At 43.9% G+C, this 144179-nt stretch overlaps 2 protein-coding genes across 3 annotated transcripts in view; both read left to right on the plus strand.

Annotated features, from left to right (window-relative positions):
- The window catches only part of mtrfr (mitochondrial translation release factor in rescue), a 27607-nt gene extending 21521 nt beyond the window's left edge, over positions 1-6086 (plus strand). Inside the window, exon 2 of the mRNA XM_060906855.1 lies at positions 4321-6086. Coding sequence (XP_060762838.1) covers positions 4321-4551 — 231 coding nt within the window. The 3' untranslated portion in view covers positions 4552-6086. The remainder of the gene's footprint in view (positions 1-4320) is intronic.
- A 35280-nt stretch (positions 6087-41366) lies between these two features.
- rilpl2 (Rab interacting lysosomal protein-like 2) lies at positions 41367-99420 on the plus strand. Of its 2 annotated transcripts, none has more exons than XM_060906857.1 (4): positions 41367-41836; positions 42107-42255; positions 42528-42662; positions 99335-99420. In XM_060906857.1, exons 1-4 carry the CDS (start codon positions 41543-41545, stop codon positions 99348-99350), a joined length of 594 nt encoding a protein of 197 aa, XP_060762840.1. In that variant the 5' UTR covers positions 41367-41542; the 3' UTR covers positions 99351-99420. The 2 variants fall into 2 exon arrangements, with proteins under 2 accessions (XP_060762840.1, XP_060762839.1); XM_060906856.1 differs by lacking the exon at positions 99335-99420 and adding an exon at positions 55497-56288 and having other exon boundaries at positions 41369-41836.
- Positions 99421-144179: the final 44759 nt, after the last annotated feature.

Here is a 144179-nt window from a genome sequence, read left to right on the forward strand (position 1 = left end):
CAAAGTTTGATTCAATATATTCGGGGTTTCATTCAATATATTCGGGTTTTCATTCAATATATTCATGGTTTCATTCCATATATTCAGAGTTTCATTCCATATATTCAGAGTTTCATTCCATATATTCAGGGTTTCATTCCATATATTCAGGGTTTCATTCCATATATTCAGGGTTTCATTCAGGGCTTTGAACCGGTTCAAGGAACGAAAACGAAAACCGGGAACTTTTTCTATTTCACATGGAACAGAAACGAAACCAGAAACTTTATTATTTTTTATGTTCCGGAACAGAAACGCTTATTAAAAATAATGGTAACCGGTTAATACCGGTTTTTATTTCGTTCCTCAAAGTTTCCGTAGCCTACAAATAAAAAAGCCATTCTTCTCCTGCGCAAGTTTCTATGACCTGCTGGGGTTCACTTCCTGTGTGACGTTCGCTGACTGAATGGAGAGAGCGGGAAGGTGGACTACTATCACGTCTCGTGTCTGAGCAAAGAAGAGCCTGAATGTTGCAACCTCCCTATTGGCTGTTTGTAAAAATGTATCAATTGTTGCTCTTCCCACGGGAATCATCGCGGACTCGAGAGACGAGACCTGACGAGTTAGTTCGTTGGTAGCAGAACAAAATGTCTGGACACAAATCGGGTTTTCAGAAAAGGAAAGAAAATAAACGGAGGGTCGAAAATACAAAAAAGGAGGCAGAAAATGCAAAACGAGTTTTAAGGTAGGACAAATGGTTACTTTTCTGAGGCAGCCTGCCGTGGCTGCAGGCCTTCAGTTGTGTCATTGAATGGTTACTTTTCTGAGGCAGCCCGCCGTGGCTGCCTGCAGGCTTATTTATTATAGCCCATTTAGTTAAAATAGTTGATATAAAATGTTTATAGTTATAGTTATGTGATGGTTGTCCTGATTTAGACTGGTGTTTTTTTGGGGGGGTTGCGCGATGTTGCACCCGGGTCCAGATTAGGGCAGAACCGGCCCTGGCTACATTTCAGGTGTAGTTTGTTTTATGTATGTATGTACTTGCATAGATGTGTACTTGGTCTTCCAATATGGTGCCTAACAAAATCTCGCGGCGTGGTGACGTCATGCGGTAGCCCTCTATAGGGCCTGACTAGCCTTTGGTAACACACTCAACGAATCCTCTTTCATTTTTGGCACTTTTTCTGTTTGTGTAGATGGGAAGACATACTGAGAATCCAAATCGCCAACATTTGAAATAATAATTGTTTTGAATTATTTCTTGTCTTATTTAATGAAGGTTGTAATAGAATTAGCCTACATTTGGCTTAAGCTGGATGAGACAGAGACATAATTTTATAGCCATTTGTTAAACTGCTGACAGGGAACGTAATTAACCGTTCCGGGAACGAAATTTTTTTGTTCTAACCGGTTCGGGAACATCTATTTAATGGTGGAACCCAAAACCGGAAACGTTAAAATTCCGTTTCTGTTCGGAACGAACCAATAGGAAAAAAATTCTGGTTCAAAGCCCTGGTTTCATTCCATATATTCAAAGTTTGATTCAATATATTCGGGGTTTCATTCCATATATTCAGGGTTTTATTCCATATATTCAGGGTTTCATTCCATATATTCAGGGTTTCATTAAATATATTCGGGGTTTCATTAAATATATTCGGGGTTTCATTCCATATATTCGGGGTTTCATTAAATATATTCGGGGTTTCATTCCATATATTCAGAGTTTCATTCCATATATTCAGGGTTTCATTCCATATATTCAAAGTTTGAGTCAATATATTCGGGGTTTCATTCCATATATTCAGGGTTTCATTCCATATATTCAAAGTTTGATTCAATATATTCAGGGTTTCATTCTATATATTCAGGGTTTCATTCTATATATTCGGGGTTTCATTCAATATATTCGGGGTTTCATTCCATATATTCAGGGTTTCATTCCATATATTCAAAGTTTGATTCAGTATATTCGGGGTTTCATTCAATATATTCAGAGTTTCATTCCATATATTCAGGGTTTCATTCCATATATTCAAAGTTTGATTCCATATATTCGGGGTTTCATTCAATATATTCAGGGTTTCATTCCATATATTCAGGGTTTCATTCTATATATTCGGGGTTTCATTCCATATATTCAGAGTTTCATTCCATATATTTGGGGTTTCATTCCATATATTCGGGGTTTCATTCAATATATTTGGGGTTTCATTCCATATATTCGGGGTTTCATTCCATATATTCAGGGTTTCATTCCATATATTCAAAGTTTGATTCAATATATTCGGGGTTTCATTCCATATATTCAGGGTTTCATTCCATATATTCGGGGTTTCATTCCATATATTCGGGGTTTCATTCCATATATTCGGGGTTTCATTTCATATATTCAAAGTTTGATTCAATATATTCGGGGGTTTCATTCAATATATTCAGGGTTTCATTCCATATATTTGGGGTTTCATTCAATATATTCAGGGTTTCATTCCATATATTCAGGGTTTCATTCTATATATTCGGGGTTTCATTCAATATATTCAGGGTTTCATTCCATATATTCAGAGTTTCATTCTATATATTTGGGGTTTCATTCCATATATTCAAAGTTTGATTCAATATATTCGGGGTTTCATTCAATGTATTCAGGGTTTCATTCCATATATTCAGGGTTCATTCCATATATTCGGGGTTTCATTCAATATATTCAGGGTTTCATTCCATATATTCGGGGTTTCATTCCATATATTCAGGGTTTCATTCCATATATTCAGGGTTTCATTCCATATATTCAAAGTTTGATTCAATATATTCGGGGTTTCATTCCATATATTCGGGTTTTCATTAAATATATTCGGGGTTTCATTCCATATATTCGGGGTTTCATTCCATATATTCAGAGTTTTATTCCATATATTCAGGGTTTCATTCCATATATTCAAAGTTTGATTCAATATATTCGGGGTTTCATTCCATATATTCGGGTTTTCATTAAATATATTCGGGGTTTCATTCCATATATTCGGGGTTTCATTCCATATATTCGGGGTTTCATTCAATATATTCAGAGTTTCATTCCATATATTCAGGGTTTCATTCCATATATTCAAAGTTTGATTCAATATATTCGGGGTTTCATTCCATATATTCGGGTTTTCATTAAATATATTCGGGGTTTCATTCCATATATTCGGGGTTTCATTCCATCTATTCAAAGTTTGATTCAATATATTCGGGGTTTCATTCCATATATTCGGGGTTTCATTCAATATATTCAGAGTTTCATTCCATATATTCGGGGTTTCATTCCAGTTTGATTCAATATATTCGGGGTTTCATTCCATATATTCAGGGTTTCATTCCATATATTCAGGGTTTCATTCAATATATTCAAAGTTTCATTCCATATATTCAGAGTTTCATTCAATATATTCAGGGTTTCATTCCATATATTCAGAGTTTCATTCAATATATTCAAAGTTTCATTCCATATATTCAGGGTTTCCTTCAATATATTCAAAGATTAATTTCCTGAACGGCATGCCATTTATATATATATATATATATATATATATATATATATATATATATATATATATATAAAAAAAAGTGATTCCACGCTTATGGGTACTGAAATGGGGACATGAACTTATTTTTAAAAATTCACCTAAAACCATTTCTTTTTTTACCATCAGGTCACAAAACGTGTAATCTTTAATGAGTGATGTGTTAAAAGATAACTTTAATTTTCTGAGATGTAATAAAAACATATTTATATGCCAAAGTCAGAACGTAACAGAAGTGTTGTGGACATATATATTCTCAATTTTAACAATGTAGAATTACTTTTTGAAACATAGGAAGGTGATGTTTTAGCAAATATAATTAATAAACATGTGTAGTAGAATAAACATACACATTCTTTCAATAAGATTAACATGGTATATAGCTAGATTGTAATTAATTTGTAACAGACGCGAGATGGACAATCGTAACAGAAGTAATGTAACAGACATCATTTTGGAACTCATAGGTTTGACTTTGGCATATAAATATGTTCTTATTACATCTCAGAAAATTAAAGTTATCTTTTAACATATCATTCATTAAAGATTACATGTTTTGTGACCTGATGGTAAAAAAAGAAATGGTTTTAGGTGAATTTTTAAAAATAAGTTAATGTCCCCATTTCAGTACCCATAAGCGTGGAATCACTCATATATAGTCTGTATGTATACACACACAAAAGCTTCTGTGATAGACATGCATTCTACATAATGTAAAACATATTTTGTGTAAAATGGAACATTTCTATTTAAAATGGACTTTCTCCCACAGTGTCACCAGACCAGGTCAGTGGAGTTGAACAGGAAGCGTGCACGAGAGATCCTGCAGAAGAAACTGGACATTGTTTACAAAGGTGAAGATAGCGAGCTGCTAAAACAGAAGGAGGACTCCAGGATAAGAAAACAAATAAAACGAAAGAAGGTCTCTGAAAATTTAGAAAAAAAGAGACTGTTCAAAAAAATACTAGTGGCTGGCTTAAAGGAAGAAGATGGGAGTGGATAAAGTTTCATTTATAAACTTATTTTGCACCGGTGATCTAATAGATGAACAATATCTTCAGTTATACAATTGTACAATCGCGCTTATTCTGTGATGTGGATTAAAAACTGATTGTCATGTTCACATCATAGACATGTGCCACAATGCCTGTTGAGTACTACCTTATTTCTAATCTGTCTTGTAGGATCAAAACTTGGTCATGGCCCAATATTAATATTTCCAGTATCATTTTTAGCTTGCAAATTCATGTCCTTCAGACATGCCGGAACACAGGAAATCTCATCACACAGACAACCCCCCCCCCCCCCCCCCCCCCCCCCAAAGTTTACACATTGAGTAAGAAGGACAAATCCAACCACACAGATTTGTCATGTCCTGATACTTTTATACCAATAGCAGTTTACAACCCTCTGAAGATGTTGAAACATACAAGATGTTTGTTAAACCTCGTCTGAATGGCGTCTTACTGAGCAGATGGTGTCAAGAGACTGATTTACAGCACCTACCAACCTCAAGCTGACCACCTCTAGAGCCTCAATGAATATCTATCTGAATTGAAACAATGTAACTTTCTGCAAACGCGCATTTGGGCGTTTGCACGCACACTCCCAATGAGGTACATGTGTTCGGACAAAGGGAAATATTCCTTGGTCAGAGAAAAGTGTTTAAGAATGGACATAATGAAGGCTGCTTGGTTTTGCTGCAAAAAAAAAGTGTAACGGTCAATATCTTCAGAAGAATTGTGGTTTGTTCTGCAAGATTGTCAGAAAAACTTCAGTTAATTTTCTTATAAATTGTACATGAGACGACTATTTTTAAAGGGCCATCACACCAAATATTGACTTTGCTTCATTTATTACTGTTTCCTGCCTGCTCTTTATTTTTTAAATGTAAACATATAGCTTTTATTTTTAAGGCATCTTTGCTCTACAGCATATGCGCCTAAGCCTTTTGCACAGTATTTTATGTCCTATCTACAATCCTATACTGTACTGCTTTAGTGCCATTCCATAGTGTGTGGACAGTGTGCACAGCCATACGGACAGCCTAAAGATGCATTTAGAAGATGTCTCTGGACAATTAATACAAATGTTTTTTGTTGGCAAGACTGCAGTTGCTACGAACAGTCTTGCACTCAAGTCTCCATTCGTAAGCAGTTAATAACTTCAACAAAATAGACTTCATGTTAAAATTATAATTAATTTCCCGGTTACATTTGTTGACTATATAGGACACAAGTTATTATAATCTTGCTATCTGTTATCACCCAAATGAGGATATGTTCCTTGTTGAGTCTTGTCCCTCTCAAGGTTTCTTCATGTCGTTTGAGTTTTCCTCGTTGTTCAATTTTTTTGCTTAGATCGGCTTTGCCTACCTTGATGATTCGCATTCATAATTACAAGTAACCTGTATCTAACTGTAGTGTGAATGCATGCACACACTGATGTGTTTTTGCTTGAGTCATCTGCATCGCTAACAACAAAAACTGTCATATCTGTGAGAACTCATGGTATTAAAACTGACTGAATGCAATAGTAGCTAAAGTACACAATACATTTTGTTCTGGAGGACTGCAAACAGTTTGTCAGTTGTATATGATCAGGTCGAGAAGATTGGGGGGGACAGCTGTTTTTCACAGCTATTGTAGCGCTCATCCATTGTTGTTTTGCTGTGCTGCCGTTGCTGGGTGATGACAGCTCTCAACACATGCCATACATCCACCCATCATCTGTAGCTGCTTATCCTGTTCTGCAGGCTCACAGGCAAGCTGGAGCCTATCCCAGCTGACTATGGGCGTGAGGTGGGGTACACCCTGGCCAGGTCACCAGGTTATCACAGGGTTGACACAGAAACAAACAACCATTCACACCTATGGTCAATTTAGAGCCACCAATTAACCTAACCTGCATGTCTTTGGACTGTGGGGGGAAACCCACGCAGACACAGGGAGAACGTGCAGACTCCACACAGAAAGGCCCTCACCAGCCGCTGGGCTCGAACCCAGGACCTTCTTGCTGTGAGGTGACAGTGCTAACCACTACACCACCGTGCCACCCTACATGGCTTATAAATTTTCGTAATTTTCATTCATGTTGCATAGCCACAAATACGATGTGTGTCTGATTTAGAACTGCATATGAAAGTGACTCCTCTGATTTGACAACAGCCCTAAAAAAATAAAATCGGTCACATTAAGGCGTAAAATCAGATTTGAGTAACTTCAGTCCAGTAATGTCACCGTAGCCTAAAGGCCAATTTATGCTGACAACCCAGTCCTCGCAGACAGTGTCTGTGTAGCCCCCCCACATTCGCAGACGCTCTGCGCGCACCTCCCAAAAATTGTGACCACCGCAGAAGCCTCGCAGACAAGAGGGCTCTGATTGGTCCGCTGTACACCCACTTCCGCTTCCCTACTTTCCCGGTTTGTTTTGTTTTGTTTTCACGACCGGCATTTTTAAAAACACGAGCGAAGATGGAGCAGCACGAAGAGCGGTTGAGTGAGGAAGTGCGTATATCTATACGACTCCAGTTCTAGTCATTATAAAAAAAAAAGTTCTAGTCATTATAAGTAACCGGAGGATAAACACTCCACTAACCACACCCACCAACTACTCCTAGCGACTTCACGCCCCCTTGCGTTGTGCCGGTGAATAACATCGCGCACGCCTATTCCCCCGCTCAACAATAAATTACAACTGTCTGCGAAAAGCTATCTGCGAAAGCCTTGTCGCAAGAGCATGCAGAGGCCTTTAGATGTATTTTTGTGTGTCCTAGACATTTACAAAAAGCCTCTCAATTACCTGACTTATTACATATTTACTGAGCTGATAACAAACAAAACAATAATACATATACTGTCCTCCCAAAAAAAGGTCTCCATTTTGATTTAAATAAGCAAATACTTAGCCTTTGACTGGATAATTACTGCAATGACGATTGTTGCCAGCTGAAACATTAATTTTAACCCTGCCTGATGCAGTGACTAACTTCTCATTTCTTAAACAACCATGTCAGAAGATGTAGCTCATGTTCATGGAAAAGATCTTGCTCTGTTTCAGAAGGGTCAAACTAATTTGGCCTGTAGCAACCAAAGAAAACCACTAAGGAGACTGCTGAAATTACTGGAATTAGGTTAAGAACTGTCCAACTCGGGATTTTCCGGTTCCACCATAGAGAAGATGGCAGCGTAGTTTACGAGCTCCGTGACAGTTTTTGAAATAACCCCCCAAAACTCTATCAACTCAAGTGCGTGTTTTGCTTCACGATGGAGAGAGGGGTTACAACTAGAAGTAGGACAACTACAAATATGATGGAAAGTGAGTCTGAAGTAAGACAAGATAACCAAAGCCAAAACCCCTTCGGATTGGGCCTACATGGTGATGATGGCTCTGAAGCTAGCCTGCAAAGTATCCTCAAAGAAATATGGGAGTTCAGAAGAGACAACTGGGCACAGTTGGAATGACCTTCTGGAAGTAATTTTGCTTTTTACAGAAAGATGTTTAATTAATGATACAGGCCCCAGGAATTGTTGTATGTGGTGGAGATTGGAATATCTGTCTTGACCCTACAATAGATTCATCTATAGGCCAAGTTGCTACATCACTACACAATAAAATCAATGTCTTAATGTCAGAGCTAGGCATATTAGAGCTATGGAAATTTTTTTACCCTACAGGCCATGATTACACTTTTTACTCATGTCCTCATGACACACATTCAAGAATAGATTTTTTTTTGTGTGTGTGTTACAGAAAGACCTGCTATAGAATACAGTGGTGCTTGAAAGTTTGTGAACCCTTTAGAATTTTCTATATTTCTGCATAAATATGACCTAAAACAACATCAGATTTTCACACAAGTCCGAAAAGTAGATAAAGAGAACCCAGTTAAACAAATGAGACAAAAATATACTTGGTCATTTATTTATTGAGGAAAATTATCCAATATTAGATATCTGTGAGTGGCAAAAGTATGTGAACCTTGAGGATTAGCAGTTCATTTGAAGGTGAAATTAGAGTCAGGTGTTTGCAATCAATGGGATGACAATCAGGTGTGAGTGGGCACCCTGTTTCATTTCAAGAACAGGGATCTATTAAAGTCTGATCTACACAACACATGTTTGTGGAAGTGTATCATGGCACAAACAAAGGAGATTTCTGAGGACCTCAGAAAAAGCATTGTTGATGCTCATCAGGCTGGAAAAGGTTACAAAACTATCTCTAAAAGGTTTGGACTCCACCAGTCCACAGTCAGACAGATTGTGTACAAATGGAGGAAATTCAAGACCATTGTTCCCCTCCCCAGGAGTGGTCAACCAACAAAGATCACTCCAAGAGCAAGGCGTGTAATAGTCGTTGAGGTCACAAAGGACCCCAGGGTAACTTCAAAGCAACCGAAGGTCTCTCTCACATTGGCTAATGTTAATGTTCATGAGTCCACCATCAGGAGAACACTGAACAACAATGGTGTGCATGGCAGGGTTGCAAGGAGAAAGCCACTGCTCTCCAAAAAGAATGTTGCTGCTCATCTGCAGTTTGCTAAAGATCACGTGGACAAGCCAGAAGGCTATTGGAAAAATGTTTTGTGGACGAATGAGACCAAAATTGAACTTTTTGGTTTAAATGAGAAGTGTTATGTTTGGAGAAAGGAAAACACTGCATTCCAGCATAAGAACTTTATCCCATCTGTGAAACATGGTGGTGGTAGTTTCATGGTTTGGGCCTGTTTTGCTGCATCTGGGCCAGGACGGCTTGCCATCATTGATGGAACAATGAATTCTAAATTATACCAGCGAATTCTAAAGGAAAATATCAGAACATCTGTCCATGAACTGAATATCAAGAGAAGGTGGGTCATGCAGCAAGACAACGACCCTAAGCACACAAGTCGTTCTACCAAAGAATGGTTAAAGAAGAATAAAGTTAATGTTCTGGAATGGCCAAGTCAAAGTCCTGACCTTAATCCAATCGAAATGTTGTGGAAGGACCTGAAGCGAGCAGTTCATGTGAGGAAACCCACCAACATCCCAGAGTTGAAGCTGTTCTGTACGGAGGAATGGGCTAAAATTCCTCCAAGCCGGTGTGCAGGACTGATCAACAGTTACCGGAAACATTTAGTTGCAGTTATTGGTGCACAAGGGGGTCACATCAGATACTGAAAGCAAAGGTTCACATACTTTTGCCACTCAAAGATATGTAATATTGGATCATTTTCTTAATAAATAAATGACCAAGTATAATATTTTTTGTTTCATTTGTTTAACTGGGTTCTTTTAATCTACTTTCAGGACTTGTGTGAAAATCTGATTATGTTTTAGGTCATATTTATGTATAAATATAGAAAATTCTAAAGGGTTCACAAACTTTCAAGCACCACTGTACGTATTTGTGATATTGGGTGTATTGATATTTCTGATCATGCTCCTGTGGTTTGTACTGTTCATATTAGTGATTAATCCAGGAAGATCACAGTGGAGACTAAACACCAGTATTCTAAACAACCCAAAATTTGCATCCCAAATGAGAAAAGAAATTCAAGTGTTTCTGGGAGAAAATGATACAGGGGAAGTAGACCCAAGTATAGTATGGGATATCCTGAAGGCGGTAGTTGGAGGTAAAATTATATCCTTTTGTGCTCATGAAAAAAAAAGCAAGACAATCACGGCTAGTGGACGTTAATAAAGAATTAAAAGATTTTGAGACACAACATAAACTGCTACCAAATCCAAGCCTCTTGATAAGAATAAAGAAAGTTAGGAATGAAATAAGCATGTTGTATACACAAGAAATTGAAAAAAAGATGGTATTTACAAAACAGAAATATTATGAATCAGGCTTAAAATCAGCAAAATAAAAACAAGAAGTGGATGACACAATATGCAAAATAACCGATCCAAATTCTAAAAAATCTACAATACAGTCCAAGTTAAATGCAAAAAAATATTTAAAGAATACTATAAATCGTTATATACACAACCTGAATTAGGAGAACAGCAGATTGGTGAATTTCTCAACTCTCTTAATCTACCTGCAGCTTCAGAGGAACACAATCGGATATTAACAGTTGCAATAACTGAGGCAGAACTTAACAGCGCCATCTCCAGATTGAAAGCAAACAAATCCCCAGGTCCTGACGGTCTCCCTTCAGAGTGGTATAAAGCCCTATGAATTGAATTAATGCCAAGTCTTCTTCGGGCTTGCCATACAACTTTAGTGGATTTAAAAATGCCTACTTCATGGAAGGAAGCGGTCATTTCTGTTATCCCTAAAGAAGAAAAGGATAAATTAGAATGTGCATCGTATAGACTCATTTTGGTGTTAAACATTGATTATAAATTATATACAGCCATCCTTGCCAAAAGGCTGAAAAAAATCCTCCCTCGGATTATACGTAATGACCAGACTGGATTTGTCTTGCAAAGACAAGCTCAGGATAACATCAGGCGGTCCCTGCACATACTGCATTACATCCAACAAAATAATCTTGTAGCCCTCATAATTAGCTTGGACTTAGAGAAAGCCTTTGACTCAGGAAGCTGGATTTTCCTAAATAAGGCCTTTAAAAGATTTGTCATACATGAAAATTTCATTAAGGGTATGTGTATACTTTATGACAAACCATCAGCCCAGATAAAAATAAATGTTATCTCTCAGACACTATTCTGCTACAGTGTGGAACGAGAGAGGGGTGTCCACATTCCCCTTTACTTTTTGCACTTTATATAGAGTGTTTAGTACAGTGGCTGAGACAGACAGACAGGTATCAAAGGCATAACCATTAATGGGGATGATCATAAGGTGCTGACATATGCTGATGATGTTTTGATATTTTTAACTAGCCCATCTAGTTCATTTATCAAATTAATGGGCCTTTTTAGAAAGATCTGGTGAGCTTGCAGGATATAAATTGAGCATACAAAAAACTCAGACTCTGACTTTTAAATACATACAGTTAGGTCCATATATATTTGGACACTGACACAAATTTTGTTTTTTTTACCTGTTTACTGAAACATATTCAAGTTATAGTTATATAATGGACATAAAGTCCATACTTTCAGCTTTCATTTGAGAGTATCCAAATTAAAATTGGATGAAGGGTTTAGGAGTTTCAGCTCCTTAACATGTGCCACCATGTTTTTAAAGGGACCAAAAGTAATTGGACAATTGACTCAAAGACTATTTCATGGGCAGGTGTGGGCAATTCCTTTGTTGTGTCATTCTCAATTCAGCAGATAAAAGGCCTGGAGTTGATTTGAGGTGTGGTGCTTGCATTTGGAAGATTTTGCTGTGAAGAAAACATGCGGTCAAAGGAGCTCTCCATGCAGGTGAAACAAGCCATCCTTAAGCTGCGAAAACAGAAAAAACCCATCCGAGAAATTGCTACAATATTAGTAGTGGCAAAATCTACAGTTTGGTACATCCTGAGAAAGAAAAGAAGAAAGCACTGGTGAACTCATCAATGCAAAAAGACCTGGACGCCCACAGACGACAACAGTGGTGGATGATCGCAGAATAATTTCCATGGTGAAGAGAAACCCCTTCACAACAGCCAACCAAGTGAACAACACTTACCAGGAGGTAGGTGTATCAATATCCAAATCTACCATAAAGAGAAGACTGCATGAAAGTAAATACAGAGGGTTCACTGCACGGTGCAAGCCACTCTTAAGCCTCAAGAATAAAAAGGCTAGATTGGACTTTGCTAAAAAACATCTGAAAAAGCCAGCACAGTTCTGGAAGAACATTCTTTGGACAGATGAAACCAAGATCAACCTCTACCAGAATGATGGCAAGAAAAAAGTATGGTGAAGGTGTGGTACAGCTCATGATCCAAAGCATACCACATCATCTGTAAAACACGGCGGAGGCAGTGTGATGGCTTGGGCATGCATGGCTGCCAGTGGCACTGGGTCACTAGTGTTTATTGATGATATGACACAGGACAGGAGCAGCTGGATGAATTCTGAAGTATTCAGAGACGTACCGTGTGCTCAAATCCAGCCAAACTGATTGGTCGGCGTTTCATAATACAGATGGACAATGACCCAAAACATAAAGCCAAAGCAACCCAGGAGTTTATTAAAGCAAAGAAGTGGAATATTCTTGAATGGCCAAGTCAGTCACCTGATCTCAACCCAACTGAGCATGCATTTCACTTGTTAAAGACTAAACATCAGACAGAAAGGCCCACGAACAAACAGCAACTGAAAACCGGTGCAGTAAAGGCCTGGCAGAGCATTAAAAAGGAGGAAACACAGGGTCTGGTGATGTCCATGAGTTCAAGACTTCAGGCAGTCATTGCCAACAAAGGGTTTTCAACCAAGTATTAGAAATGAACATTTTATTTACAATTATTTAATTTGTCCAATTACTTTTGAGCCCCTGAAATGAAGGAATTGTGTTTAATAAAAATGCTTTAGTTCCTCACATTTTTATGCAATCATTTTGTTCAACCCACTGAATTAAAGCTGAAAGTCTGAACTTCAACTGCATCTGAATTGTTTTATTCACAATTCATTGTGGTAATGTACAGAACCAAAATTAGAAAAATGTTGCCTCTGTCCAAATATTTATGGACCTAACTGTACCTCCAAAACACCTTAGAGAGAAATATCATCATAATTGGGACCAGAACTTGTTGAAATAATTAGGGATATATATACACCAAAAGAAATCACATCAATAACAAAGATAAATTATGACCCTCTTTTAACAAAAATTAAAGAAGACATAAAAGTGGAACTCTATCTCTTTCCTCAGCCTCAGTCATAGAATAGACAGTGTAAAAATGAATATACTTCCAAGATATCTCTTTATTTCAAGCACTTCCTGTAGAAATGTCCTTAAAATGGTTTTTAGAACTGAATAAAATCATCTCCAGATTCATATGGCAGGGTAAGAAACCCAGGGTCAAATTTAAAACACTACAACTTCCAAAGGAGTAAGGGGGGATGGCATTACCTCATTTTAAAGAATATTATTTGGCAGCTCAGGTTAAATCTCTGATCAATATATGTAGCTCGACATTTCATGCAAGATGGAAAGATGTAGAACTCTCTATTCAGACTAACCCACCGATCCATGCCATATTGGCTCATAAAAATTTGGGAATATTCAAAAATAATATTGAAAACCCATGGATCAAAGCTCAGTTAAATATTTGGAATACAATAAAGGAAGAATACAAATTTGAGAATAATTTACAAATAATTCAGTGGTGTGCCTATGACCCCGGATCATAGATTTAAATCTTGGGTTTTGAAAGGAATAACATTTTATTCACTTGCAACTAAAGGACTTTGAAAGTCTGAGGAAGGAATATCAACTTGAAAAATCTCTTTTTTTTTTCTTTAGATACCTCCAGATATGAACTTATTTTGAACATATTAGACATAAAACGGATATGGATGATCCTATATTGAAAGTACTCCTGGACGCCTACCAAAATAATCTAAATAAGGGTATTATCTCTAGAATTTACAAAGGCCTGTTGACAAAGACATGCACAACAGAATACATCAAAGAAAAGTGGGAGAGCAAAGGAAACCTTAAACTATCAAACGAGATCTGGCTGAACGTGTGTGAACTCCAGTGGAAATGTACAAACTCTCATATGTGGAGGGTGTTTGGATGGAAGTGTTTTTATTTGTTTTTTTTTAATCACACCAAAGCAAAAAGTATGTGTGGCAGGAGGAGATGCTAAATGTTGGAGACAGTGCGCATCTCAATAAGCTGACCATTGGCATAGATTTTGGGACTGCCCAGTGATAAAACTATTCTGGGCAGAGATTCATAATGCACTAAGAAAGATGCTTGATACTGACCTGCCCATTCAGTTTCTCACTTTATTTTTAGGACATGTTGACTTCCAGGCAAGGTGCACTGATGTATATTTGTTTGGTATTTTAACATGTGTCTGCAAAAAAGCGCTTACGAGACGCTGGCTGCTCCCTGAACCCCCTACAATACAAGAATGGATAAATATAGTAAATGAGATTTACAATATGGAAAGGATCACTTTCTCTCTCCATCTCAAGAAAACTCTGTTTATTAAGTTATGGACTAAGTGGGTCAAATATGTAAAGCCCATACGACCAGCCTTTGTGGAGGTGTCAAGTGAATGATTATGTAAAGATCTTGTTTTCCTGCAACTTTAACTTTACTGTATGCGCACATATATATGTTGAACCCCTTCTTATCTTTCAAATTTGTAATGGTATTTAATCTCCTCTTTTCTAACCTCTCCTGGACTTATCTGTCACTCTCTTTATTATCCTTTTATGGAAACACTTAATCTCTCCCAAACTGTATAAAGTTCATAAATATTGAATGTATGGAATGCAGAAGAGATACTATTGGTTTGATGAATGTATGCATTACAATCTGCAATCCCAAAATAAAATAATAATAAAAAACTGTCCAACTCATTGTTTAAAACCCCGAAGGATAGTGGTGAACTGTCATCTTTGTGGGAGAAAAATGTGGTTTGAAAAAAAAATCTTGAATGACTGACTGGCGATCATTTAAATGCTTGGTTGAATAATAGAAAATTGTTAGTAGAACTCATGGCAACATTTAATAGTGAAAGTAAGAACATTGCCACAAGCACAATGTGATGAGAACATACAGAATTGGGACTAAACAGCTGTGTAGCCATAAGAAAACTACTTCTTAGAGTGGTCTGGTGAATTCAGATTGACCCTATTCCAGAGTGATGGGCATGTCAGGGTAAGAAGGAAAGCCCGTTATGCATTGGGGCCTCTGTACAAGCCTCTGGAAGTAGTGCTATGATCTTCATTTGGTCAGGTCTCGGCTCAGCAATGTTATGTGGCAATGAAATGAAGTCAGCTGACATGAATGTAATGAGTGACCAGGTTATCACGTCAATGGATTTTTTTTTCTTTGTTGATGGCACAGGCATATTCCAGGACAACAATGCCAGGATTCATTGGGCTCAAATTGTGAACGAGTGGTTCAGGGTGCATGAGGAATTATTTTCATGAAAGTCTTTGGGATGTGTTGGAAAAGACTCCCAACAGGGGGTTCAGGGAGTAGATCGACTCTCCTGTCTTCAATACGTTTCCTTCAATACATTTCTTCAATCTTGGTGAAAAATGAATGGAAATCTAGACAGAAATAAATCTTGTAACATTGCATAAGGTTGTCAAAACAATGCCATTGCAAATGTGCACCATAATCAAAACTAAAGGCGGTCCAATGAAATACAGTGCCTTGAAAAAATATTCATACCCCTTGAACTTTTTCACATTTTTCCACCTTACAACCACGAACTTAAAAGTTTTTTTATTGAGATTTTATGTGATAGACCAACACAGAGTAGCACATAATTGTGAAGTGAAATGAAAATGACAAATGGTCTTCAAAATTTTAAACAAATAAAAATCTGAAAAATGTGATGTGCATTAGTATTCAGCCCCCCTGCGTCAATACTTTGTAGAGCCACCTTTTGCTGCAATTATAGCTGTGGTTATAGTTGTGGTATGTCTCTACCAGCTTTGCACATCTAGACACTGAAATTTTTGCCCATTCTTCTTTGCAAAATAGCTCAAGCTCAGCCAGATTGGATGGAGAGCGTCTGTGAACAGTAATTTTCAAGTCTTGCCACAGATGCTCAATGGGATTTAGGTCTGGATTTTGACTGGGCCATTCTAACACATGAATATTCTTTGATCTAAACCATTTCCATTGTAGCTCTGGCTGTATGTTTAGGGTCATTGTCTTGCTGGAAGGGGAATTTCCTTCCCAGTCTCAAGTCTTTTGCAGCCTCCAACAGGTTTTCTTCCAGGATTGCCCTGTATTTAGCTCCATCCATCTTCCCATCAACTCTGACCAGCTTCCCTGTCCCTGCTGAAGAAAAGCATCCCCATAGCACAATGCTGCCACCACCATGTTTCACAGTGGGGATGGTGTGTGCAGGGTGATGAGCAGTGTTAGTTTTCTGCCACACATAGCGCTTTGCATTTAGGCCAAAATGTTCAACTTTGGTCTCATCTGACCAAAGCACCTTCTTCCACATGTTTGCTGTGTCCCCTACATGGCTTCTGGCAAACTGCAAACGGGACTTCTTATGCCTGTCTTTCAACAATGGCTTTCTTCTTGCCACTCTTCCAAAAAGGCCAGATTTGTGGAGTGTACGACTTATAGTTGTCCTGTGCACAGATTCTCCCACCTGAGCTGTGGATTTCTGCAGCTCCTCCAGAGTGATCATGGGTCTCTTGGCTGCTTTTCTGACCAGCACAAAATGTGGTGTTCTTTGAGGCGGGTGCGGCCGGGCAGGGGTGAGAACATGTCCAAAAATTCGGTCTGCAACTGGGCAACCTCCGTGAGTTGGGTCAGGGAAAGGTGGTCTCCACAGGGGACCGGAGAGGTAAGCGATGTCAATGTTCCCTTTTGAACCTCTGGCCCCAGCTCCGCCTTCACCGGAACCAACGACACCAATGCCACAGGGACCTCCTCGTTCCAAAGTTTGAGCAGATTGAGGTGGTAAATCTGTAGCGCCCCACCCCTGTCCGTTCGCCTCACCTCATAGTCGACGTCCCCGACTCGCTGTGTGACCTCAAAGGGTCCTTGCCACTTGGCGACCAATTTGGAGCTCGACGTGGGCAACAGCACGAGTACTTTATCTCCTGGTGCGAATTCCTTTAGGCGCGTGCCCCTGTCATACAGGCGGATTTGCCGTTCTTGGGCCTGCCGCAAATTCTCTTGGGTTAGGTGTGTGAGTGTGTGGAGTTTTGCCCACAGGTTGATAACGTATTGAATTTCGTTTTTGCTCATTGAAGGTCCCTCCTCCCAATTTTCCCGCAGTACATCTAGGATGCCACGCGGCTTACGCCCATATAGTAATTCGAATGGGGAGAACCCTGTGGGGAGGGATGATGACACCTTCACGAGGTCCTCCCGGTCCGTACCAACACAGTTGGGAAGCCAAGTCGTCAAGGATTGCGAACTGACAACCGCATAAAGAGGGCAACCTCTTCAATGTCTACCTTTCTTCAACCGAGAAGCTGTGTCCGGCACCCTCGGGCACCGCCATCTTCTCAACAGTTTGCCTTTGCAACATGGAATGTATGAGGCTTGACCTCAGCCATGAAGAGACAAACACTTGGAACAGACTGTGAGCATTACAACATTGACATTGCATGTATCCAAGAGACAAAAGTAATCAGTCATTCAGAACAAACTCTCCAAATTGGTCACAAATTGATTCTCATGGAGCAAAAAGAAACAACCCATCACGGGTTGGGGTTTGTGATAGGACCAAGACTCTTGAACAATGTACTTAACTACGGACGCATCAGTGACCGCATAACCACCATGGACCTATCACTTCCACTTAGAAATGGCAAAACCATAAAATGCCGAATCGTCAATGTATATGGCCCAACATCAGAGAGAGCTCAAGAAAATCCGTCACTAGTAGACACACTCTACAATGAACTGCTATCAAAGTCCCAGCCAGGTGGTCTCTATTTGTATGTGGAGATTTCAATGCTAAACTAGGGAGACTTAGCAAAGCTGACAAAGATGCAGGACTAGACATGTGTATAGGGCAGGGCTCGAAATTAACTTTTTTTCTTTGTGTCCCCCAGTGGTCCCGAATTCTGTGTTGTATTGTCCCGAATGGAAGCAATAGTGTCCCCATTTTTTTCCTCTCTGAAATAACCAGTGGTTAATATTATCATATGAAGTTACTATTATATTTGTAACTATGCAATTTTGAACCCTTTATATCATTTTTACAATAAGTCACAAGACACAAGTGACACATGTCCTATACATCATCTACTTCAAAATTACAGTTATTGCATTTTCAGTTTATTAAACTTTGGCGATCTCACTGTATGAATAGATACCCGTTTATTTAAAGGGGCCAACTAGCTCATTCAGAAAATGTTTCAACTCCCTACATCTGCAGTACACTTTAGTTGAAAATAAGACCCCTTTTATGTTCATTTCATCTACTTATACCTTGAATATCTGTTGGCACTTATAAGGCCAACTTATAATTTTCACCATTACCGTTATCCATTTTATGAACTTTCCGTTATCCATTACCGTTATCCATTTTTATGAACTTTCCGTTATCCATTTTTATGAACTTTCCGTTATCCGTTTTTATGAACTTTCCGTTATCCATTACCGTTATCCATTTTTATGAACTTTCCATTATCCGTTTTTATGAACTTTCCGTTATCCATTACCGTTATCCATTTTTATGAACTTTCCGTTATCCATTTTTATGAACTTTCCGTTATCCGTTTTTATGAACTTTCCGTTATCCGTTTTTATGAACTTTCGCTGCTGAAACGTGGGTGCAAATGTTAGCAACATCAGCATAGTGCCAGGTCCGAGCCTAGTTGTGCTGCTGACTGACTAAACTTTCTGAACTAGAAAGACACCAAGAAAACTCACTTATTCTGTTGAACGGTATCTTCCGTCAATATCATCCACATCATTCCTGTTGTATTTTATAACGTGTCTAACAGTGTTCATTAAGTTCATTCAGTTGCTCGCGTTGCCTGCAGACCAGGCGATGACACTTTGGATCCTGAAGGTCCCGGAGACGTTATGTCTGGCCTTTCAGTTTCTTCCCCGCGGTCGGTCCGCTTCAACCACTTCATCATTTTTGTCCTGGCAAGAGTCGGCGCAGCGTGTGCTGTAGCAATTCCATTCCAAGTCCATATAACGCGGACTCCGGCCGAAGATTCTAGAACAGAATGCGCTGCTCTGTAGCCTACTGATGCAGGTGCATCGAAAGTGTAGCTACTATGTATTTTTCGCTGTTAACGTTTTAAAATTAAAATTGACAAATTAGGTGAATGTCTACGTATGTGTTACGGCTTTGTAAATAATATTAATGTAGAACTTTTTTTCTAGATCTATTTTTTTTCCATTGTCCCGGGATTGTCCCAGATATGATAATTTTGTGTCCCAATGACATTTTTTATGGTCCCCGGGACGTCGGGACACCGTTAGTTTCGAGCGCTGGTATAGGGTCATATGGAATAGGAAAGAGAAATAGCAACAGGGAAGCATTGGCATCCTTCATCAGCACTAATGGCCTGTTTGCAACAAACACAGTATTCAAGCACCCAGCCCATCACAGAACAACCTGCGTTGGGCACATTGCTGACCACAAGGCAGGAGCAGGTTCCAAAGCCACTGTTAGGACTGGGACTGTTTTGGCCTCGAGAGGCCGCTGTTATTTCCTTTTCTTGTCATGTTTGTTTTGGCCTCTAGAGGCCACCACTGTTCCTGTGTTTTGTGTTGATTGCCTGTTTGTCTTCATTATCATCACCTGTGTTCAATTTATTTTGTGTATAAATACTTCTCTGTCCGTTCCCTAGTCACGGAGTCTTTATGCTATTAGTTCCCTCTGTCCCTTGCCTGTGCTCTTGAGTTTGGTATTTTGTTTTCTTTGGATTTGTTCGACCCTTTTGAATCTTCCGAGCATTTTGCCTTTTCTTTGGACTTTGTACTACCTTTTGGATCTTCTGAGCGTTTTGCATTTCACCTCTTTTTTCATTTTTGGATTATACTTTGTTTTTTGCCCCTGAACCTTTGGATTATACTTTTTGCCCTGGATTGTATATAGTGTATATATTGTAAATTCTTTCGCCTCACGCCTCTGCACTTGAGTCATTCCCCTGGTGGCCTGTTAGGGTTTTGCTGGGAATCGAACCCGGGTCGCTGGTGTAATGATCCAGCAAACCCCCACTAGGCCACCAGTGGAATGACTCAAGTGCAGAGGCGTGAGGCAAAAGTAGAAAGTAGCAAAAAGTTTATTTACAATATATACACTATATACAATCCAGGGCAAAAAGCAAAAAGTATAATCCAAAGGTTCAGGGGCAAAAAACAAAGTATAATCCAAAAATGAAAAAAGAGGCGAAATGCAAAACGCTCAGAAGATCCAAAAGGTAGTACAAAGTCCAAAGAAAAGGCAAAATGCTCAGAAGATTCAAAAGGGTAGAACAAATCCAAAGAAAACAAAATACCAAAAACTCAAGCGCACAGGCAAGGGACAGAGGGCACTAACAGCATAGCATAAATACTCCGTGACTAGGGAACAAACAGAGGAGTATTTATACACAAAATAAATTGAACACAGGTGACGATAATGAAGACAAACAGGCAATCAACACAAAACACAGGAACAGTGGCGGCCTCTAGAGGCCAAAACAAACATGACAAGAAAAGGAAATAACAGCGGCCTCTAGAGGCCAAAACAGTCCCAGTCCTAACAGGCACAAAAGCCATCTTCAACCAAATAGACTTTATACTCTGTAAGTCCAAGAGCAAACCATCACTCAAAGACTCCCGCACATATGGAGGCACAGATCTCAACTCAGATCACAAACCAGTGATCACACGTATTAGGATGGACAAAATTTATCTGGCCCATAAGAAAACACAGAGTCAGAATAGCCAGGTCAAGTACGACCTAGCAAGACTCATCAACAATGTCGAAACACAAGAACAGTATAAGAAAAGCTTGCAAAAGAAAATAGCCAACACAAACATTGAGCAAAATCCCAACAAAACATTAAACTCCCTGCAAAAATGCATGGACCTGTCAGCTGCCAGCACCCTAGGAGTGCTAAAAGGCAACAGAGGCAGGAAACACATAGACGACCCTTTGGTAATGGAACTATCAGAGAAGCAAAAAGCACTGAGACTACGCATCTACCAAAAAGGCCACGGCCAAAACAAAAGCAACCTCTGTAAAGAACGTAATAACATCCTTCGCAAAATAAACAAACATCTGAAGGAACTTGAGATCGCTAGAGCAGACACCCTGGCAGATGAGATCTCATCCACAGATGAATGCCGAAAGATGTTCAAGGCCGTCCGTGCCCTTAAAGTTGGACTCCCCCAACCAACGCTATCAGTGCACAACACAGAAGGCCAATTCATTGCTATGGACAGGGGGAAGGCAGAAGCAATCAGAGAGTGGTTCCAGGAACAGTTCACAGACCCAGAAGGCGAACAGCTGGAGCCATTCCAAGGGGAACCCAGACCCCTAGAAACACCAATCACAGAGCTAGAAGTGAAAAATGCCATAAAGACCCTTAACAACGGACGCTCAGCAGGGCCGGATGGAGTTAGTAATGAACTGTATAAATACGGGAGTGATGCCATATCACCAATCATCGCATCCATCATCAATTATGCCTTTGAACATCATCATTTAATTGAATCTATTGGTCAAGGAATCTTGATTGCCCTGCCCAAACCCAAAAAACCACCTGGTCCACCCGCGAATCTTCACCCTATTGAGGTATTTCACCTGACGTCACAGGGTCACGTGATGCCCCGGTGTCCGCCATTTTGGACGGCAAGCTAGCTAATGTCAACAACAGTAGTTGGTATGTTACTGTAGCAATGTTTACGTTCAGTCATTTGGATGACTTTTAAAACCTTTCAGTCTCAAGTTTTTCCTTTACTGGATTTACTAGTTTACTGAGCCAGCCAGCCCCGGAGCGCTCGCCAGCTAGCCAGCCAGCCCCGGAGCGCTCGCCAGCTAGCCAGCCAGCCCCGGAGCGCTAGCCAGCTAGCCAGCCAGCCCCGGAGCGCTACCCGGCTAGCCAGCCAGCCCCGGAGCGCTAGCCAGCTAGCCCCGGAGTGCTCGCCCGCTAGCCAGCCAGCCCCGGAGCGCTAGCCAGCTAGCCAGCCAGCCCCGGAGCGCTAGCCAGCCAGCCCTGGAGCGCTCGCTCGCTAGCCAGCCAGCCCCGGAGCGCTCGCTCGCTAGCCAGCCAGCCCCGGAGCGCTAGCCAGCTAGCCAGCCAGCCAGCCAGCCTCGGAGCGCTAGCCAGCTAGCCAGCCAGCCAGCCAGCCCCGGAGCGCTAGCCAGCTAGCCAGCCAGCCCCGGAGTGCTCGCTCGCTAGCTAGCCAGCCAGCCTCGGAGCGCTCGCTAGCTAGCCAGCCAGCCCCGGAGCGCTCGCTCGCTAGCCAGCCAGCCCCGGAGCGCTCGCTCGCTAGCCAGCCAGCCCCGGAGCGCTCTCTCGCTAGCCAGCCAGCCCCGGAGCACTCGCTCGCTAGCCAGCCAGCCCCGGAGCGCTAGCCAGCTAGCCAGCCAGCCCCGGAGCGCTAGCCAGCCAGCCCCGGAGCGCTAGCCAGCCAGCCCCGGAGCGCTCGCTCGCTAGCTAGCCAGCCAGCCCCAGAGCGCTCGCTCGCTAGCTAGCCAGCCAGCCCCGGAGCGCTCGCTCGCTAGCCAGCCAGCCCCGGAGCGCTCGCCCGCTAGCCAGCCAGCCCCGGAGTGCTAGCCAGCTAGCCAGCCAGCCCCGGAGCGCTAGCCAGCTAGCCAGCCAGCCCCGGAGCGCTCGCCCGCTAACCAGCCAGCCCCGGAGCGCTCGCCCACTAGCCAGCCAGCCCCGGAGCGCTCGCCCGCTAGCCAGCCAGCCCCGGAGCGCTAGCCAGCTAGCCAGCCAGCCCCGGAGCACTAGCCAGCTAGCCAGCCAGCCCCGGAGCGCTCGCTCGCTAGCTAGCCAGCCAGCCCCGGAGCGCTCGCTCGCTAGCCAGCCAGTTCCGGAGCGCTCGCTCGCTAGCCAGCCAGCCCCGGAGCGCTCGCCCGCTAGCCAGCCAGCCCCGGAGCGCTAGCCAGCTAGCCAGCCAGCCCCGGAGCGCTAGCCAGCTAGCCAGCCAGCCCCGGAGCGCTAGCTCGCTAGCCAGCCAGCCCCGGAGCGCTCGCTAACTAGCCAGCCAGCCCCGGAGCGCTAGCCAGCTAGCCAGCCAGCCCCGGAGCGCTCGCCCGCTAACCAGCCAGCCCCGGAGCGCTAGCCAGCTAGCCAGCCAGCCCCGGAGCGCTCGCCCGCTAGCCAGCCAGCCCCGGAGCGCTCGCTCGCTAGCCAGCCAGCCCCGGAGCGCTCGCTCGCTAGCCAGCCAGCCCCGGAGCGCTCGCTCGCTAGCCAGCCAGCCCCGGAGCGCTAGCTAGCTAGCCAGCCAGCCCCGGAGCGCTAGCTAGCTAGCCAGCCAGCCCCGGAGCGCTAGCTAGCTAGCCAGCCAGCCCCGGAGCGCTAGCTAGCTAGCCAGCCAGCCCCGGAGCGCTAGCCAGCCAGCCAGCCCCGGAGCGCGCTCAGTAAACTAGTAAATACAGTAAAGGAAAAACTTATAACGGGCCATGTCTCAACAGACTAAGAAGTTATTTCAATGTCATTTAATAACATTTTGTTTATCCTGAGGACCGAATGAAAATGTGAACAAACCTTAGCTGTCAGTGAACAATCCTTGTGGAAGCAGGTAAACGTCGTTCTCTAAGCCTGCTAAACTCAATTTTTGCAAATACCTCTCCCTCTGCTCGCCCTGTAAATGCCCTACGTCGCTGGATAGTGAAGGTGTTTTCTGCATCTCGCTCCTTTTTCTTTTATGTTTTTAGTTTGTCGCCTTCCTCGCATTCAAACTGATTCGAGCCGTGCCGTCCAAAATGCCAGCGTCACATGACTTGGTCACGTGAGTGAAATACCTCAATTGTCCTCCTGAACAGCATAAGGAAAATCCTGTCCACTGTTACACTGCACCGCATCAGGGACAAAATTGACAAGTTTACAGGACCTTATCAGAGTGGGTTCAAGAGGGGACGCAGTTGCGCACATATCGTGTGGGCCCAGCGAATGCTCGTTTCTGTGGTAATGATCAAACATTGGGACTTCTACAAGATGGGTATAGATATGTCCCGTGCCTTCGACACCATCAAAAGATCCAAAATCCTGGAAGTGCTAGACCAAGCAGGGTGCAACGAAGACGAACTCTGACTGGTAAGATTGCTACTTGCAGGCACCAAGCTGAAGGTTAGAGTCAACACCACCTACTCAGCAGATTTTGAAACAACTATTGGGTCCCCACAAGGAGACAGTCTGTCCCCGGTGCTGTTGATCTGCTACCTTGCCTCTGCACTGTCATCCATACAGAGAAGTTCTACAAAACCAAACCCTCCAATTTCAGATCTAGGTATGCCACTAGAAATGGAATATGCAGATGACGTGGATTTTGTTGATGAGGAAAAGGACACACTGCAAAGACTCCTTCCAATAGCTGTCAAGAATCTGAAAGATTCAAACCTGTTTGTTAACGAGGGTAAGACAGCCACATCTACCTAGCGGATACAAAGGAAAAAGGAGAGGACGACGAACCCCCTCCGAGGAGTGGAGAGCTGGAGGAAAAGTAAGATCCTTGGATCCCTACTCTGCAGCTCCTCAGACATAGAAGCACGCTGCATCATGGCTAACATCGCCTTTCAATCCTTTTGGAAGCTATGGATCCGTGGATCGAAAATTCCTCTGACAAAAAAGTTGCAAATATATAACGCGACTTGTGTCTCGATAATGCTGTACAACTGCAACAGCTGGGCAGTGCCAAAGACAGCCATGGACAAACTTGATGCCTGTCACTGAAAACATCTGCACAAAATCACAGGGTATCAGTGGCTGCACAAGATCTCCAACAAGGCACTGTACAAGATGTGTAATACTATCCCACTGTCAACAAAAGTAACCCAACTCAGGTGGTGTATGTTTGGACATATCCTCCGAATGCTGGCAGACACTCCAGCACAAAAAGTGCTGGACTTTGCCATAGTGGGATGCAGCAGGTATAGGGCGAGAAGAGGAAGACACTGTACAAACTTACTAAGTGTCCTGAGGACAGACCTCAAAAACAAAGGGATGGGAAATCTCAGAACTGCAAAGAAACTCGGAGAGCTACGGCAGCTCGCAAGGAAGAAGACACAGTGGAATGAAAGGAAGAAAGACTGATTGCAGCCAGAAGTTGTTTCGACAGCAATACTGAGCTGCAGAATACAGTGGATCATCATCATCAGAACCCCGTGGAGGCTTGTGGGACCTCTCGCACTGCGAATAACAGGGGCTTGAGCCATTTATCCCAGTTGCGTGCGTCCTCGCGTACAAACTTTTTAATTATGTTTTTGAGGGTGTGATTAAACCATTCGAGTAAGCCGTCCATTTGTGGGTGATAAATGCTGGTGCGGATTGGCTTAATTCCCAGTAACCCATACAGTTCATGCAGTGTGCGTGACATAAACGTAGTGCCTTGATCAGTCAGAATCTCTTTGGGGATTCCAACTCGGGAGATGACGTGGAAGAGTGCTTCTGCAATACTACGTGCTGAGATATTGCGAAGAGGCACTGCTTCCGGATATCGCGTTGCATAGTCCACCAGAACTAAAATAAAGCGATACCCTCGTGTTGACCGATCTAATGGCCCGACGAGATCCATCCCAATTCTTTCCAATGGGGTCTCGATTAATGGCAAGGGGCGCAAAGACGCTTTTGGAATGGCCGCTGGATTTACTAACTGGCATTCGCGGCACGCCGTACACCACCTACGGACATCGCCGCAAATCCCTGGCCAATAGAACCGGGCCATTATTTGGGCTAGTGTCTTATCCTGCCCCAAGTGTCCGGCCATGGGATTAAAGTGAGCCGCCTGGAATATACATTCCCGGCGGCTCTTTGGGATCAAAAGTTGTGTGATCGGCTCCTTAGTCTGAGTGTCCTGCGTTACTCGGTATAATCTATCCTTCATAATGGAAAAATAGGGGAAGGACGGGGTGGCGTTTGGCTGGAGCGTTTGACCATCGATTACTCTCACTTGGTCAGATGCATGCCGCAGAGTCTCGTCTCGCAACTGCTCTAACGGAAAATCCGCGAGGGATTCCCTGAGAGAGGGAGGAGGAGCCGGCGGCTCCTCACTCTGATGCGGTGATGATGTAGACGGCTCTGTGACAGCTGCTCCCACCAATGCCACACCGGGACCTCCACCTGCTGAACTATGGCAGGCCCCACTCTTCACTAAATGAGTCATTAATTCCCGAAATCCCAGCCAATCAGTCCCCAAAATTATCGAGTGGGTAAGGCGAGGATTAACTGCCACCTTTACTCTAAATTTCTCCCCTCGAAATAGAATGAGGACCGACACTAAAGGGTAGTTGTAAACATCCCCATGCACACACAACACCTTCACCAATTGTGCTCTCCCCAATGCCTCGTCTTGCACCAGGCTTTGGTGGATTGAGGTCTGATTACAGCCGGAGTCCACCAAAGCCTGATACGTATCCCCTTGGATACTCACCGATATGCGATACGCTCTGGCCCGATCGAGGGCAGCCCCTGGCGCGTCGGGGATCTGGACCACCGTGCCCACCTCCATCACCGAGCACTGATGCTGGAGGTGCCCCGGCTCCCCGCCGCGCCAGCAAACCGGCCCGGGCTCTCTCTCTGCACCAGTGTTCCGGAGCTCACTCATCTGGGGGGGGGGGGAGACAGACACAGAAGTGGGAAACGATAGGGCACCGTGGGTGCGGTGGGCCGGCTGGGGTAGAGCCGGCCCCCGCCTCCGCGGTGGGGGAACGGGGCGAGGACGAGGAACAGAAGAGGAGGGAAAAAGAGAAAGAGGAGAGGGGAGAAGAGGAGACATGCTGTCCTGCCATTGGAACAGCCACCAAATGGTCCCCCGCCAGCTTGATGGCCTGATCCAGCGACGCCGGGTGATGGCACAGGACCCACTCCGCTGTTCCTTCGGGAAGTCGGGCGATGAATTGTTCCAGCGCCACCAGATCGACAATTCCCTCGGCATCGCGGTTGTCGGCCCTCAGCCACCGCCGGCAGGCATCCCAGAGTTTCTGGCCAAATGTGAACGGCCGGCCGACTTCCTCCAGGCGCAGAGCATGGAAGCGCTGTCATTGTTGCTCCGGGGTGCATCCCACATGCTGGAGGACAGCCCAGCAGAGGTCGGCGTAGGCCAGCCGACTGTCGGCGGGGAGCTGCAGCGCGGCCAGCTGCGCCTCGCCCGTTAGCAGGGGGAGGAGGCGCGCTGCACACTGTTCCACCAGCCAGCCCCAGGGCTCTGCTGCCTGCTCAAAGAGTGCGAGGAAGGCCTCAGGGTTGTCGTGCAGGCCCATCTTCGTTAGGGTGAGATGGGGAGGGCCTGTGGAGGTGGTGGACCCCGCTGAGGCGAGTAGGTGCCGGAACGCCTGGCGATCTTCCTTCTGCACCAGCACCAGGGCCTCGAACCTTTGCTCCTGCTCCTTCCGGAGGGCGACCAGCGCCTGGTGCTGGCTCTTTTGGGCTGTGGCGAGGGCATGGATCAGATCCTGGAAGGGGGAGGACTCCATGGGGCTGTTCTCTTCTGTGCTCCATCCCAAGTTTCGGCACCACTGTAGCGATCAGAGCGGGTGGGTGGAGCACAGAAGTACGGCAGGCCAGAACTGAGTTCCAAAAACTCTTTTTATTCTCAGCTTTTCAGCTTTAAACATTCTCCCAGCCACACACGCATGCGCACACACACATCTTCTGGTTGGGGAGTTGGGGAGAGAGCTCCCTTCCTCTGCTCTCTCTCTCCTTTTATAGGGCGCGGTCACTGGGGAAGACACACAAACACACGTTAACAAACATCAGGTGCAGTGATTCTGCAACTTACCTTCCCTGACTCTGCCCTCCGTTCACAGACCGACGTTTGACCATGCCCCCGCTGCCATATATAAATAAATACATAAATAAATAAATAAATATATATATATAGGGCGGCACGGTGGTGTAGTGGTTAGCGCTGTCGCCTCACAGCAAGAAGGTCCGGGTTCAAGCCCCGTGGCCGGCGAGGGCCTTTCTGTGCGGAGTTTGCATGTTCTCCCCGTGTCCGCGTGGGTTTACTCCGGGTGCTCCGGTTACCCCCACAGTCCAAAGACATGCAGGTTAGGTTAACTGGTGACTCTAAATTGACCGTAGGTGTGAGTGTGAATGGTTGTCTGTGTCTATGTGTCAGCCCTGTGATGACCTGGCGACTTGTCCAGGGTGTACCCCGCCTTTCACCCGTAGTCAGCTAGGATAGGCTCCAGCTTGCCTGCGACCCTGTAGAAGGATAAAGCGGCTAGAGATAATGAGATGAGATGAGAGACACACACACGTGTGTATGTATATATAATGTGTGTATGTGTAGATATAAATTTTATATATATATATATATATATATATATATATATATATATATATACAACCCCGATTCCAAAAAAGTTGGGACAAAGTACAAATTGTAAATAAAAACGGAATGCAATGATGTGGAAGTTTCAAATTTCCATATTTTATTCAGAATAGAACATAGATGACATATCAAATGTTTAAACTGAGAAAATGTATGATTTAAAGAGAAAAATTAGGTGATTTTAAATTTCATGACAACAACACATCTCAAAAAAGTTGGGACAAGGCCATGTTTACCACTGTGAGACATCCCCTTTTCTCTTTACAACAGTCTATAAACGTCTGGGGACTGAGGAGACAAGTTGCTCAAGTTTAGGGATAGGAATGTTAACCCATTCTTGTCTAATGTAGGATTTTAGTTGCTCAACTGTCTTAGGTCTTTTTTGTCGTATCTTCCAGTTTAGGATGCGCCAAATGTTTTCTGTGGGTGTAAGATTTGGACTGCAGGCTGGCTAGTTCAGTACCCAGACCCTTCTTCTATGCAGCCATGATGCTGTAATTGATGCAGCATGTGGTTTGGCATTGTCATGTTGGAAAATGCAAGGTCTTCCCTGAAAGAGACGTCGTCTGGATGGGAGCATATGTTGCTCTAGAACCTGAATATACCTTTCAGCATTGATGGTGTCTTTCCAGATGTGTAAGCTGCCCATGCCACACACACTAATGCAACCCCATACCATCAGAGATGCAGGCTTCTGAACTGAGCGCTGATAACAACTTGGGTCGTCCTTCTCCTCTTTAGTCTGAATGACACGGCGTCCCTGATTTCCATAAAGAACTTCAAATTTTGATTCGTCTGACCACAGAACAGTTTTCCACTTTGCCACAGTCCATTTTAAATGAGCCTTGGCCCAGAGAAGACGTCTGCGCTTCTGGATCATGTTTAGATACGGCTCCTTCTTTGAACTATAGAGTTTTAGCTGGCAACGGCAGATGGCACGGTGAATTGTGTTCACAGATAATGTTCTCTGGAAATATTCCTGAGCCCATTTTGTGATTTCCAATACAGAAGCATGCCTGTATGTGATGCAGTGCCGTCTAAGGGCCCGAAGATCATGGGCACCCAGTATTTTTTTCCGGCCTTGACCCTTACGCACAGAGATTCTTCCAGATTCTCTGAATCTTTTGATGATATTATGCACTGTAGATGATGATATGTTCAAACTCTTTGCAATTTTACACTGTCGAACTCCTTTCTGATATTGCTCCACTATTTGTCGGCGCAGAATTGGGGGGATTGGTGATCCTCTTCCCATCTTTACTTCTGAGAGCCGCTGCCACTCCAAGATGCTCTTTTTATACCCAGTCATGTTAATGACCTATTGCCAATTGACCTAATGAGTTGCAATTTGGTCCTCCAGCTGTTCCTTTTTTGTACCTTTAACTTTTCCAGCCTCTTATTGCCCCATCCCAACTTTTTTGAGATGTGTTGCTGTCATGAAATTTAAAATGAGCCAATATTTGGCATGACATTTCAAAATGTCTTACTTTCGACATTTGATATGTTGTCTATGTTCTATTGTGAATCCAATATCAGTTTTTGAGATTTGTAAATTATTGCATTCTGTTTTGATTGACAATTTGTACTTTGTCCCAACTTTTTTGGAATCGGGGTTGTATATATATATATATATATATATATATATATATATATATATATATATATATATAACCCCGTTTCCAAAAAAGTTTCCACTCACATTGGAGTGGTGTTATAACACCACTCCGATGTGAGTGGAAACTTTTTTGGAAACGGGGTTGTAGATATATATATATATATATATATATATACAACCCCGATTCCAAAAAAGTTGGGATAAAGTACAAATTGTCAATCAAAACAGAATGCAATAATTTACAAATCTCAAAAACTGATATTGGATTCACAATAGAACATAGACAACATATCAAATGTCGAAAGTAAGACATTTTGAAATGTCATGCCAAATATTGGCTCATTTTAAATTTCATGACAGCAACACATCTCAAAAAAGTTGGGATGGGGCAATAAGAGGCTGGAAAAGTTAAAGGTACAAAAAAGGTAGAGGTGAGTGGTGATAAATTCTAGGTTTGTGTAATCAGTAGTCAGGGGACTGTAAATGTGACAATAAGCGTGTATGCCGTGAATGGGAATATATGGCAGCCATATTTATAAGTTCTGAGGTGGGTTGAAAACTGAAGTTTGAGGTATATATCTGTAGTTTGGGGTGGAGTTTGGGAGTTGGAGTTCCTCGCTGATTCCAGTGTACACATGACAGAACCCTCCTTCAAAGACTTCACTCAGAAAGCAGATTTTTTCTTGGGCCTACCTTGAGGAGCTGAATGTTCAGGGTGATGGGTATGGAATTTGTCACAAAGGAGGGTGTCGAGAACATCTTTGGGTGGTACCCAGCATTGTTTCTCTGGGCTTTAGCCCTCCCAGTCAAAGAGAGCGTGGAGATTGCCCCCTTACAGCTTAAGTCAAGGATCTCCTTGATGATGTAAGCTGATTGCCACTCATTTGCCCCTTTTCCACCAAATCAGTTCCAGGGCTGGTTCAGGGCCAGTGCTTAGTTTGGAACTGGGTTTTCTGTTTCCACTGACAAAGAACTGGCTCTGGGGCCAGAAAAACCGGTTCCAGGCTAGCACCAGCTCTTTGCTGGGCCAGAGGAAAGAACAGCTTACGTCAGCGGGGAGGGGGAGTTGTTAAGACCAACAACAATAGCAAGACCACGAAAGGTCGCCATTTTTAAGCAACGAGAAGCAGCAGCTGTACAAACGCGAAGTCATCCATTATTGTTGTTGTTGTTGCTGCTTCTTCTTCTCCATGTTGTTGTTGCTTTGATGTTTGCGCCAAGGTTTATGCAAACGCAGCGACATAACTGATGTATACAGCGACATAACTGACATATACAGTGACGTAATGACGTGGCTCCCCTTAGCACCCCGAGCTATGGAAAAGCAAACTGCTTCTCAGCTGGCTCGCAAGTTGAACGAGTTGTGAACCAGCACCAGCACTGGCCCCGAACCAGCCCTGGAACTGATTTGGTGGAAAAGGGGTAATTGTCAAGGGGTACTGGGGTTGCTATTAGTGGAACATTTCAATTGGAACATATGGAATGATGGAGCTAGGCAAAAGTGATGGGGAAATTCAAGCTTGTTAGGCCACTTCATTAATTAGTTATAGGATTATAATCCTATGTGTGTGAGTTTCTTGCAGCCTTTTCTGACACAGAAGTGTTAGGTTGATAACCATATGCAACCATCTGGTTCATAGTTTGGGTTCTCTCCTTTGCAACTGTCAGCAAAGTCCTTATATGTTTGTGCTGCTTGTTTGAGTCTCTGGTGAGTGTTCTTCCAGACCTAGGGATGGGTATCGTTAAGATTTTTACAGTATTACTACTCTTATCAGGACTTTTGTAGCATCTGTATGTTGTAGGGATTTTTAGCTCAATTAATGGGAATTTAATAATAATGCAGAATTATTACACACCCTAAATTAACTAATCCATCCACTGAATTAGTTTAAATCATATGTTGTAATCATACTGCAAAAAACTTCTCTTACTGTGCAGTTAAAGAGTTTTGTTTTACAACCCCGATTCCAAAAAAGTTGGGACAGAGTACAAATTGTAAATAAAAATTTACAAATCTCAAAGACTGATATTGTATCCACAATAGAACATAGACAACATATCAAATGTCGAAAGTGAGACATTTTGAAATTTCATGCCAAATATTGGCTCATTTGAAATTTCATGACAGCAACACATCTCAAAAAAAGTTGGGACAGGGCCAGTAAGAGGCTGGAAAAGTTAAAGGTACAAAAAAGGAACAGCTGGAGGACCAAATTGCAACTCATTAGGTCAATTGGCAATAGGTCATTAACATGACTGGGTATAAAAAGAGCATCTTGGAGTGGCAGCGGCTCTCAGAAGTAAAGATGGGAAGAGGATCACCAATCCCCCTAATTCTGCGCCGACAACTAGTGGAGCAATATCAGAAAGGAGTTCGACAGTGTAAAATTGCAAAGAGTTTGAACATATCATCAAAATATTCAGAGAATCTGGAAGAATCTCTGTGCGTAAGGGTCAAGGCCGGAAAACCATACTGGGTGCCCGTGATCTTCGGGCCCTTAGACGGCACTGCATCACATACAGGCATGCTTCTGAGCATCTTGGAGTGGCAGCGGCTCTCAGAAGTAAAGATGGGACTCTTCCTCTGATCACTCTTCCTCTGATCATCCTCTGATCACCAATCCCCCTAATTCTGCGCCAACAACTAGTGGAGCAATATCAGAAAGGAGTTCGACAGTGTAAAATTGCAAAGAGTTTGAACATATCATCAAAATATTCAGAGAATCTGGAAAACCATACTGGGTGCCCGTGATCTTCGGGCCCTTAGACGGCACTGCATCACTCTTCCTCTGATCATCCTCTGATCACCAATCCCCCTAATTCTGCGCCGACAACTAGTGGAGCAATATCAGAAAGGAGTTCGACAGTGTAAAATTGCAAAGAGTTTGAACATATCATCAAAATATTCAGAGAATCTGGAAAACCATACTGGGTGCCCGTGATCTTCAGGCCCTTAGACGGCACTGCATCACATACAGGCATGCTTCTGAGCATCTTGGAGTGGCAGCGGCTCTCAGAAGTAAAGATGGGACTCTTCCTCTGATCACTCTTCCTCTGATCATCCTCTGATCACCAATCCCCCTAATTCTGCGCCGACAACTAGTGGAGCAATATCAGAAAGGAGTTCGACAGTGTAAAATTGCAAAGAGTTTGAACATATCATCAAAATATTCAGAGAATCTGGAAGAATCTCTGTGCGTAAGGGTCAAGGCCGGAAAACCATACTGGGTGCCCGTGATCTTCGGGCCCTTAGACGGCACTGCATCACATACAGGCATGCTTCTGTATTGGAAATCACAAAATGGGCTCAGGAATATTTCCAGAGAACATTATCTGTGAACACAATTCACCGTGCCATCCACCGTTGCCAGCTAAAACTCTATAGTTCAAAGAAGAAGCCATATCTAAACATGATCCAGAAGCGCAGACGTCTTCTCTGGGCCAAGGCTCATTTAAAAAGGATTGTGGCAAAGTGGAAAACTGTTCTGTGGTCAGACGAATCAAAATTTGAAGTTCTTTATGGAAATCAGGGATGCCATGTCATTCAGATTAAAGAGGAGAAGGACGACCCAAGTTGTTATCAGTGCTCAGTTCAGAAGCCTGCATCTCTGATGGTATGGGGTTGCATTAGTGCGTGTGGCATGGGCAGCTTACACATCTGGAAAGACACCATCAGTGCTGAAAGGTATATCCAGGTTCTAGAGCAGAGCAATTCCAGCGTTATGGATGTGACACTTGAACTCAAAATGGCAACAAATGACCCAGTGCATGTTTTATTGTCTCCCAGTATTTAAACAGGTGTTGCATATTTTAAGGCTGTACCATACTGGAGAAGTGATAGAACAAGAACAATTCCCATAGTACATCTAGGGCATGCCAGAAAATGCCAATAAAAGATGCGTTATGGATGTGACAGAAAAAGTATCACTTTTCTTGGGTGACTGTACATTTTTATCAAACTCTGTGAAATTGTAAACCTAATGTCGAAATGGAGATATCCGTTTGATAGAGGGGTCCAAGATGAATATTAAAAAATCTTTGTTTAAAATATTTTGTATTTCATGCAGAGTTTCGGAAGGAAAAGTCAGCGTTATGGATGTGACGAAATTCCGTTATGGATGTGACGCGTCTGAAATAGACATGGCGTATGTTTAGAAAATCAGCAATTTAACCACCATAACCCTTTGAAAAACTCTCTAAATATCAGCTAAAACTATCAAAGTTCTTAAATAATATTTAGGATGGCTATTGTTTTGCTGTTTTGTGGATTTTAGCATACATTTCTGTGGCTTGTGGCAATAATATAGAATTGTACATGATCAAAGTTGATTTTAGCTTGGGTTGACAGTGACATATTAAGTTGGTTACAAATTGGTTCAACTTATTCACATCTGTAAAATACAGGCCGAGGTGATATCTCTGGGAGTGGTTTTGATGTATTACATGTTGCTTTATTTTTGCATGGTGAGGTTGACATTTACATGGAATTGCCCAGCAGCATATGCTCCCATCCAGATGACGTCTCTTTCAGGGAATACCTTGCATTTTCCAACATGACAATGCCAAACCACATACTGCATCAATTACAGCATCATGGCTGCGTAGAAGAAGGGTCCGGGTACTGAACTGGTTAGCCTGCAGTCCAGATCTTTCACCCATAGAAAACATTTGGCGCATCATAAAACAGAAGATACGACAAAAAAGACCTAAGACAGTTGAGTAACTAGAATCCTACATTAGACAAGAATGGGTTAACATTCCTATCCCTAAACTTGAGCAACTTGTCTCCTCAGTCCCCAGACGTTTACAGACTGTTGTAAAGAGAAAAGGGGATTTCTCACAGGGGTAAACATGGCCTTGTCCCAACTTTTTTGAGATGTGGTGTTGTCATGAAATTTAAAATCACCTAATTTTTTTCTTTAAATGATACATTTTCTCAGTTTAAAACTTTAAACATTTGATATGTCATCTATGTTCTATTCTGGATAAAATATGGAATTTTGAAACTTCCACATCATTGCATTCTGTTTTTATGTACAATTTGTGCTTTGTCCCAACTTTTTTGGAATCGGGGTTGTGTGTATATATATATATATATATATATATATATATATATATATATATATATACACACACACACACACGTGTGTATGTATATATAATGTGTGTGTGTGTGTGTGTGTGTATACATATATATATATATATATATATATATATATATATATATATATATATATATATATATAAAGTGGTGCTTGAAAGTTTATGAATCCTTTAGAATTTTCTATATTTCTGCATAAATATGACCTAAAACATCATCAGATTTTCACACAAGTCCTAAAAGTAGATAAAGAGAACCCAGTTAAACAAATGAGACAAAAATACGATACTTGGTCATTTATTTATTGAGGAAAATGATCCAATATTACATATCTGTGAGTGGCAAAAGTATGTGAACCTTTGTTTTCAGTATCTGGCGTGACCCCCTTGTGCAGCAAAAAATGCAAATAAACGTTTCCAATAACTGTTGATCAGTCCTGCACACCGGCTTAGAGGAATTTTAGCCCATTCCTCCATACAGAACAACTTAAACTCTGGGATGTTGGTGGGTTTCCTCACATGAACTGCTCACTTCAGGTCCTTCCACAACATTTCGATTGGATTAAGGTTGGGACTTTGACTTGGCCATTCCAAAACATTAAATTTATTCTTCTTTAACCATTCTTTGGTAGAACGACTTGTGTGCTTAGGGTTGTTGTCTTGCTGCATGACCCACCTTGTCTTGAGATTCAGTTTTTGGACAGATGTCCTGACATTTTCCTTTAGAATTCGCTGGTATAATTCAGAATTCATTGTTCCATCAATGATGGCAAGCCGTCCTGGCCCAGATGCAGCAAAACAGGCCCAAACCATGATACTACCACCACCATGTTTCACAGATGGGATAAGGTTCTTATGCTGAAATGCAGTGTTTTCCTTCCTCCAAACATAAAGCTTCTCATTTAAACCAAAAATTTCTATTTTGGTCTCATCTGTCCACAATAATACCGCTTTTCCACTACAAACGCGGCTGAGCCGTGCCGTGCCGAGTCGAGCTGAGCGGGGCTGTTGGAGTTGCATTTCGACTACAACCGCGCTGAACCGTGCTGGCTGGAAGTGGGTGGACACATTGGGTGGAGTTAGCGAAAGTGGGTGGACGTCACGTGATGTCGTTAAGCAGCGCAAACAGTGACATCAGTGACAGTGGCGGAACAAGTCAGAGCCGGGCCGGGGGCGGGGCAAATGACCGGGCCCTTTATTAAAGCTTATCATAACATCATTTTAGGCTACAAAATGTCCGCAACTGCGGTGTTTACCAATTTCAACACTACCGGGTGCAACTATGTTATTTAGTACATCAAGTCCTTCAAACGAACATGTAACTCAGAAACAAAAAACATTAGGATACTGTACATGGCTCATAATAAAACATCAATAGCCTATACTGCGCACATTATTTGAAGGGCATACGAATGAGCGCTCAGAGGTTGCAACGGTGACAGAAGAGTCAGAAATAAAAGGAGGGCGGTGCAAACCTCACTGAATGCACTGTGTTTACCAATTTCAACACTCCGGGGTGCAACTATGTTATTTTGTACATTAAGTCCTTCAAACGAACATGTAACTCAGAAACAAAAAAACATTAGGCGACATACTGTACATGGCTCATAATAAAACATCAATAGCCATTATTGGCTATTATTATATACTACATTATTTGAAGGGCATACGACGAGCCTTGCGCTCCGCGAACTCGTCCACGATGCTCTGTATGTCACTGATTCAGTGAGCTTTTAAGCGGTAGTCTCACGACCCGAATAGTAAACAATAAACATGGAGGACATGGAGTCGTTAGTGTTGCTGGTCTTGGTGCTGTGGCTTGTTGTCACCGACAACGCGGACAGATACTGGCAAGAGCGTATAGATGAGGCGAGGCGCATAAGGCTTCAGAAATTCTCGTAATTCATAATTATTCTCCTTCCGGGTTTGCGGTGTTTACAGATCCCAGCGCGCTTGCGGGGCGTGTGTGGGCATGTGAGGACACGCCTCCTCACCAATCAGTGCACAGGGGAGTGTCTGCTCACGCCCCCAACCTCAGTCGGCACGGTTTGGCTCGCTTCAGCCCCACTCCAAAACGGTGCGAGTTTTAGGGGCTAAGCAGGGCTGAAACGAGCTGAGTCGTGCTGGTTTTTGGTAGTCGAAACGCGAGCCGTGTCGGGCTGAAGTGAGCTGAAGCGAGCTGAAGTGAGCTGAAAAAGGGTAGTGGAAAAGGGCCAAAAGTTTTTCCAATAGCCTTCTGGCTTGTCCATGTGATCTTTAGCAAACTGCAGACGAGCAGCAATGTTCTTTTTGGAGAGCAGTGGCTTTCTCCTTGCAATCCTGCCATGCACACCATTGTTGTTCAGTGTTCTCCTGATGGTGGACTCATGAACATTAACATTAGCCAATGTGAGAGAGGCCTTCAGTTGCTTAGAAGTTACCCTGGGGTCCTTTGTGGCCTTGCCGACTATTACACACCTTGCTTTTGGAGTGATCTTTGTTGATCGACCACTCCTGGGGAGGGTAACAATGGTCTTGAATTTCCTCCATTTGTACACAATCTGTCTGACTGTGGATTGGTGGAGTCCAAACTCTTTAGAGATGATGGTTTTGTAACCTTTTCCAGCCTGATGAGCATTAACAACGCTTTTTCTGAGGTCCTCAGAAATCTCCTTTGTTCGTGCCATGATACACTTCCACAAACATGTGTTGTGAAGATCAGACTTTGATAGATCCCTGTTCTTTAAATAAAACAGGGTGCCCACTCACACCTGATTGTCATCTCATTGATTGAAAACACCTGACTATAATTTCACCTTCAAATTTACTGCTAATCCTAGAGGTTCACATACTTTTGCCATTCACAGATATGTAATATTGGATTATTTTCCTCAATAAATAAATGACCAAGTATAATACTTTTGTCTCATTTGTTTAATTGGGTTCTCTTTATCTACTTTTAGGACTTGTGTGAAAATCTGATGATATTTTAGGTCATATTTATGCAGAAATATAGAAAATTCTAAAGGGTTCACAAACTTTCAAGCACCGCTGTATATATACACACACAACCCCGATTCCAAAAAAGTTGTCAAGATTCCAAAAAAGCGGCTAGAGATAATGAGATGAGACACACACACACACACACACACACACACACACACACACACACACATATATATATATATGTGTGTGTGTGTGTGTGTGTGTGTCTTATCTCATTATCTCTAGCCGCTTTATCTTGTTCTGCAGGGTCGCAAGCTGGAGCCTATCCCAGCTGATTACGGGCGAAAGGCGGGGTACACCCTGGACAAGTCGCCAGGTCATCACAGGGTTGACACATAGACACAGACAACCATTCACACTCACATTCACACCTACGGTCAGTTTAGAGTCACCAGTTAACCTAGGCTGCATGTCTTTGGACTGTGGGGGAAACCGGAGCACCCGGTGGAAACCCACTTGGACACGGGGAGAACATGCAAACTCCGCACAGAAAGTCCTTCACTGGCCATGGGGCTCGAATCCAGACCTTCTTGCTGCGAGGCGACAATGCTAACCACTACAGCACCATGCCTCCCCGTGTGTATATGTGTGTGTGCATATATATATATATATATATATATATATATATATATATATATATATATATATGTGTGTGTGTGTGTTTGTATATTTTATATATATATAAATAAAGTTTGTGTGTGTGTGTGTGTAATATATATATATATATATATATATATATATATATATATAAAATATGACTTTTATAATGGTGATTTTTTTATGAGGATAAAGATGTTGTTAATGATGATTGACAGTTACATGTACACATTGTGTATCTCTGCCGGGATTCTTTCTGTGTTGTCAGACACTTATTATTATGACATTATGAGCCTGTCAAAGGTGAAAACAAGCGGTTTACTTTGACGCGCATTATTGCCCTGTAGAATTTTGTCACCATTTTGCAGTTGCTTGTTATAGTGTTCTCACATAATACTGGACGAATTTTAATCTTTTTTGTCCCTTGAGCAATTATCGACAGTCCATAATTATTGACACCTTTTCAGATTTACCAATAAAAAACAACTTTACAAAGGTGAGTTTCAGTTACAAAAGTTATTTATTGGTTAATTAATCAACGGAAAACCCTCATCGACCTTTGATCTTGTCATCTGATGACACAGCTCATTACCTTAGATGGATTTTTTTTTTTAAGTACACTCAGCAATTTGAGGAAAACCTGGACATTATCATCGCAGGTAAGCATGGTGGAAAGATCATGGACATGTTTTTACTTATCAAATTCACCCATATTTCATGATATCCTTGTCAAAACGTACTTTGTTTCTTATGCTTTCATTTGACAGTCACCATTTTGTATCGAAACATTCGTTTGAGAAGTCACATGAGGTGTCAATCGTCATGATCACTTTCGGTGGTGTCCACCATTCTCGACACCCTGTGGAATTAAGTGACATTTACAACCATTATGTATTGATCTGGGCGGCACGGTGGTGTAGTGGTTAGCACTGTCGCCTCACAGCAAGAAGGTCCTGGGTTCGAGCCCCGTGGCCGGCGAGGGCCTTTCTGTGCGGAGTTTGCATGTTCTCCCCGTGTCCGCGTGGGTTTCCTCTGGGTGCTCCGGTTTCCCCCACAGTCCAAAGACATGCAGGTTAGGTTAACTGGTGACTCTAAATTGACCGTAGGTGTGAATGTGAGTGTGAATGGTTGTCTGTGTCTATGTGTCAGCCCTGTGATGACCTGGCGACTTGTCCAGGGTGTACCCCGCCTTTCGCCCGTAGTCAGCTGGGATAGGCTCCAGCTTGCCTGCGACCCTGTAGAAGGATAAAGCGGCTAGAGATAATGAGATGAGATGAGATGTATCGATCTTTGTGTAACATTGTTGAAGTAGATGAAGTACTTTAAAAAATAAGTGCTATGATTTATGATGATTTTGTTCTGATTCTTAACAGAATGGAATGCTTATAGCGTATTTGGAATCCTATTGCAATAAATAGAATTAGACCAGAATTAAATTCCTAGCATGTTAAACATTACATGCTTGAAATCTTCAGATTTTTCAATTCCCTTCAGAATTTTTTTGCAGCTGCTTGTAAATATATACCACATATTACAGTATCAGTTGACATTTTATAGTTTTAGATGTAAATTTAAAATATCAATTAAAAAAAACACTTGTTTGAAAATACTAAAGCTTCACCAATCTGAATCTAATTGCAACAAATACGACCATTGTGTGAATTATTGGTAAACTACAAAACAAGAAGTTCATACAAACAACAACAAATGATATTAACAAAATGCAATCTACGAAAATTAGAAAGCGAGTAGAAAGTGGAACAAAAAGCTTTTCTGACACAGGTTAAACATTATCAATTCATTTGTTTACAAACATTAGAATTACTTCCTCATTTACATAAGCACCAACATTTATATAAAAATCTCATCTCATTATCTCTAGCCGCTTTATCCTGTGGGTCGCAGGCAAGCTGGAGCCTATCCCAGCTATTTTGTATTAAATTAGTATATGTAAAACAAATTTTAAATACAAACTGTTTTGTTAACTCATACCAATCTCATTGATTTATTTATTTTCAAAGAAATAATCATCTGGATGACTAGTTGTGGAACAGTGTCACGTGATTTGATATGCTAAGTAATCGGGAATGAACTCCCCCTGTGGAAGTTTGAGTAATTATCCGCACAATTTACAGATTGAAAGTCTTTTCTACTTTTGCAATGGGCAAAAGTTGAAAAGGTATCGATAATTGTAACCGCCGCTCTCGTAAATATTTGGGTCCAGGTTTAAAAAAAAAAACAGACATCACGGAGTTTCCCTTTAAGGACTTTGGAGTCACCCCCGTTCATTCGCTGCTATTTGTGGGCCTCGCGTTGAGGATTGTGGGTAATGTAGTATCTCTCAGGCATCTTGAATTACGATTAATAATAATCATCATAATAATAAAGTTGCAAACTGACTGATGTCTTCTACATGAATGTATTCCATATTTTAATTATCTCATAGTTCATGGAAAGACAATTTAAACAATTTTGCATGTAAATCTCACATTCACTGTGTTCAAATGGAATTTGTACTTCCGGACCCTGACTATACAACTCAACGGGAAGGGGAAGTTTTTGGAGTAGGGTGGACTTTAACAGTATTCTCTGAATCACGAAGAACCGTAGTCTGTCATTTAGGTTTATTTTCATATTTGATTTAGAGCGATACTTCTTTATATTTTGTACACAGAACACGGAAATGGGAGATTTGCATGACGGGTCTCCGGTTCCTGCCTTCGAGAAAGACCCACTAGAAATGGGGGTTGAAGATGTTTATGACATTTCATACGTCATTGGCAAGGACTTATTAAAAATAAACAGAGGTGGTCAGGAGGTTTCAGATTTACAATTCAAAATTGTCCGGGTGTTGGAAATGTTTGAAATAATGGTAAGCAAATATAACCTGGCGCTCGAGGAGCTCAGAATGGAGCGGGACAACCTGAAAGGAGAACTGGACAGAGTTGTTGCAGGTTCGCATGACAACGGTAACAATGTGAGTGCTCTTCGAGACCATCGACCTCATTTCGAGTCACTGGCTCAAACTCAAATTTTATGGCCTATGAAATTTATTCTAAAAACAACCGTGTCGCAAGTGGTAGATACTACTCAGTGGAAACTTAATTAATTTAGAAAATAATCTGCCCTGCTCTAGCAACAGTACAACATGCCCCTTTTATAAAAATTTAAGAAGGAATGAGTATGGTTGCATGGTTTGGTAACAAATATGAATACACATAAGCTTTGGTTATACCTCTTGGAACAGATTATTGGGCCTGACAAGCTGGTGATAGATTTGAAGGACCCAAACCGACCACGATTCACAATGCAGGAGTTAAAGGAGGTTCTACAGGAGAGGAACCAGCTTAAAGCACAGCTATTGGTGGCCCAAGAAGAGTTGCAACTCTATAAAAGGTATGACACTATACCAAAATAAGGTTATAATGAATAAAATTGAAACAGACTTCTCCAGAGGGTGGCTTGGCTCAATGGACAAGCAGGGCTAAGCCCCCCTACAGAGATTTAAAAAAAAAAAAAACCTTCAATATGTCAATTTTGACATCCATTTCATCTTGTTTATGGTTAATTTTAGTCTTTCATCTAATATCACAGGAACTTAAAAGCACTGTAGTCTCAACTTAAGAAAGCAGATGGACTTTAACTTCAGTTGCCTGTGCATTTTGCAGTGGTGCTTTACCTCAGCCAGTACCAAACATGGTGGAAGTAGATCTGGGGACTGCTTCATTGGACTCCCCATTTTCTGTTCCTACAAAGGAGAATCAAGAACAACACAAAGAGGAGAGGACTACTATTCAAAAACTGTGAGTATGAATACCAATACTCCTGTAATTCAAATAAAATTTTAGACTCTTCTAACTCATGAATTTCAAAATGAACAATCTCTCAATATTCCCAAGTTCAAGTTTTGCCCTAATTTAAGGATAATATCAAGATCCTCTCTTTCAATTTGTAAATAGGTCAAAAGAAAAATGCTGTACAAAAGAGGTTTTAAAGAAAAAAAAGCTATAGAAGATCATGTCATTTATTCTACATATTTGGATGAATCATACGCCATGTTTGGTATTTTAAAGGTAGATTGTCTTTTTCAGATTTTTCAAGTTTACGTCATAAAAATAATTTTCCCTGACACCCAGTTATTTTTGTTTAGTGGACTGAAAGCTACTGAATTCGAATTTGACTTACAATTTTATTAGGCTTTGTTTGTTTGTTTGTTTAAATAGAACAATTAATGAATTTAGGGCCACGTAGCCCTAAATTCTATATTTTTTTTTCTTGCTTCACCATGACCCAATTCAAGATACTATGTCATGCATCACATGGTGGGCTTTCCCCATTCTCACAAGGCATTGTGGGATACAAATTTGAAACAGGAGAGGAAAATTGAGGACGTGAATGAAATGTGAAAAACTGACTACAGTAATGGAAAGCGAGAAGAAAAGACGTTATGAAGGAAAGGAAATGCAGGATCAAACTAATAAATATCAGCAGGCACTTCGGTGTGATCAGCTGTTTGTTTAGTGACAGAATGATGTAACTGTCAGTGCATGGCCAAGGTAAACCTGTAGATGGCAGTAATGCAACACTGGACGCCAGCTACCATCAAACCCAAAAGAAGAAGGAAAAGAAGAAGCAGCAGGTAAACCTGCGCATGTGCACACCGGACTTCCTCTGTCTGCTTGACTACGCAAAGTGAGCTATTTCATGCACATTATTTGCTAGGGAATCCCCTCAAATTAAATAACTTCCCAGCTACAGAATGGCCTGGCTTTTTTTGTTGTTGTTTTTGGTTTTTTAGCTATTGTAGAAATAAACATATATCACAATGACCAAATTTCAGAGGGACCTAAATTTCACTGATTTTATTAAATTGAAAAGCCATATAGCCTTTAAATAGGGGTCAGAAATCTGATGTGCTATATATGCAAAATGTTATATACATGTAATACCACTGCATTTAAGAATGTTCAGCTTTGTTCTCATTTTTTTAATGAGGAATGAAGGTGAGCAGTAGCAAAACAGAATACATGTGCATCAATGAGAATGGGGATGAAGATGCAAGGAGCAGACGTAAAGAAAGTTGGTGAATTCAAGTACCTGGGGTCAACTGTGCAGGAAAATGGGGGCTGCGATAGTGAGGTGAGAAAAAGAGTGCAGGCAGGGTGGAGCAGTTGGAGAAGGATTTCGGGAGTCATTTGTGATAGGAAAGTCCCAGCAAAAGTGAAAGGTAAGATGTATAAGACAGTAGTGAGACCAGCTGTGATGTATGGATTGGAGACTGTACCCTAAACAAAGAGACAGGAGGCAAAGTTGGAGGTGGCGGAGTTGAGGATGTTAAGGTTTGCGATGGGAGTGACAAGGTTGGACAGGATAAGGAATGAGCACGTCAGAGAGACAGCACATGTGGAGAGCTTGGGAATTAAGCGAAGAGAGATGAGACTGAGATGGTATGGGCACATCCTGAGAAGAGATGCAGAGCATGTTGGAAGGAGAATGTTGAGGATGGAGCTGCCAGGCAAACAAAAACAAGGAAGGCCAAAGAGGAGCTACATGGATGTGGTGAGAGAGGACATGAAAGTGGCAGGTGTGGTAGAGAAGGATGCGGAAGACAGGGAGCAATGGAGACGAAAGATCTGCTATGGCGACCCCAATTGGGAGCAGCCAGAAGAAGAAATATAAGATAATTTAATACAAATTTATCATTTATTCCATTTAACAGTGACACAGCCTCAGAAACATAATTAGATGGTGAAACAAAGACTAAATTATTAAAATATTCACAAAATTGAATTTCAATTTTTCACATTGCATGACATCAGCTGGACAAAAAAGTCCATAAAATTAAGCACCAAGTAAAAATGTCCTTAAATTAGTCCATTTACAAAATTCTCCTTATTTATGTGACATGGCGTACCATTTGACCGTGAGATGTATTTATATTACACGTTAATTTTGACTATAGAATCCATTTAATTTGTCTTTTATGTTATTTATTTTGTTTGCTTTAACGAGATGTACTTGCACATTTATTCTGACATGTATTTTCTGCCATGCTGCTTCTCAAGCTTTAATTGTGAAGTAGATGCTTTATTTACTCGGTAGTGTAATTTTTAAATATACACGGAGTGCAGAATTATTAGGCAAGTTGTATTTTTGAGGATTAGTTTTATTATTGAACAACAACTATGTTCTCAATCAAACAAAAAGACTCATAAATATCAAAGCTGAATATGTATGGAAGTTAGAGTGGGGTGTTTTTAGTTTTGGCCATTTTAGGAGAATATGTATGTGTTCAGGTAACTTTCACTGTGCAGAATTATTAGGCAACTTAATAAAAACCAAATGTGTAGCCATTTCACTTATTTATTTTCACCAGGTACACTGATATGACAACTCCAGATTTGCAAATAAACATATCTGACATTCAAACACAAAACAAAAACAAAATCAGTGACCAATATAGACACCCTTTTGAGTGTCATGAGGACACTCAAAAGCCTTCCATCCATAGATTCTGTCAATTTCTTTATCTGTTCACGACCAACATTGTGTGCAGCAGCAACCACGGCCTCCCAGACGCTGTTCAGAGAGGTGTACTGTTTTCCCTCTTTGTAGACCTCACGTTTTATAATGGACCACAGGTTCTCTATGGGGTTTAGGTCAGGTGAACAAGGGGGCCATGTCATTATTTTTTTCACCTTTCAGACCTTTACTGGCTAGCCACGCAGTGGAGTATTTGGACGCATGAGATGGAGCGTTATCCTGCATGAAAATCATGTTCTTCTTGAAAGATGCTGACTTTTTCCTATACCACTGCTTGAAGGTTTCTTCCAGGAACTGGCAGTAGGTCTGGGAGTTGAGTTTGAGTCCATCCTCAACTCGAAAAGGTCCAACAAGCTCGTCTTTGATGATACCAGCCCATAGCAGTACTCCACCTCCACCTTGCTGGCGTCCGAGTCGGAGTGGAGCTCTGTGCCCATTACTGATCCAGCCACAGGCCCATTCATCTGGCCCATCAAGAGTCACTCTCATCTCATCAGACCACAGCACCTTAGAAAAATCAGTCTTAAGATATTTCTTGGCCCAGTCTTGACATTTTATCTTGTGTGCCTTACTCAGTGGTGATCGTTTTTCAGCCTTCCTTAGTATTGTCCCTCAGTATTGCACACCTTGTACTCTTTGACACTCCAGGAATGTTGCAACTCTGGAATATGGCAGAACTGGATGCTAATGGCTGCTTGTTAGCTTCACGCTTGATTTTCCGCAGATCATGTGCAGTTATTTTGCGCCTTTTTTTTCCCCACACGCTTCTTTCGACCCTGTTGACTATTTGCAATGAAACGCTTGATTGTTCAGTGATCACGTTTCAACATCTTCGCAATTTCAAGAGTGCTGCATCCATCTGCAAGACATCTCACAATTTTATACTTTTCAAAGTCTGTCAGATCTCTCTTCTGACCCATTTTGCCAGAGGAAAAGAGGTTGCCTAATAATTATGCACACCTGATATAGGGTGTTGATGTCATTAGACCACACCCCCTCTCATTACACAGATGCACAGCACCTGATATACTTAATTGGTAGTAGGCTTTCAAGCCTAAACAGCTTGGAGTGGGACAACATGCATTAAAAGGATGTTGTGGTCAAAATACTCACTTGCCTAATAATTCTGCACTCAGTGTAATTTGTTCTTCAACATATCACTACATCATTGCACAGTTAGGGCTACTTATATATTGTGTGCGTGCGCATGAGCCACATTCACACTTCGGCAAATTCTGGCTTGAATTAGCAGAAATATGTTGCACCTTAATTTCACTGATGGAAGTCACTGAGCCTGGAACAGTTACATTAATTCAAGGGAAGCTATTTCAAATAAGCTTTTTTTTTTAAGCAAGGACCCGGCCTTACTCCATCTTACTCACCATTGTCACTCTTCGATAGGGACACAAAAATTATAAGCAAGAACTTGGCTACAAGAATAGAGGCTGTTATTGTTTATCTAATCCACCTGGATCATCTCATCTCATCTCATTATCTCTAGCCGCTTTATCCTTCTACAGGGTCGCAGGCAAGCTGGAGCCTATCCCAGCTGACTACGGGCGAAAGGCGGGGTACACCCTGGACAAGTTGCCAGGTCATCACAGGGCTGACACATAGACACAGACAACCATTCACACTCACATTCACACCTACGGTCAATTTAGAGTCATCAGTTAACCTAACCTGCATGTCTTTGGACTGTGGGGGGAAACCGGAGCACCCGGAGGAAACCCACGCGGACACGGGGAGAACATGAAAACTCCACACAGAAAGGCCCTCGCCGGCCACGGGGCTCGAACCCGGACCTTCTTGCTGTGAGGCGACAGCGCTAACCACTACACCACCGTGCCGCCCCTCCACCTGGATCAAATGAGCTTTATTAAAGTCAAAGAATCAACCAGCCATGTTATACACACACCCACACACATCCTCCACTTTAATAAGAAGACCTATACACCTGCACCTTCATGCATTTATCTAATCAGTGTCAGAGGTGTGGTTGGAGACAGATGCAAGTGCAGAAGGAATCTTTATTTACAACAGTGAAAAAACATGTTGTAAATAAACATTGAAAACTAGCAAAACACACTCATAAACGTTGAAAACTAGCAAAATGTCGGGCAAGGCACAAACAGGCTGAATCAGGCTAAGACAAAAACAAGGAACAGGAAACAGGATCGGAAAATCATGAAATCAACACAAGAATCTAAGGCTTGGTAATGCATAACTAACATGGTGTAATACTGAGCACGCGTCTGCTTAGTCTTTATATAGGCGTGCTGATGCGCCTTAATCCCATGCAGGTGTGAGGTGTGCCGAGCAGTCCAGAATGCGCCCAAGAATTCAACTAGTGTGCGGTCCAAAGCATGCAGGACTGACAGACCCCCCCCCCCCCCCCCAAGAGCTCACTCTGGGATCGAAAATCTATTCTTCCTGGCCCCAGGGATGAGGGCCTGATGTTGGGTGCCATATCATTGGGACGCAACTCTGAGCCGACATGGCACTGGATACTTGACTCAGGTGAGGTTGAGCTCAGGACAGGACTTGGACTTTGTGCTTGAAGTGGGCGTGAGCTCTGGAGATGACTCAGACTCTGGACTGAATTTGGGCGTGAGCTCTTGACTCAGACTCTGGACTGAATTTAGGTGCGAGCTCTGGAGAAGACTCGGGCTCTGGACTGGATTCAAGCATGAGCTTGGAACTTGACCCGGGCTCTAGACTGCAAGTGGGCTCGAGCTTGGGACTTGACGCGGGCTCTGGATTGGCAGTGGGCTCGAGCTCTGGAGATGACGCGGACTCTGGGCTTGAAGGGGGCTCGAGCTCTGGAGATGACATGGACTCTGGGCTGGAAGGGGGCTTGAGCTCTGGAAATGATGCAGACTCTGGGCTGGAAGGGGGCTCTGGAGATGACGCGGACTCTGGGCTGGAAGGGGGCTCTGGAGATGACGCGGACTCTGGGCTGGAAGGGGGCTCTGGAGATGACGCGGACTCTGGGCTGGAAGGGGGCTCTGGAGATGACGCGGACTCTGGGCTGGAAGGGGGCTCAGGCATGGGCCCGAGCTCTGTTTGTGCTTTACTTCGGTCCTGGTCAGGACCCGGCAGCAGGATAACAATGTCTTCATAGCCAGTTGAGGCAGAGGTCACACCGTCATCCTCTGGCACTGGTTCTGGAACAGGCTCAGGTTCTGGCACTGGCTCTTGTGCTGAAGCTGACAGTGGCTCTGGAGCTGGTGCTGACTCTGACTTTGGAGCTGACTCTGGTGCTGGCTCCGACTTGGGCACTGGCACTAGAGCTGGCACTGGAGCTGGCTCTGGCACTGGTTCTAGAGTTGACTCTGGTGCAGGCTTTGACATTCGTGCTGGCTCTGGAGCTGACTCTGGCACCGATGCTGGTTCTGACTCTGGTGCTGGCACTGATTCTGGACCAGACACTGGCTCTGGCACTGGAGCTGACACTGGTACAGATGCTGGCTCTAGCATTGGCTCAGGCTTAGGTTTAGGCACTGGCTCTTGCTCTGGTGTTGGCTCTGGTGCTGGCAGTGACACTGGCTGGTGCTCTGGTTAAGATATTGGCTCTGATGCAGGCTGAGGAACTGGTTCTGGTTCAGGCACTGGTTCTGGCAATGACTCTGGCTGGTGCTTTGGTTCAGATGCTGGCTCTGAGATTGACTGACTGTGGAACGAGCTGTGGGACTGGCTCTGGACTGATGGCCTTTAGGAGGAGCTCTAGAGCAATGGCCTCCTCTGCTGCTGCTGCATCGACCTCAGAGAGAATAGCTCCCTCCCAAACGTTTTTATGGGGGTTCTCCTTCTTTGGGGACTCATAAATGAACGCTAGCATGACCTGAAAATCATGTGAGCTCCAAAGGCACAGGTGCGCTAATCTCATGAGGAACTTGGCCCATTGGCATGCTCATCCAGTCAGCCAGGAAATCATGCATGTAACCCAGATGGCTTCTGGAGGCTTGGGTTCCTCAGGGTCCGCATAAAAGGCACCACAATGTATGCTGAAGCCACATGGGTGATGCTCTCCATCGTAGGGTGTAGGAGTATAAACACCAGTACACTGCTGGAAAAACAAGGCAAGGCTGAGATACCAAATTCCGGAAGTGGCATAGCATAGTGCACTGGAACCCTTCTACTACATCCACTGCAACTTGTTCTGCCAGAGGCGTGGTTGAAGACAGATGCAAGTACAGAAGGAATCTTTATTTACAACAGTGAAAAAACACACATAAACAATCCAAAATCGGCAGGCAAACTCCATAAATGTGAAAACTAGCAAAAGGTCGGGTGAAAAACAAACAGGCTGAATCAGGCAAAGACAAGAACAGAAACAAAGAACCGGAAACAGGATCGGAAAACCAGGAAATCAACACGGGAATCTAAGGCTTAGTAATGCACAACTGACTTGGTGTAATACTTAGCACTGAGCATGTGTCTACTTAGTCTTTATATAGGTGCGCTGATGCACCTTAATCCCATGCAGGTGTGCATAATTAACAGCGCGCGTGCGAGAGTCCACTCACCATGCGCGCAGTCCAGAGCAACTGGTGCATGCGCCAAAGCACACAGGACTGACAGTCAGCCAGTCATGTGGCAGCAGAGCAAAAATCTCTCAGATACAGGTCAAGAGATTCAGGGAATCAAACAGCAGACTCCAAAATGAAGAAAAAGTGTGATTTCTGTGACTTACCAGGAGTTGGCCCATCTGGTATGGATGTTGGTACCAGATGGGCTGATCCAAGTATTTCATAAACTGCTGATCTCCTGGGAATTCAACACACAACAGTCTCTAGGGTTTACAGAGAATGATGTGGAAAAAAACAAAAAATTGTGTGTGTTGACAGTGCCTCACACGATGCAAAAATATGGTTGTGTGCATTTTGGAAATGTGTAATTCACGTCATGAAAATTAGTATTCTATTAATGCATGCTGTTTGAGCACTCGATAGCTCCAGATTACAGCGACCAACATGCGTTATATGTTATAGCAACAGGACCACATTAAAGCATTTAATTTATTTACGGAATTGTAGCTCACTTGGGAGTGCTGTTTCTGCCACAGAGCTCATTGTTTCTCAGTCAGTTTTAAGGCCCCCAGGTCATACACTGTTTATTCAGCCAGAATATTTGGCAGAATTTACTTCTACATTTACTTATTTTTAGATATGGTGAACTTTTTATATTTTATATGCCTTCTGTTCATAGCAATTTTTGATTTATTTACTTTTAAATTTGACATTGTTTTGCATTGTTTCAGAAATTAGAGAGAAGTCTTTTCAGTCATAAATTTTCATTGAAATTTTGTTGAAAATATTCTGAGAATTGAATAAAATCAAAATTGATTAATGTGGTCCTGTTGCTATAACATATAACGCATGTTGGTCATGAATTGGATTTAATCATGAAAGAAGTGTATCATTACATCCTATAGTCTAGTTAACCTACTCTATTGGTCCAGCTGGCACAAATGCATATGTTCAATATACAGTTTTAGTTCTTCTTCTACACCTTTTCTTGAAGGTTAATTTCTCTGCTTTCTTTCTTTTACCTTTCATTATGTGGTAATTGTCTAGTCTGTTAGTGTGAAACATACACACATGAAGAATTTGTCTTAATAACATGCCTGTGAAATAAACAGATTCACGTAATAAAACTTAAGCTTGAGACAGGATACATTAAGAAATTAAGGGTTGCTCAAAGACCCAACAGTGGCAGCTTGGTAATTGCTGATCAGTTAAACTTGTGTTTGGGCGCTGTGTGAGACAGCTGCCTCTCCAGTAGCTCTGTAGTTTTTAGCTCTTTAAACCTCCTTTTTTTCCCCACCTTTTTTTTTTTTTACTTTTTTGCTCTTCTTACGAAGACATAATGTGTTTTACTATATAACATGAATATATTTAACTTTAACACGCAACCAGGAGCCAGTTTTCTCACGTATTCGAGAGAGGAGCTGCTGGCCCTGAAAACAATGGGACGAGCCGGGATACGACACCCCATCCGGCGGAGCTGAGGAGGAAACCCAGGGGCTGCAAAGCTGGAGCTAAGCTAAAGGCTAGGTTAGTGGACAACCGGTGGCGCTACAAACCATCCATTCCCTTCATTATCATGGGGAATGTGAACTTGCTGCTGAATAAAGTCAACGAGCTTTCCGCTCTGAACAACCAGCAGATTTACCGGGAGAGCAGCTTATTTATCTTTACGGAGACATGGCTAACACACCTCGTACCAGATGCTAACATGGACCTGCGGGGATTCACTGCTGTGAGAGCTGACAGAGACACTAACACATGCGGGAAAAGCAAAGGTGGGGGACTCATCATTTATGTTAACAACCGCTGGTGTAACCCGGGACATGTCTCTGTAAAGACAGTTTTATGTTGCCCGGACTTGGAGCTGCTAGCCGTTAGCCTGCGGCCATATTATCTGCCGAGGGAGTTCAGTCATGTGATCACCATCTGTGTTTGCATCCCTCCGAGGGCAGATGCAGCCGCTGCATGTGAGAGGATTCACTCTGTCACAGCAAGGCTGCAGACACAGCACCCTGAGGCATTTATGATCATTTCTGGGGACTTTAATCACGCTACTTTGGACTCTACTTTGGCTGCTTTTTACCAGGCTGTGGATTGTCCAACAAGGAACAACAGGACAATTGACTTGCTGTATGCTAATGTGAGGGATGCATACAGAGTCACACCCCTCCCCCCACTAGGGAAGTCTGACCACAACCTGGTTCTTCTACAGCTGAAGTACACTGGTTCAAAGGCAGCCTGCAACAACTAGCTCCATCAGGAGGTGGTCCCCTGAAATGGAAGATGCCCTCAGAGACTTCTATGACATCACGGACTGGGATGTGCTGCTTAGCCCACACTTTGAGGACATAGAGGGGCTGACACATGGTCTGACAGATTACCTCAACTTCTGTGCAGACGTGGTCTCCCCCGCTAAGACTGTATGGTGTTACCCTAAAAACAAGCCATGGGTAACACAGGAAGTCAAAGCTGTCCTCAACAGGGAGAAGGCCGCCTTCAGGAGCAGGGATAGGGAGGCGATGAAAGCAGCACAGCAGGAGGTGAAATGCTGCGTGAGGGAAGCTAAGGACAGCTACAGGAGAAAGGTGGAGCAGAAGCTGAAGGAGAACAACATGAGGGAGGTCTGGGAAGGTGTGAAAACCATCACAGGCCACAATACAAAGACCAGAGTCGTTGAGGGGACAGTGCAGAGGGCGAACGAGTTGAATGACTTCTTCAATCAGTTCAACCAGTCCATGTCCCCCCCACCCTCTCCCTCACTGCAGCCATCTCTCCTTCTTCCCTCAACACACCTCCTCCCAGTCATCACAGCAGCCCCCTCCTCCCCCACCTCAACACAGACTCCTCTATGCATTACTGCAGACCAGGTCAGAGGTCAACTGAGGAAGCTTCACCCCAGGAAAGCAGCAGGCCCGGACAAGGTGTGTCCACGACTACTGAAGACCTGCGCTGCTGAACTGGGTGAACCACTCCAATGCATCTTCAACCTCAGCCTGCAGCTGGGGAGAGTGCCCACCCTCTGGAAGACATCATGTATCGTTCCAGTTCCCAAAAAGAATCAGCCCAGCGAGCTGAACGACTTACGACCGGTGGCACTCACTTCACATCTGATGAAGATGTTGGAGCGGCTCTTCCTCAGCCTCCTCAGACCCCAGGTACAACATGCCCAGGACTGTCTGCAGTTTGCGTACCGGGCAGGTGTTGGTGTGGAAGACGCCATCCTCTACCTGCTACACCGAGCCCACTCGCATCTGGATAAGGGAAATAGCACAGTGAGGATCCTCTTCTTGGACTTCTTGAGTGCCTTCAACACCATCCAGCCCCTATTGCTTCAGGACAAACTGAACAGGATGCGAGTGGACCCCTGTCTGGTCACCTGGATCTCCAGCTACCTCACTGACAGTATGTCAGGCTGAAGGACATCACGTCTGACACTGTAATTAGCAGCACTGGAGCACCCCAGGGCACGGTGCTGGCCCCTCTTTTCTTCACCCTGTACACCGCGGACTTCTGCTACAACTCGGCACTGTGTCACATTCAGAAGTTTGCCGATGACACAGCCATCATTGGGTGTATCAGTGACAACAGAGAGGAGGAGTATAGGAGCCTGGTGAGGGACTTTGCTGTGTGGTGCAACAGGAACCATCTGCAACTCAACACCTCAAAGACCAAGGAGCTGGTCATTGACTTTGGGAGGTCCAGACCAAGGTCCCGACCAGTTCTGATCGAGGGCATCAAGGGGGAGGCTGTGGATTCCTACAAGTACCTCAGGCTGTGGCTGGACAACAAGCTGGACTGGACTTGCAACACCAAACACTTATACAGGAAGGGACAGAGCAGGTTATACTTCCTTAGGAGGCTGCGGTCCTTTAACATCTGCAGGAAACTCCTGTGGATGTTCTATCAGTCTGTGGTCGCCAGTGTCCTGTTTTACACCGTGGTGTGCTGGGGGGGCAGCACATCCAAAAAGGACACATCCAGGCTGGACAAACTGATCAGCTGGGCCGGCTCTGTGGTCGGCATGAAGCTGGACTCTCTGGTGACGGTGGCAGAGAAGAGGTCTATGGACAAACTATTGAACATCATGGACGATGCCAGTCACCCTCTGCACACCGTCATCAGCAACCAGAGGAGCCTGTTCAGTGACAGAATACTCCTTTCCAAGTGCAGGACGAACAGACTCAAAAACTCCTTTGTCCCTCATTCCATCAGACTGTACAACTCCTCTCTGGGGGGGAGGAGGGGTAACAGGAGGACAGAGGACGGGAAGGAGCAGTAGCCTCTCTTCCCCATATCTTATTCTTTTAAATTTATATATGGAAATACTTAATTTATTTTAATTTATCAGAAGTTTTTCTCTATTTCTTTTCTCTGTTTATCTGTAATGATGCTGCTGGAATCTTAGGCTACATCCACACGACAACGGCAACGAGATTTAAAAAAAAAATATCGCGTCTACATGGGCAACGGATCAGTAAAATATCAGGTACATATGGCAACGCAACGCTTGCTGAAAACGATGCAATACACATGCCACACCTCTAGGTGCGCTGTAAGACGGTCCCATCGGAGACACCAGAATAATAGAAGAAGTAAGGACGCATGCGCATAAACTATTATGCGCGAGACTTCATATTAGCCACAGTCAGAAAAATCTGTTTGTAAAATTACGTTATAATGACCAAATACAATGAAAAGTATTTTTCCAGTCTCACCTGTGAAAGGTAATCCCATGTGATCTCTTTTGGACGGCAAACCTGTTGGTACAGTTAAACGCAGCACATGAATGAGGCGTCTTTATTCTCCGCTTTGCCCCATCCAATATGGCGGCGAGGATGACGTATGATTCTACGCGGAAGGTGGCGTCTTTAATGGTCCGGAATAAATTGAATGCTACACGTTGATGGATTAATTTGTTCTTCTACGCCCTTTTTTGAGGAATGTATTGTAGGACTTAAACCAACATCTGAAGAGGTGACATCGCTCCTTTTTTTCCCCTATTTTCGCTGGCGGGATTGACTCTGCCTTAAGGGCTACTCTCTCTCTCCCTCCCTCCCTCTCTCTCTCATTTTGCACCATTACACAATAAATATTCACAGTGAAAATATTTTGTAAGCACGTTTCATGAACCAAGTTATAGGATTTGTTGACAACTCGCATCGAGTTTGTTACACTTCTACCCGGCGTGAAGCACATGTGGTTGTGACGTCATCGTAAACAAATCCATTCTACTCATCCAGATGACTTTGCAACGGCGCCGTTGCCAGATCTTTCCACTCTGGAACCCATTCTCAAAAGATTTCGTTTTGGGGCACCCAAAACACCGGTGCCGTGTGGACGCCAGGCCGAAACGATAAACAATTTTATCAGATTCACCTGAATCCGTTGCCGTGTGGACGGGGCCTTAATTTCCCTGAGGGAACCCTCCCAAAGGGATCAGTAAAGTTTTATCTAATCTAATCTAATCAGTCGTCCAAAACCAGTGAGTCTTCAGTTCCTTGAAATGAGTAATATCTCTCTCTCTCTCTCTCTCTCTCTCTCTCTCTCTCTCTCTATCCTCAGGTTCTCATTTAGAAGAAAATGACAACAGCACCTCACTTGCCTCTGGGGATCTGAAGCATATTTTGAAGGACGCTGGCATCTTCTGTATATTCAGCCGCATGGTGTCTTAATCAATTTGACAATATGTTGAACTTGTGAAAAATCATCCTGTTATTTTACAAGAATTTATTTTCCTTTAAAATACTATATTCTCACTATGTTTCATCACTTACTGTTGCTTCACATTCATTTTGTTAATTGACACCTTATCAAACGATGTTGGCTTTAAAAAAAGAAATCAAAAAGGGACTTCTAAGTGGGGAGCATTTTCCCTGTTAGGAGAGCTCAAATTTAAATACCAATGATGCCACACGATTGCTGTGAACAGTGGCTGGGAGCTAAGGGAGTAAAATTGGATGTTATCACTGCTAGGGATGATGTACTTTCCTGTCAATCACAGTGGTACGAAGTAATTGTAGGCATCTGTGAGCTTATGTATGCAGAAGAGGGGAAAGTAGTACAAGTGTTATCCTGCCCTGCAATGCAGTATCAGCATTAGTTGGAAAAAGAGTGGTTAGAGCATTGTTAGGCTTCACCCTCCCAGTTGGTAGCTGTTTTTTGATAGGGGAGTTGATTAGTTGATGGGTAGAAATTGGCAGGTGTCCAAATTGCGACAAAAGGGGTGGGGAGGGAGGTCTGGAAAAATTATCCACACAGGATACTCAAGGACTAATACTTGCTTGTACAGTTTTTGTTTTTTTTGTACAGGTATCTTGCGGCACTATTCAAAATTAAAAATTTGATGTTTTGAAATTTAAGGTGTTTTTTTTCTATTTAGGCTCCGTTTTATTAATAAAAGTCAATGTTTGAAGATGTATTTAACAAAGACAAATTTCTAAAAGCATTTTAACATATTTCTTTCAATGTAAGTATCAATATTTATTACTGAATGATATAACTAAACCAGTTTTAGTGGTCAGAAAGAAAGAACAAACATGACTTTTTCTGGGCCAACTCTTCACCTGTATATAGGATAAATAGTCCATATTTACATTCTCAAATGAGAAATAAACAGCAGGTGTAATACCTTCTTACAAGAAATGACAGCTTGATGGTTAATCATTTCTTCAGTTTAAGGCATGAGGAGATTCAGTGCTTTACATGACAGGAGTTAGCACAACATGATATTTTGTATATTTAACCAGGGTTCCCCCCCCCACACACACACCTTTTTACTCTGTATAAAAGGTTAATAATGCATGCTACTGTGAGCTATTCTTGTTGTAAATTTAAACAAAGGTAGGCACAGTACATGAATTGTATACTGTTGTGGTCAGAGGGTTCCACACTGACATGAATGTCTTGGCAATATTGGGCTTTAACTGATTTTTTGTACTTTTCTTTTTCTGTGGCAGAATGATTGTATAACGTACACCTTTAATAAAAAAGAAATTGGTGCACAAGTTTTAATTTAATTTGGGATTACTGACATTAATACAGGGCCAAAATTAAACAGAGAGCCATCCAGAGAGTTGCATAAATCTATGATCCTCTTTCTCAGCTCTGAACTGAGTTCCTTGGACTTCCCCATTGTACTGTTGGTCAGTCCAGTGAGTGCTGTCAAACAAACCCTTTTTATGTTGGCACAGAAAAGCTACCAGCTGTAGTCAGTCATGATCACTGACAAGAAATTAGGAGTCCTTGGCAGGTGAAGACATTTTGGAACTTTCAGTACCACTGCATTAAGTTGTGCAGAAAGTGGGCATATATAATATTTTGACCCTGGATATATAATTTTGACCCTCTGTTGATTTCAAGAAACCTGAAATAAATTAAAATTCGTGCAACAAATAATTTATTGATGAAAGATGTACCATCATTCTGCCACAGAAAAAGAACAGTTTAATAATTGAAAGCCCAATATTGCAATGACATTCATGTCCGTGTATGTAAAGTTCTGACCACAACTGTGTTCGGTGCAGCTGCAGCAGCATGGTAGAAGTAGACACATAGTGGACACACTATGATCCAACAGAAAATGTTGATGGCAGGTTTCACAGCCTCCAAGAAAGTTATTTTACAACTATGGATTAGTCCTCAGCTATCACCTCAAAGACTCTGGATAAGCTATTTGGACAACATTGTGAATATGGAATACATATTCACAGTCAGGTTGTGAATACAGCCAGATTAAATAAGGCCAAGAAGTGTAGGAGAAATGTAGGCCAAAGAAATGTAGGAGACATTCCTTTGTAGAATTCAAAGTCTCTGGAATCCAGGCATGAGGAGTGAGTTCATTCTGCTGGCTGTATATGGCACCCATCAGCCATAATATTAAAACCACTGACAGGTGAAGTGAATAGCATTTGATTATCTCATTACAGTAGCACCTGTCAAGGGGTGGGATATATAAGGCAGCAAGAGAACAGTCAGTTCTTAAAGTTGATGTGTTGGAAGAAAGAAAAATGGGCAAGCGTGAGGATCCGAGCAACTTTGACAAGGGCTAAATCGTGATTGCTAGATGACTGGGTCTGAACATCTCCAAAATGGCACGTCTTTTGGGGTGTTCCCTGAATGCAGTGGTTAATATCAACGAATAATGGTAATGCTGACACATTTTCATTTTGGCTCAGATGCTTAATGATAGAGTATATTAACATAATTTAAGTACTTAAGATTTTTGGTGATCTTCGTGGAAGAGCCACGGGAAGAGTGCGCTTTATGTGATCCTCATAGATTTTGTCTGCGGGATGATTTTTGGTGATCCTCGTAGATTTTGTCTGCGGGACGATTTTATTTGGTGATCCTCGTAGATTTTGTCTGCGGGACGATTTTTGGTGATCCTTGTAGATTTTGTCTGCAGGACGATTTTATTTGGATCCTCGTAGATTTTGTCTGCGGGACGATTTTTGGTGATCCTCGTGGAAGAGCCACGGGAAGAGCACGCTTTATGAGTTAAACCCATAATAATAATTAATCTCAAGGCTGATTCCTTTTTTGAACTTTTATTTCATTTTATTATTTTATTTCTACTATTGTTTAATTCTTATTATTTTTCTTCCCCAATTATTTTATGTAATTTTATTTTCTATTGTTCACTGTTCTGCTTTTACTTCTGTAAAGCACATTGAACTGCCACTGTGTATGAAATGTGCGATATAAATAAACTTGCCTTGCCTTACTTTAATTGGCTTTTGATTAAAAATCAACAGCATGTGATATCAACTGGATTTGGCAACTACAACCCCGATTCCAAAATTTGGGACAAAAGTACAGATTGTAAATAAAAACGGAATGCAATCATTTACAAATCTCAAAAACTGATATTGTATTCACAATAGAACATAGACAACATATCAAATGTTGAAAGTGAGACATTTTGAAATTTCATGCCAAATATTGGCTCATTTGAAATTTCATGACAGCAACACATCTCAAAAAAGTTGGGACAGGGGCAATAAGAGGCTGGAAAAGTTAAAGGTACAAAAAAACGAACAGCTGGAGGACCAAACTACAACTCATTAGGTCAATTGGCAATAGGTCATTAACATGACTGGGTATAAAAAGAGCATCTTGGAGTGGCAGCGGCTCTCAGAAGTAAAGATGGGAAGAGGATCACCAATCCCCCTAATTCTGCGCCGACAAATACTGGAGCAATATCAGAAAGGAGTTCGGCAGTGTAAAATTGCAAAGAGTTTGAACATATCATCATCTACAGTGCATAATATCATCAAAATATTCAGAGAATCTGGAAGAATCTCTGTGCGTAAGGGTCAAGGCCGGAAAACCATACTGGGTGCCCGTGATCTTCGGGCCCTTAGACAGCACTGCATCACATACAGGCATGCTTCTGTATTGGAAATCACAAAATGGGATCAGGAATATTTCCAGAGAACATTATCTGTGAACACAATTCACCGTGCCATCCGCCGTTGCCAGCTAAAACTCTATAGTTCAAAGAAGAAGCCGTATCTAAACATGATCCAGAAGCGCAGACATCTTCTCTGGGCCAAGGTTAATTTAAAATGGACTGTGGCAAAGTGGAAAACTGTTCTGTGGTCAGACGAATCAAAATTTGAAGTTCTTTATGGAAATCAGGGACGCCGTGTCATTCAGACTAAAGAGGAGAAGGACGACCCAAGTTGTTATCAGCGCTCAGTTCAGAAGCCTGCATCTCTGATGGTATGGGGTTGCATTAGTGTGTGTGGCATGGGCAGTTTACACACCTGGAAAGACACCATCAATGCTGAAAGGTATATCCAGGTTCTAGAGCAACATATGCTCCCATCCAGATGACGTCTCTTTCAGGGAAGACCTTGCATTTTCCAACATGACAATGCCAAACCACATACTGCATCAATTACAGCATCATGGCTGCGTAGAAGAAGGGTCCGGGTACTGAACTGGCCAGCCTGCAGTCCAGATCTTTCACCCATAGAAAACATTTGGTGCATCATAAAACGGAAGATATGACAAAAAAGACCTAAGACAGTTGAGCAACTAGAATCCTACATTAGACAAAAATGGGTTAACATTCCTATCCCTGAACTTGAGCAACTTGTCTCCTCAGTCCCCAGACGTTTACAGACTGTTGTAAAGAGAAAAGGGGATGTCTCACAGTGGTAAACATGGCCTTGCCCCAACTTTTTTGAGATGTGTTGTTATCATGAAATTTAAAATCACCTATTTTTTCTCTTTAAATTATATATTTTCTCAGTTTAAACATTTGATATGTCATCTATGTTCTATTCTGAATAAAATATGGAATTTTGAAACTTCCACATCATTGCATTCCATTTTTATTTACAATTTGTACTTTGTCCCAACTTTTTTGGATTCAGGGTTGTACTAATGCCTTTAGTGAGGATGCATGCTGTGAAGAAGCTCTTAGCAAAGTTGCTCTTAAGAGACGTTCTTCTGAGAGTGTTCAGGAAAACCATGTTCAGAGACAACGTTCATTGCTTAAGTCAAGTTTTCTGTGTAGCGCTTTTAACAACAGACATTGTCGCAAAGCAGCTTGACAGAAAATTAAAAAATTTCAACATGAGCTAATTTATCCTGAATTTATCCCTGATGAGTAAGCCTGTGGCGACAGTGGCAAGGAAAAACTGCCTCATACGACATAAACAAACCTTGAGAGGAACCAGATTCAAAAGGGAACCCATCCTTATTTGGGTGATAACAGATAGCATGATTATAAATAACATGCTTCTGTTAGAGTGAAAAGTCACAAAGTACAACTGTATAAGCAGGCAATTCATTATAGTTTTAGCATGAAGTCTGTTTTGTTGAAGTTATCAACTGTTGGAGACTTGAGTGCAAAACTGTTCATAACCACTGCAGTCTTAAGGTTATCATCTCAATTGTAGTCCTCAGCCATCATGGCAAATCTGTAAGTGTCCAGAGCCATCTTCCAAGTACAACTTCCGATTGTCCATATGCGGCCATCCTCCACATAAGTGATGTGATAAGACTCCAGCCAGACGTAGGGCATCAGGATGGATTTGGCAGGTCCAAGGAGTAGAAGAGGTCAGGATCACTGGTGTCTCAGGCTTGACCTGTAACTTGATAGAGAGAGACAGGGGAGAGAGGAAACACAGGTTGTTAGGTATGCCTATCACTAATGGTTAAGAACAGTATACATTTTGTGCTGAGTGCAAACAGGGACTCCAGCAAGACTAACTATGACAGCATAACTTAAAGGGAGAGCCAGAAGGTAACAGAGATATAAGGGAGCCCTGGGACATAAAGCAGCCAGCCACTCCACCATCAACAAACCCGAGTGAACGTGAGAGAGTGGGGGGCAACAGCATCTATACAGTATATCCCAGTTTAACAAAACACTATGCCTGAGAACCTTCCAGACCTACTCCTTTACCTAATAATAAAAAAAACTGTATTAATACAAGGCTTGACTAACCAGATATGTTTTTAGCCTAGATTTAAAACACTGAGACTGTGTCTGAGTCCCGAACAGTACTTGGAAGGCTATTCCATAACTATGGGGCTTTGTAAGATTGGAGTTAGCAATCCCCCACCTCTGGCATTAGAGCCCTCACAGCAGGGCGAATGGGTGACAGCTTGGCGGCATAATCGTAGAGCCATAGCTACTGCTGAGGCTTGCCCACGGGAGCACCACTCCTCTCTGCTTCATGTGTCAAACAGGTTCGCTCTCCTCATTGATGCACCTGCTGAGAAACCTGAAAGAGCTCTGGTTATAGGAGACTCTATCATACAGCACATGAAATTAGCTAGGCCTTTTGGGGCACTGGCAGCTTTAAGAAGAAGAAACCTTTATTTGTCACATGCACACTTGAAGCACAGTGAAATTCATCCTCTGCATTTAACCCATCTGAAGCAGTGAACATGCGCGCGCACACACACTTAGAGCAGTGTGCAGCCACACCAGAGTGCCCGGGGAGCAGTCAGGGGTCAGGTACCTTGCTCAAGGGCACCTCAGTCCAAGGCCACCCCACGTCAACCTTTGTCTCCAGCTCCAGCCGGCCGCGAGCTAGCACACTCCGGAACCTCGGACGTTGGCTCCGGCAGCTATTTACACTGGATCCGGTGTAAATAGCTGCCAGATCATAATTACAGTAAACTAGAATGGAATGTTAACAGCAATGTAATGCCTTTTCTGACTAATTTTATTTGTCTTACCTCCAACAAAGTGGTCACTACACAAGCGTTGGTATGCGCTATCCATCTTCTCCGTCGGTCAGCATCTACCGGGATCCGATTGTTAGGACTGGGACTGTTTTGGCCTCTAGAGGCCGCTGTTATTTCCTTTTCTTGTCATGTTTGTTTTGGCCTCTAGAGGCCGCCACTGTTTCTGTGTTTTATGTTTGTTGTTTTCCATGTGTCTTGTGCCCCGCCTAGTCCTCATTAGTGTCACCTGTGTCCTATTTTAGTTTGTGTATTGAGTTCAGTCCTCTTGTCACGGAGTCTTTGTGCTGTTATGTTTGGCTCCAGTTACCTCTGTTCCGATTTCCTCATCTATGTCCTTGTGTTCTTTGTATTTTTGCTTTCTTTTGGACTTTGTGGATTTTGTTTTTTACTTTTTGGATCTTCTGAGCGTTTGGATTTTTACCCCTTCTTTTCTGGTTATTGGCTTTTGTATTGACTTTGAACTTTTGGATTTTTAATTTTTTCCCTTATATCTTCTGAGCGTTTTGGATTATACTTTTTGGATTTTTTGCGTGTAAATATTGTAAATAAACCTTTTGATACTTTTTCTACTTCCGCCTCACGCCTCTGCATTTGAGTCATCCCCCTGGTGGCCTAGTGGGGGTTTGCTGGATTATCACACCAGCGAACCAGGTTCCAATCCCAGCAAAACCCTAATAGAAAGACTCCGTCATGGCCGACTCAGCAGAGGCTGCTTCAACTGTCTACCCGGCCAAACTTCAGGGAATTATGGCAGCTTTGACACGCTTCGGAACGACCATGGACACTCATGGACGAATGCTCACAAGCCAACGTGAGGCCCTTGCTCGCCACGAGGTACTGCTTCAGCAAATTGGGAAAACCCTGGCACAGCTGACACCTCTGCCTGCATCTCCTCATCCTGATCCAGCTCCTGTTCCTGCTCCAGTGCCTCCCACCACACTGTCTCCTTCACCTCGCGAACCCAGCCTTCCTGCACCACAGAGGTATGACGGCAAGCACGGTGAGTGCCGGGGGTTCCTTACCCAGTGCCAACTCACCTTTGAGCTCCAGCCTACCACCTACACTACGGATCGCCGCAAGATCGCCTTTGTGATAACCTTGTTAGCTGGTAAGGCACGAGCTTGGGCAACAGCTATCTGGCAGAGACGGGGACCCGAGTGCTCTGATTTTGAACTGTTTACTGAAGAGATGCTTCGGGTCTTCGACCAGGCGGACATCAGTACCGACGCAGCCAGAAAGCTCATGTCCATCCGGCAAGGAGGAAGCGTCGCAGACTACGCCATATCGTTCCGGACGCTTGCAGCAGTCAGCGGATGGAATGAGGCTGCCATGGTTTCAGCCTTTCACCATGGTTTGTCTGACCCCATCAAGGACAGCCTGGCCTCTATTGGATGCCCAAGTGACCTCGAAACTCTGATCTCACATTCTACTCGTCTGGACAACAGGATGAGAGAATGCCGCCAAGTCCTGAGCCCCCCCAGCCTCCCTACCTCTACCTGGAGCCCGTCTACCTCCTCCAGTGACTGTCCAGAACCCATGCAAGTGGGTCGTACTCGCCTCTCCGCATCTGAGAGGGAGCGCAGAAGGAGGGACAAGTGCTGCATCTACTGTGGCAAGCCTGGTCACTTCCGAGCATCATGTCCCGAACTCTCGGGAAAAGGACCACCCCATCCAGCCGAGGGAGGGTTGTGATGGGGCCTACCCTCTCTCCCGGCCTCCCTGGCCAAGGAATCTACATCCTGGTCTCCATCTCCTGGGGTGAGTCTGTCCACTCTTGTCAAGCTTTGTTAGACTCAGGGGCGGCTGGGAACTTTATGGATATTCACTTCACCCAAAGTATCAATGTCCCGACTGCACCTCTTGAAGTCCCACTGTCTGTGTCTGCCCTCGATGGCCAAGCGTTAGGTGATGGAAGAGTCACCCAAGTTACTTCTCCAGTCTTCCTCCAGTCTCAAGGTCACAAGGAAGAAATATCCCTGTACCTGATTCCTTCACCTGAGTTCCCAGTTATTCTAGGCCTTCCTTGGCTTACTCGCCACAACCCTCGCATAGACTGGGTAACAAGCCAGGTTGTGGAATGGGGCCCTGCATGCCATGCCTCTTGTCTGCTCTCTAGCTCTCCTGTGTCTCCTGCCAAGCCCCCTGATCTCACCGAGTTATCTCAAGTTCCCACAGAGTACTGGGATCTCAAGGAGGTCTTCAGCAAGAGCAGGGCCGCCGTTCTTCCTCTGCACCGGGCCTACGACTGTGCCATCGACTTGCTCCCTGGGACTACCCCTCCTCGTGGCAGACTGTTTTCCCTCTCTCAGCCAGAACGCAAGGCCATGGAGGAATACCTCAAAGATGCCCTGGTCTCTGGGTTCATTCGACCCTCCACCTCACCTGCTGGTGCCGGCTTCTTCTTTGTCGGCAAGAAGGATGGGGGGCTCCGACCATGTATTGACTACAGGGGCCTGAACAAGATCACTGTGCGCAACCGATATCCCCTTCCGCTGATGTCCACAGCATTTGACCTGCTCCAAGGCGCCACCGTCTTCACCAAGTTGGACCTACAGAACGCATACCACCTCATCCGTATCCGACAGGGAGACGAGTGGAAGACTGCCTTTAACACCCCGTCTGGTCACTACGAATACCAGGTGATGCCCTTCGGACTCACCAACGCACCAGCTGTTTTTCAGGCCCTAATCAATGACGTCTTGAGGGACATGAGTAACCTGTACGTTTTTGTCTACCTCGACGACATCCTTATCTTTTCCAAGACCGTGCAGGAGCACCGCCACCATGTCCGCCAGGTTCTCCAGAGGCTGCTACAGAACAATCTGTTCGCCAAGGCCCAGAAATGCGAATTTCATGTTCCCGCGGTCTCCTTTCTGGGTTTTATTGTACAGACAGGCCAACTCCAAATGGACCCAACCAAGACCCTGGCCATCTGGGACTGGCCCACTCCCAAGTCCGTCAAAGAGGTTCAGCGGTTCTAAGGATTTGCTAACTTCTACTGCAAGTTTATCAGGAACTTTAGTTCTGTAGCAGCACCCATGTCGGACCTCACCAAAGGGACAGGTGGATCTTATGTCTGGTCTCCTCAGGCAGAAAAGGCGTTCAAAGACCTCAAGGACCGCTTCTGCACGGCACCCATTCTGGTCCTCCCGGACACCTCCCAACCATTCATCGTGGAGGTGGACGCCTCGGACAGTGGTGTCGGCGCGGTGCTCTCTCAACGTTCGGAAGGAAAGCTGCACCCCTGCGCTTACTTCTCCCACCGCCTGAGTCCTGCGGAGTCCCGGTATGATGTGGGGGATCGAGAACTGCTAGTGGTCAAACTGGCCCTTGAGGAGTGGAGGCACTGGCTGGAGGGAGCGCAACATCCATTCCTGGTTTGGACTGACCACAAGAACCTGGAGTACCTCCAGCAAGCCAAGAGACTGAACCCATGACAGGCTAGGTGGGCCCTGTTTTTCAGTTGGTTTGACTTCACCCTCTCGTACCGCCCCGGCTCCAAGAACACCAAACCTGATGCACTGTCCAGGCTGTTTTCTGCCACTAACAGGGAGAGTGAAGTCGGGCCTATTATCCCTGTGTCCCGGATTGTGGCCCCTGTCCGCTGGGGTATTGAGGAGGCCATCTGATGAGCCCAACGCCAGGACCCTGGTCCTGGGACGGGGCCACCGGGCCTCTTGTACGTCCCACATCAAGCCCGGGCCAAGGTTCTCCAGTGGGGTCACGCTTCCCCTCTCACCGCCCACCCGGGAGCTCGGAGGACCCTGGACTTCCTGAAAAGACGCTTCTGGTGGCCTAACATGGAGAAGGAAGTAAGGTCATTTGTCCTGTCCTGTGAGGTCTGCACCAGAACCAAGAATCCATGACAGCGTCCCCAGGGTCTCCTGCATCCTCTGACCATTCCCCGGCGTCCCTGGTCCCACGTGGCAGTCAACTTCATCACGGGTCTCCCTGAGTCTCAAGGTAACACTGTCATTGTGGTTATAGTCGACAGATTCTCGAAGGCCTGCCGCTTCATACCACTGTGCAAACTCCCTTCTGCTCTTGAAACAGCCAAACTTATTTTTAATCACGTATTCCGAGTCTTTGGTCTCCCACAGGACATCGTCTCAGACTGAGGGCCCCAGTTCTCCTCCCGAGTGTGGCACGGGTTCTGCAAGGTCATCGGAGCCACTGCCAGCTTCTCCTCTGGGTTTCACCCACAGTCCAATGGCCAGACGGAGAGGCTCAACCAGGACCTGGAAACCACCCTGCGAGGCCTGGCTATGGATAACCCGACATCGTGGAGCACCTGGCTGCCATGGGCAGAGTACGCCCACAACACCCTGCAGTCATCGGCCACCAAGCTGTCGCCATTCCAGTGCCAATTCGGGTTCCAGACACCTCTGTTCCTGGACCAGGAGGAGGACGCGGGGGTGCCCTCGGTCAACCAATATGTGAGACGGTGTCGCAAGACCTGGAGCAAGGTCAGGAAGACCCTCATCCAGACCTCCAGAACCAACCAGACTCAGGCCAACCGCCATAGAAGACCTGCCCATGCTTTCTGCCCTGGGCAGCAGGTTTGGCTGTCCACTAAGGACCTTCTGCTGCGGGTGGAGAACTGCAAGCTTGCTCCTCGCTACATTGGCCCCTTCAAGGTGGTGCGCAGGGTGAACCCTGTCGCCTGCCGGCTCCAGTTGCCCCGGACTCTGAGGATCAACCCCACATTCCATGTTTCCCTGTTGTGGCCCGTACTGATGTCCACGTATGCCCCTGCTCCTAGGACCCCCCCCCCCGCATCTTCCAGGGCCAGACTGTGTTCACTGTGCATCGCCTGCTTGACTCCCGCCGGGTCCGCGGCGGGCTTCAATATCTAGTGGACTGGGAGGGCTATGGTCCTGAGGAGCGCTGCTGGGTTCCCGCTCGGGATGTCTTAGATAAAGAACTGTGTCGGGACTTCCATTTGGCCCATCCGGATCGCCCTGGGAACGTCAGGAGACGCTCCTAGAGGGGGGGGGGGGTCCTGTTAGGACTGGGACTGTTTTGGCCTCTGGAGGCCACTGTTATTTCCTTTTCTTGTCATGTTTGTTTTGGCCTCTAGAGGCTGCCACTGTTTCTGTGTTTTATGTTTGTTGTTTTCCATGTGTCTTGTGCCCCGCCTAGTCCTCATTAGTGTCACCTGTGTCCTATTTTAGTTTGTGTATTTATACACCTGAGTTCAGTCCTCTTGTCACGGAGTCTTTGTGCTGTTATGTTTAGCTCCAGTTACCTCTGTTCCGATTTCCTCATCTATGTTCTTGTGTTCTTTGTATTTTTGCTTTCTTTTGGACTTTGTGGATTTTGTTTTTTACTTTTTGGATCTTCTGAGCGTTTGGATTTTTACCCCTTCTTTTCTGGTTATTGGCTTTTGTATTGACTTTGAACTTTTGGATTTTTAATTTTTTCCCTTATATCTTCTGAGCGTTTTGGATTATACTTTTTGGATTTTTTGTGTGTAAATATTGTAAATAAACCTTTTGATACTTTTTCTACTTCCGCCTCACGCCTCTGCATTTGAGTCATCCCCCTGGTGGCCTAGTGGGGGTTTGCTGGATTATCACACCAGCGAACCAGGTTCCAATCCCAGCAAAACCCTAACACCGATAAAATGATAAACCTTGCCTTGTTTGTTGATGGTTACTACATCCAGGTGCACAACAATATAGTGGCATGATGGAAGTCTTCCTGAAAATAAACACTTTCTTTGCTGCCGTTCCTCAATGTTGGCTGTGGTAAACTACTGGTAGTACATGTCCAAAATGGTGGCCGCGTTTGTCGTGACGTTGCGTGAAAAGGGTCCATACCGGGAGCCAGGGTGATGGACATAACAGGTAATCTTAGGGTCCTAGGCAAGCATAGGTTCTCAAACTGTAGGTGCTAAAGAAGGCAATTGGACTTGCTTGAAATTCTTGAAGATGTTTCACCTCTCATGCGAAAGGCTTCTTCAGTTCTGTCTGACTACATGTATATACTACAACAATATATGAGAGTTTTTTTCTTTGTTGTTTGTTTTTTGTAAAGGCTTTACCCCGTTTAAAACAAAACAAAACAAAAAACAAACAAAGAAAAAAACTCTCATATATACTAACCCTGATTAACCTGTATACCCTGTATGCCCCCACATTTTGTATGCTGCTGAATCTGTCCTTTTTTCAGTAGCTTTGTATAAACAATAACTGCTAAATGTAATGCAATGTTATGTAAGGTGATCGCCTAGGCATTCTCATTGTGAAAAGTAAGTCACATGTACATGGACTGGCATTTAATGTTGTATTTGTTCCTTTCTATTTGTTTTTTGTCTGTTCATATTCTTTTTGGGGGAGTAAAGTCAGTTTAAAAATGCCGTTAAATGCATAGGCCTATAGGCCAAGTTTAATTACCTTGAGGTTATCAGAGGTCATATGTCATTTTACAAATGAAAAATGAATTCAGCACCCAAATATTTAACAAACAAGGCCATTTGCTAAATTCATTAATCATTTTAGTACATTTCATTCCTTAGAAAGCTGAGAAACTGGGTTCAGCTGATACGTTTACAGGCCCAAAGTTCAATGACCTCTAGAGGTCAACAGAGGTCAGATAGAGCTCGGCATATTGCAGATTTGAATTCGGCACACCCAAATTGACAAAATAAGACTGTTTGCCGACTTTGTCTCAAAAATGCCTTTGGGTGTCACAATTCTGGATTTTGGTACCAGTCTAAAGTGTTTACATTTGGAGAGGTGTCAACAAGGCCTATGATGAAAGGAACACCATTCCTACTGTAAAGCACGGAGGTGGATCGCTGATGTTTTGGAGATGTGTGAGCTACAAAGGCACAGGAAACTTGGTCAAAGTTGAAGGAAAGATGGATGCAGCACATTATCAGCAAATACTGGAGGCAAATTTGCACTCATCAGCCTGGAAGCTGCGCATGGGACGTACTTGGATGTACCAACATGACAACGATCCAAAACACAAGGCCAGGTCGACCTGTCATTGGCTACAGCAGAACAAAGTGAAGGTTCTGGAGTGGCCATCTCAGTCTCCTGACGTCAATATCATTGAGCCACTCTGGGGAGATCTCAAGCGCACAGTTCATGCAAGACAGCCCAGGAATTTACAGGAACTGGAGGCTTTTTGCCAAGAAGAATGGGCAGCTTTACCATCTGAGAAAATAAAGAGCCTCATCCACAACTACCACAAAAGACTTCAGGCTGTCATTGATGTTAGAGGGGGCAATACACGGTATTAAGAACTTGGGTATGTAAACTTTTGATCAGGGTCATTTGGATGTTTTTTGTTGTCATTATGATTTAAAAATAGAAAACAGTTGTTTATCAATAAATGACTTCACCCAACCACTAACCATGAGTGGGGAAAAAAGTTTTTGTGTTATCATTCATATTCTCTGAAAAATGGCCAAGAAAGCAAAAATTCTGCCAGGGTATGTCAACTTATGAGCACAACTGTACATGTTACCTCTGGGTAATATTATTTATAAGCATGGTATTGGTTTCTACTGTTATGCTGATGACACACAGTTGTATGTTTCTGCAAAACCAGATGAGAGACATCAGCTTAATAGAATTGAGGAATGTGTAAAGGACATTAGATATTGGATGCTTATTAACTTCCTTCTGCTTAACTTTGACAAGACAAAAGTACTTGTACAAGGACCAAATGCAGCTAGAAGTAGGTTTTCTGATTACACAGTAACTCTGGATGGCCTTTCTGTTTCTTCACATGCAGCAGTAAAAGAAGTGGGTATGATCATTGACTCCAGTCTTTCATTTGAAATTTGTATTGATAACATTATCTGGATAGCTTTCTTTCATCTCAGAAATATTGCTAAGATAAGAAATATAATGTCACTACATGATGCAGAAAAAACTAGTTCATGCTTTTGTTACCTCTAGGTTGGATTATTGTAATGCCTTACTGTCTGGATGTTCCAATAAGTGCATAAACAAGCTCCAGTTAGTTCAAAATGCAGCAGCAAGAGTCCTAACTAGAAGATATTAGTACATCACCCCTGTCTTATCCACACTGCATTGGCTCCCAATTAAATTTCATATTGATTATAACATATTACTAAAGTGGAGCATGGAGGTTTGTGAACCCTTTAGAATTTTCTATATTTCTGCATAAATATGACCTAAAACATCATCAGATTTTCACACAAGTCCTAAAAATAGATAAAAAGAACTCAGATAAACAAATGAGACAAAAATATTATACTTGGTCCTTTATTTATTGAGGAAAATGATCCAATATTACAGTCCATATCTGTGAATGGCAAAAGTATGTGAACCTTTGCTTTCAGTATTTGGTGTGACCCCCTTGTGCAGCAATAACTGCAACTAAAACTTTCCGGTAACTGTTGATCAGTCCTGCAACACCGGTTTGGAGGAATTTTAGCCCATTCCTCCGTACAGAACAGCTTCAACTCTGGGATGTTGGTGGGTTTCCTCACATGAACTGCTTGCTTCAGGTCCTTCCACAACATTTCGATTGGATTAAGGTCAGGACTTTGACTTGACCATTCCAAAACATTAACTTTATTCTTCTTTAACCATTCTTTGGTAGAACGACTTGTGTGCTTAGGGTTGTTGTCTTGCTGCATGACCCACCTTCTCTTGAGATTCAGGTCATGGACAGATGTCCTGACATTTTCCTTTAGAATTTGCTGGTATAATTCAGAATTCATTGTTCCATCAGTGATGGCAAGCTGTCCCAGATGCAGCAAAATGGGCCCAAACCATGATACTACCACCACCATGTTTCACAGATGGGATAAAGTTCTTATGCTGGAATGCAGTGTTTTGCTTTCTCCAAACATAATGCTTCTTATTTAAACCAAAAAGTTATATTTTGGTCTCATCCATCCACAAAACATTTTTCCAATAGCCTTCTGGCTTGTCCACATGATCTTTAGCAAACTGCAGGTGAGCAGCAATGTTCTTTTTGGAGAGCAGTGGCTTTCTCCTTGCAACCCTGCCATGCACACCATTGTTGTTCAGTGTTCTCCTGATGGTGGACTCATGAACATTAACATTAGTCAATGTGAGAGAGGCCTTCAGTTGCTTAGAAGTTACCCTGGGGTCCTTTGTGACCTAGCCGACTATTACACGCCTTGCTCTTGGAGTGATCTTTGTTGATCGACCACTCCTGGGGAGGGTAACAATGGTCTTGAATTTCCTAAATTTGTATACAGTCTGTCTGACTGTGGATTGGTGGAGTCCAAACTCTTTAGAGATGGTTTTGTAACCTTTTCTAGCCTGATGAGCATCAACAACACTTTTTCTGAGGTCCTCAGAAATCTCCTTTGTTTGTGCCATGATACACTTCCACAAACATGTGTTGTGAAGATCAGACTTTGATAGATCCCTGTTCTTTAAATAAAACAGGGTGCCCACTCACACCTGATTTGTCATCCCATTGATTGACAACACTTGACACGAATTTCACCTTCAAATTAACTGCTAATCCCAGAGGTTCACATACTTTTGCTACTCCCAGATATGTAATATTGGATCATTTTCCTCAATAAATAGATGACTAAGTATAATATTTTTGTCTCATTTGTTTAACTGGGTTCTCTTTATCTACTGTAATGGAAACTTCTAATAAACACTTCAGAACGCTTAGCAGTTTTCTTTTCAGTTATTTATTATAGTAGACCATATAAAACAGATATATAAAATAGGAAAGGGAAAAGAAGAAGAGAAAAAGACACCAGTGATGCCGAGAGTACGCGCACTCTGAGTTGTGTTTTAGTGGCTGTTATCTGTCATGCTCTAAAGGCATTCACTTACTGTTCGCATCTTCATGTGATTGGCTCAAGATTTTCTATGAAGCTTTGTTAAAGCGTGCACCTGGCATGCTCTGGGATGTGCAGGCGGATGCGTGGTTAGGGATAACTCAGACACCCTGCTTATCACCAGCCAAGGCCACAGAAAGGCGATTACAGCATGTGGAAAAAACAACTTTTCTCAGTACACTAGGCCACTTGAGCTCAACACACAGGAACACAGAGAATAGGAATGTTCATTCACTAAATTTCCTTCACATTTCCCACCTTTTTATCCTACAGGATAATAATTGGTAAAAGAAAGAAATGTACACAATTTCAGTGGTAAGAGTTCCCAGAGAGATTTGACTTAACACGTCATTGAGTGTACAGGGATAATGCTAAGGCTGTTTTGTAAGACATAGATATCTTAATTTAATGGTAGCAAGCTATATACATAGGTCAGGAAACAATAGAACAGAAAATAACCACAAATGAGAGTGTTTTAAGCTAGGGCTAATTTCATATCAGCTGTCCTGACGTCATCAAACGGTGGGTTATAGTCTTTGTGTGGGTTTGGAGGCCAGTCAGGCAAGTCGTCTGGGTCTATTTTCACCATCTGGTAACCAATATTTGTCAGCTGCCTCTGAAACACAGACATACAACATTGACAGAAAACAGGGAGCAAACATAGCATCACAATCACTAAGCCCAGGACCTGTATGGTGGATGGAATCAGAGTCTTCCATCCACTGAACCAATGCCACCAGCTGTCTTTGTCTCCTCAATGTTCATTTGATCGTAATTGTTCAGCAAACTTGTGCATCTTGTTCAGTGCCTCAGTGATGTTACCGAGTTAACCCTTGCCCTTCTTGATGTGTATTGGTGCTCAGAGGGCGGGCACGCTCTATCAGCCCTCGTCCCACCTCACTGGGACTTGGAGGAAACTCGAAACCCTAAGACTTATCTATTGGCTAGACACTGAAATACTCTTCCCTATTGAGGGTGTGTGCGTGATTGATGTGATACTCACACTGTTCCATGCAGTGATGCCTTTCTTCCTCACACACTTTAGTTAGCGCCCGGATCCTTCAGGCCTTCCTCTTCCTCCTGCTCAGTCAGTTAAGGAACCCTCCTGCAGTGGCTAGCGTGGATCCACGTCACTCTGCCTATGACCTTCGCTGCCGTTGGGGTCGTGAGCAGGACCTGGAATGGGCCATTCCACCGTGGCTTGTTCCACTTGGTTCGTTGGAAGTCCTTCATCACTATCCAATCCCCTGGTTGTAGATCGTGCAGAGGTCCCTCAGCGGGCTTGGGAAGTGCTTCTTTTACCTGTTTGTGGATAGATTTCAAAGCAGAGGACAGCGTTGCACAGTAATTCAACATTGCATCATCACACAGTGTGGTATCCGGCAGTGTTCCTTGGGCTGGCCCTATTCCTGTGTTGGGTACTCGTCCAAACAGAATTTCAAATGGGCTTAACCCATGTTTAGGCCTAGTTTGTATCCTCATTTGTGTGAGTACTACAGGGAGGACCTTTGTTCATCCTAGCCCTGTTTCTGCACAAGCTTTGCTTAGTTTATTTTCAAGGGACCCATTTTCCCTCACTAATGCCGCTTTTCCACTACAAACGCGGCTGAGCCGTGCCGTGCCGAGTCGAGCTGAGTCGGGCTGAGCGGGGCTATTGAAGTTGCATTTCGACTACAACCGCGCTGAACCGTGCTGGCTGGAAGTGGGTGGACACATTGGGTGGAGTTAGCGAAAGTGGGTGGACGTCATGTGATGTCGTTAAGCAGCGCAAACAGTGACATCAGTGACAGTGGCAGAACAAGTCAGAGCCGGGCCGGGGGCGGGGCAAATGACCGGGCCCTTTATTAAAGCTTATCATAACATCATTTTAGGCTACAAAATGTCCGCAACTGCGGTGTTTACCAATTTCAACACTACCGGGTGCAACTATGTTATTTAGTACATCAAGTCCTTCAAACGAACATGTAACTCAGAAACAAAAAACATTAGGATACTGTACATGGCTCATAATAAAACATCAATAGCCTATACTGCGCACATTATTTGAAGGGCATACGAATGAGCGCTCAGAGTGGTGACAGGAAGAGTCAGAAATAAAAGGAGGGCGGTGCAAACCTCACTGAATGCACTGTGTTTACCAATTTCAACACTCCGGGGTGCAACTATGTTATTTTGTACATTAAGTCCTTCAAACGAACATGTAACTCAGAAACAAAAAAACATTAGGCGACATACTGTACATGGCTCATAATAAAACATCAATAGCCTACTGCGCGCATTATTTGAAGGGCATACGGCGAGCCTTGCGCTCCGCGAACTCGTCCACGATGCTCTGTATGTCACTGATTCAGTGAGCTTTTAAGCGGTAGTCTCACGACCCGGATAGTAAACAATAAACATGGAGGACATGGAGTCGTTAGTGTTGCTGGTCTTGGTGCTGTGGCTTGTTGACAACGCGGACAGATACTGGCAAGAGCGTATAGATGAGGCGAGGCGCATAAGGCTTCAGAAATTCTCGTAATTCGTAATTATTCTTCTTCCGGGTTTGCGGTGTTTACAGATCCCAGCGCGCTCGCGGGGCGTGTGTGGGCATGTGAGGACACGCCTCCTCACCAATCAGTGCACAGGGGAGTGTCTCCTCACGCCTCCAGCCTCAGTCAGCACGGTTTGGCTCGCTTCAGCCCCACTCCAAAACGGTGCGAGTTTTAGGGGCTAAGCAGGGCTGAAACGAGCTGAGTCGTGCTGGTTTTTGGTAGTCGAAACGCGAGCCGTGTCGGGCTGAAGTGAGCTGAAGCGAGCTGAAGTGAGCTGAAAAAGGGTAGTGGAAAAGGGCCATAAGTGTCAGTTCAATGAAGTCCATTTGGAGATGATCAAACGGTTTGTCTGGTATTGGATGTGCTGCTTGAGTTAGTTTGATACCTTGACCTGCATTATGTTGTGCGCATATCAAGCATTGCTTGCAAAATTTCGCAGCATAATTTGAAAACTCCTTTGTGAACCATCTCTTTGTTACTTCTGCTACCATCCCCCCTCTTGACACATGGATGAGCCCATGGGCCAATTTTGCATAGAAAGGGAACATGTGTTTTGGTAGACAGGGACGGCCCAAGGGACAAACCCAGACCAAGTTTGCAAAGATACAGCCAGCCTGTTTCCAAACTCATCCCTCATCCTGGGTGGCAATGCTCTGAAGGTCCGCTAGCTGTTAACAGGGGGTAGAAACCTGAGGAAAAGCAAGGTTAGAGGGTGAACTGGAAGCTGAGGCTGCACACTTAGCTGCTGCATCCGCCCTGGCGTTTCCTTGAGACGCAAGATCAGTATTGTTAGTATGGGCAGCACACTTACACACAGCAATGGCTCTAGGGAGTAGAATAGCATCCAACAACTCAGAGACCAGTTTATGATGTGCAATGGGAGATCCTGTGCTAGTGAGAAAATTTCTGTGTTTCCAAATGGTGCCAAAATCATGCACAACACCAAATGCGTACCTGCTGTCCGTAAAAATGTTGACAGATTGCCCTGCAGCCAATTTGCATGCCTCGATAAGGGCACAGAGCTCTGCGGCCTGCACCGACAGGTTTGAGGACAGACACGATGCCTTGAGGACCTCGTGATCTGAGACTATGGCAAAACCTACTTTGTTCTTTCCCATCCCTGGGTTTTTGGAGGCTGAACCATCCACAATAGAGGACCATGTCTGGATTTTCCAAAGGGTTGCTCTTTAGGTCTGCCCTGGGGGAACAAAAATCGTTAGTGAGAGCAACAGTCATGTGGCTCTCCATCGTCCTCTGTAGTAGGGCTGCACGATTATGGAAAAAATGATAATCACGATTATCTTGATCAAAATTGTAATCACGATTATTAATCACGATTATTCTTGATGTTAGGGAAATCACTTAAATTTTATTTCACTATATTCAAACAAACAATATGATTTGTTTGAATTCAGTGCAGAATGAAATTTAAAAGAGAAATTCTGATTTCCAAATGACAAATAAATGAAATTTATCCAAGAAATTACCAAAGGATGAAGGAACTGAAAACTCAATTGCAACAATTACATAGCATTATACTGAGGCCTACAAGTTTTTAGCTAGAAAGACCAGCCTATCAACATGCTCTGGCTTTAAACATGAGCGAAGGCAGGTCACAACATTGCCTCCAGTGCTAAATACGCTCAATCTGTTACCTACTCTCACGCTATCACCCCTTGAAGAAGATACCGCCAGTGTTGCCAGACACTGCTGACGTTTTCCAGCCCAAAATATGTTCAAATCCGCCAAAATGCACTTAAAACCGCCCAATCTGGCAACACTGGATACCGCTGCACTGAAGCTCTGCGCACTTGGCTTGCTTGCTTGCTTATTTAGGCGGAGTAATGAAACCTTACATGCGTCGGTTCGCCCCCTAATGGTTTGGCGGAGTACTGGTCAAAAAGTGCTTGATCAGATATGCAGCAGAGCTCGCATTTTAAATGGAAATAAATCGCGATTTTCATTTAATTTAATCGTGGCAGCCAAAATCGCGATTTTCAATTAAATTCAATTAATTGTGCAGCCCTACTCTGTAGGGAGAAGAGAGGCAGGATTCAGAACAGAACAATGTTTCACAATGATGTTAGGCATATCAAGTACGACAGTGTTAAACTTTAACCATCTCTGTGCTGACAAATGTGATGTCTTTTTCTCCAACAGAAGCAGGGAGACAGCATGTGGGATCAAAAGGGTGAGGTTAGAATACCCCACAATATTTCTGGAAGCAGTTACCACCTTTTCAGCTGCAGCAACTGCACGCAGGCAAACAGGAAGTCCAGCCGCCACTAGGTCCAATTTGCTGAAGAAGTAGGCTACAGGTCTTAACTATCCCTGTGCTTCTGCAAAAGAACAGAGGTCATGAAACCCTTCTTTTCATCTACAGTTTGAACAAATGGTTTATTGGGGTCAGGCAATCCCAGAGTGGGTGTGGTCTGCAGAGCGCTCTTTAGGGACGTCAGTTGCGCGCGGAACAACCACAGCATTGACTGCTTGCAGATCTTGGACAAACCTCCACTCATCGGGCTGGGACGGTTTTCTTGCCTTCTTAACTGGGGAAATAGGAGTGTGCACTGGAGAGTCCTGGCAAGGGACAATTACACCTGCCTTCAGCAGTGAATCAAAGACTGGTCTTATACCTGCGATTGCTTCTGGTTTGAGTGGGTACTGGGTCTGGTTAGGCCTGAAATCTGATTTGGGGGTGATCACCACTGGTTCAGCATTCTTTATTAGGCCTACATCATGTTTACCCTTCACCCAAACGGAATTTGGAACTCCCGCCAATTTGGGGTGCACCTCTGCTGGAGTTATGCCTGTGGAAACAGAGACAAACAGGCCACTATGGCCGGGGTCCCTAGTACCCTGGTCATCAGTGGCTAATATTGCGCTGCGCTCAACATGCACACACATAGCATGACTTTGTTTGTAGACCCCAAGCTTTTAGAAGAACAACACACTAGGGTCCTCTGTTTGGGACCATTCACTGCCATTGACTGCGCACTTCTTGACCTATTTCCCCACTTCTTTCCAATGGGTGGCTCGTGGCTTTGCTAATAAGACATGGGGTATGGAATTAACGATGTCAAAGAAATCATGCTGGCAGCAGCCGACCTCAGAGTCCTCTGACATGACATCTTGGAATGGCCTAGTCAAAGCCCAGACCTAAATCCAATTGAGAATCTGTGGCATAACTTGAAGATTGCTGTACACCAACGCAACCCATCTAACTTGAAGGAGTTGGAGCAGTTTTGCCTTGAGGAATGGGCAAAAATCCTAGTGGCTAGATGCGCTAAGCTAATAGAGACATAGAGACCCCAAGAGACTTGCAGCTGTAATTGCAGCAAAAGGTGGCTCTACAAAGTATTGACTTGGGGATGGGGGGTCAATACCTATGCACACTCCAGATTTCTGTTCCCCCCCATCTTAATTATTGTTTGTGTCACAATAAAGGTGAAAATTGTTGTTTTAAAAGTGTACGCATGTTGTGTAAATAAAATGGTAGGTAAACCACCACCACCCCAATCCATTTTAATTCCAGCTTGTAATGTGACAAAATAGGACAAACACCAAGGGGGATGAATTCTTTTGCAAGACACTGTAGTTGATATTGAGGTATTTCACCTGACGTCACAGGGTCACGTGACGCCCCGGTGTCCACCATTTTGGACGGCAAGCTAGCTAATGTCAACAACTGTAGCTAGTATGTTACTGTAGCAATATTTACGTTCAGTCATTTGGATGACTGTTAAAACCTTTCAGTCTCAAGTTTTTCCTTTACTGGATTTACTAGTTTACTGAGCGAGCGCGCGATGGCTCCCGGCCTGGCCGGAGAGCGCGCGATGGCTCCCGGCCTGGCCGGAGAGCGCGCGATGGCTCCCAGCCTGGCCGGAGAGCGCGCGATGGCTCAGTAAACTAGTAAATACAGTAAAGGAAAAACTTGAGACTGAAAGGTTTTAACAGTCATCCAAATGACTGAACGTAAATATTGCTACAGTAACATACCAGCTACGATGTTGTTGACATTAGCTAGTGCTAACAGCTAGTTGCTAATACACTGCTACAACTACACCGACCCTAATAATACAGTTCTTGGTCATTGCCTGGTAACAGCAAATTTATAACGGGCCATGTCTCAACAGACTAAGAAGTTATTTCAATGACATTTAATAACATTTTGTTTATCCTGAGGACCGAAAGTAAATGAAAATGTGAACAAACCTTAGCTGTAATAAGATGGCGACCACTGGCTCCAGGGACGACCCGCTGATGTAGGCATGTTACCCAGCCTGACACAAAATATTTGTAGGCATCCAAACTCGTATATGCTTTCAGATCAATACCTGTGTATGGCGATGGGTTTTTAACGACATAGGTATACAGATCATGTGGGCCGAAGTCAGGTAAAGACGAGGGCTTCGTGTACTTCCGTATGTCAGTGAACAATCCTGGTGGAAGCAGGTAAACGTCATTCTCTAAGCCTGCTAACCTCAATTTTTGCAAATACCTCTCCCTCTGCTCGCCCTGTAAATGCCCTACGTCGCTGGATAGTGAAGGTGTTTTCTGCATCTCGCTCCTTTTTCTTTCATGTTTTTCATTTGTCGCCTTCCTCGCATTCAAACTGATTCGAGCCGTGCCGTCCAAAATGGCAGTGTCACATGACTTGGTCACGTGAGTGAAATACCTCAATAAATGTACGTTTGACACAGTGATGTGGCGAGGTGCATGTATTATTGCTCAAACATTTTGAATAACATGAGATAATGATCTGAGATAACTTCAGACTGTGGAAGTATGACTATTTTCTTTATTTAATCCAAATGTTCATGTTAGATCAAGAGTGTGACCACCATTATGATGTTCTGATTAACCTCTACTGAGTCTAGAATGGACATGAACGCTGTTTTCAGAGGGTCTTCTGGGTTATCAAAGTGAATATTAAAGTTTCCAACAACTAAAGCTTTGTCTAAGGAAATAGGGTCATTCCTTGTGAAATCATCAGATTTTCCAAAATCTTCCTGGGTCACCGACTCGGATTCTCATGATTTTTTTTTTACAAGTACCCACATATGTCTGATGAACACATGCAAAATATTTCTGCTTAATTCCAAGTAGTTTTTTAGATATAATTTTTTTAATCAGGGTACCCACAATCCTATTTTACACTCGCGAATGCATTTTGAGCTTTTTTCATTTTTAAAAGGCATTATCTCAGCTAAAAATGCAGATATAAAGCTCAAATTTGGAATACACTCTATTTGGGCACCCCAGATACAGCAGTAAATTTCAAAATGGGATACAGAGCTAATTTTTCATTCTGTAGCATCACAAAAATGGCAGTTTGTCCATTCTCGCAAAAAATTCCAAAATTTCAAAGAGCTGTACTAAAGAAGGGATTCAATGGATAATCTTCATATTGTAGAATACACATATCTGGGGTACTAGTTATACGTATGTGTGTAAAACATTGTGGTCATAACTTGAAGGGTTTTTGAATTATTGACTCTTGAAAATCAAACATGAGCGTTGAATGTCAAAAATAGGCCTCCAGTCTCTTTATGATTTGACCATGTGGGCAAGTGCTTAGCCACTTCATAATTTTTTTTTTTTTTTTTTTGTGGAGAGCATATTGATATACCAACTTTGTCAAAATTTTTTTATCTAGCTCAAATGCCTTCATAGTGAAAAAAAATTTGCAAAGTAGGGTACCCTAACATGGCGCGAACCAATTTTGAACCTTTATTACATTAATAACCATCATCAGATTTACTTTGTATAATTACAAAAAACAGCAGAAATACAAAGTTTTTAACAGTACTTGACAGTACTTAAAATTCTTCAGCTTCAAATCCATATCCAAAGCACTGATATATATATATATATATATATATATATATATATATATATATATATATATAGGGTGCGATTTGTCAAAAAACCAGAAGGGGGGATTTTTTTTTTTTAATCATGAAACTTCACAAAATTAAGGTAACAATAGGCTAACAGCTCAATAACATAACATCCGATGATCTCAAATTAATAACACTAAATGAAAACGAACACTAAACCAGAGATAGTAAATTCATCTTCCTATCTCTCTGACTAAATACACAAACACTAACAACAAAGTTCGCATTGCTTGTCGCGTTGCTGTGATGTTTCTTTCCCTCCGGATTAAATGGACAGTGACTCGAAAATCACTAAAATACATGAATACTAAATGAACAGTTTGCTCTGATTGCGCAGTTCATGTGGCCTTTTCTGCTTTCCCATCGGTGTGGTATCCGCCGCGTTTCGCCCTTCTTTAATCCACATTTCTGCGAATTTCTCAGCAGGGAAGGAACGCACGTCTGGCCCATTGACAGCGAGGAAAAGAAGGCTGTTCAGTGTGGATACATTCATTCTGTTGCGCTCATCAGTAAGGATGTGATTCATGGCGCTAAATCCACGTTCACACTCTGGATATTGTTATTATCTACAATGTATCTATTTGCTGGGGACGTTCGTGAACATCAAAGCTGCCACTTCGGGTCATTTTGAAAGTGAGTGCAATGTAGACCATAGAAAACTGTGTCACAACATGCCTGTCATGTCAACTTTTTTTTTGGTTTGTTTGTTTTATTGACGGGGTTGTCCCCAAGGATTTTTTTTCAGCAGAGATAAAAACCAGAGGGAGGGATGATCCCCACCATCCCCCCCCCCCCCCCCCCCAGCAAATCGCACCCAGTATATATATATATATATATATATATATATATATATATATATATATATATATAGTTCTATACCTATATATGTATTATATGTACATGTATGCTATGTGTCTAATGGGAAGATTTTTCCAAGAATTTCACAGTAGTTTTCAACTTTTGAATTTCAGGAAAATATCTTTAACTTTTTTTAAGTCTGTTTCAGAAAGCTTGTATCGCCTGCCACTAGTGTCAGCTATCAGTGGTGCTTCTACGGGGCAGATAATATGCTGGAAGGGCACCCAGCACGCGTCCTTTTGGTTTTCTGGAGGCCAAGAAAATTTGTTTCCTCTGTGTTCTTTCATAAAGTTAACATAAACATCCTGTTCATCATCATTCCTTTGCATGATGTTTCTTATATACCAACTATTATCATAAATACAAGCAATGTATCTTCCAGGTTGGTAAAGACTAACATCAACAGGTAGAGTGGCAGGCTGATCTTGTGTCTGCTGGCTGGTTGACTGTTCAATTTCTGAACCTATGTAAACTGAAGTGTACATATCATCTCCAGATACTCTCCTCATTTCCATTTTATTAGCAGATTGGGGTATGAAGGAGTGATGTGATCGAGTACCTGCCACCTTCTTTGTCGAGCTGAAGCGCTTGTCAAGTGAAAAAGATGAAGCATTGTCCTGAATATTCTGAGTTGTGACAAAGAAAAAATGTGTTTTGTCCACATTGCTGGCTGCTCAGTTGTACATTCCCTCAGCTGTAAGAATTCCAGCATATTATGTGCCCCGTAGAAGCACCACTGATAGCTGACGCTAGTGGCAGGCGATACAAGCTTGCTGAAACAGACTTAAAAAAAGTTAAAGATATTTTCCTGAAATTCAAAAGTTGAAAACTACTGTGAAATTCTTGGAAAAATCTTCCCATTAGACACTTGATATACATGTACATGTATATATATAATACATATATAGGTATAGAAATATATATATATATATATATATATATATATATATATATATATGCTCACTGACTACGACGCAGGAGATCGGGGTTCGAATCCCGGTCGGGGCAAAACATCATCCAGTAAGGGTCCTTAGGCAAAACCCCTCATGATATATCAGCCTACCTCAGGAATGAGTGAAAACATAACTGATAGAGTCATACCGGCTCAGACGTCGCCCGGGTCAACAAGGTCTGTGTCAGTTGCTAGGGAACCAGGGCAAACTGATGAGAAATGGGCTACTGGAACAAGACATCGATGGACGAGGACAGAAAATACGGATTTGCTGGAATGCTACTATACAAGCAATCCCAGAGAGAGGGGATACATGCAGAGAATGTGGGACCATTGGATACTTCGAAACCCACAATCAAGGCTAACAAAGAAACAGCTATTAGCCCAGTGTTCCAACATCCATAATCGAAATCTGCTATCACAACTAGAGATTAATGAAATACAACAACGATGCTACGGCAAGGGGGAGCCAGGAAGACAGGTCAGCGGGGAGATGTCATCATCCCCACAACCAGAGATTGGGTACCAAGCCCCAACAGCTAACAGCCTCAACACAAGAGCTGCTGACCTGAGAAGGAAGATCGTGACCCAACTGGAAACCTGGAGCCCCCGACAAATACCGAAGCTGAGTTGCCAAGTACCTTCAGAAGATCTACTAGTAGATGTGAATGCTGCTCTGAAGACAATCTCCACAAGAACCATCACTGAGACCAACAAGCTGATACACAGTACAGCAACAGTAATCATGGAGATGCTTGGACACAAGGTGGGCTCGGGACATAACAAACAGTATCCACCATGGAAGAGACGATTAGAGGCCAAGATAAAGGCAGCAAGGAGAGAAGTTAGCCAGCTAGCTGAACTACAGAAAGGGAACATGGTGAATAAAGGGGCGCCCAGGAAGTACAACTCACTCTCCATACCAGAGGCACTCGAAACTGCCAAACAGCGACTAACAGCTCTGGCCACCCGGTTGAGGAGATACACCAAGGAAGGAGAGGCCAGGAGAATAAACAAGCTGTTCTCCACTGAACCAGCCAAGGTGTACTCTCAATGGCAGGGGAACAACAACCGGTCAGACCCACCAAGAGCTGAGGTGGAAAAATACTGGAAAGACATATGGGAAAGAAAGGCATCACACAACACCGATGCCCAATGGTTAGTGGACCTAAGAGCTGACCACAGCAACCTCCCAGAACAAGAACCAGTAACCATCTCAATGGCAGACGTCCAAGAAAGAGTGTCAAAGATGAAGAGCTGGACAGCACCAGGCCCCGATATGATCCATACGTACTGGCTGAAGAAGCTAACTGCACTCCATGAACGCCTAGCAGCACAGATGAACCAGCTGCTGAGGGATGGAACCCACCCAGAATGGCTAACCCAAGGCAGGACAGTCCTAATCATGAAGGACCCCCAGAAGGGACCCATCCCATCCAACTACCGGCCAATTACCTGTCTCTGCACAACATGGAAGGCCCTGTCAGGCATCATTGCGGCAAAAATGAGTAAGCATGTGGCTCAATACATGAGCGAGGCACAGAAAGGAATTGGCAGTAACACCAGAGAAGCCAAGCACCAGCTACTGGCTGATAGAACAGTCGCCCGAGACTGTAAGAAGAGACAGACCAACCTGTGCACTGCCTGGATTGACTACAAGAAAGCCTACGACTCAATGCCACACACATGGATACTGGAATGTCTGGAACTGTATAAGATCAACAGGAACCTAAGGACCTTCATACAGAACTCAATGGAAATGTGGAAGACAACCCTAGAGGCCAACTCAAAACCCATTGCCCAAGTCAACATCAAGTGCGGCATATACCAAGGAGATGCGCTATCACCACTGCTGTTCTGCATAGGCCTGAACCCCCTCAGTCAGATCATCACGAAGAGCGGCTACGGGTACCGATTCCGTAGTGGGGCAACAATCAGCCACCTGCTCTACATGGATGACATCAAGCTGTATGCCAGGAACGAGCGAGAAATAGACTCGCTGATCCACACCACCCGGATCTACAGCGATGACATAGGGATGTCATTCGGATTGGACAAGTGTGGCCGGATGGTCTCAAAGAGAGGCAAGATGATCCGGACTGAAGGGATTGACCTACCAGAGGGCAACATAGGTGATATCCAAGACAGCTACAAGTACCTTGGCATCCCACAGGCTAATGGAAACCATGAAGAGGCCACAAGGAAGTCAACCACAGCCAAATACCTCCAGAGAGTAAGGCAGGTCCTGAAAAGTCAGCTGAATGGTAAAAACAAGGTCCGAGCCATCAACATGTACGCACTACCAGTCATCAGATACCCCGCTGGTATCATAAACTGGCCAAAGGAGGAGATAGAAGCCACAGATATCAAGACTAGAAAGCTCCTCACCATGCATGGAGGGTTCCACCCCAAGTCCAGCACCCTGAGACTATACACTAAGCGGAAAGAGGGAGGCCGAGGGCTAGTGAGCGTCAAGACCACGGTCCAGGATGAAACATCGAAAATCCGAGAATACATCAGAAAGATGGCCCCAAAGGATGAACTGCTAAGTGAATGTCTCAGGCAGCAGAACCCTGAAGAGAGTGCAGAGGAGGAGGAGGAACAGACAACCTGGAGAGACAAACCCCTACATGGCATGTACCACCGTCAGATAGAGGAAGTGGCTGATATCAAGAAATCCTACCAGTGGCTGGATAATGCAGGACTGACAGACAGCACAGAGGCACTAATCATGGCAGCACAAGAACAGGCCATAAGCACAAGAGCCATAGAGGCCAGGATCTACCAGAGTAGATCAGACCCAAGATGCAGACTGTGCAAAGAAGCCCCTGAAACAGTCCAGCACATAGTAGCAGGGTGTAAGATGCTAACTGGATCAGCGTACATGGAGAGGCACAACCAAGTGGCTGGGATAGTATACAGGAACATCTGCAACCAGTATGGAATAGAAATACCCAAGTCCCAATGGGCCATACCACAGAAGGTGGCTGAGAACAACAGGGCCAAGATTCTGTGGGACTTCAGCTTCCAGACTGACAAACAGATCCTGGCTAACCAACCGGACATAGTGGTGGTGGACAAAGAGCAGAAGAGGGTGGTGGTGATAGATGTGGCGATCCCAGCTGACGCCAACATCAGGAAGAAGGAACATGAGAAACTTGAGAAGTATCAAGGGTTGAAAGAGCAGCTGGAACGGATGTGGAAGGTCAAGGGTTGCGTGGTCCCCGTGGTAGTGGGGGCACTCGGGGCAGTAACCCCCAAACTGGGAGAGTGGCTCCAGCAAATCCCAGGAACAACATCTGAAGCCTCAGTCCAGAAGAGCGCAGTCCTAGGAACATCGAAGATACTGCGCAAAACCCTCAAACTCCCAGGCCTCTGGTAGAGGACCTGAGCTTGAGGATGACATGGATACCACCCCCCCGCCGGGGGTGAGAAGGAGATTTTTTTTTTTTATATATATATATATATATCAGTGCTTTGGATATGGATTTGAAGCTGAAGAATTTTAAGTACTGTCAAGTACTGTTAAAAACTTTGTATTTCTGCTGTTTTTTGTAATTATACAAAGTAAATCTGATGATGGTTATTAATGTTTATTTTATGCTAATTGTAGAATAAAAACCCTTTCTTTTTACCAGGCATATTGTTTCTATAATATCAATTGAATATTGTGATGATGACTGAATTGCTAAATTTATGATGCCATGAAAGAAAAAATGAGCTCAGTAATCTGTCTTTCAAAGTGATCCATTATTTTGGGGTGCCAAATATTGTAAATACCAAATTTGAGCTTTATGCTTCCATCCAGAGCTGATATATTGCTTTCTGAATATGAAAATACAGGTTCAAAATTGGTTCGCGCCATGTTATGGCGCGAACCAATGGACCCAGATAGTATGGACCCAGATAGTAAAGGAATCTTATCTTATTGTCTTCCACCTCATTCTGTTCCCTGGTATTTTCTTATGACATGTTTTTTTCACTGCCTTCATAGTGAAAAAAAATTTGCAAAGTAGGGTACTACTTTGCAAATTTTTTTCACTATGAAGGCATTTGAGCTAGATAAAAAAATTTTGACATAAAGTTGGTATATCAATATGTTCTCCACAAAAAAATTATGAAGTGGCTGAGCACTTGCCCACATGGTCAAATCATAATGAGACTGGAGGCCTATTTTTGACATTCTACGCTCATGTTTGATTTTCAAGAGTCAATAATTCAAAAACCCTTCAAGTTATGACCACAATGTTTTACACACATACGTATAACTAGTACCCCAGGTATGTGTATTCTACAATATGAAGATTATCCATTGAATCCCTTCTTTAGTACAGCTCTTTGAAATTTTGGAATTTTTTGCGAGAATGGACAAACTGCCATTTTTGTGATGCTACAGAATGAAAAATTAGCTCTGTATCCCATTTTTGAAATTTACTGCTGTATCTGGGGTGCCCAAATAGGGTGTATTCCAAATTTGAGCTTTATATCTGCATTTTTAGCTGAGATAATGCCTTTTAAAAATGAAAAAAAGCTCAAAATGCATTCGCGTGTGAAAAATAGGATTGTGGGTACCCTTATTAAAAAAATTATATCTAAAAATCACACAAACTCACTATTCATAAAATCACACATGTTGAAATTTATGGATCTGGTCAAATTCAGAACAGCACAAATAATGTACAAAGCGAGAAATAATCTATTGCCAAAAAATATACAAGGAATGTTTAGTGAGAGAGAGGGGGGATATAATCTAAGGGGAGACCTAAATTTTAAAAAACCAAAGGTTCGAACATATATGAAAAACATGTGCATATCGAGCTGTGGGGTGACTTTATGGAACAGACTGGAGACAGAAATAAAACAAAGTGCAAATATAAATCTGTTTAAAAAAAGGTACAAAAAATATTTTTAAACAAGTATATAGAAGAGGAAGTATGTCAACGGAGGATGATGAGGGATAAATAGAATAGGGTTGATTGTTATATTAGAACTAACTTAGTATATGATATATATGGTATATATTTATTTATGGGGATAGTTTATATCTTCATATTTACAGGGATAGGTATAGGTATGGTATGTAGTAGATATTTATTTTGTAATTATATATTTATATAGATATTTATGAAGTGTATATATACATACATACATATATATATATATATATATATATATATATATATATATATATATATATTAGTAATTATATATTTACATAGATATTTGTGAAGTGTATATATTTTTGTAATTAAATATTTATATTGATATTTATGAAGTGTATATATATATGGTATGTAGTATATATTTTTGTAATTATATATTTATATAGATATTCATGAAGTGTATATATGGTATATATTTTTATAGGTGTATTAATGTAGTTTGGATTTCAGGGTAGTTAAAAAGGGGTGGGAAATTAAAAAAAAGTATTGTACTTTTTCCCACTCCTTTTTCGAACAATGTGCGGTGTATTGTAATGTCTTAGCTCTTTATGTATTTTATTTATTTATTTTTATTTTTTTGTCACTTTCTCATTTTCTTTCTTTTGTATGTACAAATAGTTACATACATTTTTTTATACATGTTCAAAATAAAATAAATTCATTCATTCATTCATTCATTCATTCATTCAAAAAACTCCTTGGAATTAAGCAGAAATATTTTGCATGTGTTCATCAGACATATGTAGGTACTTGCAAAAAAAAAAATTATGAGAATCCAAGTCGGTGACCTGGGAGGCACCTCATGATTTCACACGGAATGACCCAATAAGATGAAATGAAGTCTGAGATGAAATGTGCAAATTCAAAAAGAAATTCAGAATATGGCCCCAGGGGCCTGTAAATAATAAGTAACTGAATTGACTGGGTAGACTTATTTTCTGAGGCTACATATGCTATGTTAGTATAAAGAGCCTCAAACGTATTGAATTTATAACTAGTTTCTTTTGTCACGCCTAGATAATCATAAATGACCACGATGACGCCTCCTCTGCAGTGTGCAGAAGGAGTCACTTCATTTCATGCTACATACTCATTTGGTTTAATCCATGTTTCTCTTACAGTCCATTAAACTCCTGATCAGTAATAAGTTAATTAACAATTTAATGACACTTGAGTGTCTTTAAACTCGTTCTTCAGCAACGTTGTGGAACGTTATCGGGAAACCCACCCCAGACCCCTTTTCAGATATCGTTGATCTCTGGAGGACCCAGATAGTAAAGGAATCTTATCTTATTGTCTTCCACCTCATTCTGTTCCCTGGTATTTTCTTATGACATGTTTGCATTCTTCAGTTCTGCCATGCATGACCTCCTCCATGACTCTATTGGCCTCCCCACCTTTCTGCTTCTTCATTGTGGGTTCCATTCCAATGCCCTTTTTGGTATATGCTTCTCTTTCCTTCACAAGGTATGCTCAACCCAGCTCCAGGCCCTCTCCCCATCTCTCCCTACAACACCCATTGGTCTTTTGCCTGATCTCTTCTACAATTCCTCATTGCTAATCATTTCAGGATACCTTACTCCCAGTATACTTCACAACCAACTGTTCACAGCCACCTGAAGCTTCTTCTCTAAACCTTTCGTCAGTCTCCACGTCTTGGTCCCATATAGCATAACTGGCTTTACATTGGAGTTATAAACTTTCAGTTTTGTTCTAAGTGAAAGTCCCTTTGACTACCATGTAGTCCTCAGCATGTCAAATGCCTCTCTGGCTTTAGAAATTGCACTGATGTCCGCCTCTGTCACTCCTGTGTTGTTATAACAATGCTGCCTAGGCATTTAAACTCATCCACAACTTTGATGTCTTCCCCATTGATCTGTACAGTGCACCCTTGCCTGGTTTTGATATTCATTGACTTTGTTTTGTCTACATTTATTCTTCACCTTATGCTTTTACCATTGACCTTCAAGTACCTGGTCTTCTCCCTCATATTCTGCAACTTGTGCGTCAATAGCGCCATATCGTCCATGAAATCCAGATCTTCTAATCTCTCTGTAAGCTTCCATTGGATGCCTCTTTTCACTGTGTCACGTGATTCCCAGGTTACCCAGTCCAGTGCAACAAGAAAAAGTAATGGTGAAAATAGACACCCTTGTCATACACCTGTCTCCATAAAAAACTCTCTAGAGAGGCCATTCCTGTGACTGACTCTCACTACAAACCACTTGTAGAATGCCTTTATCACTTTACTGACTTTGTCTGGAACTTCATAATGTCTTAACAACTTCCACAAAACTGTTCTATCCACGCTATCGAATACTTTCTCAAAGTCAATAAAATTCACGTAAACTGAGGACTGCCACTCCACTGACTGTTTTATGATGATATGTCGTGTTGCAGTTTGGTCTGCACAATTATTTCCTTGTCTGAAACCAGCCTGCTCTTCCCTCAATTTCTTAGCCAGCTCGTTTTTCATTCTTTCCAGTATTATTCTGCTCATTAATTTACTGACTACACTCAACAACATTATCCCTTTCCAATTACCACAAATACTCAAATCTCCCTTCTTTGGTATTTTTACCAGTACCCCTTTCTTCCAGTCATTAGGGACCTTTTCTTTGAGCCAGATGACATTTAAACACTTATACAACATATCCACTGATGAATCTCCCCCTGCTTTGATAGCATCTGCTTGTATGTTATCTATTCCAGGTGCCTTAATGTTTTTCAACCGCTTAATGTTCCCCCTAATTTCCTGTTTGCTGATTTCTTCTACCTTGATATTAAGTTCTTCTCCTGTCTGAGGATCATCCAGAGGATTCTCAGTAGGTGGTCTCTTTAGCACATCCTCAAAGTATTCTCATCATCATCTTTCGGCTGCTCCTGTATTTGCAGATCTGTTTCACGTACATTCAATACCTGGTGCAATATTTCTATTTCAGTTGTCAGTATTTTACAACCCCAATTCCAAAAAAGTTGGGACAAAGTACAAATTGTAAATAAAAACAGAATGCAATCATTTACAATTCTCAAAAACTGATACTGTATTCACAATAGAACATAGACAACATATCAAATGTCGAAAGTGAGACATTTTGAAATTTCATGCCAAATATTGGCTCATTTTAAATTTCATGACAGCAACACATCTAAAAAAAAGTTGGGACAGGGGCAATAAGATGCTGGAAAAGTTAAAGGTACAAAAAAGGAACAGCTGGAGGACCACATTGGGTCATTAGGTCAATTGGCAATAGGTCATTAACATGACTGGGTATAAAAAGAGCATCTTGGAGTGGCAGCGGCTCTCAGAAGTAAAGAGGAGAAGAAGATCACCAATCCCCCTAATTCTGCGCTGACAAATAGTGGAGCAATATCAGAAAGGAGTTTGACAGTGTAAAATTGCAAAGAGTTTGAACATATCATCATCTACAGTGCATAATATCATCAAAAGATTCAGAGAATCTGGAAGAATCTCTGTGCGTAAGGGTCAAGGCCAGAAAACCATACTGGGTGCCCGTGATCTTCGGGCCCTTAAGGCCTCTGCATGCTCTTGCAACAAGGCTTTCGCAGATAGCTTTTCGCAGACAGTTGTAATTTATCGTTGAGCGGGGAGTAATAGGCGTGTGTGATGTTATTCACTGCCACAATGCAAGGGGGTACGAAGTCGCGAAATCGCTAGGAGTAGTTGGTGGGTGTGGTTAGTGGAGTGTTTATCCTCCGGTTACTTATAATGACTAGAACTGGAGTCATATAGATGTACGTACTTCCTCACTTCCTCGATTAACCGCTCTTCGTGCTGCTCCATCTTCGTTCGTGTTTTTAAAAATGGCGGTCGTGAAACCAAACCAAACCGGGAAAGTAGGGAAGCGGAAGTGCATGTACAGCGGATGTAGAGTGGACCAATCAGAGCCCTCTTGTCTGCGACACTGTCTGTGAGGCTTCTGCGGTGGTCACAATTTTTGGGAGGTGCGCGCAGAGCGTCTGCGAAGGTGGGGGGCTACGCAGACACTGTCTGCGACGCTATCTGCGAGGACTGGGTTGTCAGCATAAATTGGCCTTTAGACAGCACTGCATCACATACAGGCATGCTTCTGTATTGGAAATCACAAAATGGGCTCAGGAATATTTCCAGAGAACATTATCTATGAACACAATTCACCGTGCCATCCGCCGTTGCCAGCTAAAACTCTTAGTTCAAAGAAGAAGTCATATCTAAACATGATCCAGAAGCACAGACATCTTCTCTGGGCCAAGGCTCATTTAAAATGGACTGTGGCAAAGTGGAAAACTGCTCTGTGGTCAGACGAATCAAAATTTGAAGTTCTTTATGGAAATCAGGGACGCCGTGTCATTCGAACTAAAGAGGAGAAGGACGACCCAAGTTGTTATCAGCGCTCAGTTCAGAAGCCTGCATCTCTGATGGTATGGGGTTGCATTAGTGCGTGTGGCATGGGCAGCTTACACATCTGGAAAGACACCATCAATGCTGAAAGGTATATCCAGGTTCTAGAGCTACATATGCTCCCATCCAGATGACATCTCTTTCAGGGAAGACCTTGCATTTTCCAACATGACAAACCACATACCGGTACTGCATCAATTACAGCATCATGGCTGTGTAGAAGAAGGGTCCGGGTACTGAACTGGCCAGCCTGCAGTCCAGATCCTTCACCCATAGAAAACATTTGCCGCATCATAAAACGGAAGATGCGACAAAAAAGACCTAAGACAGTTGAGCAACTAGAATCCTACATTAGACAAGAATGGATTAACATTCCTATACCTAAACTTGAGCAACTTGTCTCCTCAGTCCCCAGATGTTTACAGACTGTTGTAAAGAGAAAAGGGGATGTCTCACAGTGGTAAACATGGCCTTGTCCCAACTTTTTTGAGATGTGTTGTCATGAAATTTAAAATCACCTAATTTTTCTCTTTAAATGATACATTTTCTCAGTTTAAACATTTGATATGTCATCTATGTTCTATTCTGAATAAAATATGGAATTTTGAAACTTCCACATCATTGCATTCCGTTTTTATTTACAATTTGTACTTTGTCCCAACTTTTTTGGAATCGGGGTTTTAACTTTGGTGGAAAATTAATTAGTTTAAAAGCTTAGATAATGGAAAGCAAGCAATTCAGGGACTGAAATAATGAGAAAAGCAAAACAGAGTCACAGGTCTTTTATAATACAAAATATTTATTCCTAAAACTATGATACAGCTATGTAGCTGGATGGATTGTGGAAATTAAATTACTAAAGCACAATATTACTGTAATTACTGTCTTAACCAGTATAGTGTCTTGTGACTGTGACACGCAGAAAACAATCACTGAATCAGGAGCAAGAGGGGAAAAATGTGTTCTTTTATTTTCTTTAAAATGGGTGAGGGAGTGGGGAGAAGGAATGTGCAGAAGAGTGCCCAGGAGCAATGTGATGTGCAGGAGAGTGGAGCTCAGCCAGCAGGGAGCGGTGTTCAGGTGGTGTGGAGCTGGTGGGCCATGGGTGTTCTCTCTGATTCAGCGTTGGGTCTAAGTGGAAGCCGGCTCAATTGTCCTGGCACAGCATGTTCTCCAGAGCTCTCTGTGGGACAGGAGAGAAATGTCAGTCTCATGCTCATGAGTGGAGATCATACACTGAGGGAGAGAGAGAGAGAGAGAGAGAGAGAAAACATCTTTAATACTCCCATGAGGATAGAGAGCTGGAAGGCCGAAAGCAGTGCCTCTTTAATTCATTGTAGCTGTGCAAGCCCCACCCTGCAGCCACGTGCTCTCTGGCTGTCCAAAATAGCGGGACGTTGAAAGAGTCTTTTCAGAACTGGGAGAGTGGTGGTACAAGGAGCAATCTTCTGCTCAGGCAGGGCAATGCAGGAGCCCCCCCTCGCTCTGAGCCTACTGTTGCTGACTTCTGTTCTCCTTTGGGAGAGTGTATCAGGGTTTCTGTGCTGGGCCTGAAAAGAGAAGTCTTGCAAGTTTAAAAAAAAAACAAAAAACACAACAGCGTTGTAACACTTTGAGCGGGTGGGTGGAGCACAGAAGTGCGGCAGGTCAGAACTGAGTTTTCAAAAACTCTTTATTAGCAGCTTTTCAGCATTCACACTCTCCCAGTTCACACAGACATGCACACACATCATCCGTCTCGCTGGGGAGAGAGCTCCCTTCCTTGGCTCTCTCTCTCTCCTTATATAGGGCACGGTCACTGGGGAAGACACACAAACACAGATTAACAGACATCAGGTGCAGTGATTCTGCCACTTACCTTCCCTGACTCCGCCCTCCGGTCACAGACCAACGCTTGACCACGCCCCCTCTGCCACGAGCGTTATGTTAGTTAGTTAGTTATGTTAGTTTTTTGCTTGTGACAACTACTGGAGGGATGCGTGATCAGTGATGAGTGTGAAATGTCATCCATTGATGACATTACATGAGCTCTGTTACATGATCTAGCCTGGAACTTACAAATCCTGACCTGCACCTTTGCGCTCCACTCCACATTTTTCCCGTTCTCCCCACGCTGCGTGAGCATACCTGATAGGCATTTGCTATTACAGTAGCCACTATATAAACACACCAAGGAGAATTACTCAATGTGGACAAATACTTGCCATAAGTTTGGTTAAGTTCATGTTCACATTCATGTTCACGGTCTGTTTCCTGACTTGGATTATGTTTTTGGACTAAGATTTTTGCCTGCTGATTTTTGGGTTTTGTTACTGGGACTTTGACTCAGGACTCTGTTATTTTTTCCCAGCTCCATTTTTTTTCTGGGATTATCATCTGTGACTCTGCCCTTGCTCAGTCTTCCTGGGATTTCGCTGAGAGATTTTCGGACTGTGCTGCTGCGCTTGCTTCCTGCCTGTTATCCTCACAAGCCTGTTCATCAGGTATGCCTCAGTGAATTTCTAGTAGTTGCTCATTGGGTCCAATCTGTTCCTGTGGCCTCCGGGTTGTGACACTCTGTGATGGCCCACCTGATGCCTAGGGCTTCTCTCTCCACAGCAGAATACCTTTGTTCAGTGTGGGTCAATTTCTGACTGATGTACAGTATGGTGTGTTTCTCTCCATTGAAGGTCTGGGAGAGCACTGCGCCCAGGCCTGTTATCAATGTGTCCATCTACACAATGAAGGGTTGGTGGAAGTTGGGGTTGCATAGGATTGGAGAGCTGGTGAGGATTGTCTTTTGGGTCTGGAATGCCTGCTCATCCTTGGTGTTCCATTTTCCTTGGTCAGGCTGGCCTTTCCTCATCATGTCAGAGAGGGTGGGCAAAAGGGATGTGAAATTAGGGATAAATCTGCTATAATACCTCACCAGCCCCAAAAAGGCATGTACCTGTCCCTTGGTGGTCAACTGGGGGTACTCCTTCACCACATCAATTTTCCTTTCAAGGGGCCTAAGTAGTCCTCTTCCAATGCAGTAGCCTAGGTACTGTGCCTTGGTCAGCTCCAAGTGGTGGGGGTTTGCAGTTAACCCAACCTTCCAGAGCTCTTCTAGTGGTACCACTCTCAGCTGTTGGAGGTGCTTGGCCCAGGTGTAGGAGTGGATGATGACATTGTTGAGGTATGCTACTGCATACTAGTTGTGAAACTGCAAGACAAGGTCCATCAGTCACTGGAATCTTGCAGGTGCCCCTTGGAGGCCAAATGTGAGGACTCTATACTCCCAGTGTCCTGAGGGTGTAGAAAAGGCTGTTTTCAAATGAGTTTCTGGGATCAGAGCTACCTGACAGTATGACTTGGTTAGATCAAGGGTGGAGATGTGCTCCCAAGTTGATCCACAAGGTCATCTATCCTCATATATGGTACCTCTCAAAGTCCATGACCTGGTTGAGCTTCGGGAAGTTGTTGCAGATCCAAAGGCTGCTTTGAAACCACAACTATGAGGCTGGACCAGGGGCTGACAGACTCTTCAGTGATCCCATTCCTCAGCAGGTCAATTTCCTCTTTGACAGCCTGCTGACAGGACTCTGGGACACAGTAGGGATGTTTCCTGATGACAATCCCTTGGGGGGGGGGGTTGTCTTTATGTTGTGGAGGAATAGGTGAATCCACCCTGGCTTTACCAAGAACACATCTCCAAACAGGTCCACTAGCTCACTGAGCTCCTGCAGCTTGGAAGGTATAAGGGACCAGCAGCAGCACTCCATCGCCTGGCTGGAATTCTCAGGGCTGGGCCAGTCGATCATAGACCCAGTACTGGGTTTCCAACATGTGTTCCTTGATGATGGGGGGTCACTTTGTTGATCCATTCTTGCATTCCCTGAACATATTCCACTAACGTCTGGAATGGGGAGGGCTGCTCCTCCCAGACTTCATGGGCCATATTGAGCAGACCACTGAGTCTTTTTCTGGAGAGGAGTAGTTTGAAGCAGGTGAATCCAGTGGAGGTTTCAGGTGTCTCTTAGATGGCAAACGGGATATAGGGGAGCAGGTCTCAATTCTGCCCATCCTCTTCCACCACCCTCTGGAGCATCCTCTTCAGGGGATGGTTGAATCACTCAATAGGGGTGGTATACTTAAGTTTGGAGCTGCTTCATAATTTCTGACAATCCAAAGCCAAGGCCAGGGAGCAGAAGAACAGGCTAAACCGACTATCTGCTAGCTGCACAGAGTCGTCACTCAGGGTCCACTACATCGAGACTGTGTCTGTTCCCCGAGTTAAACAAAAAGGTAGAAATATTCAGAGAGTTTGTTCCAGTAACCTAATCAATATAAAATTAGATCATACTGACTGTACAGCTGCTTCCAGCACCTTTGATCCAAAGGTGGGGCTATTAAATATTAGATCTCTTACATCTAAAGTGCTAATGGTGAATGAACTCATTACTGATCAGGAGTTTAATGTACTATGTTTAACTGAAACATGGATTAAGCCAAATTAATATATAGCATTAAAATGACGTGAGTCTTCCTGGATACAGTTACACCAGCCTCGTCAAACTGGCAGAGGAGGAGGTGTTGCGGTTATTTATAATGATTATCAAGGTGTAACACAAAAACCTGGTTATAAATTTAATACATTTGAAGTTCTTCATACTCATATAATGTATGTAGCCTTGAAAAGTAAGTCTACCCAGTTAATTCCATTATTTACAGGCCCCCGGGGCCATATTCTGAGTTTCTTTCTGAATTTGCAGATTTTATCTCAGATCTGGTTATTTCCTTAGACAAAGCTTTATTTGTCGGAGATTTTAATATTCACTTCGATAACCCAGAAGACCCTTTGAAAACAGTGTTTGTGTCCATTTTAGATTCAGTAGGGATTAATCAGAATGTCATAGGACCGACCCATAATGGTGGTCACACCCTCGATCTAATACTAACATTCGGGTTAAACGTAGAAAATATAGTCATACTTCCACAGTCTGAAGTTATCTCAGATCATTGTCTCATCTCATTCAAAATATGTCTGAGTAATAATATATGCACTTCACCACGCTATTGTATTAAACGTACATTCACATCAACTACTGCACAGAGCTTTATAAATGATCTCCCAGAATTATCAACTTTGATTAGGTCACTGTCAGCCCCTGCAGAACTTGATCAGGCAACTGAATGCTTAGAGTCAACATTCTGCCATACCTTAGATAATGTAGCTCCTCTTAAAAGGAAAATGGTCAGAGACAAAAAAAATTAGCACCCTGGTATAATGATGACACTCGCACATTAAAACAGATCACTCGAAAATTGGAACGTAAATGGCATCAAACAAAATTGGTAGTGTTCAAATTAGCATGGAAGGAGAGCTTCCTGAAGTATAGAAAAGCTATTAGTGCTGCGAGATCAACATATCTCTCCTCCCTAATAGAAGATAACAAAAATAATCCTAGATTCCTATTTAATACTGTAGCAAAATTAACCAGGAATAAGTCCACTATAGACACATGCACACCTGTAGTATGTAGTAGCAACGAGTTCATGAATTTTTTTAATGACAAAATTGAGAATATCCGACAAAAAATTCAAACTACTAATTTAAGGTCAGACAATGTAAGTGACCCTGTAGTTAACAATATAACTGTATCAGATCATCAATTACAATGTTTTACTCCCCTCAAAGAAACTGAATTACTTTCATTAATCTTGGCATCTAGCCTCAACTAGATCCCTTACCTACATGTCTATTCAAACAGATAATACCTGAAGTAATTGAACCGCTTCTAAAAATAATAAATTATTCTCTTACGATTGGCTATGTACCCAAATCCTTTAAACTAGCAGTTATCAAACCTCTGATTAAAAAACCTGACCTTGATCCCAGTCAGCTGTCCAATTATCGGCCAATATCAAACCTCCCCTTTATCTCCAAGATCCTTGAAAAAGCTGTGGCACAGCAGTTATGCTTATATTTACATAGGAATAATGTATCGGTCAGGATTTAGACCTCATCATAGCACAGAGACAGCACTGGTTAAAGTAGTAAATGACCTACTGTTGGTTTCCGGTTATGGCCGTGAGCTAGAGAGTCACATCCAACTCCGCTCCGCTACGAACTTGAACAAATCCTGATGTAAATTGCAAATTAGACCTTGAAAGAGTACAGGCGAACATTGAATAAGACAAGGTGATGCCAAACACTGGGAAAATGAGCAGGGACAGAGGGAAAACAACAACGCAGGTGAAGTTAATTAGCTTCGGGACGCAAAGCATGGAGCGCAGTGCTAGCAAAGAAGCTAACTCCAACACAGCAGCTGCAATGTGGAAGTGAGCTCAGTGGGGCTAAAGAAGAAATACGGATGGCAATAAACAACCTAAGGTCCGACTTTTCGACCAGATTGGATGGAATTCTGACCGCAATTGAAGAAACGAAGAAAGAACTGGTTGATTGTACTGAAAGAGTAACAGAAGCGGAGATACGGCTGTCCACAGTGGAGGACGAGCAGACTAAGTTAAAAGAGATGGTTCAGACGCTGGAAAAAAGGAATAAAACTCTGGAAGATAAAATTATCGACATGGAAATGAGATCACGGCTGAATAATCTGAGGTTAGTAAATCTGCCCGAGGGAGTGGAGGTCCCGGATCCCTGCTCATGTCTGGAGAGCTGGCTACCAGAGGCGCTAGATCTGGCCCCTCTGCAAAGCCCAATAGTGTTGGAAAGTGCGCACCGAGTCGGACCGAGACGGGACACTGAAGAGCCACCGAGAACTTTAATAATGAAGTTTCAGAACTACAAGCAGAAAATACTTGTGATGAAAGGAGCCAAGTCGAAGAAAGATGTCCTTTACAAGAACAAGCACGTCCGATTTTACAACGACTTGGCAACTGAAGTGCACAGACAACGGAAAAAATATGACACAGTGCGACAGCAGCTGTGGAGCCTGGGACTCAGACATGGCATAATGCCCCCAGCTAAGCTGGTGGTGACTTACAGAGAGCAAACACACACCTTCAATACACAGACGGAGGCGCAGGACTTTGTAAACAAGATCAAAGAAGAAGCTGGAGGAATGAATGAACAGTTACTGAGCGCACAATGGGAGTTAAATAATGGCAGATGTAAGATCACACACACGGCAAGAGGGACTGTACATTAAGATAATTTTTTATCTCTTTCCAACAGAGAGTTGCCCTCAATTTTTTTTTTTCATTTTATGGTGCGACTCTATTGAGTACTGCCCTCAGGCTTATTTTCTTATTCATCTATTTTATTTCAATTCTGAATAACGTTAATTTACATGTTAAGGCTAAAAGAGATGTCAGTGTATTACATCCTGGTAACTAACGAAGCTTGTACATACACTATACATACCTAGGTGTGTTTATTCTTGCAGGTTTGTAGCAAGGAACAAGGAGGGTTGATTGTTTTATGATTTCCCTTTTTTTCTCTTTTGTGTATTTCATAACAAGAAGGCCAATAGGATTGATCCAGGGATCTATCCATAAGTGCGTAGCTGGAAGCAGCATAAGCTAAGGGGGGGCTTCTCATTCAGTTGAGGAAATGGGGTTCATTTTTTCTCATGGTTTAGTAAGTTCAGTGTATGTTTTAATGGTTAAATGTGTTGAACTTCTCAGTCATGTTACTTTTACTAAGGGACCATTGTGGAGTAACTTTCTGAATGTCTCAAAGGGTAGAACTTAAATGTATATCCTGGAATTGTAGAGGTTTACAAAAAACTAAGAAAATCAAACAAGTAATGAATAAGCTAAGAGACATGGATTCAAAAATCGTCTTTTTACAGGAGACTCACACTTTAAAAGAAGACAATATAAGGATAAGTAGGAGATGGCAGGAAAACATCTATGCAGCGTCTGTCATGGTCCTACCTGTGGGCTTCTCTCTTCAGGTAACATCTCCACTCAGCATCACCGGCCACGCCCGCACTCACTTCCTCTTATTATCTTTCAGTGACTGTCATTGGCTGTTGCCGATCACCTGCTTCCCCCCTGTGTGTATTTAAGCTGCAGTCCTCCCAAGCTTCTGTGTCAGATCGTCTGCAACTCTCAGCCTGATAACCTGCTCTGTGTTCCAACTACTCTGACTCCTGAAATTATCCTGTTCCGTCTGACTCTGTCTGCTCTCCAGCCCCGGTAACCTGATCTGCCTTCCGTTCTGTCGACTCTGCCTCTTGCCTGCCTCTCCTGTACCTTCGCCTGATCTCCAGCTCGCTTAGCCCTGCTGCTTGCCTGCCTCTCCATCTGCCTGGTCCTGCTTTCTAACTCCTGCCTGCTGTGGTACTGCTTGCTGGGAGACTGCCTGAAACCCAAGTACTGTCAGCCTACAGCCACACCTCTCTGACTATGCCTGATCCCATCAGATCTCAGAAGCTAAGCAAGGTCAGGTCTGGCCAGTACTTGGATGGGAGACCTCAGATGTCACCACCAGCCATCCCTGCCTCTCAGTTCTCCTGCCACTGGACTTCACCCACACACATTCTCCCAACTCCCTTTTCCCCTGTTATTAATAAACTGTGGTTTGAGTGCATTTGATCTCATTTCCTGTTTGGTCCCTGACAGAACGATCTGAACACTACATGGAGTCAGCGCCCGAACCCTCTGGCCTAGACCGGCTGCAGCGCACCGAAGGGGAGGTCAATCGGATGTCTGCTGACATTACAGCCCTGATCCAGCTTGGGCAACAGCAACAATGACTGGACCAAGCATTCCAGCTGCTCACCACCCTAGCACCCCCTGCTCCTCTGAGTCAACCACTGCAGCCCCTTGTTGCATCAGCCCCCGTCATACCCGCTGCTGATGTTCCAGCTCTGGAAGGTGCTCCTGCTACACTCGATGCCCCGGAACCCAAGGTCGGCAGTCCGGAGCATTTTGACGGTGATCCCTCCCAAGTCCGTGCTTTCCTGACCAGCTGCCGGTTGCTGTTCGACCTGCAGCCCAGAACCTTCGCGTCGGAGGCAGCGAAGGTGGCCTTCGTCATCACTCGTCTGACTGGCTGCGCACGCCTGTGGGGGACTGCAGAGTATGAACGCCGGACACCGGCATGTGCCTCCTTCTCCCTGCTTGCAGCGGAGATGACCAAGGTCTTCGACCTGGGCTCGTCGTCAGTAGAGGCATCCAGAGGACTGATGAGTATTCGCCAAGGCGGACAAACAGTGGCTGACTACTCGATCAATTTCCGGACCTTGGCCCGGCGCAGCAATTGGAACATGCAGGCACTGGTGGACGCTTTTCTGCACAGCCTGGCCAACTACATGAAGGACAATTTGGTCTTGTACGAACAACCATCGACACTCGATGAGGCCATTGCCCTGGTTGACCGCCGGGTCCGGACCCGTCGACGAGAGAGGGCCCGCCAGAATCAGCCAGTCACCAGCGCATGGAGTAACCCAGCCCCTTCTACGTCTCCTGCTGCTTCTCCGCCGAGCCTTCTAGACCAGTCAGAGCCCATGGAGATCGGCCGTGCTTCCCTCAGCCCAGCAGAGCGCCAGCGTCGGATCACCTCCAATCTGTGCCTGTACTGTGGGGGTGACGGTCACCGTGCTGCCTCTTGCCCAGTAAAAGCGACGAGCTCACCGGACATAGGAGGGGCCCGGCTGGGCTCAATGACCATCCAATCCTCCACCAGCCAGAAACCTATGCTCCAAGTCTGCCTTTGTCTGTTGGATTCCACCCACACCCTGGCCACCCTGGTGGACTCTGGCGCCGAGGCTAACATCATGGACACTGAGCTTGCATGCCAGTTGGGTCTGCGAAGCCATCACCTATCCTCTCCCGTTCCAGCCAGGGCGCTGGATGGCCATCTCCTTGGCACCGTCACCCGCCTCACTGCCCCTGTTCCGATGACTCTGTCAGGCAACCACCATGAAACCATCCAATTTCACCTGCTCCGTTCCCCCGGCCAACCTCTCATCCTGGGCTATCCATAGCTCCACCAGCACAGTCCTCACCTCGACTGGGCCACTGGAGAGATAAGAGAATGGGGCACGGACTGCCACCGGACCTGCTTACGAGCCGCCATCCTAAACACCCGTACTCCACCTGCCAGCTCTGCCCCCGACCTCACTAATGTCCCAGTGTGTTATCACAGCCTTCAGGAGGTATTCAGTAAAACCAAGGCCACTTCCTTGCCTCCTCACTGGCCCTACGACTGTGCCATTGATCTCCTCCCAGGCACTGCACCACCCAAGGGTCGTCTCTACTCTCTGTCCGCCCCGGAAAGGAAGGTGATGGAGGCCTACATCAGTGACTCTCTGGCTGCCGGCCTTATCCGTCCATCCTCTTCTCCCGCCGGCGCTGGGTTCTTCTTCGTGGAAAAGAAGGATGGATCCCTGCGCCCCTGCATCGATTACAGGGGTCTCAACGACATCACCATCAAGAACCGATACCCTCTCCCACTGCTTACCTCCGCCTTCAAGCTGCTCCAGGGAGCCACGGTCTTCACCAAACTCGATCTCCGGAATGCCTACCACCTGGTTCGGATAAGGGAGGGAGACGAGTGGAAGACCGCGTTCAACACCCCCACCGGTCACTATGAATATCGGGTGATGCCGTTTGGCCTTACCAACACGCCAGTGGTATTCCAGGCTCTGGTGAATGATGTCCTGCGAGATATGTTGAACAAGTTCATGTTTGTTTACCTCGACGACATCCTGATCTTCTCTAAAACCCTGTCCGAACACACCCAGCACGTCCAGCAAGTGCTCCGTCGTCTCCTGGAAAACTCCCTCTTCGTCAAGGCGGAGAAGTGTGAGTTTCATGCCAAGTCTGTGGGGTTCCTGGGGTACATCGTGGCAGAAGGGAGCATCCAGATGGACCCTGCCAAAGTCTCTGCAGTTACTTCATGGCCAGTACCAGAGAGCAGGAAGCAGCTTCAGCAGTTCCTGGGCTTCGCAAATTTCTACAGGAAATTCATTCATAATTACAGCACCATTGTGTCACCCCTCACCACCTTCACCAGCACCAAACAGCCCTTCACCTGGACTCCGGCCGCCAACGAAGCTTTTGCCACCCTCAAGGCTTGGTTCACCACTGCTCCTGTCCTCTGGCTGCCTGATGAGGAGCGGCAATTCATCGTTGAGGTGGACGCCTCGGATGTGGGAGTCGGGGCAGTGCTCTCACAGAGGTCTGCGGATGACAACAAGCTCCACCCCTGTGCATTCTTCTCCCGCTGGCTATCGCCGGCTGAACGCAATTACGACGTAGGCAATCGGGAACTGCTGGTGGTCAAGCTCGCCCTGGAGGAATGGCGCCACTGGCTGGAGGGGAGCGTAGTCCCATTCCTGGTCTGGACAGACCATAAGAATCTAGAATACATCCACACCGCCAAACGACTCAACCCCAGACAGGCCCTCCACCGGTATTCCCCCTCCTCCCACCCGTCTTTGTGGATCTGTGGCTAGGGACTTCTGGAGCCGTCCCTTGAGGGGGGGGGGGTTCTGTCATGGTCCTACCTGTGGGCTTCTCTCTTCAGGTAACATCTCCACTCAGCATCACCGGCCACGCCCGCACTCACTTCCTCTTATTATCTTTCAGTGACTGTCATTGGCTGTTGCCGATCACCTGCTTCCCCCCTGTGTGTATTTAAGCTGCAGTCCTCCCAAGCTTCTGTGTCAGATCATCTGCAACTCTCAGCCTGATAACCTGCTCTGTGTTCCAACTACTCTGACTCCTGATCAGAGAGTCAGACGGAACAGGATAATTCCTGTTCCGTCTGACTCTGTCTGCTCTCCAGCCCCAGTAACCTGATCTGCCTTCCATTCTGTCGACTCTGCCTCTTGCCTGCCTCTCCTGTACCTTCACCTGATCTCCAGCTCGCTTAGCCCTGCTGCTTGCCTGCCTCTCCATCTGCCTGGTCCTGCTCTCTAACTCCTGCCTGCTGTGGTACTGATTGCTGGGAGACTGCCTGAAACCCAAGTACTGTCAGCCTACAGCCACACCTCTCTGACTATGCCTGATCCTGTCAGCTCTCAGAAGCTAAGCAGGGTTGGGTCCAGTCAGTATTAGGATGGGAGACCTCAGATGTCACCACCAGCCATCCCTGCCTCTCAGTTCTCCTGCCACTGGACTTCACCCACACACATTCTCCCAACTCCCTTTTCCCCTGTTATTAATAAACTGTGGTTTGAGCGCATTTGATCTCCTCTCCTGTTTGGTCCCTGACAGCGTCATTCACATCACAAGCTAGAGGAGTTATGACTCTCATTCACAAATCAATACCCTTTCAAGTCTCTGATATAATTAAAGATAAATATGGAAGATATTTGATTATCCAGGGATCTTTGCTCTCAGTAAACTTGAATCTAGTAAATATTTATGGGCCAAATGCTGATGAACCCAACTTTTTTACAAATCTACTTCTCATGCTGGCATCTCTCCCAGGAGATTACATAATAGCAGGGGACTGGAACTGCACACTGGACCCAATAAAGAACAGATCCACAGGTGTCGACCAAACTCATAAGAGAAGTAGAGTAATTATTAATCATCTTATTAAAGGGTTGAATCTGTTGGACATATGGAGATACTTTAAACCCAATGATATTGCTTACTCCTGCTACTCGAGTACATTTAAGACATACTCACGTATAGACTATTTTTTGGTATCTGCAACACTGGCTTCTAGAATACAGGACTGTTATTACAGTAGCTGTGGCAGCGGGGGCTTGGTCAAGCACCGGTCTGTGACAGGAGGGCGGAGTCAGGGAAGGTAAGTGGCAGAATCACTACACCTGAGAGCAATTAACCTGTGTTTGTGTGTCTTCCCAGTGACCGCGCCCTATATCAGGAGGGAGAGCGAGAGCGGAAGGAGCTCATCCCTAAACCAGATGCCGGTTGTGTGTGTGTCTGTGTTAAGTAACTGCATATTGTTAGACTGAAAAGTGTGGCAATAAAGCCGAGTTGTGAACCTGATCTCTGTCCTGCTGTCCTCTGTGCTCCACCCACACATAGGGAACATACTACAGTAGCATACTAATATCAGATCATGGTCCATGTTGTCTGATCTATGTGGATAAGAAGCTGGTAAAAGATCCACCTAGATGGAGCCTAAATATGAAATGGCTACTAGATGAAAACTTTATTAAGTATGTCGGGAATGAGATAGATAATTATTTTAAGGATAACACAAATGAAACAACAGCAGGTATTAAGTGGGATGCTTTCAAAGCCTTTTTAAGAGGACACATAATTAGTTATACCTCATCCAAAACTAGAGAATTGCGGCAAAAGAGACAGCAGTTAGAATCTAAAATACAAACTCTCCAAGAACAGGTCTTTAAGAATAGAACCCCTGCTGTAGAAAAATAATTACTGCTCTCAAGAGCAGAGTATAATAAATTATCTGCAGATAGGGCAGCCTCAGATATGCTCAGGCTTAATCAAACATTTTATGAACAAGGGGAAAAGCCCGTTAAACTGTTGGCCTGGCAAATAAAACAGTTAGAAACAAGGAAAACTGCTGCTTCAATTAAAAATAATAATGAGGATACAATAGTCGACCCTATTGAAATAAATAAGGAATTTAGAAAATATTATGAAAATTTATATGAATCTCAAGTAGAATATGACCCGCAGTCCCAAAATTCATTCTTGGATAAATTGAAATGTCCAACTATTTCTATTGAACTTGTAGAAGAACTAGAAGCAGACCTAAAAGAAGAGGAAATAGGCATAGCTATTGATGGTATGAAAGCAGGAAAAACAGCTGGCCCAGATGGATTACCAATTGATCTGTATAAAAAATTCAAGTCCAAATTACTGAAGCCATTACTAGAAGTGTTTTTGGAAGCATTCCAAAGTGGCAGTCTACCAAAATCAATGACCGGTGTGGTAATAATATTATTGCCAAACCCAAGGAAGCCCAACAACAGATGTGAAAATATGAGACCAATAAGCTTATTAAATTCTGACCTCAAAATTTTGTGCAAAATTTTATCAAGACAGCTTCAAGAAACATTACTGAGTATAATACATAAAATGGGTTCATTCAAGGACGCCAAGGATTCCATAACGTCAGAAGAGTCCGTAATGTTATTCAAGGATTGAGGACCCCTCTGATAAGGCCCTCCTATCTTTCGACGCTGAGAAAGCTTTTGATAAGGTGGAGTGGCCTTATCTCTTTAATATCTTGGAAAGATTTGGATGTGGCAATACATTTCTAAAATGGGTTCAGTTGTTGTATGTAAACCCTACAGCAGAAATCTCATCTCATCTCATCTCATTATCTCTAGCCGCTTTATCCTTCTACAGGGTCGCAGGCAAGCTGGAGCCTATCCCAGCTGACTATGGGCGAAAGGCGGGGTACACCCTGGACAAGTCGCCAGGTCATCACAGGGCTGACACATAGACACAGACAACCATTCACACTCACATTCACACCTACGGTCAATTTAGAGTCACCAGTTAACCTAACCTGCATGTCTTTGGACTGTGGGGGAAACCGGAGCACCCGGAGGAAACCCACGCGGACACGGGGAGAACATGCAAACTCCGCACAGAAAGGCCCTCGCCAGCCACGGGGCTCAAACCCAGGACCTTCTTGCTGTGAGGTGACAGCGCTAACCACTACACCACCGTGCCGCCCCTACAGCAGAAATATCTCATTCATTCTCATTATCTCTAGCCGCTTTATCCTTCTACAGGGTCGCAGGCAAGCTGGAGCCTATCCCAGCTGACTACGGGCGAAAGGCGGGGTACACCCTGGACAAGTCGCCAGGTCATCACAGGGCTGACACATAGACACAGACAACCATTCACACTCACATTCACACCTACGGTCAATTTAGAGTCACCAGTTAACCTAACCTGCATGTCTTTGGACTGTGGGGGAAACCGGAGCACCCGGAGGAAACCCACGCGGACACGGGGAGAACATGCAAACTCCGCACAGAAAGGCCCTCGCCGGCCCCGGGGCTCGAACCCAGGACCTTCTTGCTGTGAGGCGACAGCGCTAACCACTACACCACCGTGCCGCCCAGCAGAAATATTAACAAATAAAAATATATCAGAACCAATCACAATTAAGCCTCAAGTGGAGGAGTTTAAGTATCTCGGGATCTTGTTCACGAGTGAGGGAAGGATGGAGCGCGAGATCGACAGGCGGATCGGTGCAGCCTCCACAGTGATGGGGTCGCTTTACCGGTCCGTCGTGGTGAAGAAGGAGCTGAGCCAAAAGGCGAAGCTCTCAATTTACCAGTCGATCTACGTTCCGACTCTCACCTATGGTCATGAGCTTTGGGTAATGACCGAAAGAACAAGATCGCGGATACAAGCGGCCGAAATGAGTTTCCTTCGCAGGGTGGCTGGGCGCTCCCTTAGAGATAGGGTGAGAAGCACAGTCACTCGGGAGGAGCTCGGAGTAGAGCCGCTGCTCCTCCACATCGAGAGGAATCAGCTGAGGTGGCTCGGGCATCTTTTTCGGATGCCTCCTGGACGTCTCCCTGGGGAGGTGTTCCAGGCATGTCCCCCCTGGAGGAGGCCCCGGGGAAGACCTAGGACACGCTGGAGGGACTATGTCTCTCGGCTGGCCTGGGAACGCCTCGGTGTTCTTCCCGAGGAGCTGGCCGAGGTGTCTGGGGAAAGGGAAGTTTGGGCTTCCCTGCTTAGACTGCTGCCTCCGCGACCCGGTCCCGGATAAAGCGGAAGAAGATGAGACAAGACGAGACAATCACAATTAAAAGAGGATGCCGTCAAGGGTGTCCCCTGTCTCCGCTGTTATTCATTTAGCGATCGAGCCTTTAGCAATAGCTGTACGAGCACATACTGAAATAGTTGGAATAACAATTGGTCAAACAGAGCATAAATTAGCGTTGTATGCAGATGACGTTATTTTGTTTGTCTCACAACTCTGTAGATCTATTCCTGTGTTGCTGGAATTAATAAAAACATTTGGTGGCATCTCAGGATACACAATTAACAACTCCAAGTCCTCAATTTTATTACTCGATGAGAGAGAGAAAGAAAATCCACTTAGAAAAGCTTCCCAATTTAAAGTGGTAGATCAATTTACATATTTGGGAATAAAAATTAGGTCCATATTAGCTCCAATTGTAAAATCCAATTATGAATCATTGACTGAGGAAATAACAGAGTCAATTAATAGATGGACATCCCTGCCCTTGTCCTTGATTGGTAGAATCAACATTATAAAAATGAACATACTCCCTAAGATACTGTATCTATTTCAGAATATTCCGTTGTCTCCACCTGATGGTTTTTTAAAGGAAATTAATAAGTTATTTTCTGGTTTCATTTGGCAAAACAACAAAACTAGAATTCAACTATCCCTGTTACACCTACCACATAGTAATGGAGGTTTAAAATGTCCAAATATACATGGTATTATTGGGCAGTACAATTAAGGACTATTAAATTTTATTTTGCAACAAGGGATGTTCCACAATGGAAAGAAATGGAAGATGAATGTTTGTATTTGCCGTTACCCCTGTATTTTTACTCTGATACAGTGCTAAACTTGATAAAACAAACCACTAATCTGATTGTCAAGAATATGATAAGAGTATGGTTTGAAGTACAAAAATTTACTAAAGAAACTAGTCGAATATCTCAGTACACTCCTATTTGGGGAAATCAGCGTTTTATACCAGGAAGAGCAGATGCTGTATTTAGAAAGTGGGCATCAAAGGGACAAGAAAAAATTCAAGATTTGTATTTGCCCAATTCAGATGACATGTTATCATTCGAACAAATTAGGCATAAATATGATATAGATAAAAAACATTTATTTAAAGGAACAGTCCACCGTAATTCCATAATGAAATGTGCTCTTATCTGAATTGAGACGAGCTGCTCCGTACCTGTCCGAGCTTTGCGCGACCTCCCAGTCAGTCAGACGCACTGTCACTCCTGTTAGCAATGTAGCTAGGCTCAGTATGGCCAATGGTATTTTTTGGGGCTGTAGTTAGATGCGACCAAACTCTTCCACGTTTTTCCTGTTTACATAGGTTTATATGACCAGTGATATTAAACAAGTTCAGTTGCACAAATTGAAATGCAGCGATTTTCTGTGCTATGGAAAGTCCGCACTATAATGACAGGCGTACTAACACCTTCTGCGCGCTTCGGCAGCGCATTGATATCTGAGCTCCGTATCTTGAGGAAAATGCTCCAATATTACATATCTGTGAGTGGCAAAAGTATGTGAACCTCTAGGATTAGCAGTTAATTTGAAGGTGAAATTAGAGTCAGGTGTTTTCAATCAGTGGGATGACAATCAGGTGTGAGTGGGCACCATGTTTTATTTAAAGAACAGGGATCTATCAAAGTCTGATCTTCACAACACATGTTTGTGGAAGTGCATCATGGCACGAACAAAGGAGATTTCTGAGGACCTCAGAAAAAGCGTTGTTGATGCTCATCAGGCTGGAAAAGGTTACAAAACCATCTCTAACGAGTTTGGACTCCACCAATCCACAGTCAGACAGATTGTGTACAAATGGAGGAAATTCAAGACCATTGTTCCCCTCCCCAGGAGTGGTCGACCAACAAAGATCACTCCAAAAGCAAGGCGTGTAATAGTCAGCAAGGTCACAAAGGACCCCAGGGTAACTTCTAAGCACCTGAAGGCCTCTCTCACATTAACATTAGCCAATGTTCATGAGTCCACCATCAGGAGAACACTGGACAACAATGGTGTGCATGGCAGGGTTGCAAGGAGAAAGCCACTGTTCTCCAAAAAGAATATTGCTGCTCGTCTGCAGTTTGCTAAAGATCATGTGGACAAGCCAGAAGGCTATTGGAAAAATGTTCTGTGGATGGATGAGACCAAAATAGAAATTTTTGGTTTAAATGAGAAGCGTTATGTTTGGAGAAAGTAAAACACTGCATTCCAGCATAAGAACCTTATCCCATCTGTGAAACATGGTGGTGGTAGTATCATGGTTTGGGCCTGTTTTGCTGCATCTGGGCCAGAACAGCTTGCCATCATTGATGGAATAATGAATTCTGAATTATACCAGTGAATTCTAAAGGAAAATGTCAGGACATCTGTCCATGAACTGAATCTCAAGAGAAGGTGGGTCATGCAGCAAGACAATGACCTCAAGCACACAAGTCGTTCTACCAAAGAATGGTTAAAGAAGTATAAAATGAATGTTTTGGAATGGCCAAGTCAAAGTCCTGACCTTAATCCAATGGAAATGTTGTGGAAGGACCTGAAGCGAGCAGTTCATGTGAGGAAACCCACCAACATCCCAGAGCTGAAGCTGTTCTGTATGGAGGAACGGGCTAAAATTCCTCAAAGCCGGTGTGCAGGACTGATCAACAGTTACCGCAAACATTTAGTTGCAGTTACTGCTGCACAAGGGGGTCACACCAGATACTGAAAGCAAAGGTTCACATACTTTTGCCACTCACAGATATGTAATATTAGATCATTTTCCTCAATAAATAAATGACCAAAAATTTTTGTCTCATTTGTTTAACTGGGTTCTCTTTATCTACTTTTAGGACTTGCGTGAAAATCTGATGATGTTTTAGGTCATATTTATGCAGAAATATAGAAAATTCTAAAGAGTTCACAAACTTTCAAGCACCACTGTATAATCAGGCTGTAGGCATTTGGGCATAGACAGTGGGGCAAAAAAGTATTTAGTCAGCCACCAATTGTGCAAGTTCTCCCACTTAAAAAGATGAGAGAGGCCTGTAATTTTCATCATAGGTACACTTCAACTATGAGAGACAGAATGGGGGGAAAGAATCCAGGAAATCACATTGTAGGATTTTTAATGAATTAATTGGTAAATTCCTCGGTAAAATAAGTATTTGGTCGCCTACAAACAAGCAAGATTTCTGGCTCTCACAGACCTGTAACAACTTTATTAAGAGGCTCCTCTGTCCTCCACTCGTTACCTGTATTAATGGCACCTGTTTGAACTTGTTATCAGTATAAAAGATACCTGTCCACAACCTCAAACAGTCACACTCCAAACTCCACTATGGCCAAGACCAAAGAGCTGTCAAAGGACACCAGAAACAAAATTGTAGACCTGCACCAGGCTGGGAAGACTGAATCTGCAATAGGTAAGCAGCTTGGTGTGAAGAAATCGACTGTGGGAGCAATTATTAGAAAATAGAAGACATACAAGACCACTGATAATCTCCCTCGATCTGGGGCTCCATGCAAGATCTCACCCCATGGGGTCAAAATGATCACAAGAACCGTGAGCAAAAATCCCAGAACCACACGGGGGGACCTAGTGAATGACCTGCAGAGAGCTGGGACCAAAGTAACAAAGGCTACCATCAGTAACACACTACGCCGCCAGGGACTCAAATCCTGCAGTGCCAGACGTGTCCCCCTGCTTAAGCCAGTACATGTCCAGGCCCATCTGAAGTTTGCTAGAGAGCATTTGGATGATCCAGAAGAGGATTGGGAGAATGTCATATGGTCAGATGAAACCAAAATAGAACTTTTTGGTAAAAACTCAACTTGTCGTGTTTGGAGGAGAAAGAATGCTGAGTTGCATCCAAAGAACATCATACCTACTGTGAAGCATGGGGGTGGAAACATCATGCTTTGGGGCTGTTTTTCTGCAAAGGGACCAGGACGACTGATCCGTGTAAAGGAAAGAATGAATGGGGCCATGTATCGTGAGATTTTGAGTGAAAACCTCCTTCCTTCAGCAAGGGCATCGAAGATGAAACGTAGCTGGGTCTTTCAGCATGACAATGATCCCAAACACACCGCCCGGGCAACGAAGGAGTGGCTTCGTAAGAAGCATTTCAAGGTCCTGGAGTGGCCTAGCCAGTCTCCAGATCTCAACCCCATAGAAAATCTTTGGAGGGAGTTGAAAGTCTGTGTTGCCAAGTGACAGCCCCAAAACATCACTGCTCTAGAAGAGATCTGCATGGAGGAATGGGCCAAAATACCAGCAACAGTGTGGGAAAACCTTTTGAAGACTTACAGAAAACGTTTAACCTCTGTCATTTCTAACAAAGGGTATATAACAAAGTATTGAGATGAACTTTTGTTATTGACCAAATACTTATTTTCCACCATAATTTGCAAATAAATTCTTTAAAAATCAGACAATGTGATTTTCTGGATTTTTTTTCTCATTTTGTCTCTCATAGTTGAGGTATACCTATGATGAAAATTACAGGCCTCTCTCATCTTTTTAAGTGGGAGAACTTGCACAACTGGTGACTGACTAAATACTTTTTTGCCCCACTGTAATCACTCTATCTAACTAGGTCTGAATCACATCTATTAAAAAAAACATTAAACATTAAACACTACATATATACTTCATTTCCTATGCATAAAAACAAGAAAAGAGAAGGAATGAGGGAAAGAAAAGAAGTATTAGTGCTTGGGTTAGTAAGCCTAATCTTCTGGAAAGGTAATACCAGCTGGTGGTCTGGCCAGAAAGCGTGCACTACTGCAGCTAAAGCTGTCAGGGATGCAGACCATCTTATCCAGCTTGGCATGTAGTGTTGTTATGTATTTGTGTAGCATGTATGTGATGCGGCGGCACGGTGGTGTAGTGGTTAGCGCTGTCGCCTCACAGCAAGAAGGTCCTGGGTTCGAGCCCCGGGGCCGGCGAGGGCCTTTCTGTGTGGAGTTTGCATGTTCTCCCCGTGTCCGCGTGGGTTTCCTCCGGGTGCTCTGGTTTCCCCCACAGTCCAAAGACATGCAGGTTAGGTTAACGGGTGACTCTAAATTGACCGTAGGTGTGAATGGTTGTCTGTGTCTATGTGTCAGCCCTGTGATGACCTGGCGACTTGTCCAGGGTGTACCCCGCCTTTCGCCCGTAGTCAGCTGGGATGGGCTCCAGCTTGCCTGCAACCCTGTAGAAGGATAAAGCGGCTAGAGATAATGAGATGAGATGTATGCGATGCCAGCGGTTAAGATCCAGCCACTGAGAAGAAGTCCCAAAGCAATCAGACTTATGGTAGATCCTAGATCAGATGACTCTCTGATCTGGTTGTGGGAGACCATAGTCGAAATTCCAGTCTGGCCTAAACTAAATTTCACCGTTTTGGTCCCTTCAACCAGTAGTTGCTGTTGGAGGGTGTTATTGATCTCAAGATCATAACCTTGAAATGCATCTATCATTTCAATCTCAGAATCGTACCTGTCAGTACTAAGATGGTGTAGGGTGATATCACCTACGTGAATGGTGGCTCCCTGTGGTACACTAAGGAACACCGTTTGGTTTGGGATTTTCATTCTGGTGGCTGTGTCGTGCTGATCGTATGACATCAAGACTTCAGTTTTTGGAGTGTTAACAACCCACCAATTACCAGCTCTCTCTACTCTAGTTTCCATATCCTCGTCCTTTGTGGACATTTGACCTACATACTTTTGTTCAGGCGCTTTTGCCCTCAAACCGCACAGGCGATCTGTAGTGTCTCTAATGAATGGGTTGCTTGGGCAGACCCAGTGGATGTCTTTAGTGGAGGTGCACATCTCTAGGTTGGGAATAAAGTAGACAGAGGGGTTGTCATCATGGAATGCTACCATGGGTGGTGTCTATATGCGTGTACGGACATTGTTTTTCCAGAAACCCACATTGAGGACAGACTTGAGTCTATATGTGTTGTTTTTCTCAATAATGGGTAGGTTCAGCATGAATCCTATCCCTAAGTCTTGTGGATTCACAAAAATGGGAATAGCACTGCCAAGACTATAGGCCAGGTGTATTTGCGATGAATACACATTAGTAGTAGTAGCGGATTTTAGTATATTATCTACCATGCTAAGGGGTATCAGATACGGTGGGATTTTACCACTACTCAGGGTACTGATTGAGCTGCTAATTTCTCTAAGCAGGTCTTGCATCAAATCCCTTACTACCCGGACATATTTGATCTCGTTCTTGATTATTTTGGCCAACTTGTCGACGGCATGCACAGTGTTATGGATTAGAGCGACTTTATTGGGTTGGTAAATATGACTGGGAATGTTAGTGTATGCTTATGGGTGAGTGAGGCGTACAAGCTAGGTGGACAGGATGGGCCTAACTGTCGTCCACCCCCCTTTTGGAGTGAGGACTGTTCAAAAGGCTTGATTTGATTGTTATGGACCCATCGATATGAGGGCGTTTGATTAGGCCTGGATGTCCTAATGCGATACGCGATGGGGGACAGTTTTCCCACGATCAGTCCCGACCAGTACGGTAGGAACTTCTTTGAGATTCGGTCGTAGTAGGCCTTTTGTCCTTTTACGCTCATTTCGAGATTCGTTTGGGCACATGCAAAGGTTGACTGTAGGTGGCGTTGTAGGTCGGCGACATATTGATGTGCCGTGTATGCAGTTGCGATGCTCATGTCCTCTGGTCTGTACAGGAGATGCAATGGGGGAACCATGTCCCGCCCAGTCATCATCTCAAAGGGTGTGACTCCAGTGGTGTGATGAGGGGTGGACCTAATGGCCATTAGCACCAAGGGAAGTTTCACATCCCAATCTTTACATGGTGGATGACATACTTCCGCAGCATGCTCACAATGGTTTGATTGGCTCGTTCAACCTGACCAGAGGATTGAGGGTGGTACGTGATATGGAATTTCGCCTCAACGCCGAACATGTTCCACAGCTCAGCCATTACACCAGCAGTGAAATGGGTGCCTTTGTCTGAGTCGATGGATAGAGGGAGGCTTTTCTGCACGAATACAGGGCAGGAATGGCTTTGACACAGCGTGTCAAACAAAGTCTGGCTGATGGCTGATTTCTCAGACCAAAGTGTCATAGCCACATTGAGGACCATGGTCCCATTAACTCGCACTTCACCTGATAGGGTAGGGCAGTACATAGCTGAGGTTGAGTTACTCAAGGAACAAAGGAAAGAGGCATGGTTTTCCAAAGAATTGTGGCCACTAGGGGGAATCGCGATGTCGGGTGTTTTGACACCAGACTCGGTGTACAAAGACATGAACTGAAGTTCATCAGAAATTTGGTCTCCCGTGGCGCTTGGTTGGTCGGTGTCTGCACTAATCCCATCGCAACGGGCTTGTGCATGTTTTGTGGGATCCAACAGCTGTGGAGTCGTGATTTGGGCCCACAATTGACTGCGACGACAATCAATGAGTGGCGCCAACCTGTCGAGTAGGTCTTGGCCAATCAGTAGTTTTTCCATACCCACAGAGCAGATGTAAGTGGGATGTATGATTGACATGCCTTGGAATGTGAGTTCCAACCATGCCATTTGTGTTACTGGGGCTTTGTTTTGCATGGAGCTGACTAAGTTTATGTTGCAGGGCTTGGTTGGGATTGGGTCACCTTGTGAGAGCCGTGTCTGAGAGATGGTGGTGAAGACTTTAGCGCACATGAGAGGTGCGTTTTGTGTGTTTGCCTTCACCACCAGGGGGGGCCCTACATCCTGACCATCGCCTGCTGTTTCACAGGGATCTCCTCCCCATTTCATGAGACATACTCGTGGTTCCTGGCCTAGTCATGCCAGCAGGTAGCCTTTGTCATCTTTCTTGGGCTCTTTTATTTTATCTGTTGAGGGGTCTGACCTCTCCTGCAACAGTTCTTTAATCTCAGCCAACTGGGCTTTCAAGGAATCCAGCTCTGAGCAGAACTCACCAGGTTGGTCTGAGTCACTGTGTCGGTCACCTCTACCCCTACGTGTAGAGCTCCTGCCATCTCTGGCCAGAGCGGGGATGACGATCTTGCTGCCAACCGCCTTGTTCCTTATGACCCTTTTCATATGGTGAACGGTTACCATGGTCACTGTGGCCTTGCCCTCGGTCCCTCCTGGCCTTACCTTGCCGATTCTTCCACTCACCCTGGTGATGGCTCGGCAAGGGGCGGTTCGGACCGGGATTTCTCCAGGTGGGTCCCCCTTTTGGAGCTTCACCTCCTTCTAAGGCTAGCGGGGGCCTGTCTGCACCCTGGAGACTAAGGACCCTGGGTTCATCATCGTTTCTGTCTGTGGTTTTGACAATGGTCTCCCAGGTCATTTGGGCTAGCTGCCTAATTTCCCTCATCGAGTGGAAACCTTGTCAACATGTCAGTGTGACTTGAGTCTGCACCCTTGGGTGGAGGCTATGTAAGAAGAGGGATTTAAAGCCTCTATCTTCTTCCAAGCCTGGTGCGTTACTACCCTGGAAATAGGCAGTACGTAGCCGTCTATAATACTTACAAGGTGCCTCAGACTGTTTTTGTTTGATTTGTAATGCACACAATGTCGCGGAGGTTTCATCCATGTACGGCGCATATTCTTCCCTCATGTAATTGTGAAGTTTCGAATAGCTATCGTGAACGTCTGGGGGTAGCATCTCTAAAAAGGCACGAACGCTGCTACTGGAGGTCTTCCAGATCAGCTTAAGTTTCTCTCATGTTGTGGCTTTCGGCAGGTCCATCAGGCATCGGTCAATTTCTCGCAAATAATCATTTACATTTGTTCTGTTATTATCAGGATCGAATTGTTCAACACCTTTGGCAAGTAGGTCAATTTGCCGTATGTGGAAGGCTTGGTGCACGTCCTTGTGCGGCCTCCTTGGCTCTCCTGAGTACTCACTATCTGAGCTACTCTGGTATCGCTCCTGTTTCGCACTAGATGCATAGTCTGATTCATCCGAAGATGGATCAGGGATACTGTAGCGCACTGACCTGGGTGTGCTATGGTTCTGGGCTTGGGATGAGTGCAGTATGGCTCCACCTTGGCTAAACGACGAAGGAGTCATGTAACGAGTTGATGGAGTTTGGCGGGATGTCTGGTTCTCGACCAAGTAATCCACGGTGTCCGGTTTGGATGCCTCTTCCCGCTCTGAGCTTCGGCGCATTGCTGGGGGTCTTTCACACCCCTCGCGCCCTTCTTGGGGGGTCTGCTCCTTGGCAGCCCTCTTGGCAGCCTTTTCGGCTTTCTCTAGCCTTTCGGCGCAATCGTCAAGGGAGTTCTTCAAGAGCCCATGCTCCCTATATAAATCATTGACATCGGCTACCAGCTCGGCATTGCTGGTGGTCAGCCTTTTAACCTCTCCGCGGAGATATCTAATTTCTAGATCAGTATCTTGGAAGTGTAACAGGAATAGCCTACCTAGTACCTCTTGGATAGTTGTTCTCTTTGGATCTCTCATATGTTTTATTGAGTTATCTATGTTATTTTGGCATTTACCCTTACTCATGCTCCTAATGTTTGCTTTTTTGGAGGCAGAGCAGTGAATGAGGTCTGCGATGACATCAAAGAGAGACACGTCTTGAGCGTTGTCTTCAGCCTCTGAGACACGAGGGGATGCTATTTTACTTAGGTTGGATATTAGGTAATTAATTACTCAATAAATAAATAAATAAATAAATTAATTAATTAATTAATTAATTAATTAATTAATTTTAACTATGTAATTAATTAATCAATTGATAAAGTTTGTTTTTGTTTGGAAATGCTATCTCTTATCCTAAGTTATTGATAGGTTATTAGTGTTTTGTGATAACCATATCACGCTACTGTTAACCATTTAACACACCTGGGGATATACCTTGGCAGTTGCTTAATCAACTGATAATTTATCTGTTGCTGCAACAATATTCAAGAAGTCAACAAACCAATCTCCTCACACGGGGCACCAATAAATATGTGGGTGCTATTGGTCTTAAGTGATCAGTCTCATTGAATCAGTCTCATTGAATCAGTCTCATTGATAATACCATTAATTTTGGTGTTTAATAATAAATTACCAAACAGCTAGATTATGGTATATTCCAAATTATTATGACCACTACTGATGCAGCAATAATGTATTACTTACTGTAGTACATAAACACTACAGCCAATAGCACACTGAAGGCAATTTGGAGTTCTTTGAGATTGTGTGACTTCCAGTATATAGTAGCAACACAGACACAGTTTAGAAATTAATTGAATTTATTATAACAATGATAAAAATGGGTAATAGCAGTTTAAAATACATTCAATAAGTCAGCTGCAAAAATAGTGAGGTATTATGTGTGTGTGTGTGTGTGTGTGTGTGTGTGTGTGTGTGTGTGTGTGTGTGTGTGTGTGTGCGTGAGAGTGATTGGAATCTTATCTGAGGTATGTGTTGGGGGGAGGTGACAATCGCCTCGTGGTCTAAGGACAAAGGGGATCACCTCATGGTCTAAGGACAAAGGGATTAGCCCTGATTACTAATTCCACTAGCTTATAACATTACTAAATCCACTGTAATCTTGATGAGGTCAAAATATGTGTAATAATGAAATTAAAGGTGTTAGAAAGGATAGAGAAAGAGCATGCAACACCTATCTATTGAAAACAACTGAGAGAACAAAAATAGAACAACAATGATCAACTTAACACTCTGAGTGTCTACAATGTGCACAATTAAACTGTTCCTGAGTTTAAATTCACACTACTTCATAAAGCTAATTCCTAAGACTAATTTGCCCAAAATGCCAGTCTTACTTCCAGTATCTTGCTTCTATGCAAGAATGCAGAGATGTCCTGAAGAGGCTGGAGTTCACAGAAACTCGTGGGTCGCTTCCGTGAAAAGCGCAGAGGATTTCTTGGTCCGAACTTTGTCGTTCGTGAGGAAAAGTCTCTGATCAAACAATGTGCACAGCGATTAAGTCAGAAGGAATCCGGCCGCTTCCAACTTTTGATTAACTGCTTTGGGCTGCAATCGTAACGTTACTTATAATGAACAAATAAAAACCGGTTGTAACTCAAAATGAGTGAAACGGCGCACTTAAGTGATAATTTTACCGTGGCCAGCGGAAAACACGAAAGCGAGCTGAATTTCTTTTGCTTGCAAGAAAGACGTCTTTATTTTGGATGTTCTGATGAGCAGGTCTCTTTGTGTCTGTAGACGAGGCAATCCACCGACGAGAGAGACCAAACGGAAGTGTGGCTGAGTCACTTATGGACTCAGGGAGGATGTGACGTAGGTAATCCCGCCCAGGCGTGACGTAGGTCATCGCGGAAGTTGGTTGATGGGATTTGTAGTTCTAAAAGGGACTGTGACTGTCCCTACACTGGAGAGGGCAAGCCACCCTTTTCCAGTTGGGAACCATGGCCTCGGACTTGGAGGTGCTGTTTCTCATCCCAGCCGCTTCACACTCGACTGCAAACCGCCCCAGTGCATGCTGAAGGTCCTGGTTTGCAGAAGCCAACAGGACAACATCATCTGCAAAAAGCAGAGATGAAGTCCTGTGGTTCCCAAACAGGATTCCTTCTGGCCCCTGGCTGCGCCTAGAAATTCTGTCCATAAAAATTATGAACAGAACCGGTGACAAAGGGCAGCCCTGCCAGAGTCCAACATGCACTGGGAACAGGTCTGACTTACTGCCGGCAATGTGAACCAGACTCCTGCTCCATTCGTACAGGGACCGGACAGCCCTTAGCAAAGGGCCCCGAACCCCATACTCCCGAAGCACACCCCACAGAATACCATGAGGGACACGGTCGAATGCCTTCTCCAGCTCCACAAAGCACATGTGGACTGGTTGGGCAAACTCCCATGAACCCTCGAGCACCCTATGAAGGGTATAGAGCTGGTCCAGTGTTCCGTGACCAGGACGAAAACCACATTGTTCCTCCTGGATCCGAGGTTCGACTATCGGCCGAATTCTCCTCTCCAGTACCCTGGAGTAAACCTTCCCTGGGAGGCCAAGTGTGATTCCCCTATAATTGGAGCACACTCTCCGGTCCCCTTTCTTAAAAAGAGGGACCACCACCCCAGTCTGCCACTCCAGAGGCACTGTCCCCAACTGCCACGCGATGTTGCAGAGGCGTGTCAGCCAAGACAGCCCCACAACATCCTTGATATACACAACATACTTGAGATACTCGGGGCGGATCTCATCTACCCCCAGTGCCCTGCCACCGAGGAGCTTGCTAACTTGCTAACAGTGACTTCGGCTTGGGTAATGGACGAGTCTGCCCCTGAGTCATCAGCCTCCACTTCCTCAATGGAAGACATGACTGTGGAATTGAGGAGATCCTCGAAGTATTCCTTCCACCACCCGAAAATGTCCCCAGTCGAGGTCAACAGCTCCCCACCCGCACTGTAAACAGTGTTGGCAGAGTACTGCTTCCCCCTCCTGAGGCGCCGGACAGTTTGCCAGAATTTCTTCGAGGCTGACCGATAGTCCTCCTCCATGGCCTCACCGAACTCCTCCCAGTTCCGAGTTTTTGCCTCTGCAACTGCCCGAGCTGTGGCACGCCTGGTCTGCCGATACCCATCAGCTGCCTCAGGAGTCCCGGAGGCCAACATGGCCCGATAGGACTCCTTCTTCAGCTTGATGGCATCCCTTACTTTCGGTGTCCACCACCGGGTTCGGGGATTGCCGCCATGACAGGCACTGGAGACCTTGTGGCCACAGCTCCGAACAGCCGCGTCTACAATGGAGGTAGAGAACATGGTCCACTCAGACTCAATGTCCCCCGCCTCCCTCGGAAGCTGGGAAAAGCTCTCCCGGAGGTGGGAGTTAAAGACCTCCCCGACAGAGTGCTCGGCCAGATGTTCCCAGCAGACCCTCACCATACGTTTGGGCCTGTCAGGTCTGTCCGGCTTCCTCCTCCGCCAGCGGATCCAACTCACCACCAGGTGGTGATCAGTTGACAGCTCAGCCTCTCTCTTCACCTGAGTGTCCAAGACATCGGGCCGGAGATCCGATGAAATGACAACAAAGTCAATCACCTCTGGGTGATATTATTTGTAAACATTGTATTAGTTTCCACTGTTATGCTGATGACACACAGTTGTATGTTTCTGCAAAACCTGATGAGAGACACCAGCTTTATAGAATTGAGGAATGTGTAAAGGACATTAGACAGTGGATGCTTATTAATTTCCTTCTGCTTAACTCTGACAAGACTGAAGTACTTGTACTAGGACCACATGCAGCTAGAAGTAAGTTTTCTGATTACATAGTAACTCTGGATGGCCTTTCTGTTTCTTCACGTGCAGCAGTAAAAGACCTCGGAGTGATTATTGACCCCAGTCTTTCATTCGAAACTCACACTAATAACATTACCCGGATAGCTTTCTTTCATCTCAGAAATATTGCAAAGATAAGAAATTTAATGTTACTACATGACGTGGAAAAACTAGTTCATGCTTTCGTTCTCCAGGCTGGATTATTGTAATGCCTTACTGTCTGGATGTTCCAATAAGTGCATAAACAAGCTCCAGTTAGTTCAAAATGCAGCAGCAAGAGTCCTTACTAGAACTAGAAAATATGACCACATCACCCCTGTCTTATCCACACTGCATTGGCTCCCAATCAAATTTCGTATTGATTATAAAGTACTACTATTGACCTTTAAAGCACTGAATGGCCTCGCACCACAGTACCTGAGTGAGCTTCTGCTCCTCTATGATCCACCAGGCCTACTTAGATCAAAAGGTGCAGGCTATCTGCTGGTACCTCGTATAGTGAAGGCTACATCAGGGGGCAGAAACTTTTCTTACAAAGCCCCACAGTTATGGAACAGCCTTCCAAGTAGTGTTCGGGAATCAGACACAGTCTCAGTGTTTAAGTCTAGGTTGAAAACATCTGTTTAGTCAAGCCTTTTGTTAATGGCATTTATGAGATAAAGGTGGAGATCTGGAGGGTCCTCAGACATGGAGTGTTTTGGTAAACTGGGATGTATGGATGCTGTCAGTCCTCACTCGCTTGCTCATTCGAGTTTGTTGATGGTGTAGTGGCTGGCTGCTTTATGCCCCGGGGCTCCCTCATGCCTGTGTTACCTTCTGGCTCTCCCCTTTTAGTTATGCTGTCATAGTTAGTTGCCAGAGTCCCTGCTTGTACTCAGTGCAATATGTATACTGTTCCTACTTATTCAGGTGACATTGGGCATACCTAACAACCTGTGTTTTCTCTCCCCCCCCCAAATCTGTCCCTCTGAGTTACATGTTGGTCCTGGGATCGAGATGCTGACCTCTTCTGCTCCTCAGACCTTCCTGATCCATCCTGGTGCCCTGTGTCTGGTTGGAGTCTCAATGCATCGCTCCTGTGGAGGGCGGCCCCATGTGGACAGTTGGGGGTCATGCTTGGAGGAAGCTCTGGACTCTTGCAGTGGTGCTTTTGTGGGTGGGGACTGCAGTTGACTTGCTGACTTTAGGACTGCAGTTGACTTGCTGACTTTGGGACTACGGTTGTCATGAATGGTTTTGCACTCGGGTTTCCGTCGGTGGGGTGTTTATAGCATCAACAAAGCTGACTTTATGTTAGGACTGTTAATGTTATAGTCATGTTGTCTGTTGTTGCCCGGATGGGGATGGGTTCCCTTTTGAGTCTGGTTCCTCTCAAGATTTCTTCCTCATGTCGTCTGAGGTAGTTTTTCCTTGCCACTGTCGCCACAGGCGTGCTCATTGGGGATAGATTAGGGATTAAATTAGTGCCAATTTTAAGTCATTCAAAATCTGTAAAGCTGCTTTGCGACAATGTTTATTGTTAAAAGTGCTATACAAATAAACTTGACTTGACTTCAACAGCTGACTCACGTCCAGCATGAGTTTAGACACAAAGGGCATACCTTGGTTGGTGAGGAGATTCTTTGGGAGCCCAACATGGGAAAAGAGCAGGACCAGTTCCTTAGCAATGTCTTTAGAGGTGGCCTTCCAGAAGGGGACAGCCTTGGGGAACAAGATGGCATAGTCAACTATCACAAAGATGTACTTGTGTCCTTGTCCTGACTTCAGGAGCGGATCTACTGGATCCATACCTACTCTCTCAAAAGGCACCCCGATGATGGGAAGGGGAATGAACAGTGCAGGAGCTGGCTTGGTTTGGGTGGTGCACTGGCGCTGAGGGCACCGGTGGCAGTAATTCTTGACTTCAGTTTTCATCCCCAACTAGTGGAAACATTTCCTCAGTTTGGCAAGGGTGTTGTGGGTTCCCAGGTGACCCATGAGGGGATGTGATTGTGTCAGGTGCAAGACCATGTTGATTTTGTCAAAATTCCCTTCACAGGTGACCTGTTGGAACATGAGAGAGTTAGCCATTGGCGAGGAAGGCCCTCCTAGCCATTGGATAACGCTGTCTGGATATTTGGGCCGGCCTGGAGTGTCTGTCCTCTCATGTGATGGGCTGGTAATTTTGCTGGCCAGTCTTTTCCTATAAGCAGAGGGACAGGTAAGTCAGGTTTTACTCCAACTAAAAGCTCCCACTCACCTTGGTGATCTCTGACCTGCACCCTGGTGGGGGCCAGTTCTTGTGCATTCCCGTGTGCACAGGTCATCTTGAAAGTACCATATGGGGTTCCAGGTATCAGGAAGGCCAAGGGCCAGACAAAGGTCATGGTACTTCTGGAGTCTAGAAAGGCTTTAACTGGCTGCCCATTTATCCACATCATAGTTCCGGAGCTTGGGGGGGGGGGGGGGGGGCAGCACATCCAGCCAGCCAGGGTTTATCTCTCATGAGAATACAGGCCTGTGTTCATGCCTGTATTCTCGTGAGAGTGATTGGCAGAACAAACACTGATCCAGGAGCTAGAGGAAAAAAGTGCTCTTTTTTTCCCTTTAACACAGGTGAGGGAGAGGGGAGAATGAAAGTGCAGGAGAGTGCCCAGGAGCTGTGTGACATGCAGGGAATATGGAGCTCAGGCAGCAGTGAGTGGTGGTCAGGCAGCATGAAACTGACAGGCCATGGGTGCTCTTGGCGATTTTGGCATTGGCTCTCCATGGAAGCAGGCTCGAGTGTCTTGGCACAGCAGCATCTCTGGAGCTCTCTGTGGGACAGGAGAGAAGTGTCAGTCTTGTGCTCATGAGAGGAGAACATATACTGAGTGAGTGAGGAGAGAGAGAGAGAGAGAGAGAGCGCATCTTTTAACTCCCCTGATATTGCTGGAGGGTAGACAGCAGTGCCACTTTAATTTGCTGCAGCTATGCTACCCCTGCCCTGCAGCCACATGCTCTCCGGTTGTCCAAAACAGCAGGGGTGCTGAAAGGAAGCTGTCTTTTCAGCACCAGGAGAGCAGTAGCATGAGAAGCAATCTTCTCGGGCAGGGCAACACAAAAGCCCCCATCACACCGATTAGAACTATGCCTGAGACCCAACACAGCAAAGTAGCAATAGATTTAAACACAGGGTAAAAAAACTTTGTCATGGAAGAGCTAGGGAATTTGAAAGAGAGGTTCTCAAAATTGCATGGAAGTTACTTGCTTTGCTTTGCTTTGCTTTGAATCTGGCAATGAGATGGAGTGCAGCTCAAGTCGGTCTGAGGAAGTATTCAAAAGTATTCAGGCAGCAGAACTGGATAAAGTCATCTTGACATCTTAGAAAATCTGCACTGGGCAGGGTCTCTTGGTCAAGTTGTGGTGGCTCTTGGAAGGTGGACCTTGGAGTTTGCAGATGGAATGTGGTGTGTTTAACAGAGTGGAGTTTTGTAAATGTTTCCTGAACAAAGAGCTCCAAGTTGCTTGAAGGGTTAATCTTGGTGTTACAGATGGAAAGTGGTGCATTTTAGCAGTGGAGAGCTTGAAATTTCTTGCTGCATTGAGATTTTCTAGAAAGTTACTCATATATTATTCAATCAATCAATCAATCAATCAAGTTTATTTGTACAGCGCTTTTAACAATAAACATTGTCGCAAAGCAGCTTTACAGAATTTGAACGACTTAAAACATGAGCTAATTTTATCCCTAATCTATCCCCAATGAGCAAGCCTGTGGCGACGGTGGCAAGGAAAAACTCCCTCAGACGACATGAGGAAGAAACCTCGAGAGGAACCAGACTCAAAAGGGAACCCATCCTCATTTGGGCAACAACAGACAGCCTGACTATAATATTAACAGTTTTAACAGGTATAACCCTCAACTGTCCTCATGGGGCCGTCCTTCACAGGAGTGGGGCGATAAAACTCCGACCAGACACAGGGCACCAGGATGGATCAAGCAGGTCCGAGGGGCAGAAGAGGCCAGCATCTCAATCCCAGGATCAACATGTAACTCAGAGGGACAGATTGGGGGGGGGGGGGAAGAGAGAGAGAGAAAGAAAACATGTTGTTAGGTATGCCCTAAAAATGACAAGTATTAAATCTGTGTGGTAGGCTCGCAGAGACAAGAGTCTTTACATCAGGCATGACACACAATGGCATGTTAATATGGTAAAAAAATATATCATGACCTGCTCTGGCTGGATGCTAGATTGGGTGATGGGAGCACACTCCTCAGCAATGATGAGATGCAGATGGGACCCTTAGGCCTGGCCAAGACAATTCAGTTACATTTCACCGGGTCTGGGACATGCGACAGAATGTCTGACGGCCGATTCCCTGCAGGCTACGATAGCCAGTCGAGGTCCCCACCGTCTCCACCAAAAGATTTCCTGTTGACTCCATGTAACTCAGAGGGACAGATTTGGAGTGGGGGGGGGGGGGAGAGAAAGAAAACACAGGTGGTTAGGTATGCCCAATGTCACCTGAATAAGTAGGAACAGTATACATATTGCACCGAGTACAAGCAGGGACTCCGGCAATTAACTATGACAGCATAACTAAAAGGAGAGAGCCAGAAGGTAACACAGGCATGAGGGAGCCCCGGGACATAAAGCAGCCAGCCACTGCACCGTCAACAAACTCGAGTGAGCAAGTGAGTGGGGACTGACAGCATCCATACATCCCAGTTTACCAAAACACTCTATGTCTGAGGACCCTCCAGACCTACTCCTTTACCTCATAAACACCATTAACAAAAGGCTTGACTAAACAGATATGTTTTCAGCCTAGACTTAAATGCTGAGACTGTGTCTGATTCCCGAACATTACTTGGAAGGCTGTTCCATAACAGTGGGGCTTTGTAAGAAAAGGCTCTGCCCCCTGATGTAGCCTTCACTATACGAGGTACCAGCAGATAGCCTGCACCTTTTGATCTAAGTAGGCGTGGCGGGTCATAGAGGAGCAGAAGTTCACTCAGGTACTGTGGTGCGAGACCATTAAAGGTCAATAGTAGTATTTTATAATCAATACGAAATTTGATTGGGAGCCAATGCAGTGTGGATAAGACAGGCGTGATGTGGTCATATTTTCTAGTTCTAGTAAGGACTCTTGCTGCGGCATTTTGAACTAACTGGAGCTTGTTTATGCACTTATTGGAACATCCAGACAGTAAGGCATTACAATAATCCAACCTGGAGGTAACGAAAGCATGGACTAGTTTTTCTGCATCATGCAATGACATTAAATTTCTTATCTTTGCAATATTTCTGAGATGAAAGAAAGCTATCCGGGTGATGTTATCAATGTGAGTTTCAAATGAAAGACTGGGGTCAATAATCACTCCGAGGTCTTTTACTGCTGCACGTGAAGAAACAGAAAGGCCATCCAGAGTTACTGTGTAATCAGAAAACTTACTTCTAGCTGTATGTGGTCCTAGCACAAGTACTTCAGTCTTGTCAGAGTTAAGCAGAAGGAAATTTATAAGCATCCAGTGTCTAATGTCCTTAACACATTCCTCAATTCTATTAAGCTGGTGTGTCTCATCAGGTTTTGCAGAGACATACAACTGTGTGTCATCAGCATAACAGTGGAAACTAATACAATGTTTACGAATAATATCGCCCAGAGGTAACATATATAGAGAAAAAAGCAGTGGACCCAAGACAGAACCTTGTGGAACACCAAACTTTACCTCGGTACGTCTAGAAATATCACCATTTATATCAACATACTGATAACGATCAGTTAGATAAGACCTGAGCCAGGAGAGGGCCATTCCCTTAACTCCCACAACATTTTCTAGTCTATCCAGAAGAATGGAATGATCAATGGTATCAAATGCTGCACTAAGGTCAAGCAACACAAGTAGCGAGACACAGCCCTGATCAGACGCCAACAGTAGGTCGTTTACTACTTTAACCAGTGCTGTCTCTGTGCTATGATGAGATCTAAATCCTGACTGATACATTTCATGGATGTTATTCCTATGTAAATATGAGCATAACTGCTGTGCCACAGCTTTTTCAAGGATCTTGGAGATAAAGGGGAGGTTTGATATTGGCCGATAATTGGACAGCTGACAGGGATCAAGGTCAGGTTTTTTAATCAGGGGTTTGATAACTGCTAGTTTAAAGGATTTGGGTACATAGCCAATCATAAGAGAAGAATTTATTATTTTTAGAAGCGGTTCAATTACTCCAGGCATTATCTGTTTGAATAGATGTGTCGGTAAGGGATCTAGTACGCAAGTTGAGGCTTTTGATGTAGAGATTAATGAAAGTAATTCAGTTTCTTTTAGGGGAGTAAAACATTCTAACTGATGATCTGATACAGTTATATTGTTAACTACAAGGTCACTTTCATTGTCTAACCTTAAATTAGTAGTTTGAATTTTTTGTCGGATATTCTCAATTTTGTCATTAAAAAAATTCATGAAGTCGTTGCTACTACATACTGCAGGTGTGCATGTGTTGATAGTGGACTTATTCCTGGTTAATTTTGCTACAGTATTAAATAGGAATCTAGGATTATTTTTGTTATCTTCTATTAGGGAGGAGAGATATGTTGATCTCGCAGCACTAAGAGCTTTTCTATACTTCAGGAAGCTCTCCTTCCACGCCAATTTGAACACTACCAATTTTGTTTGACGCCATTTACGTTCCAATTTTCGAGTGGTCTGTTTTAATGTGCAAGTGTCATCATTATACCAGGGTGCTAATTTTTTGTCTCTGACCATTTTCCTTTTTAGAGGAGCTACATTATCTAAAGTATGGCGGAATGTTGACTCTAAGCATTCAGTTGCCTGATCGAGTTCTGCAGGGGCTGACAGTGACCCAATCAAAGTTGACAGCTCTGGGAGATCATTTATAAAGCTCTGTGCAGTAGTTGACGTGAAAGTACGTTTAATACAGTAGCGTGATTATTCAAATCAGCGGTCCAGCCAATAGATCCCTTGCACTGACATGACACTTGTGTTAGCAACCTTTGTTGCCCTTGTCTTGGGGTACAAGTGAACTTTGTTTACATATGGAAGACAAACGATCTTGAAGATGTCAAATGTCTAAAAACTTTACAACCGGATTTCTTGGATAATCTAAATCAGAAAGAAGCAATGGATAGATATACACAGAAATTAGTTTATTAGTGGTTCTGATCCATACAAAATTCCTCGAAATGATTAGTGATGTAGATTTGTGGCCTAGCGTTACCTACATAGATGCTGGAATGTGCCTTCTCACTACATTTTCTCTATTTTAATTAAAAAAAAACCTTATCATTTGCTGGAAGAGAAGTGCAGGGAGGACTGAGAATCGAATGGCTGTGGTTTGTTTACACTTGATATTCTTGTAGCATCCTAGCAACCACCGTAAAGACACATACAAAAAGCCAAAAAATGCTTACTTACCCGGGCATAAATGACAGAGGATTTATCTTGTCTTGATTGCCAGATCTTTAACCCAGCCACATATTTTTTAAAAAATGTACACCTCCATGCTGTTCCAGGTTTTCATTTGTTTGTCTCTGTAAAATGATGTCTGTAGCATCAGGTAGTTTGAGATGTCTGGGAACTCAACAGGTGGATAATTTTTCAAATCATCTGAAAAATCCTTCTTTACTAGTGTGTAAGGATCTATCCCATAGCAAAGAGCAACTTTCTGAAAGAATCTTGACTGTGCATTGGCATCTGAACTGCGAAAATAGTCAGAAATGGTTTCATGAGCTCTTTGCAGGCTGGCAGCCAAATTGGATTGCCTGACCACCACTTCAAACACCGGAAGTAAACTCACAAGCAAAAGTCTGAATACAAGTTATGGACAAACACATACATGCAAATTACATATCAGATTTAAATCAGTGAAAGTCATACCTTTACAATGACATCAAGCACACTTATAAAATTTTTAACCATTCGGAAATTACCATTCAGTTACATGAATATAGTTATTAGCTTAAAAGTATGTGATACATTTACTGTATGTGGTTAAAATACTGATTGTGTTAACTATTAAATGAACACAAGCAATTTGATAAACACACAGGAGAACAAAATATATATATGTTATTTACCAGCTGGGAGGTCCGTATCGTGAAATACCGTGACCGAGGTCTTGAAAGTACTGACCGAGGTCTTCTGGGCCGAGGTCAGTATTCAAGGTCAAGGTCATGGTATTTCACCATACGGACCGACCTGAAGCTGGTAAATAATATATTTATTTTTTCTTTACCAAATTCTAACAGAAAACAAGAGCGCTCGAAAGGGAAAACCGAGGCGAGCCGCCATTTTGAATCCTCATTCATGGCTGTAATGCAAATAGCTTCCTCCTCGGTATACAAGTGCACTTCCATGGCAGGAAAAAAATTACATTTTGCCGCCTATGTAGTCCCCTATTTATACAAAATTGAGTCATTCAGGATTCAGCCATCTTTTTGCTCGGCGTTAGCAAGTTACAGGTTTTTAGCTTTCTCCTGAAATGTTTTCTTTTATTTTGTCTTCCTCAGGGTAGTAAAACTCGCTTTTGCTGTGAACACTGTCGTTATCACTATCCATGCTGTAAAATTAATGCTATTCTTCTGAGAAATGCGAAAATAAATGTGGACAAAAATTGCGACTATGTTTGTTGTTGTGAACTAGCGAGTCGCCAGAGATCCGTAACTGGGGTCCGTACCGTGGGATACGGACCTGTTTGCCAGCCAGTCAGAGTGCAGGATTTGATGGAAACCGGACAATGAAAAAAATAATTTGAAATATTTCAAAATATAGTTTAGAAATATTTAGAAAAAACACAAGCAATCTGTCTCTGTTGTCAAAAGGTCAAATGGTGTGGATGTGGGAGTGAATGCGCGCGTCAATGTAATGGACTTGCATGAGATGTTTCAACAGATTGCTCATATTTCTGCAATTAAAAGCAAAATATTTGTTGCACTTGTGGCAACAAGCATTGGCACTATCAACCAGAGGTGGACAAAGTACCCAGCTTCATTACTTAAGTCAAAGTACAGATCCCACTGGTCAAATGTTACTCCGATACAAGTGAAAGTTGTCCAGTCAAATTTTTACTTAAGTTAAAGTACTGAAGTATTTGCTTTTAAAAATACTTAACCTCCTGGGAGCCAAGAAAAAATGTGTCTCTCAATTTCTCTTTTTTTGTGATTTCCTTACAAGGAATTTCCCAGCAACCCTCCTAGTCACATGATACATCATTGGAAAGCCCAGGATGTACCCTTTACAAGACACCAGGATTCAAGTGAATAGCTTGAAAGAATAAGAGGGTGTGCATGTAAAACAAATGTCAACTACAGAGGACACAAGTCTCAGCACGGAATCAGACACAGTCTCAGCATTTAAGTCTAGGCTGAAAACATATCTGTTTAGTCAAGCCTTTTGTTAATGGTGTTTATGAGGTAAAGGAGTAGATCTGGAGGGTCCTCAGACATAGAGTGTTTTGGTAAACTGGGATGTATGGATGCTGTCAGTCCCCACTCGCTTGCTCACTCGAGTTTGTTGACGGTGTAGTGGCTGGCTGCTTTATGTCCCGGGGCTCCCTCATGCCTGTGTTACCTTCTGGCTCTCTCCTTTTAGTTATGCTGTCATAGTTAGTTGCCGGAGTCCCTGCTTGTACTCGGTGCAATATGTATACTGTTCCTACTTATTCAGGTGACATTGGGCATACCTAACCACCTGTGTTTTCTTTCTCTCCCCCCCACCCCAAATCTGTCCCTCTGAGTTACATGGAGTCAACAGGAAATCTTTTGGTGGAGACGGTGGGGACCTCGACTGGCTATCGTAGCCTGCAGGGAATCGGCCGTCAGACATTCTGTCGCATGTCCCAGACCCGGTGAAATGTAACTGAATTGTCTTGGCCAGGCCTAAGGGTCCCATCTGCATCTCATCATTGCTGAGGAGTGTGCTCCCATCACCCAATCAAGCATCCAGCCAGAGCAGGTCATGATATACTTTTTACCATATTAACATGCCATTGTGTGTTATGCCTGATGTAAAGACTCTCGTCTCTGCGAGCCTACCACACAGATTTAATACTTGTCATTTTTAGGGCATACCTAACAACGTGTTTTCTTTCTCTCTCTCTCTTCCCCCCCCCATCTGTCCCTCTGAGTTACATGTTGATCCTGGGATTGAGATGCTGGCCTCTTCTGCCCCTCGTACCTGCTTGATCCATCCTGGTGCCCTGTGTCTGGTCGGAGTTTTATCGCCCCACTCCTGTGAAGGACGGCCCCATGAGGACAGTTGAGGGTTATACCTGTTAAAACTGTTAATATTATAGTCAGGCTGTCTGTTGTTGCCCAAATGAGGATGGGTTCCCTTTTGAGTCTGGTTCCTCTTGAGGTTTCTTCCTCATGTCGTCTGAGGGAGTTTTTCCTTGCCACCATCGCCACAGGCTTGCTCATTGGGGATAGATTAGGGATAAAATTAGCTCATGTTTTAAGTCGTTCAAATTCTGTAAAGCTGCTTTGCGACAATGTTTATTGTTAAAAGCGCTGTACAAATAAACTTGATTTGATTTGATTTGACAAGTCTATGGGTTGGTATTGATTATAAAGTACTACTATTGACCTTTAAAGCACTGAATGGTCTCACACCAGAGTACCTGAGTGAACTACTGCTCCTCTATGACCCGCCACGCCTACTTAGATCAAAAGGTGCAGGCTATCTGCTGGTACCTTGTATAGTGAAGGCTACATCAGGGGGCAGAGCCTTTTCTTACAAAGCCCCACCGTTATGGAACAGCCTTCCAAGTAGTGTTTGGGAATCAGACAGTCTCAGTGTTTAAGTCTAGGCTGAAAACATCTGTTTAGCCAAGCCTTTTGTTAATGGTGTTTATGAGGTAAAAGTGTAGATCTGGAGGGTCCTCAGACAGTGTTTTGGTAAACTGGGATGTATGGATGTTGTCAGTCCCCACTCGCTTGCTCACTCGAGTTTGGTGATGGTGTAGTGGCTGGCTGCTTTATGTCCTGGGGCTCCCTCATGCCTGTGTTACCTTCTGGCTCTCCCCTTTTAGTTATGCTGTCATAGTTAGTTTTGCCGGAGTCCCTGCTTGTACTCAGTGCAATATGTATACTGTTCCTACTTATTCAGGTGACATTGGGCATACCTAACAACCTGTGTTTTCTCTCTTCCCCCCCGCAAATCTGTCCCTCTGAGTTACATGTTGGTCCTGGGATCAGATGCTGACCTCTTCTGCTCCTTGGACCTGCCTGATCCATCCTGGTGTCCTGTATCTGGTTGGAGTCTCATCGCATCGCTCTTGTGGAGGGAGGCCCCATGTGGACAGTTGGGGGTCGCTCCTGGAGGACGCTCTGGACTCTTGCAGTGGTGCTTTCGTGGGTTGGGACTGCAGTTGACTTGCTGACTTTAGGACTGCAGTTGACTTGCTGACTTTGGGACTACGGTTGTCATGAATGGTTTTGCACTCGGGTTTCCGTTGGTGGGGGGTTTATAGCATCAACGAAGCTGACTTTATGTTAGGACTGTTAATGTTATAGTCATGTTCTCTGTTGTTGCCCGGATGGGGATGGGTTCCCTTTTGAGTCTGGTTCCTCTCGAAGTTTCTTCCTCATGTCATCTGAGGGAGTTTTTCCCTTGCCACCGTCACCACAGGCATGCTCATTGGGGATAGATTAGGGATAAAATTAGCTCATATTTCAAGTCGTTCAAATTCTGTAAAGCTGCTTTGCAACAATGTTTATTGTTAAAAGCGCTATACAAATAAACTTGACTTCTCAGGAAGTTAAGTATTAAAAGTACATTTTCTGTCAACACATTGTCATATTATTGCCACAATGCTTATAATACCTCTTGCCTCTGAAGCAACTGACTGGATTATTTTGTGAATTCACAAAATGAAAGCATGCTGTGCCATAATGGTGGTTTAATGTTAAGCTAGCTAGTCAGTGACGCTCCACCTGACATGTAAGCAAACTCTTTTCAAACTCAAGATCATATTGGGTCGCTAATGTAACTAGAAAAAAAAGATTTCTACATTCTGTTTATTTGGCAAGATTATACTAAAACATATTTCTGAAAGGACTTCAGATAAGTTAATGTTATTCATGTTAGCGTAACTCTGTTTTTACATGCTAACAGTGTCCAAGTTAACTAGCTATGTGTTAACGTTAGTCGTGGACAAGGCTACGGCAACTTGGCGGGCAAATCCATAGAAAGTAATTTGACTAACCAGACTGCATAGCTATTGCAATGTTATTGCTAGCTCTAAAAACACAGACAACTTCATTGCAAGCTTTCTCTTGGAATAAAATATTTATATTACTCAGTATGCTTCTGCAGGTTGGACGGCGAGTTTGTGTAGGCTGTAATGTCATTCATTTTCAGCAAACATTTAAAATGAAATGAATCTTTAATCCTTTCAGAAAACTGAAACATGGGTTCTAGCTATTGAGGTTTTTCACCCACGTGATCAAGTCATGTGATGCATCGTTAGGCTGCCATTTTGGACGTCACGGCTCGAATCAGTTTGAATGCGAGGAAGGTGACAAATGAAAAACATAAAAGAAAAAGGAGCGAGATGCAGAAAACACCTTCACTATCCAGCGACGTAGGGCATTTACAGGGCGAGCAGAGGGAGAGGTATTTGCAAAAATTGAGGTTAGCAGGCTTAGAGAACAACGTTTACCTGCTTCCACCAGGATTGTTCACTGACGTACAGAAGTACACGAAGCCCTCATCTTTACCTGACTTCGGCCCACATGATCTGTATACCTATGTCGTTAAAAACCCATCGCCATACACAGGTATTGATCTGAAAGCGTATAAGATGCCTACAAATATTTTGTGTCAGGCTGGGTAACATGCCTACATCAGTGGGTCGTCCCTGGAGCTGGTGGTCGCCATCTTATTACAGCTAAGGTTTGTTCACATTTTCATTTACTTTCGGTCCTCAGGATAAACAAAATGTTATTAAATGTCATTGAAATAACTTCTTAGTCTGTTGAGACATGGCCCATTATAAATTTGCTGTTACCAGACAATGACCAAGAACTGTATTATTAGGGTCGGTGTTTGTGTTGTAGCAGTGTACTAGCAGCTAGCTGTTAGCACTAGCTAATGTCAACAACATAGCTAGTATGTTACTGTAGCAATGTTTATGTTCAGTCATTTGGATGACTGTTAAAACCTTTCAGTCTCAAGTTTTTCCTTTACTGTATTTACAAGTTTACTGTAATTATGATCCGGCAGCTATTTACACCGGATCCAGTGTAAATAGCTGCCGGAGCGCGCTTCGGCTTGCTCCCCCTCAAATTAAGCAGCGCGCTCCGACTTGCTCCCGGAGTGCTCCGGGATGGCAGAATGGAAGGACGACTGCAAACCGTTTTATGCTCCGCGAGAGTTTTCCTTGTTTATTCTGGTTGGAGTTTACATCCCCCCTCAGGCTTGTGCTACTGAGGCGTTAGAACACCTGGTTGACCAGATAAACAATGTGGAGAAAAAACACCTGGACTCTTTGCTCATTGTTTTGGGGGACTTTAACAGAGCAAACCTCAGCCACGAACTGCCAAAATATAAACAGCACATTAATGCCACTTTTCCACTACCAACGCGGCTGAGTTGGGCTGAGCCGTGCCGTGCTGAGTTGGGCTGAGTCGAGCTGAGCGGGGCTGTTGGAGTTGCATTTCGACTACAACCACGCTGAACCGTGCTGGCTGGAAGTGGGTGGACAAATTGGGTGGAGTTAGCGAAAGTGGGTGGACGTCATGTGATGTCGTTAGGCGGCGCAAACAGTGACATCAGTGACCTTTTAAGCGGTAGTCTCACGACCCAGATAGTAAACAATAAACATGGAGGACATGGAGTCATTAGTGTTGCTGGTCTTGGTGCTGTGGCTTGTTGTCACCGACAATGCCAACAGATACTGGCAAGAGCGTATAGATGAGGCGAGGCGCATAAGGCTTCATAATTCTCGTAATTCGTAATTCTTCTTCTTCCGGGTTTACGGTGTTTACAGCTCCCAGCGTGCTCACGGGGCGTGTGTGGGCATGTGAGGACACTCCTCCTCACCAATCAGTGCACAGGGGAGTGTCTCCTCACGCCCCTAGCCCCACTTGGCTCGGTTTGGCTCGCTTCAGCCCCACTCCAAAACCGTGCGAGTTTTGGGTGCTGAGCAGGGCTGAAGCAAGCTGAGTCGTGCTGTTCTTAGATAGTCGAAACGCGAGCTGTGTCGGGCTAAAGTGAGCTAAAGCGAGCTGAAGTGAGCTGAAAAAGGGTAGTGGAAAAGGGCCATAAGTGTCCCACCAGGGACACTAACACTCTGGACCATTGTTACACTCTTTTAAAGGACTCATACCACTCTGTCCCCCATGTAGCCTTGGGACTATCTGCTCACTGTATGGTTCATCTTATCCTGTCCTACAGGCAGAAGCTGAAAGCTGCTAAGCCTGTAGTTAAGACGGTGAGGAGATGGTCCGATGAGGCCAAAGTGGAACTACAAGCCTTTGACTGCACTGATTGGAGTGTTTCTGAGGCTGCAGCCTCAGACCTGCATGAACTGACTGATACTGTGACATCTTACATCAGTTTTTGTGAGGATATGTGTGTGCCTACCAAAACCTTCTGCATATAAAACAACAATAAACCCTGGTTCACTGCAAAACTCAGGCAACTTCATCAGAACAAAGAAGAGGCCTACAAAAGTGGAGACAGAGTTCTGTATAATCAGACCAGAAACACACTGACTACGTTTACATGCACATCCAAATCGAGCTGCTGTCGGTAATCGAGCGGAAGGTCCCAGCAAGGGTGCCAGAGAAATCCAATCCTACATGCACAGTGTTTAAATCGAGCTATTGTTATGAGGTGCATTGTGCACCCGAGCCACAGGTGGCGCTACACGCCCCATCGTGTTGGTACACTTCCGGTTGTCGTCATGAAGAAGAGCTATTCAAGAGTATAAACAAAGTGACTACAGGCGGAAATTAGCATGCACTGCTATAACCTGGTACAGACATCTGTCCTGACCACAAGGATAATGTTTAATTTGTACACTGTCCCTTTTAAAAATAAAATAAACTCTAAACTCTAAGAAGAGTGTTTGTAGTTTGTATGTACGAACAGAAGTGTTCCTAATAAAGTGGGCGGCTAAGGTGAAGTGTCATGCCGACCGAGGCTGTTTTTTCGACACAATTCACAGTTATGCAACAGCTGTACAGATGTATTTGGTGATACAGTAAGTGAGCTAAATTTTAACGGTGCAAACAATGCCACAAAAAGAAAAGATTCATGCCGTTGTCATGATTCGTTGTCATGCCGACCGAGGCTGTTGTGTTTCCCTTGTGGTCTTGTCACTTCCGGAAGGGGCAGTGCTGAAGTAAGTAGCTCGAATACGTAGCTCAATAGGGTATACATGCACTAACTAGCTCGGCAGAAATCGCATAATCTAGGTCGTGTAGCTCGATTCTAAGAAATCAAGTTCGGTTCAATTTCAGCTGAATTAAGGTGTATACATGGCATTTTGAACTTCAATTTCAGTCGAGCAATGGCAGAAATTCGATTCTCTCTATGTGCATGTAAACGTAGTGACTGACAATGGAGGTGAAAGCAGCTAAGAGGAGCTATGCTGATAAGATTAAAAACAGCCTTTCAGCAAACGATCCGACATCAGTGTGGAGAAGCCTTCAGAACATTACTAACTATAGGAGACCATTCACCAACACTGCAGTGAACCATCAACTGGCTGACAAGCTGAATGTGTTTTACTGCAGATTCGACACATTCACACCTCTCCCCCCTTCAGTCATTAAAGACCCATTTACACCCCCTGCCATTCTGCCACCCCCCGCCTCTGACCCCCCACCAGCACTCAAGATCTGTGAAGAGGATGTTTGTCAGCTTTTCCGCAGACAGAAGATCAGGAAGGCACCTGGCCCAGATGGTGTGTCACCCTCTTGTCTGAAGGTCTGTGCTGACCAGCTGGCTCCCATCTTCACCCAGATCTTTAATAGATCCCTGGAGCTGTGTGAAGTCCCCTCATGCTTCAAACGCTCCACAAAAATCCCGGTTCCTAAGAAAACCAATATCACAGGACTGAATGACGACAGGCCTGTTGCCCTCACATCTGTAGTCATGAAGTCCTTTGAGATACTGGTGTTGTCATACCTGAAGGACATCACAGACCCCCTGCTGGACCCCCTGCAGTTTGCCTACCGGGCAAACAGGTCAGTGGATGATGCAATAAATATGGGTCTACACTACATCCTGCAACACCTTGACACTGCAGGGACGTACGCCAGGATCCTGTTCGTGGACTTCAGTTCGGCATTCAACACCATTGTTCCAGACATCCTCCACACCAAGCTCACCCAGCTCACTGTGCCCTCCTCCACCTGTCAGTGGATTACAAACTTCCTGACTGACAGGAAGCAGCAGGTGAGGATGGGGAGCATCATATCCAGCACTCGGACTGTCAGCACTGGCGCCCCCCAAGGGTGTGTGGTCTCCCCACTGCTCTTCTCCCTTTATTCCAACGACTGCACCTCAAGAGACCCGTCTGTTAAACTCCTGAAATTTGCAGACAATACAACGGTCATCGGCCTCATCCGAGATGGTGATGAGTCTGCATACAGAGGAGAGGTTGAATGGCTGGTCTGGTGGTGCGGTCAGAACAATCTGGAACTGAACACGTTCAAAACTGTGGCGATGACAGTGGACTTTAGGAGGAGCCCCCCATTCTGCTGCCCGTCACCATCACCAACAACACTGTGACTGCTGTTGAAAGCTTCAGGTTTCTGGGTTCCACAATCTCTCGGGACTTGAAGTGGGAGACCAACACAGTCACTATCATCAAAAAGGCTCAGCAGAGGTTGTACTTTCTGCGCCAGCTCAGGAAGCTCAACCTACCTAAGGAGCTGCTGATGCAATTCTACTCTGCCATCATTCAGTCTGTTCTTTGCTCTTCCATCACTGTTTGGTTTGGATCGGTCACCAAACAGGAGAAGAACAGACTGCAATGGACAATAAGGTCTGCAGAGAAAATTATTGGTGTCAACCTGCCCTCCATCCAAGATCTATACTTGTCCAGAGTCAGGAAATGGGCAGGTAACATCTCTGCGGACCCATCACACCCTGGTCACAATCTGTTTAATCTTCTCCCCTCAGGGAGGTGATATAGATCACTGTATGCAAAAACAACCAGACACAAGAATAGTTTCTTCCCTCAGGCTGTCTCTGTGATGAACAGCTAAAATCCAGATTCATATATCAGTAATATCACTTGCAAAATATCTGCACACTCATACTGTCATTCTGTGCTCACTGTTACTTATATTATATTTATACTCAGGGGCATGTTTAGCCTATTTTTGGGGGTGCTCAAGCACCCCCAAAAACGAGCTCAGCACCCCCTAGCTCAGCACCTTCAAAAACACTGCTTTTGGACGTAATTTTCAGAAATAAGTGCCCTTGCGCACTGCACAATGATTGTGTGCGCGGGCGTGTGTGTGTTCTTGAATTCATCTGTTACGTGATAGTTCTATGAGCAGTAAAATACCTCTCCTCCTTGCGTCCCCTCTGATTGGGTTGCCTGTCCGCGCGAGTGCTTGCTACGACATGGAGTTTTTTTAAACTGGATTCCACGCCGATGAGAAACTCGAAGTAGCACCTCAGTATTACTGGCATAGCGAGATGTGAAGGTACGGACTGTCTTGTTTAGTTAAAAATATAACGTAAATATTTGTGTCAGTGGTAAATGTGTAGATATCATAGTTTATTGGGTCAGCTTCTGTTAAAACATTGCATAAGTCTAGTCTTGTCTAGTCTAGTCTTCTTGTCTAGTTAAGTCTAGTCTAAATGCGGAATAAACGTGGAAACACTGTCGTTCAAGCCAGGTGCCTCTGTCAGCTCTGGGGGCTAAGCACCCCCAAAGATCAGATGCTAGAATCGCCCCTGATTTATACTTATTTATATTTACTATTTCATCTTTGCACTATGCACCATATTGCATCAAAAGGGAAAATCCTTTCTGTGATAAACAGCTAAAATCCAGATTCATATATCAGTAACATAACTTGTAAAATATCTGCACACTCATACCGTCATTCTGTGCACACTGTAAACTTTATATTTATTTATCTATTTCATACTTGACTTACCTGATTACTCACTATGCACCTATTGCACCTTTTTTTTGGTTTGTTTGTTTGTTTGTTTGTTTGTTTGTTTGTTTTGTGTATATGCTTTTTCTGTTTTGTACTATGAGAGCTAAGTGAAACCGGAGTCAAATTCCTCGTGTGTCCCCACATACCTGGCAACAAAAGTGTTTCTGATTTCTGATTCTGATAAATTATAAGGTGGAAAAAGTGCTATTGAAGTTTTTCCTTGTTGGTTTTTCAATATATCATACCTCAAAAACAACATATAATTGTCTCATTTTTAGTTTGTAAGGATTTTTTGTCTTCGATAAGGGTCTCGTAAGGGCTTATAAGGCTCCACTACAAAATGGGATGACAGGTATGGAAAAAGAATGCAAAAGGCAAAAAGAAGTTTGGGTTTGTCTCCAAATTGCTGAGACAGCACAGTCCAACTTCTGTTTTGGAGGCTTCAACATCCAAGATGGATTGTCTGGGTGCTTAAGGATGGGAAATGCCTTCTTGAGGTGAGAGAAGGCTTGATATGCACCTTAAGTTCATTTTTATTTATTGGTCCCTTTTTAATTATGGAAGTGAGTGGTGCTGCGATGAGGCTGAAGCTGCAGATGAAACATCAGTAGAAATTTGCAAATGTGAGGAATCTATGAAAATGAGAGATTAAAACTGCGCCTAATGAGTTTAGACTGTTGGAACTCACATTTTTCACTTTTAATGTACAGTTGGCTCTGTAGCAGTCTTTTTAGCTACTTGTTTGACATGGTCCATGTCAAACAAGTAGCTAAAAAGACTAGGAGGGGAGAGTTGATCAATTCTAGGAGGGGAGAGTTGGTCAATAGTGTGATTGATGTGAAGAGGGTGTCAGAGTGATAAGCATGAAGTTGGAGATTCAAGGAGTGGTAATCAATGTTGTGTGTGCATATGCCCCACAGGTTGGATGTGAGAATGAAGAGTGTTTTTCTGGGAAAAGATGGATGAAGGGGGCAGTACGGTGGTGTAGTGGTTAGCGCTGTCGCCTCACAGCAAGAAGGTCTGGGTTCGAGCCCCGTGGCCGGTGAGGGCCTTTCTGTGCGGAGTTTGCATGTTCTCCTCGTGTCCGCGTGGGTTTCCTCCGGGTGCTCCGGTTTCCCCCACAGTCCAAAGACATGCAGGTTAGGTTAACTGGTGACTCTAAATTGACCGTAGGTGTGAATGCGAGTGTGAATGGTTGTCTGTGTCTACAGTGCCTTGAAAAAGTATTCATACCCCTTGAACTTTTTCACATTTTTCCACCTTACAACCATGAACTTAAGTTTTTTATTGAGATTTTATGTATTGAGATAGACCAACACAGAGTAGCACATAATTGTGAAGTGAAATGAAAATGATAAATGGTCTTCAAAATTTTAAACAAATAAAAATCTGAAAAATGTGATGTGCATTAGTATTCAGCCCCCCTGCGTCAATACTTTGTAGAGCCACCTTTTGCTGCAATTACAGCTGCAAGCTTTTTGTGGTATGTCTCTACCAGCTTTGCATATCTAGACACTGAAATTTCTGTCCATTCTTCTTTGCAAAATAGCTCAAGCTCAGCCAGATTGGATGGAGAGCGTCTGTGAACAGCAATTTTCAAGTCATGCCACAGATGCTCAATGGGATTTAGGTCTGGACTTTGACTGGGCCATTCTAACACATGAATATTCTTTGATCTAAACCATTCCATTGTAGCTCTGGCTGTATGTTTAGGGTCATTGTCTTGCTGGAAGGGGAATCTCCTTCCCAGTCTCAAGTCTTTTGCAGCCTCCAATATGTTTTCTTCCAGGATTGCCCTGTATTTAGCTCCATCCATCTTCCCATCAACTCTGACCAGCTTCCCTGTCCCTGCTGAAGAAAAGCATCCCCATAGCATGATGCTGCCACCACCATGTTTCACAGTGGGGATGGTGTGTGCAGGGTGATGAGCAGTGTTAGTTTTCCACCACACATAGCGCTTTGCATTTAGGCCAAAAATTCAACTTTGGTCTCATCTGACCAAAGCACCTTCTTCCACATGTTTGCTGTGTCCCCTACATGGCTTCTGGCAAACTGCAAATGGGACTTCTTATGCCTGTCTTTCAACAATGGCTTTCTTCTTGCCATTCTTCCAAAAAGGCCAGATTTGTGTAGTGTACGACTCATAGTTGTCCTGTGCACAGATTCTCCCACCTGAGCTGTGGATTTCTGCAGCTCCTCCAGAGTGATCATGGGCCTCTTGGCTGCTTCTCTGACCAGTGCTCTCCTTGCTCGCTCTGTCAGTTTAGGTGGACAGCCATGTCTTGGTAGGTTTGCAGTTGTGCCATACTTTTTCCATTTTTGAATGATGGATTGAACAGTGCTTCTTGAGATGTTCAGAGCTTGGGATATTTTTTTATAACCTAACCCTGCTTTAAACTTCTCCAGAACTTTATTCCTGACCTGTCTGGTGAGTTCTTTGGTCTTCATGATGCTGTTTGTTTTTCAGTGTTCTCTAACAAACCACTGAGGCCTTCACAGAACAAGTGTATTTATGCTGAGAGTAAATTACACACAGTAGGACTCTATTAACTAATTAGATGACTTCTGAAGGCAATTGATTGCACTGGATTGTATTTAGAGGTATCAGAGTTCAGGGGCCTGAATACTAATGCACACCACATTTTTCAGATTTTTATTTGTTTAAAATTTTGAAGACCATTTATCATTTTCGTTTCACTTCACAATTATGTGCTACTCTGTGTTGGTCTATCACATAAAATCTCAATAAAAAACTTTTAAGTTTGTGGTTGTAAGGCGGAAAAATGTGAACAAGTTCAAGGGGTATGAATACTTTTTCAAGGCACTGTATGTGTCAGCCCTGTGATGACCTGGCGACTTGTCCAGGGTGTACCCCGCCTTTCGCCCGTAGTCAGCTGGGATAGGCTCCAGCTTGCCTGCAACCCTGTAGAACAGGATAAAGCGGCTAGAGATAATGAGATGAGAATATGGATGAAGTGGTAGAAAGTATACTGAGGGAGGAGCGCGTACTGATAGGAGTAGATTTCAACAGACATGTTGGCGAGGGAAACAGAGGAGATGAGGACGTGATGGGCAGATATGGTGTAAGAGAGAGAAATGTGGAAGGGCAAATGGTGGTTGATTTTTCAAAAAGGATGAATTTGGCAATAGTCAATACATACTTTGAAAAGAAAGAGCAGCACAGGGTGACATTTAAGAGTGGAGGAAGATCTACACAGGTGGACTACAGTACATACTCTGCAGAACGGGTAACCTGAAGGAGATTGGAGACTGTAAACTGATGGCAGGGGAGAGTGTAGCTAGACAACATCGAGTGGTCATGTGCAGGATGAGCTTGAAAGTGAAAAAGCGGAAGCGTGAAATAGTGAAGCCGAAGATTAAGTGGTGGAAACTAAGAGGTTGAACATCAGAAGGAGTTTAGGGAGGAAATTAGATGAGCATTGAGTGGTAATGGAAGTCTGCCAGAAGATTGGGATACTACTGCTATACTAGTAAGAGAGGCAGCAAGGAAGGTGCTCGGGTGGTCATTGGGAAGGAGGAAGGAAGACAAGGAGACATGGTGGTGGAACAAAGAAGTATAATTTCCTGCACAGGAGAAGAGGCTAGCAAAGAAGAATTGGGATGATCAGAGAGATGAGGAAAGCAGGCGGTTATACAGAGAGATGAGACAGAAGGCAAAAAGAGCAGTAGCGAAGGTGAAAGCAGATGCATACTAGGAGTTGTACATAAGACTGGAGACCAAAGAAGGAGAGAAAGACCTGTACAGACAAGCTAGGCAGAGAAACAGGGAAGCGAGGCATGTACAGCAGGCAAGAGTGATGAAAGATGGAAATGTGCTGACAAACAGAGTGCATTAAGAAGGTGGAAAGAGTACTTTGAGGATTTATTAAATGAGGAGAATCCAAGAGAGAAAAGGTCAGATTCGTTGAATACAGCAAATCAGGAAGTAGAGCTGGTTAGTAAGAATGAGGTGAGGGCAGCCATGAAAAAAATGAAGACTGGGAAAGCAGTCAGACCAGATGGTATCCCGATTGAGGCTTGGAGTTGTTTGGGTGAGACTGCTGTGGAGTTCCCAACGAGATTGTTTGTTTAATAAGATCTTAGAGAATGAGAAAATGCTGAATGAATGGAGAAAGTGTGTGCTAGTCCCAATATACAAGAATAAGGGAGATGTGCAGAGCTGCAGTAATTACAGAGGGATAAAATTGATGAGCCACACCATGAAATTATGGGAAAGGGTATCAGAGGTGAGATTGAGAAGAGAGGTAGCAATCTGTGAACAGCAGTACGGGTTTATGCCAAGGAAGAGCATGTCGGATGCAATTTTTGCTTTAAGAATGTTAATGGAGAAGTACACGGAAAGCCAGAGAAAGTTACATTGTGTGTTTGTAGACCTGGAGAAGGCATACAATAGAGTGCCGAGAGATGAGTTATGGTATTGTATGAGAAAGTGTGGAGTGAATGAGAAGTATATGAGAGTCAGGTTTTTTTCTAGAAAAATTTAGTATGAGGGCACTCACCATGGCGAGGCGAAGCGGGGGGGGGGGATGGTGCCAGTTGTGTGTCGTCGTCCCCCCCCCCCCCCCCCCCCCCCGCCATGCAAAGCCTTTGAAAAATGCTCCAATGGGACATTCTGAGGCTATCTGAGAGGGAAATTGTAGCAAATTGTCTGTCAACATTGAAAAAGAAAGAAGTAATCTTCTTCTGCCCCGGACAGTCTTTGGCTTTCTTCCGTATCGTGCCGCGGGATGACATCTTTAAATGCCCAAGTGTCAACAAAAACAACTCGCGAACTACTTCTGTCAAAAGCTCCCGCGCCGGTGGGTGAAAGGTCATTCAGTCTCGAGAAATCTCGCTCGACAAGTCAGCTGACCTTGTATGTAACCCATGTCAAATCTCGCGAGAGCAGCCACAACAAGTAAACAACTAAACAACATGGCGCCTCAGTCTGGAAAACGCCAATTCGGATTGTTTTTGCACCATCTGGTGGTGTATCTACTATGATTGGAATATTTTTGGAGCAATTATAACGTATTTGATGATCAGACACATTGTCACGTGGTGTTGCTGGGATGTTTTCATGGAGTTGGTAAGGGGGCGCACGCCGAGAGTAAGAGGGCGCAGCGCCCCTGTTCCCCCGTTTAGACGAAAGCCTGAGAGTGGTGCAAGACATGCACCACTCTAATATACTTCTCACACCTCACACCTCACAGTGAAACAGCAGTGAGGTGTGCACTTGAAATGACTGAATGGTTCAAGGTGAAGGTGGGACTTCATCAAGGATCTGCTTTGAGTCCTTTCTTTTTTGCCATAGTGATGGATAGCTTGACGGATGAAGTGAGGCAAGATTCACCATGGAATATGATGTTTGCAGATGATATTGTGATATGTGGTGAAAGTTGAAAGGAGGTTGAGCTGGGTTTGGAGAGATGGAGGTATGCATTGGAACGAAGAGGAATGAAGGTTTGCAGTAGCAAAACAGAATACATGTGCATCAGTGAGAATGGGGATGAGAGTGTAGTGAAGATTAAAGGAGCAGACATAAAGAAAGTTGGTGAATTCAAGTACCTGGGGTAAACTGTGCAGGAAAATGGGGGCTGCGATAATGAGGTGAGAAAGAGAGTACAGGCAGGGTGGAGCAGTTGGAGAAGGATTTCGGGA

The sequence above is a fragment of the Neoarius graeffei genome, chromosome 24 (assembly GCF_027579695.1).
Source record: "Neoarius graeffei isolate fNeoGra1 chromosome 24, fNeoGra1.pri, whole genome shotgun sequence".
NCBI lineage: Eukaryota > Metazoa > Chordata > Actinopteri > Siluriformes > Ariidae > Neoarius > Neoarius graeffei.

What these genes read in the sequence shown, in the direction of transcription:
- rilpl2 (XM_060906856.1), top strand. Translation starts at nt 41,543, where the DNA reads ATGGGAGATTTGCATGACGGGTCTCCGGTTCCTGCCTTCGAGAAAGAC. An exon ending in CGCATGACAACGGTAACAAT is followed by an intron (nt 41,837 to 42,106) that starts GTGAGTGCTCTT and finishes CTCTTGGAACAG; the next exon opens with ATTATTGGGCCTGACAAGCT. An exon ending in AGGACTACTATTCAAAAACT is followed by an intron (nt 42,663 to 55,496) that starts GTGAGTATGAAT and finishes CTCTATCCTCAG; the next exon opens with GTTCTCATTTAGAAGAAAAT.